Source organism: Daucus carota, chromosome 6 (genome assembly GCF_001625215.2).
Source record: "Daucus carota subsp. sativus chromosome 6, DH1 v3.0, whole genome shotgun sequence".
NCBI lineage: Eukaryota > Viridiplantae > Streptophyta > Magnoliopsida > Apiales > Apiaceae > Daucus > Daucus carota.
The window spans coordinates 12241175-12385353 of NC_030386.2; the positions used below are offsets into that span (position 1 = coordinate 12241175).

General features: G+C 33.8%; 11 protein-coding genes and 1 pseudogene across 16 annotated transcripts; 4 read left to right on the forward strand and 8 right to left on the reverse strand.

Moving 5' to 3' along the window:
• Nucleotides 1-26214: 26214 nt before the first annotated feature.
• LOC108225285 (ubiquitin-like protein ATG12) lies at nt 26215-29841 on the reverse strand. The gene is made up of 7 exons (XM_017400118.2): nt 29706-29841; nt 28980-29074; nt 28773-28831; nt 27813-27881; nt 27654-27716; nt 27025-27101; nt 26215-26541 (listed from the first exon to the last, which is right to left on the reverse strand). Exons 2-6 carry the CDS (start codon nt 29014-29016, stop codon nt 27042-27044), a joined length of 288 nt encoding a protein of 95 aa, XP_017255607.1. The 5' UTR covers nt 29017-29074; nt 29706-29841; the 3' UTR covers nt 26215-26541; nt 27025-27041.
• Nucleotides 29842-37363: 7522 nt separating this feature from the next.
• Nucleotides 37364-49434, reverse strand: LOC108226632 (uncharacterized). Its single transcript, XM_017401624.2, has 17 exons — nt 49002-49434; nt 47499-47892; nt 47344-47415; nt 47184-47246; nt 46408-46620; nt 45419-46012; nt 44583-45341; nt 44042-44326; nt 43237-43392; nt 42556-42902; nt 41893-42373; nt 41133-41432; nt 40217-40988; nt 40034-40092; nt 38963-39484; nt 38204-38242; nt 37364-37985 (listed from the first exon to the last, which is right to left on the reverse strand). Exons 1-17 carry the CDS (start codon nt 49361-49363, stop codon nt 37797-37799), a joined length of 5607 nt encoding a protein of 1868 aa, XP_017257113.1. The 5' UTR covers nt 49364-49434; the 3' UTR covers nt 37364-37796.
• Nucleotides 49435-50918: 1484 nt separating this feature from the next.
• On the forward strand, nt 50919-52193 carry LOC108225864 (subtilisin-like protease SBT3; annotated as a pseudogene).
• Nucleotides 52194-57633: 5440 nt separating this feature from the next.
• On the reverse strand, nt 57634-58873 carry LOC108225863 (protein BIG GRAIN 1-like B). The gene has a single exon (XM_017400817.2). The coding sequence runs from the start codon at nt 58733-58735 to the stop codon at nt 57716-57718; it is 1020 nt and encodes a 339-aa protein (XP_017256306.1). The 5' UTR covers nt 58736-58873; the 3' UTR covers nt 57634-57715.
• A 2248-nt stretch (nt 58874-61121) lies between these two features.
• LOC108227900 (GBF-interacting protein 1-like) lies at nt 61122-72082 on the reverse strand. Of its 5 annotated transcripts, XM_017403290.2 has the most exons (11): nt 70956-71094; nt 70820-70869; nt 69343-69386; nt 68967-69099; nt 67206-67341; nt 66399-66985; nt 64094-64418; nt 63621-63891; nt 62811-62903; nt 62258-62698; nt 61122-62041 (listed from the first exon to the last, which is right to left on the reverse strand). In XM_017403290.2, exons 4-11 carry the CDS (start codon nt 69091-69093, stop codon nt 61715-61717), a joined length of 2307 nt encoding a protein of 768 aa, XP_017258779.1. In that variant the 5' UTR covers nt 69094-69099; nt 69343-69386; nt 70820-70869; nt 70956-71094; the 3' UTR covers nt 61122-61714. The 5 variants fall into 5 exon arrangements, with proteins under 5 accessions (XP_017258779.1, XP_017258778.1, XP_017258780.1 ...); XM_017403289.2 differs by lacking the exons at nt 70820-70869; nt 70956-71094 and adding an exon at nt 71740-72082; XM_017403291.2 differs by lacking the exons at nt 70820-70869; nt 70956-71094 and adding an exon at nt 71722-72070 and having other exon boundaries at nt 66399-66697.
• A 3482-nt stretch (nt 72083-75564) lies between these two features.
• On the reverse strand, nt 75565-76086 carry LOC108225860 (type 1 phosphatases regulator ypi-1-like). Its single transcript, XM_017400815.1, has one exon. It carries the CDS (start codon nt 76084-76086, stop codon nt 75565-75567), a length of 522 nt encoding a protein of 173 aa, XP_017256304.1.
• A 3441-nt stretch (nt 76087-79527) lies between these two features.
• LOC108227896 (GBF-interacting protein 1-like) lies at nt 79528-89219 on the reverse strand. Of its 2 annotated transcripts, none has more exons than XM_017403279.2 (10): nt 88865-89219; nt 87043-87086; nt 86666-86798; nt 84492-84627; nt 83731-84317; nt 82828-83152; nt 82372-82642; nt 81351-81443; nt 80793-81233; nt 79528-80341 (listed from the first exon to the last, which is right to left on the reverse strand). In XM_017403279.2, the coding sequence occupies exons 1-10, from the start codon at nt 89046-89048 to the stop codon at nt 80015-80017; spliced, it is 2541 nt and encodes an 846-aa protein (XP_017258768.1). In that variant the 5' UTR covers nt 89049-89219; the 3' UTR covers nt 79528-80014. The 2 variants fall into 2 exon arrangements, with proteins under 2 accessions (XP_017258768.1, XP_017258769.1); XM_017403280.2 differs by having other exon boundaries at nt 83731-84314; nt 88865-89197.
• Nucleotides 89220-90198: 979 nt separating this feature from the next.
• LOC108225859 (uncharacterized) lies at nt 90199-90693 on the forward strand. Its single transcript, XM_017400814.1, has 2 exons — nt 90199-90531; nt 90679-90693. The coding sequence occupies exons 1-2, from the start codon at nt 90199-90201 to the stop codon at nt 90691-90693; spliced, it is 348 nt and encodes a 115-aa protein (XP_017256303.1).
• Nucleotides 90694-94160: 3467 nt separating this feature from the next.
• On the forward strand, nt 94161-97038 carry LOC108225858 (uncharacterized). Its single transcript, XM_064080060.1, has 7 exons — nt 94161-94187; nt 94299-94946; nt 95039-95242; nt 95317-95538; nt 95851-96563; nt 96646-96823; nt 96910-97038. The coding sequence occupies exons 1-7, from the start codon at nt 94161-94163 to the stop codon at nt 97036-97038; spliced, it is 2121 nt and encodes a 706-aa protein (XP_063936130.1).
• Nucleotides 97039-99282: 2244 nt separating this feature from the next.
• Nucleotides 99283-103471, reverse strand: LOC135147201 (protein FAR1-RELATED SEQUENCE 5-like). The gene is made up of 5 exons (XM_064080061.1): nt 103432-103471; nt 102001-102871; nt 100772-101048; nt 100118-100681; nt 99283-99882 (listed from the first exon to the last, which is right to left on the reverse strand). Exons 1-5 carry the CDS (start codon nt 103469-103471, stop codon nt 99283-99285), a joined length of 2352 nt encoding a protein of 783 aa, XP_063936131.1.
• A 12471-nt stretch (nt 103472-115942) lies between these two features.
• LOC108227780 (phospholipid:diacylglycerol acyltransferase 1) lies at nt 115943-120771 on the forward strand. Its single transcript, XM_017403120.2, has 7 exons — nt 115943-116596; nt 117192-117414; nt 117540-117823; nt 118200-118530; nt 119406-119665; nt 119847-120333; nt 120417-120771. The coding sequence occupies exons 1-6, from the start codon at nt 116187-116189 to the stop codon at nt 120322-120324; spliced, it is 1986 nt and encodes a 661-aa protein (XP_017258609.1). The 5' UTR covers nt 115943-116186; the 3' UTR covers nt 120325-120333; nt 120417-120771.
• A 4138-nt stretch (nt 120772-124909) lies between these two features.
• On the reverse strand, nt 124910-127801 carry LOC108224651 (glycylpeptide N-tetradecanoyltransferase 1). Its single transcript, XM_017399335.2, has 2 exons — nt 127670-127801; nt 124910-126566 (listed from the first exon to the last, which is right to left on the reverse strand). The coding sequence occupies exon 2, from the start codon at nt 126551-126553 to the stop codon at nt 125243-125245; it is 1311 nt and encodes a 436-aa protein (XP_017254824.1). The 5' UTR covers nt 126554-126566; nt 127670-127801; the 3' UTR covers nt 124910-125242.
• Nucleotides 127802-144179: the final 16378 nt, after the last annotated feature.

Sequence of the window (144179 nt, forward strand, 5' to 3'; positions counted from 1 at the left end):
TCATCATGTACTTTAGACATAGTGTGCCTATATTTCGGAGATTGATACATTCTATAGTTCTGCTGAGAATAGAAGTTCTGAATCTTCAAATTTCTCGTTGACCGAACCTTCATGGGTCCTACCGATCATTTTTCATTTAAATCATCTGGGTTTACATGGCTTACAGATGTATTCTAGACTATATGATTTATTATAACAAAGGAGTTCTTTTTGTTTTGTTGTTATAAAGTTAAGAAACAAAATATTAAGATTACATAATAACTGTAAATAAATTAAATCAGCAGTAGATATTTTTAGCTAGATTAATTTATTCTTGGAATACTTGATCAACAAATAAAATATTATAATATAATACAACAATCTTGTATTCTATAATTGTTCCGATTTATTTTATGTAAAGTGTTGGATTCTTTAAGATATTTTGAGAAAGATTCAATAATTTTCTCTCTTGTAATTTTTCTACACATTTGTTTTTTAAATTTTAAAAAATTTTATATCACGGTGTCATTTAAAATTTAAAGTTTTACTCAGTATTCTATTCTATATTTTTTTATAGATTTTAAAAAATATTTTCTGATAGATTCTCTTAAGTGTTCTATAATATTTTTGCTAAGTTTCAAATATTAGAATACGTAATAGAATCTTACCATTCTATATTTACTAAGTTCCAAGTATTAAAATACTTAAAAGAATCTTACCATTCTATTAAATGTCAAGCGACTTGAATAATTAGAAAAGAATAATTATAATTTAATATACTTACCAAAATACTTATTGTGTTGAAAAATTAAAAGAACCTAAGTTGAGCAGTTACTATAGTAAAACTATATTTATAAAATATTATAAAAAAAATATCTAGTTAAACGTCGCAAGTAATTTGAAAAATATTGTAATTTAAAATCTAATTTGAATAATTATTCTGATATACAATGCAATATGACATTTAGTTGGTTTATTAAAAACAATTACGATCATCTTATGGAATCTTTATTATTATCTTTATTTTAATCTTTAAAATAATCTTTAATACGATCTTTAAAATAATCTTTATTATGATCTTTACTATAGTGAGTTCTTAAAGTTCTTTAGTGAATTATTTAAAAAAGATTTTTTTAAAAGATTTTGACATAAAATTAATTAAAGTTATTTAACTTTACTTAAATTAGCATAATTTTATTTTGTATCTACACCTAAATTATTTTTTTTGCACTTAGTTATTCTATATAATTTTGTAAAAATTCTATTAAGTACTATTTTTAAAATGATATTGTAAGTGTTTATTAAATTTTACCTATGATCGTTAACGTAAAATGATTTTCAAAGCATTCATCATAATATTCATTAAAATGATCTTGTAAGATTTCATAAAATATTCCATAAAATGATTTTGTAAGTTCCTTATTGGGGAAAATAGATTTTTTTGCCATTCAACTTATAGTATTTTTAGAAACTTGCCACCCAACTAAATTTTTTTTCCTTTTACTCACTTATGTTAGGTTTAGATCTTTTTTTAGCCACCAACTTAGGTTCGGATTTGATTACTAGCATTATGATAATCTTTGTAGCATCATTTATACATAGTGATAGTATGTAATATTTTGATGATATGTCGTATGTTTATATATTTATATATAACAATAATAATATAAAATGAGCCGATGAAAAATTAAAATCAGGAAAAATCGTTATTATAATTCTAAAAATTCAATAAATCATCAATATAAAATCAATGACTTCAAACAATCCACCCTCCCTGATAAGATAAGATAAAGTGTAATTGAGTGATATGATGCATCATTTTGTTGGGTTTCGGGGCAACAAAACGCAGCGGATCGACGTAAAATAAAAACAAAAATCCGAAACCCTAACCCGAGGATCCATCTATAAAGACCGGCTGATCATGGAGATACGAAATAATACCTTAAGAAGCTTTACGTAAACGAAACACGGAGGTCCGGAACAAGCAATCACCACGCAGCCCTCGTCTAAGGATCGCGTCTCTAAGCAGTCCACACGAACGTCTGATCGCCAAAGATCACCGGAGCCGGTACTAGCCGAATGCAGCCTCTCTCTCTCTCTCTAGCCTCTCTTGATGTAGAGCTGCTAGGGTTTTTATCATAAAACGAATTTTATGTTGCTTAACCCTAAAACAATACATCATTATGTATTTATAGGGAAGAGAGATAGATGGGCCAAACCCTAATCGGATTTGGGCTTCTCCAAACCTAATCCGATTTTGGTTTTAATATTAAATTCGAAATTCTATTACTTAATTAAGACTGGCTCAATTAAATTAATTTATTTCGAACTTAATCATTTAATTTAAATTCAGAATTTAAATTAAAACTCCTTTAAACGTTCAAAGTGTGTGACCCTTTAGGTTATTATTACGTTGGCAATAATTTTAATATCCAATAATAAAATTATAAACAATGAGCGGCATCTAGTAATACATCATTGTTACCCAAGTAATAATAATAATTGGTGATTCAATTAAACCTTTTGTGAATAATGTACAATGTAATATAATCCCTTTAACCTTATATTATAGATCAGACTCAAGGCATGTATTGTGTCATCCTCTTCATCGTCTAATCCGAATTTCCTTGATCAATGAGTAGACTATTAAACAAATCAATATTTGAGCACGGCCATGCATTTTATAGTCTCACTCAATCAAGAGGCCAATAATATCACTCCTAAAATAGGAGGGTTAAATCCTTTCTAGATCATTCATATTTCTCATACGATTCATAATATACCCAATGTACATTTCATCATTACCCGGTCAAAGGTAACTTTTAGTGCAACCAAAGTATATTAATTCTCATATAGAAATATAATGATATCAAGTCAGAGGATCATTACATCATTATCACAGTGAGAATTTCTAATGACACTTATTAACATGTAAAATCTCACGGTGGGTCATTCCAGTGCCATGTGTCGATACATGCACTTATGTTCTTGACTTTAGCATCACTATACTTATGATCAATGAGATGTGATCATCAGTCAACAAACATACTAGTCTTAATGCATCATTATTGTCCCTTAACAATGATACTCGACTAGGGACATTTAGGAATATTGATATTATTCTCATAATCTCATTTCTAAGTCACGTACTTAGAGATATAGAATTACATATAATATTCCAAGGACATTTATTATACTTTCAATTTATTACGCAGTAAATAAAGACACAATAAATATTTATTCCATAATCAATAATCCATAAATGTCTACGATAGAACACAATAGTATTGTCTCTAGGACACCAATACTAACAATCTCCCACTTGTACTAGAGCCAATCTCTGATGTATCTAATACCCATGGAACTAGTATGACCCTCGTGCTTCTGCTGCGACAAAGCCTTGGTCAGTGGATCTGCAATGTTATCATCTGTATGCACTTTACATATATGTATATCCCCTCGAGTGTTAATCTCTCGGAGTAGGTGGTATCGTCTGAGTATATGCTTAGTGCGGGAATGAGATCGGGGTTCCTTAGCCTGTGAAATGGCTCCATTATTGTCACAGTACAAATCTATCGGATCTGATACTGAAGGAACCACATCAAGTCCTGTAAGAAATTTTCTGATCCAAACAGCTTCCTTGGCTGCTTCACAAGCAGCTATATACTCAGCCTCCATTGTAGAATCGGCAACCGTCTCTTGCTTTGAACTTTTCCAACTAACAGCACCTCCATTTAGACAAAATACAAAGCCAGACTGAGAGATCGAATCATCTTTGTCTGTTTGGAAACTAGCATCTGTGTAACCTTTTACAACTAGTTTCTCTTCTCCTCCATATACCAAGAATTGATCTTTAGTCCTCTTTAGGTACTTAAGAATATTCTTGACTGCCGTCCAGTGACCTTCACCTGGATTAGACTGGTATCTACTCGTCATGCTCAAGGCATACGAGACATCAGGACGAGTACATATCATTGCATACATTATGGAACCAATTGCCGAAGCATATGGAACTTTGCTCATACGGTCCTTATCATCCAATGATTTCGGACTGTTTTCTTTCGAGATCAATATCCCGTGAGACATTGGGACATATCCCCTTTTTGCCTCTTGCATCCCAAATCGATGCAATACCTTATCAATGTATGTACTCTGACTTAGGCCGATTAGTCTTCTTGGTCTATCTCTATAGATCCTGATCCCTAATATATAGGTCGCATCGCCCAAGTCTTTCATCGAGAAATTTTTGCTCAACCAAGTCTTAACAGCCTGTAAAGAAGGTATGTCATTCCCCATTAGTAATATGTCATCCACATATAGTACTAGGAATGCCACATGGCTCCCACTCACTTTCTTGTAAACACAAGGCTCATCTTCATTTTGAATGAAGCCAAACTCTTTGACTGTTTCATCAAAACGAATATTCCATCTCCTTGAGGCTTGCTTCAATCCGTATATAGATCGTCGCAACTTACAAACCATTTTGGGAAATCTCGGATCGACAAAACCTTCAGGTTGTGTCATATACACATCCTCTTCTAGGCTTCCATTCAAGAAGGCGGTTTTGACATCCATCTGCCAGATTTCGTAGTCATAGTAAGCAGCTATTGCAAGCAAAATCCTGATGGATTTGACCATAGCAACTGGTGAGAAGGTTTCATCATAGTCAATACCATGAATCTGTCTGAAACCTTTTGCAACTAGTCGTGCCTTATAGGTCTGAACATTTCCATCCATGTCGGTTTTCTTTTTGAAAACCCATTTACACTCGATAGGTTTAACTCCCTCGGGTAAATCAACCAAAGTCCATACTTGGTTTTCATACATGGAATCCATCTCAGATTTCATAGCTTCAAGCCATCTCTTGGAATCTGGAGTGTTCTTAGCATCTTTGTAGGTTAGAGGCTCATCATTATCCATAAGCATCACATCACCAGTTTGAGTCAAGAGAAAACCATAATATCTCTCTGGCTCATGGCGAACCCTACTAGATCTACGAACAACCTGTGTTTCCGGAACAGGATTACTCTCAGTATTTTGATGTACATCCTGTTCAGGTTCCTGCTCTGGTTCAATGTTATCATGTGGTTCTCGAACTTCATCGAGATCTATTATCCTCCCACTGTTTTTCTTAGAAAGCATCTCTCTTTCAAGAAACACAGCGGTTCGAGCAACAAACACTTTGTTCTCAGAAGGATTATAGAATGAATAACCTCTTGTTTCAATTGGGTATCCCACAAAATTACATTTATCAGACTTAGGTCCTAGCTTGTCAGAATTTTGACGTTTCACAAACGCCTCACATCCCCAAATTTTCATAAATGACATGCTATGTCGTTTCTCAGTCCATATCTCATATGGAGTGTTCTGGACCGTTTTAGTAGGAACTCGGTTAAGTGTATAGGCAGCCGTCTCTAGGGCATAGCCCCAAAAACTAATTGGAAGATCTGCATGACTCATCATTGATCGCACCATGTCCAACAAGGTACGATTCCTCCTCTCGGAAACTCCATTCCATTGTGGTGTTCCAGGAGGAGTAAGTTGTGATACAATACCACACTCTTTTAAGAAATTCTTAAATTCTTGGCTTAAGTATTCACCTCCACGATCTGATCGTAGAGTCTTAATACTTTTGGTAGTTTGCTTTTCTACTTCAGCTTTGTACTCTTTGAACTTTTCAAAAGAATCGGATTTATTCTTCATAAGATACACATATCCATATCTACTGAAATCATCAGTAAATGTTATGAAGTAGTAAAAGCCACCTCTTGCCATAGTTCGCATTGGACCACATACATCACTATGTATTAGTTCCAATCTCTCAGTGGCCCTCTCACCTTGTCCTGTGAAAGGTGCTTTAGTCATTTTTCCAATGAGACATGGTTCGCATGCTTCGTATGATTCAAAATCAAACTTATCCAAGTATCCATCCTTATGTAACTTGGAAATGCGCTTCTCATTTATATGGCCTAAACGACAGTGCCAGAGGTATGTTTTATTTGAGTCATCAGTTTTAAGTCGTTTATTATTCACATTATAGATGGGAGTATCCAAGTCAAGAACATATAAACCGTTAAATAAACGTGCAACCCCATAGGTAACATTATTCAAAGAAAAGGAACAACTATTGTTCTGAATTGAAAAAGCAAAACCTATCTTGTCCAAACAAGAAACTGAAATAATGTTTCTGCAAATTGCAGGCACGTAAAAACAATTCTCAAGTTCTAAAATAAGCCCAGTGGGCAACGATAAATGATAAGTCCCTACAGCTATAGCAGCAACTTTTGCTCCATTGCCAACTCGTAGGTCGACTTCTCCCTTTGCCAATGGCCTACTTCCCTGTAGTTCCTGCACATTAATACAAATGTGAGAACCACATCCAGTATCTAATACCCAAGATGTTGAAGTAGACAAATTGACTTCTATAACATAAATACCTGAATCAGAAGCGGCAGCAGCCTTCTTCTTCTTCAGATCCTCCAAATAAGCATGACAGTTCCTCTTCCAATGACCTGGTTTCTTGCAATAGTGACAATCACCATCCTTCTGAACACCACCTTTCGGTTTCAAGGCCTTAGTCGGACCAGGTTTCGGATTGGCATTAGAATTAGATCCCATCTTCTTCTTGCCTTTCCATTTACCCTTTCCTTTGGCCTTCCCCTTATTCACCATCAATATGGGAGTAGGGGACACCTTCTGAATGTTGGTTTCAGCAGTTTTCAACATTGCCAACAATTCGGCGGGGTTCTTGTTTATCTCATTCATATTGTAATTCATTACAAACTGAGAATAGTTATTGTTTAGAGATTGCAAGATCAGATCAATTTGGTGCTCCGGACCAATCGGGGCACCCAATTTTTCAAGATAATCAATATACCCTATCATCTTCAGAACATGCGGTCCTACCGGATCACGTTCACCCTGCTTACAAGCATTCAAAGATTTGAAAGTATCAAACCTCTCCTGACGAGCCTGTCCCTCAAACATACGCTTAAGGTGCTCAATCATATCATAAGAATCCATATTCTCATGTTGTTTCTGAAGTTCAGCACTCATGGTCGCTAACATGAGACATTGAACATCCGTGTCATCATCGATATGCTTCTGATAAGCAGTATGCTGAGCACGGGTTGATCCTTCAGCGAGAGGTGTAGGGCGAGGAATATCTATGACATAGAGCTTGCGCTCTTGTTTGAGGACAATCCTCAAATTCCTTTGCCAGTCAAGGAAGTTGGTTCCTGTCAGCTTGTCCTTCTCAAGGACTGATCGTACAGAGAAGTTGTTTGAATTATTTGCCATTGGATATCTACAATATTTCAAATGCATAAGATAAATTAGTTTACAGATGTTTATTAAATTATGTTCAAGTGATTATAAATATATATTCAAAATATATATCTCCCACTATTTTGTTCAAATCAATAGCCCTAACTATTAATTCGGAAAGCATTTCTGCAAATCTTTCTAGTGAGCCAAGATCCATATTTCATCCATGTTTTAAGTTAGCGTGGGCTAATACCCTCAAAACATGACTATTTAGGTAGACAACATTTGTCAATTATATCAAATATAACTCTTGGATAGTTTGGTGGAGCAACCCTTTGCACATATTTATGTAATAAATCTCACCAAACTCTATGCCTCTAAACCCACAATCCTATTGTGATGGTTTAGTTAAGTTAGACCCAATAATTCAATATCTAAGTACATTTACTTATCACGTCTTCCCATGATTGATTAAAGTACTTTGCTTTGGCAAACCTACTTCTTTCAATCTAGATCTTGACGAGTATTAATCATTGGAAGGCATCTGATTAACTTAATATTTTAATTAGGGATTTTATTAAAACGACCATGATCCTGTCATAAAGAGATCCTCAATTTTTTCCTTGAATTAAATATTTCAAATCAATACTCTTTGATTGGTTGAAAACCCGACCTGAGGTGTTGGCACAACGGCTATACTTAAAAACCCCAAATCCGACGGAATCTTCCTCTCATTGAATATCGAAAATCCATAATTAATTCCGTGTTTCATAAACACGAGAATCTCATGATCGTTGTATTCCTTTTAAAATCTTGAGTCGTTACAGATTTTATCTTGTTTAAACAAGCATGGCATGGGTGTCGTATCGAATACATACATCTTAATCTAATTAAGCATGCATCTCTATAACTACGCATACATATCATCATCTCATGCATCATATATGTAAAGTGCAGTATGTAAACGTGCATGGTTATGGCCTTTATCCTATATGATTCTTTCAAGCTAATGAAAGAATCTAGGTCAATCTATGGTGAAGATGTATGACTATTACAAGTCTTCATGCTCCTTGATTGCCCCTCCTTGTGGATCATCCTTCAATCTTCAAGTACATTACAATGAATAATTGAATACATCCTATTCTAATGTACTTACATGAGAAAACTCGAGTTACATTCGAGATTAAAATTACAAGAATAAATATCACGACATGCAAGTCGTATTTATACAACCAAAACCAAAAACATTAAACTAGGGGTCCATAAGGCCATAACCATCACCATGCTCAAGTAAACAAATAAGAACACATAATCATACAAAGCGGGGGTCCGGGGGCGGCAGCCCCTGGGCGGGGGTCCGGGGGCGGCAGCCACCGGGCGGGGGTCCGGGGGCGGCAGCCACCGGGCGGGGGTCCGGGGGCGGCAGCCACCGGGCGGGGTCCGGGGGCGGCAGCTCGGAAATTTTTGATTCCTGAATACAAGTGCTATACAAAAATCATCAATTTCGGAACAACAGATCATATCTGTTACCTTCTGCCACTACTGCATCATATGCAGTTTCAGAAGCATGTATCATATACATACTGATCGTTCCCCAGTGACCAGATCATGTCCATACACCATCTTGTTGAACAGTTTATATCATTATATAAACAACACATCATATGCAGAACATACAAATCGCATACTAATCAGTCATGACAAATCATAATCATGCGACTATCATCATATCACTATATTTAACATAACAGAATCATATATGATCAATATAGCATGTTATAATCAACATATCTCAAAACCATATCAAGGCAGATTCATAAAACATGCATACATGCATCGAATACTGTAAACACGTAACCAAATCAGCCCTTTATAAACCTCGCTCTGATACCACTGTTGGGTTTCGGGGCAACAAAACGCAGCGGATCGACGTAAAATAAAAACAAAAATCCGAAACCCTAACCCGAGGATCCATCTATAAAGACCGGCTGATCATGGAGATACGAAATAATACCTTAAGAAGCTTTACGTAAACGAAACACGGAGGTCCGGAACAAGCAATCACCACGCAGCCCTCGTCTAAGGATCGCGTCTCTAAGCAGTCCACACGAACGTCTGATCGCCAAAGATCACCGGAGCCGGTACTAGCCGAATGCAGCCTCTCTCTCTCTCTCTAGCCTCTCTTGATGTAGAGCTGCTAGGGTTTTTATCATAAAACGAATTTTATGTTGCTTAACCCTAAAACAATACATCATTATGTATTTATAGGGAAGAGAGATAGATGGGCCAAACCCTAATCGGATTTGGGCTTCTCCAAACCTAATCCGATTTTGGTTTTAATATTAAATTCGAAATTCTATTACTTAATTAAGACTGGCTCAATTAAATTAATTTATTTCGAACTTAATCATTTAATTTAAATTCAGAATTTAAATTAAAACTCCTTTAAACGTTCAAAGTGTGTGACCCTTTAGGTTATTATTACGTTGGCAATAATTTTAATATCCAATAATAAAATTATAAACAATGAGCGGCATCTAGTAATACATCATTGTTACCCAAGTAATAATAATAATTGGTGATTCAATTAAACCTTTTGTGAATAATGTACAATGTAATATAATCCCTTTAACCTTATATTATAGATCAGACTCAAGGCATGTATTGTGTCATCCTCTTCATCGTCTAATCCGAATTTCCTTGATCAATGAGTAGACTATTAAACAAATCAATATTTGAGCACGGCCATGCATTTTATAGTCTCACTCAATCAAGAGGCCAATAATATCACTCCTAAAATAGGAGGGTTAAATCCTTTCTAGATCATTCATATTTCTCATACGATTCATAATATACCCAATGTACATTTCATCATTACCCGGTCAAAGGTAACTTTTAGTGCAACCAAAGTATATTAATTCTCATATAGAAATATAATGATATCAAGTCAGAGGATCATTACATCATTATCACAGTGAGAATTTCTAATGACACTTATTAACATGTAAAATCTCACGGTGGGTCATTCCAGTGCCATGTGTCGATACATGCACTTATGTTCTTGACTTTAGCATCACTATACTTATGATCAATGAGATGTGATCATCAGTCAACAAACATACTAGTCTTAATGCATCATTATTGTCCCTTAACAATGATACTCGACTAGGGACATTTAGGAATATTGATATTATTCTCATAATCTCATTTCTAAGTCACGTACTTAGAGATATAGAATTACATATAATATTCCAAGGACATTTATTATACTTTCAATTTATTACGCAGTAAATAAAGACACAATAAATATTTATTCCATAATCAATAATCCATAAATGTCTACGATAGAACACAATAGTATTGTCTCTAGGACACCAATACTAACACATTTTTCGCTATTAAACTTTCAATCGACACTCACTCTAAAATCTCTCTCAAATTTATCTTCATAAATTTTAATAACTTTATCTTATTACAATTTTCAAGATAAATAAATAGAGAGGTTAACTTAATTTTCGATGATTGCCCTTTATAATGCATCATTTTATTATTATTACTCCCTCCGTCCCTCTCATTAGTTTACAATTTTTTCCACTGCTTAGCACGTATTTTAAGACTCTTATAAAATATGGTTTCATAACTTATTTTTGTGATTATTTTTTTGTGTAAAAATTCAAACGCTGAATTTTTATTCGGAAGAAAAAAAGTAAAATTATTTATGAAAGTAGTCTTTTAAAAGCCATATAATGCGTGTAAAATTCTTATCGCCCAAGGTAAACGACGTTGGAGACATAAAAAGTACTATATATAAAGATACAAACATAAACTAAATCATCAAAATATTATTACAGACTATCACTGTATTTCAATAATGCTAGACAAAATTAATGTAATGCTAATAATCAAATCCAAACCTAACTTCAATGACAAAAAAAAAAAAACCTAACATTAGTGAGTAAAATAAAAAAAATTATAGTTGAGTGGTTAATTTCTAAAGAAGCAATAAGTTTAGTGACAAATAAAATTATCATAATGTTAGTAATCAAATCCGAACCTAAGTTGGTGGCTAAAAAAAGATCCAAACCTAACATCAGTGAGTAAAAGAAAACAAAATATAGTTGGGTGGCAAATTTCTAAAAACACTATAAGTTGAGTGGTAAAAAAATCTATTTTCCCTTCCTTATTGAGTTCTTTAATGATATTTTTAATTTTCATAACAATAAAATACTAGTGAAGTCATATTAATTTTACAACGTCTTTAAAAACAAATTCAAATTTTAAATTAATTATCTACAAAAAATAATATCCAAAAAAAAATATATTGTGGTATTTTTGTTCTCAATTCAATTTTTTATACATTAATAATCAGCATAAGTTGTTAAAGAAAATATTCAAAAATCGTTAAAGCATTCTCAATGGTGTTCTTTAATGTGGACTATTAATTTGAAATTTATAATCGATAAAAATTCTTAATGAAATTCAAAAAAGATAAAAAAAACCACTTTTCTTATAAATATTTTTTATTTAGTACCATCCATTCCATTGATGTAGAATCTTTTTTCTACATATGTGTTCCATTGTATATTCATTCAACAAATAACAATGAAAAGAAATTCTCTTATGTTCACCTTATTAATAAATCAAATCGATGTTGAGTTTTAAATCGGTTAGTGACATAGTTTAAATCAATTAGAGAATGTTTTAAAGATCTTTTAATATATTTTTAAAAATAATAACAAAAAATATTTACAATGCAATGATATATAGTTAGTAGAACTCTAAGAGGATCACTAATGATATAAATAATTACAAATTAAGTTAAAATTAAGATATAATATTCATAAAAATATTATGAAGAATCTGAATGTATTATATCTACACAAAATCTTCTAGCAATCCTTTTAAATATGATAAGTTTATATTTGAAAAAAAAAAATTATAGTCCTGACAAAAATAAAGAAAAAGAAAAAAAAATTATAGTTGATTTTGAATTAATTAACCATTCATATGTAAATCATGTTGTAAATTGCATAATGTAATTTATGGTAATATATTAATTATAATTTTTTTCAGTTTATTTTAATAATGCACCCAATCTATTTACAAATGGTAAGATTAATGCAAAATCTGTATCATTAATGGTATTTTTTCAAGGATCTTGACATACATGGTAACAATTTGAATAATATATTATAAGGAATGTAACGATGATTTTGATGGGAGTAATAAAGATTCAATCTTTATAATTATGGAAAGACAATTAACAAAACCGTATGCCTAATGCGTATTTTTTAAATATAAATACTACCCCTGGAGTGTATAAACAAGAAAGAGTATAGTATGTACGTATAAAATATAGACCACAAGATCAGAATAGAATCAATGGTAAAGATCATGGTCTCTCAAGTCTCTCACTAGTCTCCGGTCTCTTTTGAACCTCTCCATATATATATATATATATATATATATATATATATATATACACACACCAAGAAAACTGAGGAACCCGTCTCATCACCGTTGATCACGTATTCTTGTTTAATAATATACTGTATCTAATATTTAATTATGTCAATCAAATCTAGCGTATATGGTAATTTTGTAACATAAATATAACCAAATCAATCAGACATTAATACCATGTTTAAATAGATTCTCCAATCAATCATTTAATCATTTACTGTATATTCAATTTGAATTTCAAATTTCAAATTTAAAAGATCCATATTGAAAAGATTTAAAAACTACCATTTAACATTTTACATTTTACATATAATATTTATAATTAAATATCTCAGAGAATCTTGTATATAAGATTCTATTAAGTGTTTCACCTATAGCTTTTAACATTTGAAGGATTCTTAGAGTGTTCTTTTAAATATTTTTATAATTTTTAAATTAGGATTCTTTAATATTAATTATTTTGAAATTCTTCAACAAAATATTAATTTAAAAATATTTGAAGAGTCAAAATAATATTACAGGGTGTATAATTTATACAAGGAAAATTAAATATTCTAAAAGAATCTTGCAAAATACAAATATTTATTACTCTAAATAATAAAATATGGGGGAGGTTCAAAAGAGACCGGATACTTGCGAGAGACTTGAGAGACCTGAATCTAACCATTGATGAAAATTTGATCCTGTGGTCCACATAAATCAAATATTAACTTCTATTTATTCTCATTTAATACTAAAAGGGTAGTATAGTGAAACCAAAAGTATACGTATTGTTTTATATACGATTTATGTATCCAATCAGTATATTTCTTTTATTAATAAGATTTGTAATGATTTCAAGATTCACCACAATCATGCTCATGCAATCAGGCTTGTATATATAGGCTTCACATATATCATCTATATTCATTAATGTCATTAATTACTTACCAGCTTGCATATATAGGCTTCCCATATATCATATATATTCATTAATGTCATTAATTACTTACCTTTTAATTTGTTTCAGTTACTTTTTTTAATAAATTGATGATGCTACATGACTAAGATAAAATGCTCAACTAAGTGATCGTGTTCTTAAAGTGATATGACTCTGTAAGTGATAGTATTAGTGTTCTGATTAATGTTCTTCTTAGTGTTCTGATTAATGTTCTTCGTTGAGTTCATAAGTACACCCAGAATTGTACTATTTTATATATTTTATACTCTTAATAGAATTTATATTTCAAATAAATAATACGCTTTATATTTATAAGATAATAAATATTAAATCTTATACTATAATATCTAAATGAATTTTTATAGTTGAACACCAAAATAAGTCATTGTAAGAAAAGTGAAAATATATAAAACTTAAAAATCATAATATTTATTGAAAAACACATTAAATTTTATATCACAATAATTAATGTAACATTTATTCATAGTAGAACCGGTATTACAATTTTAATAATGTTATTAAAAATTTGTCATGTCTCACTTAGTAGAATCTTTTTTTTAACATAGGATGCATCACTAAATTATTTAAAATTAAATTCAACTTTAATCGAAAAGAACACACTACAAAATTAAATATTATATATGACCGATTTCAGAAACATCTAATAAATTTTTTAGTAGATACTTAATGTAGTTAGAGAATAATATAATAATAATTAATATAGCATAAATTTTTTTAATGTTAAAATATTATAAACATAATATATTAGTGAAACACTTAATTTATATGGAAATTCCATCACGTGTTCGTGAAAGTGATAATAACAATTATGTTTTAATATTAAAATCAAAAAATAAAAATTATAATAATATCAATAGGGTTCTATTTGTAGTATTCGCAAAATCTCTTGTATTTATTACTATTTTAATTTAAAGTAAAAATCGCATTTGTTCGTGAGTGTATTTTATTTACTAATTTCTACTTTTTAATATTAAAATTCACAAAATTCCTTAAGGTGTTCCTTACACGTAGATAAAAACTTCAAGATCAAATATCTTGTTTTATTAAAAGTTCGATGACAAAGTATAAATATTTTAAACTATTTCAATAAAAAGTAAATTAATCAATGAGTTATACATCAATATAACACAGGTTACTGAATAATTTATAATTTCAAATTTATTTTTTTCTCATTGATTCTATATATAGATATTTTTCAAGATGTTACTTACACATACGATAAAAATTGAACCGTTGTGTTTTATTTATGTTTCGATGATAAATTTTAAAAAAAAATATTTCTTTAAGTGTCTAGTGCCAAGTGTGTGATATTTTTATAATTTTTTTTAAAGCTTCCAAATATTAAAGATTCTTTAGGATGTTACGTAGTAATATAATAAATATACATGGTTGTCTTTTTTTTAAAATTTACTAATAGATAATTATTATTTTGATTAATATGATGATTCATTAAGGTGTTCTCAAAGTACTAAGGTTCTAATAAAAGATTTAACAACATTTTTTTTAATTTATACCGGAGATTTCGTAACGTGTTCATAAAATTACAATAATATCAACAAAGTTTTACTAGTAACATCCGCAAAACCTCTTGTATTTATTCTTATTATAGTTTAAAGAAAACAAATCTTGCTTTTGTTGTTACCGTTTAAAATAAAATTTCATGTAGAGAATTGAAAAAATTGCTATTAATGATATAATGTTTTCATTTATATTGAGATTCCATAACGTGTTCATGATAGTAATAAGAATAAATACATTATAATATTAAAAATAAAAATTTATTCAGAAGATTCCATAACGTGTTCTGACAAGAATAATTACATGTTAATATTTAAAAAAATTAAAATTACCATAGTATCAACAAAACTCTACTAGTAATATCTTCAAAACCTCTTGTATCTATTCCTATTATAGTTTAAAGAAGAATTTTTTTTTTCCGTTACCGTTTAAAGAAGAATTTTATGTAGAGAATTGAAAATTTTGCTATTAATGATTTAATGTATTAATTTATATGGAGATTCCATAACGTGTTCATAACACTGATAAAAATAAATACATTTTAGTCGTAAAATAAAATAAAATTACAATGATATCAATGAGCTACTTGTAATAATTTTCACAAAATATCTTGTATTTATTACTATATTTTACTGACTATTTTATACTTTTTTTCTATATTAAATTATTAACTTAATTTCCCAAGATTCTTTTAGGCGTTCCTCAGACACACAACAAAAATTTCACGATTAAATCTCTTGTATCATTTTTAATAAAAGAAGGTGGAAAGATATTATGGGTAGATTCGTTAAAGTGTTCGTGAAGAGAGTGTTAAGGATTATAAATTTTAGTTTATCCCACGACATCACAACTTTCCCATAACAATCTCCAAGAAAGCAGCTTAAAAAATTGAGAAAATATTATTGCTATCACTAAATATTCTACTAATATTTCATAAGTGTTTGATCTAATAAGTATTTTAATAAACTCTTAGTGATAGTGAGTAGAACACTTAGACATAGAGATAGAACACTTTTTAAACTCTTGGAAGAGAAAATAACAGAAAAAAATAAAATCTCACCATATCAAAACTTTCTCTGGAACAACCTCCAAGAAAGCAACATAACAAAAATAGAAAAAATATTATTGCTACCAATCTACTTTGACTACCTAACCACCACAAATCAATGAAACGTTGATTACCCAATTCAAGCTGCAACCTCTCTGCATATGGAAGATACATACAAGCTTTTAAAAAGCATACATTTATAAGCAAACCAACCCAACATCACTGAATCTCGACGCCTCAGCTTTGCCGCATCATTTACATCAATACAACCCCATATCCATCTCCATGAACTAGAACAAAACTTTGCTCAAAGATGTTCAATGTTTAGATTCTTAAAAGGTTATATAACTATAAAGAATATAAGAATCACAAAAAACACCCAACTTCATAATTCAAGTAATATATAATCAAAACCTGACTTTTTATTTAGGTGCTTTCGGAGAAGATCCATCAATGACCTAGTCTTGAACTTTCGGGTTTTGAAAGCATGTTCTCAGCTTCCTTCGATAATCTCGACAAATCTTAACCCAATCTTATATCCATATGAGTCTCGTAAGAACATATAATAGAATCATGTAACTCTCCTACCTTGTCATCTCATCCTTTCTTCATGGCAAGAATCTGCAGTGCTTCTGGGACCCGGCTTCTGAAGAATAGTTGCAGCGACGAGTGTCGATGATGATTGTCTAACAATATGGATAATTTTTCATATTAGGGTTCTGTGAAACTTTCTTCCATCCATGACTGATGCACTCTGCGTTTGATACTAGGGTTTTGTAAAAATTTGTTTTGGGCCTCTGGTATGATAATGATATTGTATTTACTAATATGCAGCTGTGCAAGAGTTTCCAGAAATAAAAAAAATCCATGATTGACGCTTGCAGCCAAAAACAGTAGAATCTTTCCTTATAGTGGTCGTACAAGGATCGTATATGTATATTTGTTTTTTGTATTTTGCACATCATATGACAAGCGTGTCCCTGATGATTTTTAGACTATGCAAATCTAATCAACGGTTGATCTTGAGTCTCTTGGGTCTCTTAGAAGGTAAAGTCTCCCTGGAACTTGACCCAATAAAATATTTTAGAATAACTTCTATATATATTAACGATATTAAGATTCTATTAAGTGTTTCACCTATAACTTTTAACATTTGTGTTTCTTGAAATGTTCTTTTAAATATTATTATTATTTTAGAGAATCTTCTATATATATTAATTAATAATGTTAAGATTCTATTAAGTGATTCACCTAACTTAATAAAAAATTTAAGCTAATATTATCAGTTTTATGATTAAATGTAATTTTATTATTAAACTTATTTAATAAATAAACTAAGATTCTGCTAAAAATTTTATTATGGATTTTGATAGTTTCATTATATATAATATAAGGTTTTAACTTTTAACTTTTAACATTTGAAGGATTCTGGAAGTGTTCTTCAAGGATTCTTGAAGTGTTCTTTTAAAAATTATTATAATTTTTAAATTAGGATTCTTTAATATTAATTAGTTTGAAATTCTTCAATATAATATTAATTTGAAAATATTTGTAGAGTCAAAAGAATATAATCGGGTGAATAATTTATACAAGAAAAATTAAATATTTCAAAAGAATCTTTCACATTATTACTAGAAATAAATAAAATATTTTAAAGAATCTTCTAAATATATTAATAATATTAAGATTCTATTAAGTGTTTCACCTATAATTTAATATAAATTTTAGCTAATTTTACTGGTTTTATGAGTAAATTTAATTTTATTATTAAACTTATTTAATAAATAAACTAAGATTTTGCTAGAAGTTTATTATGTATTTAAATAAATATATCGAATATTAAAATAGTAGAAATCTAATGTCATTAGTGAATTACTTAGTAGAATCTTAATAATATTGATATTAAACTTTGTAGAATATTAATAAAATTTTTAATAGTATCTTAATGTATTTTATTAGTATAGCGTTTAGTAATTTTTATTTTTGTTAAATCTATTATTTAGTTGATTCCATTAAGTGTTTTATTAGAAGTTAATATATTTAATAAGATATGTGCAAAATCAAATTAGTTGATTGAATTTTGGAAATGTAATTCACATTAATTGATACAGATATTGAATTTTGGTAACACCATAAATAGAAGATATGTAATTATTCACATGATTCTGTCCACGATTACCCTTATATTTATGATTGCAATTAAAAAAGGAATACCGTATAATGTACGTAATTAATACGGGTTTTCTCGGTTTTCTTGATACTTGGGTTATTTAGTGATTGTTCTGTGTTTCTGAAGCTCAAAGTCTCTACAGGCCCAAATTTGAGACGAGGCGAGAGCGAATCAAGCAACGAAAGCACAAACAAGCAGAATTTTGTGTGAAATTGTTCATACAGTGTGTTTTCTATGTTTTTTCCAATGATTTAACTATATAAATTGTATAGAAAATGTTTCGTAGTGATTGCATATCAAAATTTTGACGATTCTAAGGTTTCAAATTCAATTAGCTGTTATTGTTGATAATTGCACATAATAACAACTAAACATCATATCTCAACTTCAAACTTTATGCAGGTACAAATTTGAGGCGAGGAGAGTGTCAAATCAAGCTACGAAATCAAAAGCCTGCAAAATCTATGTCAAGCTGTTCATGCAGTATTTCTACACTGTTTTAGTGATTTAACTACATCAACTTGTATATAAATGTTTTACAGTGATTTGCTGTTAATATATCAATGATTCTAGGGTTTTTGATTCAACTAACTGTTATTATTTATGTTTCTCCATAACAGCAGTTAGCTCTATTTAAATCATTCTCAAAGCATAAATTAATGGTTAGAACTAGAGGAGGTATGTTGATTAATGTTTTTAGGATAAGTTTTGCTATTTTAGAAATAATTTTTTTATTGCATGTTTGTCCTTATGATTTGACTGTTTATAAGTTGTGATTTGTAGTTTATATGCTTCTGATTTGTAGTAGTTATGCTTGTCATTTGTAGTTTATATGCTTTTGATTTGTACTAGTTCTGTTCTCTAGTGATTGTAGCCTTGTATTAGACATATTATAAGTGATTTGTAGTTTTTTAGTAATTGTAATCTTCTATTAGAGATAGAGTATTTGTGGTAATCTTGTATTTGTGATTGTACCTAAATCAGTTTTGCACGAAGTATATTAGTTGCATTATAAAATATTCTAAAATATTTTAGTTGCTGATGTATGAACTACTAAATAAAGTGATTAAAGTGATTCTTATATAGTGATTGTAGGATTATTTTATAGGCAGAGCGTTACATATAAATTACTAAAAGGTGTGGAAGATGGCTTCTAGGGGGTGGCTGATGGCTTCTAGGGGGGTGATGGTTTCTAAGGGGGGTGATGGCTTCTGGGAGGGAGGGGGGGTGATGGCTTCCAATTGTTATGTTTTGTTTTCTCTAGATTCTTAATTATCATTTTAGGCATATTAGTTGTTTAATTTAATTAAAGAATACTATATATGTCCATTTATGCTTTATAGTTGCGCTTATTGACATAAAGAATGGAAAAAAATACTGATTAATGTACTTGATATGGTGGGAAACTTAGTGATTCAACTGATAAACTTAGTGATTGATGCACTAAATATGCTGAAAACTAAAAATATTTTAGTTATTGATGTATGAACTACTAAATATAGTGATTAAAGTGACTATTTTATACTGATTGTAGGATTATTTTATAGCAGAACATTACATAAAAATTACTCAACGGGTGGCTGATGGCTTCTATGGAGGGGGTGATGACTTCTAAGGAGCGTGATGGCTTCTGGGGGGGGGGGGTGATGACTTCTTGGGGGGGGGGGGTGATAATTTAGGCATGAATAATAGTGATTGTAGGCTTATTTTATAGTGATTAATCCGCTAAATAAGCTGAAAAAACTTAGTGATTCTAGTCTTGTTTTACACTGATTATAGGCTTTTATTATGGACAGACCATTATTGTCATAAAAACTACTAAAATACAGAGTGATTGTATGCCTATTGTGAATTGATTGTAGCCCCTAGGTGCATCATGACATATAGGAATTTAGTTTTTATTTTGTGATTTTTATTGGAGTTGTTTATAGTGGTTCATTATAATTTTTCTATTGGAAAATCATGTAATCAATAGTTCTACATGTAAAAATACAAAATATTATTGTCATATATATTGCTAAAATACACACTCGGTGGGATGATGACTTTTGGAGGGCGGGTGATGACTTCCAGGGGGCTTGCTTTTAGAGAGGGGGGGGGGGGGGGGGGGGGGGGGGAAGGATGTAGTACTTGTTGTTATTTTGTCATTTGTATTCAGATAGTTTATATTGGCGTTCTTTATAGTTATTGTTTTATATTTTGTTAGTGTCAAATATTGTAATCACATATCTACATAGTTTTATATGTCAAAAAATGGCATGTATGTTTAATCCCTTTCCGAGATTCATGTTTGCAAGACATAGACCACAGCTTAGAAGAAGCTCCAGAATAAGACAACAAAGTTTCCGCAAAATTATGAGACTCCGACTCAAATATAACAATACGATTTTATCTTCAACACTGAATGAGAGGAGATCCGAAATCATAAAAGTGGGGAAGGAATTATATATTGATATGGCATCAAAAAGACTGGTCAATATTGCCATCCAATCTTCACAAACGTCTCAAGAAGAAGATATTGCAGTGACTACTCAACGAAAGGCTGATAACAAGAAGACAACCACATTTGCAAAAAACCTCACCACCACTCTCAGTGAAGCCGCCGACAACAACTAACGATTGTTTCAGCAACAATTTTTGATGAAATCCATGAAAACTTGACAAACAATGATTGTTTAAGAACTAGTTAGTTTATTATTGTGAATACTTGACAAGCAATGATTGTATGGCAAATTATCTGTGGTATTCTATCTTGTTTATTCACTTTTTGAGGATGCTATTGCACAAAAGATTTAAACTGTTCAATTTTACTTTTAACTTCTTCAGATGTAGCAAATTCAGTTCACTAATATGAGTAATTTAATTTATGCCACTAACATGTTCCAAAATTGTAATATGTGCTTCAAAATTTACTATAATATGTACAAATCTCAATCCATTGAACTGCAAATACAAAACTAACTACTAAAAAACATAACTACTATTTTTAAAATACAACTAAGCTTCAGTGATTGGAACTCACATTCTAGTGATTACAACATCACATTTTAGTAGTTGGACCATAAAAAATTAATGAGTGCAAAATATATATACTATATAATCCACAATATTTTCATTCAAATGAGCATAAATTGTCAAAAACTAAGTAATATCAAATTCATACTAACTACTGTACATTTTAAACAAAATATGACCACTTTTACAACAATTTTTCTTCAATCTACACTTTCTTCAATCCGTGCTTTCTTCTTCTTCTTATCACATGTCCTGGAGTCATCAGCATTTTTTTTGTTCCCTTACGAACAAAATGCTTAAGAATAATAGTTCCATCATCAGATCTCTTTTTTGTTCCCTTACGAACATCAAAACCTCCTAAACGACCATAATTCTTGTAAAATACAAACGCTTTTTTCAAGTTGTCATGAACTTGATTAACAGCTGACACACAACTAAGATCAACAACAGATGGTGAATAATATTTCCATCCACCAGGAGACAAAACATAGCTTGATAATGAACCATCATTTTCACTAGAAGAAGTATCAAAACTCGCATTTGAACTACTAATACAAGACAAGTCACCACAACTAGAACCTGCATCCACATATGAATAACAAGTAAAAGCAAAAACTACACACACTACTAATCAACTGCATAACAATTATAAACCTATATTATACTGTAGTGATTTACATCATCAAATTATAGTGATTGTAGATTTATATTATAGTGAATATGGACTTACATTAAACAGATAACTTTGATACACTACAATAAACCACAAAATTAGATTAAGTTCAGCCATAAAAAAACAAAAAAGTCTCACTAAACCGAACAAATTCATATATGACCAAAACACAGAACAAGTTGAATAATAAACCAAAACATAAACATGAAATTATCAATGAATACCTAATTTACTATTTAAACTCATTTGATTTACTAGTTAACATCATATATCATTAAAAAACTACAAGACATTCATACGTATGCTAATTGAATCAACAAGAAACTACAACTTTCAAACAAAACACCTTGTACATCATCATCTCCATATCTACATAGCTAATCAAACAATAAAAGTAAAGTAATCACCTTGATTATCACTGATTTTGATGAGATCTGTTGTAATCATTGTACACCAATTATAAAATCAGCAGCTCCAAAAACTGAGTTTGATTTTGATTGCGACAGATGATGAAGATGCAAAGACTAAACAGAGCACGGAGAGAGACAAGAGAGAGCACGGAGAGAGACGAGAGAGAGCGCCGAGCTAGAGACGAGAGAGAGCACCGAGCTAGAGAGACTATGGATAGCTCTGAAGAGTGGAGAGATTTTAGAGAAACGTTTACTAGAGAGAGAAGCAGTTCTTAAAGAGAGAAAGCATATGAATTAATGACAAGCGATTAACAAAATATTTGTCTTTTTATTTTTTTTTATGTCAAGTAAATGAGTGTCCCAGATTAAAAGATGGTAAATAATAATCAAAGGTGCATATTAGTTTGTAGTTTTTACAAAAAGAAAGGTTTGTATTTGATCATCCCCCTATATATATATATATATATATATATATATATATATATATATATATATAGGGTTACTCCAGTGAGAACTTCTTAAAATGAGAACCGTGAGAACTTCCTTAATTTATCATATTTTGGCTAATCTAAACATCAAACTAGTGGGTACCTAATATAAAAAATGTAAATCAAACTAGTCTCTTCCTAGCTAGTCAAAAAAAAAAAAAATTCAAAAAAAAAAATCCACTACCACGTCATCAGTGATTTTTTTTATTTTTTTTTGGCTAGCTAGGTGGAGACCTTAATAATATATATTTTTTGTGAAGGTGCCCCTGGCGGGGCCCTTCAAATGAATGAGATTTTGATAAATTAAAAAAGTTCTCACGGTTCTCAATTTAAGAAAGTTCTCATTTGAGCAAGTGCCTATATATATATATATATATATATATATATATATATATATATATATATATATATACTAGCTTATAGCCGTGCAAGGCACGGGAGCTTCTTAATTATTTAAAAACTTTTTAAATATATTGTAAATGATGTGAAAGAATTTAATTTATAAACAATAAATTAAAATTTTCAATTAAATAAAATATGAAATTATGATTTGTTTGTAAGTCAGAACTATTGTAAAAATATATAGGTTCTATTTTTCAGACTTGTTTATGTAAAAAAAACAAAAAAAAACTGCTCACACGTGTTGGATCATCCGACAGTGGCGCTGCAGTATAAAATACACCGTCACAACCATTAAAAGGTTCAAATAAACTATTGTAATCAAGCCATTCCTTTTCTCTTATGTATCATGCCAAAGTATTAAATTTTTTCTATCAAATTTTAATATATATTGAGTAGAATATGTAACGTCAACTTCCATTAGATTATATTTATAAATGTATTTTATATTAGAATTATTATAATATAATTTAAATTTGGCTTACTAATTTTAAAATATATTAGATAAAAATAATTTTGTGACAGTGCGATTTATATAATTCTACAATTAAAACTGGTAGGAAATATTTATCTTGGATTAAAATATCCGGCTTATTAATTTTAAAATATATTAGATAAAAATAATTTTGTGACAGTACGATTTATATAATTCTACAATTAAAACTGGTAGGAAATATTTATTTTGGATTAAAATATCCGGCTTATTAATTTTGAAATATATTAGATAAAAATAATTTTATGACGGTGCGATTTATATGATTCTACAATTAAAGCTGGTAGGAAATATTTATTTTGGATTAAAAAAATCATAAACATGTGAAAGACAGAATTTGTTTTAAGTTCAGAAAATGAATTATAAACATGCAAGTAGATAACAGTTGCCTTGTATATAGAATTAGAAGTTAATTTTGTTATAATTTAACGGTGCTTATTTGTTCAATATACGATCCAACGGATGATAAGCTTTTTGAACATGTGACCATGCGACCAAATTATCTCCCTTACGCTTATTATATATAAGTATAATATATATATATTGAAATGCTATAAGTACAAAATTAGAAGTAAAAACTACAAACTTAATACAGGTCTTTGAATTGAATTATCTAATCTAACATTCTCATACAAGTCATCATACAATTAAAATACATGATATCACATAATTTCTTCCGTCTTTAATTTAATTTGTGCCATTAATCGGATGAACTTTTTTAAATATGACTTCACTATTTTTCTTCATATTCCAACAATCAATTTGCATACCATATGTATTATATTTCGATATAATTTAATAAGAATATTATTTTAATTTATAGAAATCTCCTTAATTGTCATAAATCTCCTTAAAATATCAACTACAACTAAAGAAAAATTAAGGACAATGATAACTCAGGAAAGTATAAACAGTTATGAAATCAAACATCAGAAATAAAAATGAGTATGCCGATAAATCGTAGGAATGCTATTTTTCAAGAAGTTAAATATGAGGACAACAATTCAGAACCCCCACACACACTTCAAGAAGTGAAATATGAGGACAACGATTTAGAAGACCCCCCACACACATAAAAAAAAGTGACAACTCAATGTAGACAAAGTGAGAAATATTTTACTATAAAAAATAGCAATACTCTCTAATCTATTGCATGTGTAGTTTAAGTGATAAAAATTATTGAAAAACATCATAATTTTAAAAATAATGCATAAATAAATCGTGCATTTAACAATTTGTAACTAGAGTTCAACATTGGGTATGGAACATTTATTATCATTGTGTTGAATATAACTATACCTTTGGGGTTTGGGTAGGGTATAGAAACATAAATATTGGTTATATAATACGTTTAACTTAGTTCTTACATTGAAAAATTAGTTTATGTAATTCTCCAACACAATTTTAATCGATGTTCAACAAAAAATCTTAAAAAAATGTTGAACTCAAGTTATATATGTGTTGAACAAAAAAGGTTTGTAAATTTGTGCCAAAACCTTCCCATATATATAGGGCATTGCTCAAAGAAGAACACTCTTAAAAGAACAAAGAAGAACACTTTAGAATCCAATATAGAATCTCATCTACAACTTGGATTAAACTCTAATTTTAAGCTAATTAAACTTTTATTATGAATAATAATATTATCTACCATGTTTAACAATAAATATGGATTAAAAATAACATGATTCTATGTAATATTAATCGTGCAAAATATACATATATGATTCCATTCTAGATTCTGCTCTGAATTCTATTCTGGACTCTATAATATTTCATATTAATAATTTGGATGAGTTTGGATTTTAGATTTTATATATTGAGTTTAATTGGTGTTTAACTATGTAATTATGATCTTAACAAATCATTTTTTGTGAAAAATAAGGTGTTATGATAGTGTTCTGTGATGTTCTCTTTTTAAAGTGTTCTGTGTGGAGTGCAACCCATATATATATACACACACACACAAAAACATATATATGTATGTATGTATATTAAAGCTCATGTTTATATTATATACAGCTAATGAGCCAGGATACTACCAGAGATGAATCATCTTAAGCAATCAAGAGAGACAAAATCTCAGACTAGGAGAATAACTTGATTCCTAGGCTTCATAAGCTCCTAGGAAATTGTTTATACATAAAGATAGTTCATATATGCTGATAATGCCTTGTACTTGGATGCTTAAAAAAAAAACCCGGTCGAACAGAAGACAAGATAAAAGAACTACTGAAATTCACACTTAAGCAAGAAGGCTCCCAGAACAGGAAAGGGAGCAACTGAACCATCAAATTCAAGACATGCCAGATACTTAATGGAATCATACAGTAGAAGTGAAAAGCAACCACAGGTTAAATATAGCAAATTAAAGACCAGTTAAAGGTGAATTTAATGCCTTTGACTAAAAGTAAAGAGCTATCAGAAGTGTATGGAACGAAAAAGATTAGCTGCAAAACAAACTTTCACACAGTAGTCTACCTGTCTATACATTAATCTTGACCCAAAGTTTTGACAGTAATATCTAGCTCTGTTTTTCTCAGAATATGTACAGATTGATAGGAAGCCCTACTGAATATGTACAAATTGATAAGAAGCCTTACTTCAATCTTGAAACCACGAACATCACTTAGACACTTGCGGCTCCATACACAACGCCTAAAAGGCATAACAAGCAAACAATGTAAAATCAGCCTTAACTGCAAAAATAGGTATACTTATTTCCACTTGCAAGAAAAATTATCATTTTGTAAAAGCCTCCTAAATCTTATAAGGAATCCCTTAGCAAACTTAATGTTGCCTGATCTCATACAAATAATTACTTTGGACACCATACGTAATGCTGTTAGCTCTCATGGCAGTACTAATTCTTAAAAAACCCCGAGTAAAAGTAAATTCCCCTTTATAATCATGTATTAGAATTTGTCTTTGAAACATTCATTCTCTGACTTAGGCTTGTGCCTGGTTGCATAAATATCGTAAAAATTAGCTAATGAAAAGATAAGCATTTAAAGGAATGGTCAGTCAATATCTTGAATCATGCTCCCTGCATTACCCTTCCTTCACATAATCCACACGTATCAGCCAAAATGTTTTATAAGAAGACAATAATATTAAAAAAAAAACTATAAAAGCACTCACCATAGTATAGATCAAAATTAGCCCCATGCCATTGAAGAAGCATAATTAACTACCAGTTTGCCATCAAAACCAAAATTCTGCAGCACACAACAAACTACAGTTATTGTGGAAATGACAAAAAGACCAAGATCAGCTGCCAACTGGTTAAAGTAAACATTATGCTGCTGAACTCCATACAAAATGACACAGCATCTAGCCAGCGATGAAACTTCTAAATGTGAATAGGTAGAAATTTTCTAAATTTGTAGTTAATATGATGGCCAGCTGGTTAGCAGCCAAGAACTGTTTAATCAGTAATTAAATACAGATACCCAATGTGCTGTTTATCCAAGTTTTTAATGTGTACAGAAATGAGTCAAATGGTGAATCACTCTGTATACTTTTTATAGAGCCAGCGTAATTTAAATATAGAGGAATGCAATATAAGAGAGAAACAAATTAGACAAAATGCTTGTTTAAAAAACTTAACTAGTAAATTACGAAATGCGAATGTTATATTAACTGTTTGATGAATAAACGGCAAGTAGTATGGACTGATATAAAACTTTTTTTTTTGATAAGCGATATATATATCATTCAAATATAAGTAGGTAAAATATCCCCACTTAACAAGCATCCACAGAACTTACATTATATAGATCATTCACCAGTTCATCCGGGTTAGGAGAGAAGGCACTATTAATATACACAAACTGGAAGAAGGAAAAGAAAAAGGAGCAATTAATCCAAGTCCAGAGAATTTCTTCAACTGAAAAAAGAAAAAAAATTGTTGAGCATCTGCTATCTACCAATGTCTCCCTGTGAAGTTGGCGGCGAAGAAAATCAATAACTTTGGCAAACTTGTCTGTCCCACCAATCTGCCCATCCAAAAGTTTTAACACTTGTAGAGTAAGATTAACAATTTTTAGCACAATACAAGCATAGGGTACTATCTAACTAATTAGTGGTATTAAAAGAGCAGTGTTAACAAATAATAAAAAGCAACTTACACCTCTAAAACCACATTGTAATCAGAATACATTTGTAGCAAAACATATACCCAAATGTTTGCTACACAAAGTAGCTTATTCACTATAGTCATAAGACATCACATCCATGTGTGGACTGGGAAGTTCATAAAACTTTGAAAACGGACAAATTTTCTTTTTACCTCCTATGTCGCTCGGCAATATCCCCCCCCCCCCCCCCACACACACACTTCTCAGTTGCCTACAATGAAGTCGGCCATTAAAATACTTTTACCAAAAAGAATTTCAATCTGTAATCTTGTAGCTAAGTCTATTATATTACGCAACTAAAGCACTCCAGGGTTCATATGTACTATATGCAAAAGACAATACTTCTAGTTTTTTCTTACTCGCGTATCTTATTTAACTGTGAATGTCTTAACTGAAACATCCTTTTCAAGAGATTGGAGTTTCGACCCGCTTTCAGTTTAACAACCAGTTTATCCAACCTGTATCACTTTCTCAGACTACAGAATTAAAAAATTCATTCCCTAAATTTAGTATTCCCTGCACTAGAATAGATCATACAACTAGCATTATTCGACACATGCATTTCCTACATGGTCTTTTAATCATCGAGCCAAATGAAAAACAGTCATATTAATGATAAATACAATACACACACATCATTGTGACCTAGGATTTCAAACAGGGTTCATCTCAACAAAATCACAATAAACATTAAATTGTTATCAAAATAGGGCGAGCTAAATTTGAAGCGAATAATAATAAAAAAAGTACTTTGAACTTGGATTGCTTGAGGATCGGAGCGTCACCAGTGGCTCTTAGGTGAACTACCACTGCAATTAATCGTTAAAATTTGTCAAATCAGTTATCTGTAGAGATATTTTTATTATTGTTCTTATATATAATAATAATAATAATAATAATAATAATAATAATAATAATAAGATTTATATAATCTTAGAGATTAAAAAGAGTGATGACCTTTACGAGCAGCATTAGCTTGAGATTCTGAAGCCATTCACGATCGTCTCCCAAGCTTAATAGTTGCGTGACAGATGAGTTCGTTAATGTAAACCCTGTATACATACACGTGCAAATTTTAAATATGTTTCTTTGGCTAATAAGATATTATATTAACAGCATGAGTAATATTTAACAAAAATTCAAAATTTGTGAGTAGCCTAACTAGTAATTACACATAATGACATAAACCAAAATAAAACACCTACACATGCTGCCTGCACCTTCTAAATCTATACTAATCTAGTTGATAAATAAACCACACGCTTGCTTGCTTGGTTGCTTAACATATACAGCCCTTGAAAATTTAACTAGATAAGTCAGTAATGTACATGATCCGAGTCATCGAATTGAATATCATGATTAATTTCTGGCTAGTACAGCTTAGTACAATTTAATAAATCTAAACAACAATACAATTACATGAGCAGCAGCAGCAGCAGCTAGACCTTAATTACGAAAGTGCTGATTGCATATATGCTGAAAAACGGAAATACATAGCAACAATGCGCCATTTATCAATTGATCAGCTAAGCTAGTAAATTAACAATAATCAGCAGCTACACTAATCAGCATATATCAACAGCTACAGGGAAAATCATATACATTCAAACATCCATTAAAATATGTTCATCGGAGTATAAACATATAACTTGCATAAGAAAATAAAAAAAAATAAAGACATACCCAATAATCGAGTTCTCTCGGGGATGGAGTTGTGAGGTTTTGTCTTTTGAATGAGGAGAGCGAGATTGGGGATTAGGGTAGCTGTAGCTGTAGGAGGAAATAGATTTAGTTTTGGTTTTTAACTCCACCACCGCTGTTAGACCTGTTCAAAGGTAGGTTTTTAGTGTATTTTCGTATTTTATGTATTTAAAGTAAAATTTATATTCGTCATTTATTAATTTCTTGTATTTAGTTTGAAACTTATATTTGATCTGAAACATTTTCTGTATTTTTTGTGTACTTTTCTTATAAAAGTATTAATATAATTTTAATCAAAAATTATTTTAATATATATTTTCCTATGTAATTTTACTAAATATGAGTGATATATTTTTGTTTGCATACAATCTCTACAAATTTATTAATTTATTTAATATATATCTACATAATACATATAAATATATATTTTACACAATTATATATTTAATATATTTTAAAATATATAATTAAATTATGTACAAATATTCCGTGTACCCAAAATGAGAATCCATATTCAACACGAAATCTATCATGTAATTTCGTGTTCATGTACCTTCATTTTCGTGATTCAAAAATCAAAATTCATATCCATTTTTTTGTGTCATTTTATGTCGTATTATGTATCAAATTGTCGGGCCTATAGTTAAATCCAATCTAGTTTTAGAACACCGTCACTATTATATAATTCTGAGGTTATTTTAAAATATTTAAATCATCCTTTTTTAAAAGGAGTTAGAATTTTACATTTATGAGTTATTGTGGTTATAAAATAATTATATTTATATAAATTTTTGTAAGAAGATATTTTGTAAAATGCAAAAAATAAAATAAATTCCTACTATATGATACTAGCATTTAAACAGTGTTACGCTATGAAGTTATTTGTTAATAAAAATTATTTTTATTAAAATATAAATTCAAAATATAATTTTTTTGAACATCATTTATACAATTTTATTACATACGCTTATATATAAATCCTTTTTACATAATAAAAATATATCTTAAATATTCTAAAACACCTATAAATTTGTGTATTATTATATCCAAAAAAAATACTAAATCATATTATGTTTGATCGTATATTATATATAGAGTTTGGTTCAGTATAGTGCAATATAGTCCTTGTAGACCGAAGAATCCACCGTTGGATTATAAAATTAATAAATGGTTGAGATTTATTAATGACTAATATAGTTATTTTTTAAAATTTTATATTGTTATGTATACGTATCTTTTGGAGCGTGTATGTAGCAACATACATGTAGAAATCGACAGCAAACCTTGTAACGCAATCGGAAAGAACCGGCGGTTACAGAACAATCATTATCCTTTAAAGAGTAAGATTAGTGCAGCACGATCATTTTATTCACCGGATTCGGGGACAAACGGTCTCTTTTTTTTTTCACCATCAACTACCATATTTAGAGGCAAGTTGGAGAACTCTACCCATCCCTTTTGCTCATGACCAACCTAACGATTCTTCCACATAAATCATGTTAAGTTTGTTTGGACCAATAAAATTAACCACCGTATAGCACGTTTATTGTTTGGTGCTTAGTGCTGCAAGCGGGGGAGATGAACGATAATTGCTGAAGAACACAATAGAAACAACTTTGGGATGATGTGTATGAAAGTGCTGAACATTTCACAAACTGCATAAATCTACGAGTATGTAGATCCTGACAAAAAAAAAAAAAAAAACATGCCCTGATTTACAATTGTGTGCTTGTAACTGCCACATGAAAGTAGTAACTATCATGTATTACACCGTATAGGTGAGAGTTGGTATGTATACAGATTTAAAAAAATTAAAAAAAATAGGGATAATGGTGACCATTAGATTAAATAAAATGGATGGCTAAGATGTTGGTCTTCAATACTACAGTACTTTTGTGGTCTACAAGGAACTTTGCTCATATATATATATATATATATAAGATGAGGTCGAAAATGACATTTGAAAACTGGAACTTGAAATTAGGAATTGTAGTTGCATATATGGTTGCATATGCAACCACCGTATTTTTGGAAAATATTTTCAAAAAGATAGTATATTTGAAAGATTTTAGAGAAGGTAGTATTTTTGAAAATAAGATTGAAAAAACAGTATACAAGGTAATTTCCCTAGTATAAAATTATAAACAACAAGATTATACAAATTTTTTTTAGGGAACAAGATTATAATATTAATAGACTAATAGACTGCAGTGTTATGTTAATTATGTTTATGTACCTAAATATAATACGACCAAAAGGAAGGTCGATACAGGAATCCAGTTCCGTAACCACTGACTTTTTCTATATTGCAATTGACAAGTGTGAATTGTAAAGAAAAAGTTGACAAATAATGTGTTTATTGGGCATCAAATTATATTATAATATTGTAATGTGATATCTGCCCAACCTGTTGGCTTAATAAGCGTTTTTATACGTACAGTTTATGAGAATTAAAAGGAAAGTGCTTATCTTGCATTGCAGGGGAGGAAAACGGAGAGGTCGATGGTGGCGAGGAAGATCTCGCAGCTGAGGTGGCTCCAGAACCCTTGGATGTTGACTAAAGTGGTGTTCTTCCCTCAACTGGCGCATGGCTTCTGTCCCCTTCAAACTCTAATCTATTAGTTTTAATTATCTCCTAATTAAGATTTTAAGTGGTTCTAGTTTTATTCAGTTCTGTTAAGTTCAGTTTATTTCAATTTGATGATGGTTGTAAGGGCTAAGCCCGAATATTATTCTGGTGGTTGTTGGTAGGGCGGTGCCCTGGATTTTATATGGAGTGCTTGACACTTCATATGATTATTATTATTAATGAATTAGTACTTGTTTATCGTAAAAAAAAGTGCTTATCTTGCATTTCATAATTGGATATATTGTTGTTGAGAATCAGACTCATTATTCTTGAAATTTCCATCTCATTTAAGATCTTCCATCCCGTTAATTTGTTTTGGATTCTTTTTTTGGTGGCTTAGATGTTTGATCTGTTGTTTGTCCTTGTTCGTTCATATAAGCAGGGGCTTGCTTGCAGAATGTCATTTGTCAAGAAGCATGAGGAAACTACTTGCTGAATGAAGAAGTAGATTAATGTCTTAACTTGAAATTTCTTTGCCTTTTGGTTCCAATGTATGCAAGCTGAAGACTTTTAAACTTTATTTTATGATGCTATTAAACCATGTTTTCTCTTCATTTCAATATTTAGTCATGTCATGCAGTGCTAGAAAATCGAAGTGCTGTAAATCTCAGCTTTATATAAGATTTGTTATTCTATGTAATTTTATTTAATATACCATGCTCGTTTTTTGGGACTAAGGCTATGTAGTTTTGGACAAAGCGAAACATCTGTTGTACTAAAAATCTAGTGCAATAGATAATGAATTTTCCTACAAGTCCCCGGTGGGCTACAAGTTCTTCCTGTTGCTTACCAGCATAAATGATTATGTTTGGTAACACAAACACGTAACTCACTATATCACTACATCTAAATGATAGTTGAAACCATTTTAAACTACGATTCAATAATATCAGCCTCTAAATGACATACTGACTCTGCGGCCTTGGTAGGCACAATGAGTCAAATGGATTCTGTTTTATATGATGTTGTGATCATTAAGATTAACATTGATGTCCTTAAGGAGATAGAAGATACAGGAAGTCTTAGCATCCTGAATGAGCTGACTGCTACAAACAGAAACTGTACAGTGCTTCATCTTGCTTGCCGATACGGAAGTATCGGATGTGTTGAACATATTTTAAGTGTGGATCAACTCAAAAGGTGAGATGGGTTGAACTTTTTACTTAGAGAAAAATGTAAATAAATTATAATTAACAATCAAAGGAGGGTAATAATATGTGGCCTAAGAGCAATCTAGTGTAAGTATTTTCGTTCATGCAGAGAATAGTGCCAAGAAACCTCAAAGAGAGCAGGACATAATCTCCACCTGGGTGTTCATCGTTATAAAAGGAGATGACATCATACACCAGTTATGCAAAATCCATTGTATCATCATATATCCCACTTTATAGCATAGTAAATTTGTAGGCAAACTTTTTGTGCTACTGTGAAGCTTAAAACGAGGTAAGAAATACCTCACAGTTCACACACTAAGAAGTAAAGCTCAAGATGTTAAAGTGACAATGTAAGTGTCACTTCACATGCCTTGAAAGTGATGTATTTGGTGGTGTACTTCATGCCTTTAAAACATTGTAGCAACAGATACTCTAGGATAATAAATAATATAGAGGATAAACTTCTTGTTTGAGGGTGTACAGAGTTCTTCCATGACCTTTCAGACCACTTGGCTTTTTCTTTTTCTTGAAATAAGTCTTCCATGAGCAGAAACATCCTTCAACCTTTCAGACCACTTGGCTTTTTCCTGAAATAAGACATCACAAAAATTTAGAAGGAAATATGAGATGGCAACATATCTGACAGATATCTAATTTATTTGGAAAGTAAATTACAGTCAGAGGCGGATCTTGATAGGGCAAGAGGGGTCAGTCGACCCCCCTTAAATTTATCCGTCATTGCTTACAGTATCACTCAATGCCAACCATTCTTCTTCTGCCTGATCCAAGATCTCGCGTGGTACCTTTATTGGAAAAATCATGGAGAAATTAATTAGCACCAACTCATACAAGAATTGACAAAGGAGAGGAAGAGAGATATCTTACTGTTTTATTTGGGGTTGGCTGTGGGTGAGTCTGGTAATATCATGGGAAGAAGTCCACAAACCTGTAATTAAAAAAAAAGCACAAAATCAAATCATCATATAAAAAATCATAAAGAAAAAAAAAATCGAAGTTACATATTCACAAAGAGCAAAAGAATTTTCTTTACAAGGTAATGAGAATTTATAGCCTATATATGTAGTTCCAACTCATATCTTCTGACTACCAAATTAACCACCACCATAACTCTCGGTGACATGAGTATCAACAAGATTTAACAAGTTCAAACTATTATTGGAGAAGCTTCTCTGAAGGCAGAATCAAGTTATGGTGTGGTATTTAAATTAGGACTATCCAAATTTACATATTTGAATCATCTACATAATTCCTTATTTAAATCCAAACATCATAGATTTGTCTTCAAACAAAACTATTATAATGTAACTAGACCTTTTTCCATGATTCATAGTGACATTTGGGGACTTGCATTTGCTGGAAATGTTGGTAGTATATTACCTTAGAGAAATTTTACTCATATTCTTGTTATACTTGCTCAAAGACAGATCTGACGCCAAAAAACTTTCATGAACTTTCATAATATGGTCAAAACTCAAAACTCCACCAATATTTAAATCTTAGAAGCTAATAATAATAAAGAGTATTTTAACGAAATTTTAGGTGAAAATGGAATTACTAATCATAGTTCTTGCACTTTGAACACCCATAGGGACTCGACTTTTACTACATTGGTATTACTTAACACGTAAACATGGAAGCTAGTCACAGATCCTCTTAATTTTGTGTACGAAAAACACTGTGTAATCAAAGAAAGGGAAACAATATATTTATGTTGAGTTTAAAATATTTCAGAACATATAATTCTGGGTTTGTTTTAAAATATTTAAATTATCCTTCAAAAACAAATAGGAATTTTATATTTATGAATTCTTCTAGCTATAAAATAATTATATTTATATATATTTTTATAAGAGAATATCTTGTAAAAGCAACAAGTAAAACAAATTCTTAATATATGTTAGTAGTGTTTTAACTGTGACGCTCCGATTTTTTAATAGAAATTATTTTTATTTTTTTATTTTAATAGAAATATAAACTCTAAGTATAAATTACTAAAGTATCATTCATAAAATTTTATTACATAAATTTATATAAATCCTTTTTTAAATAATAAAATTATTTTTAAATATATTTCAAATCACCTGTAAGCTTATCTATTATTATATCAAACCAAACACATATTAAATCATATATTATTTTTAGTCATATATTATATATAATAGTTTCTTCTCACATATATATATTTTTTTATCATATATTGTATATAATAATTTTTTTATATCGTAAAAAGATCGCTGTTAGAGGTAGTTGAGTATCAGGTATTGATTCCAATATCATAATCCAAAATTTAATCTGAGATTCCAATATCATAATCCAAAATTTAATCTGAATCTACCTAATCTTCCAATTAGGTTTAAGATGGGTTACTTTGATTTTTGATACCCGTTCAAACGCGAATAAAGATCCCGTGAAAATTTACGTAAAATCTAAAATATTTAATATTAATTAATACATATCATACTATATAAATATTCTAATATGAAATAATAAATAAAAAGAGTAAATAGAATTACATAAAAATATATTTTTTTAATAATATATATGATATTTATGCGTGAAATATATTTCTTTTATAATATATACGAAAATCGGGGAGATGCGTAACATGTCACATGGATCACAAAGCGGGGCGAGAAACTCCCAATTTTTTGTTTACATGGAATGGTGATCAATTAAAGGCCGGTCATATGAAGCAGATGCATCTCATCTCCTTAATATAGTCATTATTATTTATTATAATCATATAATTTAGTTAACGTGCCCTTGTAAACTTATAAATATATCTAAATCAACATACAGTAGGGTGAATGCCCGATATAACCTTCTTACATCAACTGCTGCCCAAAATGACTAGGAGCGGGAAAAGTGACCAAAATGACCAAAGAAATTCGCATTCAGAGAATGCGTATATTGTGTTCGCATTCCTTGGATGCGCATCTCCTGAATGATTTGATACACACGCATTAGCACTATGCGAGGCTACACTAAACTTCATAATTTTTTAAAATTAGTTATGCTCTTCAAGGATGCGTGCTAAGTATATACGCATTGTCAAAATGCGCATACTTGTCTTACATGTATGTGTGCGGACATGTGACAGACCTGTGTGTAAGTGTTGATAAAAGAGAGAAAAAGAATGATGTGTGATGTGTCTGGTATGTATAATAAAAGGAAAGAGAGATGCATGCATGGGATGAGGATGCACATAGCCACATACTTCAAAAAAAGATACACGATGTACTTCAATAGTAGTTTTGTTTTGATCCTGTACACGCATTCGTGGAATGCGAAGATGAATGGTTAAAAAAGGCAACAATCCCCACATTAGTTATTTCAGGCATAGAGTACATGAATATTCGTTATTTAGGTCATTATCTCCATACAGTATGTGGTCATTTTATAAAATATGTGTACGCTGTTAATTTATATATGAAAGTATGAAACACATATATTATTAATTTTATAAAAGTATACTTATACAAATTTGAGATATTTTTTTAGTGACTTGAATTTTTTTAAATTTCTTTTTAATAAAGGTTACATATAATACAAGTTATTCCTTATCGCAGTTAAGTCATAAGTCACAATATTAAACTCAATCAAATGGGCTCTTGGCCATAAGAGCAAGTCTAATAGTAATATTTTATCTCGTTAAAAACTAAAATCATGACTCCAATGATGTTTTCTAAGAAACCAACCATTATAATCATTTTATGTTAGCATAAAAAATTATCCTTTGGTGCTGAATTATTCAAAATATCTCCGTCTATTTAAGCACAATCATTAGACTTGAGCTAATATCTGCGTACCGTTCGCTGATGAAAATAAACATAAATTATACAAGTATAATCGGCAACTCCAATGCTACAATATACATCTAGAGCAATTTCATTACGAACAAAACCAGAAAACTTATGTTGTGTTTGGTTGGGGTGAATGATTCCGGAAGGAATGAAATGAAAGATGAACTATATTATGGGCAATTGTTAACAAATTTCATTCCTTCCTCCATTCCATTCCTTATATTATGTGCTAGAGATCGTACATTCAATTTGAGATGGAATGCTCCATTCTCTCCTACCCCCAATGTTTTCTCAAATCTCATCATAGCATTTTTGCACTTACTTAAATTTATTCCAAAACTTCCCAACCATCTCTATTAGTTTCAAGTAATTTTACTCATTTCATTCCATTCCATTCCATTCTCCCCAACCAAACACAACATTAGAACTTGAATAGACAACTGAGGGAATTTACTTGTACTCCACTTTACAACAGGGTAGCAGCATTTATTGGATTTGCAAAGAAATGTTCTTGGTAAACATACTTTGATCTCTTATAACTGCTCTCAAAAAGACTACTCAGTATAGAGGGCGGCTCACATGACGTAGCCTGATATATCTTCCTCACAGTGATGATGTCATCTAGAATCATTAGTTCTAACAATTTTCGGCAGCTCTGCAAAAAAATAATTATATCAGCACTAAATTACTCAATCATAGTATTACCCGTTAAAAGAACTTCACTAAACAAAAACACAATACGGATGTGTTAGATCTTAAAATGCAATGTAATTTAACAACTCTCACAACATTTTTTGTGAAATTCTTACAACATTAAGATGCAAAACAAGCACATCTTAGGACATCAAAAAACATAGGTACCCAGTAATATACCTGAGGGTTCAAAACGTTCATCCGTTGTAGGATATTAGCCTGTAGTTATAAAGAAGAATGACATTACTGAATCAGTAAATGAACATGCAAATAGATGAAACAAAAGAGAGTGAGCCCATGGTGAAGCGGTGTAATTTGAACTTTAAAATTAATCACGGGGACTTTTTTTTTGGTTTATTAGAAAGTTAAGGATCATTCATCATATATCTGTGGATATTTAAAGGGCTTGCTGGTTAACAGGTTTATACAAATATGGTTCATGGAATATTGCAGACCAACCGACACCAATAATTCTATGATTTTCATTTACAAGACCAAACATACATTTTTCCTTCTCACTCCATTCTGAAAATCAGTTTCAAATATCCAATTAAAGAGTTAGAAAGTTCTTATCATGACATCATTAATTTCTCTGTGGAATTTGTATATATTCTTTTGGGGTGACAGAGATCTGAAATCTACATAGAGCAGTAACATGGAAACACTAGCCTATATCTATCTAATCTCAGGAACGTCAGAAAAAAGTTTATAGTGACTCAAAATCGATGTCTTAGGGCTGTATCTTTGATTCAGGATCATAGAGAGCAATTAGTGTAATATAGCTAAAAAACTTAATGATCCTAGATCCTAGTTATAATGCAAGTTTATTTGGGAGTCCATGTCTTTTCAGGATTGAATGGTAAGATGTGATGCATGTTAGCCATCCATTACAATAGAATAAGTATTTTTCACATTAAAAGCTATGATGAGACCCATTACCTCTAGCATTCCTGGATTTTGCATCAGAAAACCTAGAACACGGCGTACGAGACCCTTGTAGACAAATTCATTGATGGTGCCATCTCCATTCATCCAAGATAAAATTGGTCGACATACACAGGAAAGCCCACTATTATGTTTTAATGTATCATCCACTTGATGCCTTTCTAGAGAAATGCTGGTCTGCTGATAGCTCTCGGTCCCAGTAACCTTTTGCACTTCACTGGACGGCTGGCTGTCTTCAGGAAGGTTCAGAATTGTTACTCTGTGCTCATCATTATCATTACTTCTCATTGACAGTACATTTGGTGAACCATTTTCATGATCATCTGAATTATGAATCACATGCTGCTCATCATTCAACACACTGGAATTTGTTGATGGATCCTCCCTATGATCTTGCACAGTGGAATTTGTTGGTTGATCCTGCTTATGATCTTGACAGGGACCAGCTAATGAGGTCAAACTATATTTGGACCGATATAGAGAGTCAACAACTTGGACAGAATCATAGGCATTAACCTGGAGTGCACAGAACAAATAAGTCAGTTCTGACCTAAATTCTTCCATACACATCAATATGCATGTTAGTGTGAGCACGTCACTAGTAACAACCAGGTTTCAAAATCCTTGTGATGTTGCATCTTATATAACTGAGTTATAACATTCAGTAGAGAAGGCTGGTTCCAGAGGCGTAATATTGCACACCAGTTGCATGATTAGAATTTACATGGTTTATAATATGAAAACAGAAAGGAAAATATGAACATTGCCACATTGGGTAGACCATCTCGATATCTTATATCCAGAAACAACACAGAATTAGGGTGAATTATAGCCCCCAAACAATTGATTAATAGATGAGTTTAGGTATTAATTTATCAAGAAATAGATGAAAAGGTAAAGAGCATATAAGAAATATATCATATTCGATGCTGTCAGATACAGCATTATTGAGCCTTTGATATCCAGCCTTCTTGATGTATTCTGAAAAGTCTTGTTCATTGATGAAACTTAAGCACCAAGCTTCCCTTAAAAAAATCTATATATTTCAGTGCACGTAAAACAAACCTTTAAAGCTCTTCCAAATGCCTCAAGCACCTCAACAACAATTTCTGGCATCTTGTCCCCTAAAAAGAACCAGTGTGCAACATAATTATATTGGTACGTCAATTAGGATTTCAGATATTAGTAGGTTTACATGGAATAAACGTTTTTATTAAGTGAAGTTGATTATGGAACAACGCAGCCAACCTTGAATGTTCACAACCTTTGATATTTCTTCCATGCTCAGACCTTGATCACCAGCCTTTTGGATGGCAGAACAGATAGTCTTAAAGACCTGAGGACAAAAAGAACTCCCCTTCACCTGATTAGAAGCAAAGTAATCTAGATTTTTGGCATAGCATGTCATAGCTTCCCATGGTTTATCATCAGCAGAAATTGTTAAATGGACGGCTGTACCAAAATCAATAGTTTGCTTCATATGGTCAGTTGAAGTGAAGCCAATATAACGAGATGACTTTTCTTCAGTTCCATCAATTAAAAATACATCAGATTGTATAGCCGTCTCTTTAAATAGATCTATAACGTCAACTCTTGGGATTGTTGCACGACTTACAGACAACCTAATGCCAGGAAAACCTTTCTCTCGGCGGAAAGTCATTTCGCCTTCTCCTATCAATGTACCTTTTCGTTTCTTAGCCTTATCATCACAGTAAATGTCATTGTTATATTTTCGCTTTAACATTCTTGAGTCGTCAGCCTCTCCAACACCTTGAGCAGGCAAGTCTGGTGACAATAGGATCTCTCTTGAAGAGAGTAAAGCAGAGAGATAAAGAATATCTCCGCACTGTAAATTTGAAGGAAGCTCAATCCCCTCTTCTGTTATATTTTTTTCGTTTTTATGGAGCCAGCTCCGAAATTCAGCTGCTCTTTTTCCTGTGTTTGTTGGGTATGGTGAAGAAGAAATTTCACGCATAAATTGGCGCGAAAGTACAATTGGATTGGTGCCACTACCACCAACCTGTTCAAAGGAAAGACAGTAATCAGAAAAGAAAAGAAAAATGTACCAGCACCTTAAAAGTAGAGAAATATGCCGACACAAAGTGCAACAAAAATAATTTTCCAGAGAAAACAGAATCTGTTATCCTGTGATAAGAATTTTTACCATGATTTTTGCCTCTCTCAGGTAGTTAAAGGCAGCAAAAAGATCATCCTCAGAATACCGTCTAAATGTTTCAGCAAGCAAATTTGGCACCTCTGGAGCAGTTGATGCATTCATAAAAACAAGCTTAAATAGCTCTACAGCATTGGAAACGGGCAAAGATCTATAAGCACGCCCATTAGCGTCATCCCATTCATTCAAAAATTTAATGTAGTTCTGCTGAATGTGTTCATATACATTACTTCTCACCCTGTGCTTCTTTTTGCTTTTCTTAAAAATAGCTGATGAAAGCAACTTTGGGTCCTGCAGGAAATGAGGAGGGGAAGTTTAAATAGAGTCAGTTAAAAACAAAGCCAGACAGGAGCAACAGTTCTTCCACAAGTGATATAAAAATAATCAGATAATACATTCCCCCGACTCATATAGCATGAAACAAAAGCTTATACTTAAAGACCAAGTGAAAAGAAAAGTTTTCACAGCCCCAACAATTGCGCACACAAAAAATTGGAAGCTAAAACATCAGTCACTTTTCGTGAAAATACCAAAGTGGTTGAGCAGTGAACACTGCACACGATCACACACACAGACGAAATCATGACAATTTAGGAAAAAACAAAAAGAGACAAAACCATGACATCATAAATATCACGAGTCTATGCAAGTCAAGTATCACACCAGGAATGGACTAGAAAGACTAACAAGCTCACTTTAATAATAATCGACTGCAAAAACTAAAACCATCAAGTAAGAAATTGTATCATACATTCTGTTCTCCCTCCATGTGAAAATGAGAAAACTGATCAGGTACAGAATGAATTTCTCTGTGTGCATCTAGCTTGGCAGTGCGTTTATGGCGGAGAGCATTGTCCAGGGCCATCTTAACATCTTTATTATTGAAATTATCCCATTGGTCTTCAGGATTTATATCTCGACTTTGTTGCTGACTTTCAGAGTCCTCTCTGCTAGAATATTCAGCAGATTTATGATTACAAACCATTACTCCGTGCTCCCCATTTAGTTTTGATTCGTTCTGGAGCTTTTCAAGGTGGTTGGCATATCGTTCAGTGAGAATGTTACATAGTTTTAACACAGCTTTTCTAAACTCCATACAAGTATTTAATAAAGCCATTCGTCTCCTGCAGACAGCAGGCGCTGCAGGTTTATTTGGAAGTGCTTTCCAATCTGTACGGTGAAAGTTTGCTCCAAGTGCAGCACGTTTTTTAGCATATTCTATCACCAATTGCCTGAAAGATAAGTTTTACTAGCATATTAAATTAGTAAATTTTACAAAGACTGGAAGCTGCTAGAGAGATGCACATTTATTCAGATATACACTGGAAAAAGATGGTTAATCAACATGGAAAATGTATTCAAGGTAGGTTTTCTCCATTATATTCATGATATCTCTAATTTTATCAGGTCTTACCTATCTGCATTTTCTGTCCATGAAAACTTTCTTCGAGGTGTTGGCTTTAGCGTTGATGATTCTTGTTCTTCTAAGTCCGTGCTCTGATCTACCTGATTTTTCAACATACAATTTTCCTGTTCTATAGAACAAGTGCAGAAATCATTATGCTCATCAGTATCAGATGATAACAGAGGCAGGGCAGAGTTGACTTTTGCATGCTTTAACGGCTTTTTCTTTGTAGATCTTTTTCTTTTTCGTGAAGATGAGGCATTTGTTCTGTCTAATGGCTGCATTACCTCTTGATTTGAAACTCCTTGTAGTTTAATGATACGCTTTCGTCGCTTATAATAATAGTATTGAGGCACCTGCAGGAGACATACACCAGAATAACTTCAATAGATTTTGGGGGGGGGGGGGGGGGGGGGGTCATATGAGCTACGATTTCGGATGAAAAATATATTGAGGAATTGTCAGGTAACAACAAACTGCAATTGTTAATGAGAATTAAAGTGGATAAATTTTAACAGTTCAGGAGAATTGTCCCTGTTAGGTATATATTTCAGAGATATCCATGCTATATGAGGATAACTATGTTGTAAAATTGGAAGCATATGTGTCCTTTATATAATGAAGAAAAATGTTGCACGACTTAAAGCATTTGTGTCGTTGGTATAAAAGGATGAACAAAATCATACGAACCTGTTCTAGTGTCAGATTGAGATCCTTTGCAATCTTCTCACATGCACTGAGTGGTAACTTCTTATTAAGGTCATTCTTCATAATACACTTATTGAGTTCAGTGCGCTGATCAGCAGTCATAACACGTGCTGTTGCCCAGGACCGGGTATTACATACCTAGATGAAAGTAAACTTTTCACCTTATGTTTAACAAAGCCAGCATAGTGAAGACGGATGGGAACAATAACCCTCACATTAACATTGGTAGATAAAACAAAGGCAAGTACAATTTGACCTACGCCATAATATACTCACTTTAGCACATTAACATTACTAATGATATAATAAATAGTAACAGACTAGCCTCGAAACTGTGAATCTACACTTACACTCTTTGGAAGCTAAATCTCATACTCAGGCAGTTTGATGGTTTAATAACCAGATAAGCACATGAGGACATCATAATAAAAAATTTCAGAAGATATAAGAACATAACATATCAATAGTTATTCAAAACAAACAATTGTGAGGGTTAAAATGAAAGTTTACATTCTGTCTTTGTTAAAATGAAATGGCACATTACTAAAAATATTCATACAGATTTGTACGCCTTCTCGCTCAGATGCATTAATGACAAGAATACGCAAGCAGAAATGAGGCGTTCACATTTTATAAGTGATTAGGAGACACAATTACGAATTATAAGAAATGGTGCAGAGACTGATAATTGATAAAAACATCATAGACCAATTGACTGCAGAACAAAATGAATTCTGACAGAATAATGGCTTAAAGAGAGTACTTAAACATTAAAAAGTGAAATTACCAAATGTACTGCTGATCCAGGGAAAGCATGCAATGCAGATTTCGGATCAACACCAGAATAGCAGTACTCTAAAGTGTTCCAGTATTCATCAAGAGCTTTTCTGCTTGAAAGAACAAAATCATGTCTAAAGTGAGGGCGAATATCAAACGAAACAAAAGGTGAAGACGATGGTGCCATAGATACGGGTTCCTCAATGTAAGGTTTGAGTTCTAGGGAATGTGCAAGAGTAGCATCCAAAACTGCAACTGCATCTCCAGTATACTCGCAACGTACCATGCGTATCAGCTGCAATTAATACTCACTTAAGTACTAAGAGATCTAAAAATTCCCATGGGCTACTAGGGAAGGAGCATGAACATTAAGTAAATGACATTTATTAACATAGTAAACATTATCTTATGACATCCAAATTATATGTACCAGTTTTGCACATTCAATATACTGATATAACCATTACTCGGGCAAATACGTACAGATCAAGAAAATCCTATAGCACACAACCAAGCAGGTCGAGGAATATTATACTCAAGAATTATAATACCTTTAAACCCCGTAAAGTCTGAACAAGATTTGACAGCCTTCCAGTTGCCTGAGTACCCATGAGATGCTTATACTCCTGCACTGAAAGATCGGAAAGGCACATACCCATCCTACAATTCTCTGCAATATCCTCAAATTTGTAAGTGGACCCTACCACCTGTAGGAACAGCTCAATAGGCATAGCTCTAATGGCTGTCTCAAGCTCAATCAATTTGCAAGTGCTATGGGGATTTTTTTGATCGTATCCATGCACACCTGATGGCAAAGCATCATTCCAACCAGGTGATTTTGTCAGGTAACCCCAGAGAAAGACGTGAAGCAGCTTTGTACGAACCATTCTTGCTGATACATATCCATTAGAACGCATGGCTTCTACTCTTTCAGATTGCTCCTCTAATTTGGAACTGGGAAGTATTCTTTGGATGCCATTCAAGATAGGAACTTCTTGACTCTTCTTTAATTTAGACGAGCCTTGATGATTTCGGATTTGCGTGTCAGATGACCTCACTCTCTCACAAATTTGACTTAACAAATCGGGAGAAATATCATCTAGAGAAGGATGAAGAACCACATCCATTGTACGGCTACGACTACAATTTGTAACAACAGGAACACCGACATGAATTAACTTACAACATCCTTCTCGTTGAAGTTTATTCAGACTACGGTCTAAGGTCTTCCTGTCCATTGCCGTCTTCTTGTCCTTCTCAAGACTTTCAAGCTGCCTGTGCAGATCCGTCTTTATCATAAACTTCTTCTCCTGCTCAGGAAAAAGGATATGAGGAGTGGATATAGAAAAAATGCTAGAGGTGAATAGTATGATTTGACAAAATATACCTCCAACAATTCAAGTATCCGCTGCTCCCTTCGCCTTCTATGTGCATTTGAAGCAAGAGATAAATACTTCGGATGCGAACTTCGTTTAAAGGGAGCCGATGAAGAACAGTGAGAATCTATAGTCACTTCAGATGCAGGTGTATTATGTACAGTCTGAAGTCTTTCATCTGGAGCTATACAATTTTGCTTGGGCGTTACATTTTCTGAACTATTTGGACAAATTGATGTATTAGACACACCAACAACTGGCAAAGGCTTAAAAATTTTGAATGCAGTTGGTACATTTGTAATTTTTCCACACACTATAGCATCCACTTCAGTAGTTGAATCATTTTCCGGTTGAACAGTATCTGTTGAGCTTCCCTTAAATCTCTTTCCGGTGTTTGGGGGACAATTTCCATCGATATTAAGGACAATGTCCGGTTTGACTGGCATAGAATTAGATGTATCACGGTTGAAATTACCATGTGACCAGACTCGATATGCCACACCTCTGTTCTGGTTTTCAGCCTGTAGGTGCATTCCAAACCTAGAGAATAAACTTTGTAATCGAGTGTTATACCTTTTGTTATTCAGCCCAAGCCTTTTGCATAACTGTCATGATAGCCAAACATTTACATTGTTGTAATTATTTAAAGAATTTGTTTTAAGTATTTAACTCATCATGGTTATATAAATGTAAAAAGTGCAGATTATGCTAGCTTATTTGAACAATGAATAATACATATTAAATATGTCAGTGGTAAATATTAATGTGTGATAAAATGTAAAAATGAAGAGGCAGGTGTGGATAAATCAATTAATACTAGCAACTCAATAAGGCAATAAGGCCAGGGGTAAGAATTAGCTACAAGAGAAAAAAAGAAGATTATCATGTAAACAATTTATTTGGTGACCTGAACTTCTCATGTTATATCGCACGAGTAAAATCAAACAAACAGTGATAGACAGGAATGTTTGCGAATATAGAAGTATGAGAAAGAGAGCACCTCGGTTTTTGTCAGTCCTTTGGATCCTTCAGCATTGACCATATCGTAAACTTGATGTTCTAAAGGAAGCTCTACGAGCTGATCATTAATTTGACCTCTCTTTCCTAATATTACTGGCTCTTCTAGATCAGGATCGTCTACTCCATGTTTAAGTGATTTGGGCTCAAAATATTTGGCAGAAAATTTCTTCAACAATTTTAAACAGCTGACCACCTACAATAAGTGGACAGATATATTACAGGTGGTATATAAAGCTCTATTTGTAGGCATGATGAATTGTTGCTTTAAACTGTAATAACAGGTCCAAAATGAGGATAAATCAAAATACTGACTCTCATAGAAGGCAATATCCACAACGTATAAAACAAGCAACCTAACTACAAATCACTTTCAAAACTGAATCATTCGGTCATGACTGAAGAATGTGATACATGAATTGCATCTGTCTTCTACGAAGTAAATTAGTATAAGTTACAGTCAGAAAGGAAAAAGTATATTGACAGAAAAACTAGGTAATGAAAAATAACAACCCCACACAATATTCATGCCGTCAGATGGTAATTTATAGAAGTTCTAAGATCCCTGATGCCAAATGCCACCAGTTGTAATCTTCTTTATGTGGCATTCCTTGAAATCAAGAAGATAACTGCATGTTTTTGTTGTAATTCTGTAGATAGGGTTCTTTAACACCTTAAGCTTTCTGGAGGATTGTGGATGCATAAATGCATATTGCCAAGTTAGTATATCTGAAGCAAGCTAAAGTCTAGAAATATCACCTTGGTATCAACTATAGCACTGAACTCTTCCACGACGCGTGCATCTTTTAACCCTTGAAGAATCTAATCTCCAATAATACAGGAGAAAATAGATTATAATCAATTATATGCACCCAAAGTTATATTCAGATCAGAAACTTAAATTATTTGAAAAGTTTACATTTCTCCAACGTCTATATGCAGCCTTTCCACCATAACCGATGTCTTTTTTTATATCTGACACGATAAGAACCTTTAAAAGAAAAGAAAAAGTAAGATCAGCACATTGATATTCGGGAAAATGCGAAAGATATGAAGAAGGTAATAGAAACGGACATTGTTGTCAGCTTCCTCAAGTTTATCACATATCTGTTTTAGCACTGGGAGAAAATCTTTCACTTGGACATCCTCTTTGACAGATTCTCCAAACATGCCTGAAGCAGATAATTCACTTTCTTCATTTTCATTAGAAGCCGGTTTATCCTCTTTTAAAACTTCAAGTTTCTGTTCTCGACCCAAATGCTTTGCAAAACGATACAAGTGGAGCATATTGGTTGATACGATTGAACTACTTTTCTGCTCTCTGTCACTGGAAACTTCTGTTTTTCTTAAAGTCGTGGACTGCCTCACAATCAGACCTCGGGTTTCAAGCTTCCGTAATACATAAAAAATCTTATTCCCTTGCATGCCAAATTCTTTACCAAGTTCACTTTGAGTGATCCCGTTTGTTCTGCAAATGCACAACACATTTAGACACTACCAAGTCCATGGTTTACAAGTTCCAGAGTCAGACTTCAGCCAACCCATATATTTGATCTCCAACAAATTCATTATTTCTCAGTAACATTGCTGACTAACAATGATGAAGTATACAGTTTGTTGTGTGATAATATTTATTTACATCAGCTGATCAGTAAATGATTAGAATATATAACCTTGTGGATCACTTTTGAAACATATATATGCGATATATTTCATTTTGATCATTACAATCCCTCATGGATTTACAATAGTGCACCCTTGAATATGTAGAGAAGAGCCTACTAATCAATCCACAGTTTATAGATGACTATGTTACTAACCAAAAAAAAAAAAATCCCTAAAGAAGTTCTCTCAGTTTTCTATGTTCTCCACAATTCCGATTTTCTAGGTCTTCCACAATTTCCAAAGCTGTATATTTCTTGATTGTCATATCATTCAATACTATAATCTCTCTAGCATGCAATGTTCTATTCTTGTTCTATTACTTATTTCAATTTTTGTTACTTTAATTTCTTTGCTAGATTGACAAAGCCTAAAGTTAAAAAACGCAGTCCCAGATATAATTAAGTACTTCCAAAGGAGTAAAAACATAATGTAACAACCAAAGAACTTGTATATGTAGTTTTCCAGAAATCACACACAAACACAATTCTCCGAGTGTCCTCCCCACTTGCCTCCCACAACAGCCACAAAATTATGATCTATGTTGCTAAACACAAGGAAGCAGGGCGTCAGCAAACCACCTGAATACCTAGGACAATGAATGTATGTAGTTAAATGCATAATTGGGCTTATGGACACCTGATTTTCCTAATATCTATCTACACCAAGAATCCAATTAACATCGCCAACCTAGCTAATTAAAATGCCCATCCACTTATCGCCTTTGTGCCTAGGCAATGTCTTGACAAGTATGGCCAAAGACAGGGCAAAACAAGATAGTGTATGCAGATCAATTTAGAAAGCCTAAATTAACACCGAGTGAATGAATATGTTAAAAAAGCCTTAATTTGCATATTTTCTTGACTAATCAACTAAACATTAATTATAATTGGTGGGGATGAAAAGAAAAGAAACCTAGCAATGGCGAGACGCTCAAGAACGCGACGGCCTTGAAGAGAAATTCCTTGATTACATGCATCCACATCATATAAACCAACAAAGCTGTTGCGCAGATGCTGAGCCGCCACCGTCTTTACGCCCAACTTGTCAAACTCTTCAACTAACCCAGGGTCAAGAGAATCGCCTTTTAGGGACTGGAAAGCAAGGCCAGGGACAGTAAGCAGGCTAGTCCAGAGAGCTTTCTTGACACTCACGCAAGGGTCAAGTCCATGCGAAATCAACGTGGGTTTGAGTTTGAGCCATAGGGTTGAGAGTGTGATGCCGTTTGCACCACCCGCGCAAATCTCTTCTAGAGCGGAGTGAATCATCGCCTCCATTGGCGTAGCTAGTTGAGTGTGCGTGCAGATCAACGAGCACTAATTCAACTAGTTGAGGTTTAGGGTTGGAATCAAATTTTTTCGATTTTTTACAAAATCAGTCTACTAATTGTACCATAATATTTATATTAATTACTTGGACTATTAGATTATGCATGTATGTATGGATTTTAGATTTTCTCAAAAATTTATGGCTTCATCAAAGTTGGTCCTCCAACTTCAAACAGGTTAGTTTAAGAATTAAAAATATTATTTATGGAGATTTACACATTATTTTCAAATGTTATCAATTAAGTACAAGGTTATGACTTCTGCTATTTATGATAAATTTTATCAAGTTTTTTTATTATTTATTTTTAACTAAAATAAAGAAAATAACTATATAATAAAAAAAAATAGTAAATACACTTGATAAAATCTAAATATAGTATCATGAATAACAGAAATTATAACCTTGTACATAGTTGTGATAACATTCAAAAATAATGTGTAAATCTATAAATAATATTTTTACTCCTTCAACTCATATTTAGAGGTACGGGTGACTGACTTAAATGACCAATTTGAGACTCTTTTGAGTTCGGTGACCTACTTGATACATTGATTCCACTCTGGTGACTCATCTGGTTATTAACCCAAAAAATTATAAACAAGGGAGTATTGTTTTTTTTTTAATCTTGCTGCTTAATCTATTTTTATTAATAAATCGATTGATTCTACAACACGTGGAGGTCTATTAATCTTATATTGTTAAACAGCTTAAATCCTAAAAACACTCATGATAATACATTATCATATAATATTTTATAAAAAATTCATAATGATGTTCAAAATAAATTGTAAATATATAATTTTAAAGTATAATTCGTTGGTTAATATAATTTAATTAAAATTTGATTTATTAATATTAAAATACTAATATGTTAAATTTTTAAATTATAAATAATAAATTATGAAGTATATAACCGCACGTGTTTCGCACCGGTTAAAAACCAGTAATTTTTAATTTTTAATGTTGACTAATTGATGTTTAGGTGAGTTTTTATCCCTCATTAATTCTCATTCCTGCCCCGTCCAAACGCCCCCTTAATTGTTTTGTATGATGAACTTACAGTTGTTAATTTGAGGAATGTTGAGGAGCAGCTCGGGTTTAAAGAAGACACAGGTTTTTTGTGAGCACTATACCACATAGTCACTGAACAGCATTCAGAATGGAGGTGGAGCAACAAGCATCATAACTGACAAAAAATTACAAATTAGTCACCTTATATAATTTGCTATTATTAATAAAATCCAAATAGTGGCCAGCTATATATGATCGCAATTCGCAAAGTTGATTTTAACTTATGACTACTGTCCTAATGTGGTGATTTCTTCACCTAGTCATATACTCCGAATGTAGGATAAATATGATTCGAACAAATTGCCGATTTTTTTTTTTTATTCTAGGTAGACAAAGACAAACAACAATCACAGGCCTGTTTTGTTTGTTTCATCGGCCAGACTATAAATACTTGTGCAAATTCATAGAAAATGGAGTGTGCAAGGGGCCTGAACTTTCTTCTTTTATTTGCATGTTTTGCTTATCAAGCAATCTTGATTTCTGGAAATGATAGGTCTACTTACATTGTTCACATGGACAAATCATTGATGGCAGGGGATCTTGCTAGCCATGATCTTTGGTACTCAAACACCATTGATTCTGTCAAGACTCAAAATCTCGAATCGTCTCAATCTCTGGTCTACACTTGTGATCATGCGTTTCATGGCTTTTCTGCATTGCTGTCGAAAGATGAATTGGAATCAATAAAGAAGTCTCCAGGGTTTGTCTCGGCTTATAGTGACAAGAATGTTACACTTGATACCACTCATACATTTGAGTTTCTTTCTCTTAATCCTACGACAGGTCTATGGCCAGCCTCGGATTATTGAAAGAGGTGTGTTTGTTTCTTCTTCAGCTGAAAATGATGGCCCTGATCCTGGATATCTGCATAATGGTATTCCATGGGTCTTAACAGTGGCAGCAGGCTCCATTTATCGAACATTTGGAGGAAACTTGATTTTGGGAAACGGGGTTAGCCTCACTGGCTGGAGCATGTTCCCTGCAAAAGCCTTGGTGAAAGATGTTCCTCTTTTCTACAACAAAAATATTTCTACTTGCGATGCTGCTAATAAATTAGCATTAGCTCCTAGTGATGCTATCATTATATGTGAAAATAAATTTTCCTCGGGTCTTGAGATGTTGTCATATGTTGCTAACTCAAACGCGGTTGCTGGTATCATTATATCCGACGATCAAGAACTATACGAGTTTAATGATTTTCCTTATCCAGGAGTAGTCATTAGGCCTAAGCAGGGACTTGATGTGATCAAGTATGCACAAACAACTTCAAAACCATCAGCTAGCATCTTGTTCCAACAGACCTTTGTTGGCACAAAATCCGCTCCTTCGGTTGCTGCATACACATCAAGGGGGCCTTCGCCTAGTTATCCTGGTATTTTAAAACCAGACATCATGGCACCCGGGACATTGCTCTTAACTGCATGGAATCCCAATATTGCAGCCGGGGTATTCTTCTAGTATTGCAGCTAACATACAATTGTCAACTGATTTCAATGCAATTTCAGGAACATCAATGTCATGTCCTCATGCTTCTGGTCTTGCAGCTCTACTAAAAGGTGCACACCCTGAATGGAGCCCTGCAGCTATTCGTTCTGCAATGATGACCACCGCAAACCCTCTGGACAATTCTCAACACCAGATTAAGCAATAGTTTTTACAGGTGACAAGAATGGAACTGTCACATTCAGTTCACTTACCTGGATTGAGGAGAGCTCAAAATACAGTGTTAGGAGTCCGATTGTAATATCACCTATGGTGAATGCATGGTAATAAAATGTTTTGGTAAAGGTCACCCAAGTAAAAATTGATTAAAAGATTCTCTGAGCATATATAGATTGTTATGTGATTTAACAGTTAACTGGATATCGATTCAGTTGGATCCAATCCAATTCGGATTGCTGATATTGATTACAGGGATATAGTTCTCAACATGTTAGCCGCTAGCATCGGTCTCATGACTCTGAGATCTGAATAATGTGCACAATCTGTGCAAAAAACCAACAATACAGTACGTGCGTTGTGTGTGTGTGACAAAACAGTAGGCGTAAGGAGACAAAACAGAACGAAGGATATATGAACGGAAATCCGAGTCCAGTGCGTAACTGTCTCCTTAAAGCGTATCTCGCCCTCACCGTGTGTGATGAACTTCTATATGAACGGAAATCCGAGTCCAGTGCGTAACTGTCTCCTTAAAGCGTATTTCGCCCTCACCGTGTGTGATGAACGATCGCCTCCCAGGATAAAACGATGCAGTAAGCACCTTCGACGAACAAGAACTATCACCGACGCGGCTAGGGTTTTTAATGCGAGAGGCTGTGTTTTTTCGTATGAATTCTTCGGGCCCAGATTTTGCTGCATTCGTGTCCGCAGGTCGCACACGCGGAAAAGCCCGAGGCTTGCGAAGCCACGAAATTTCCCTCGAAATCCCACAATTTGCACCCCCCTGCGCGCACGTAGGTGGTGGAGCATAACACTAGTAACACATTTGGACACTACCAAAGTGTTTTGCTATATAAAGCCTTTAAAGGCTCTTTATTGAATCTATGTGGGATTCAAGCTTTTTATTCCAATTTTTTTTTTTTTCCACTACCAAGGAAGCAACTTTGGATCATCATAACTCATCCATTCCTTAGTCGTTTTGAGTGAATAAACATGCATTGGAAAGCTCTCTCGGAGGAGAACATAATCCAAGCATAACCCGCCACGAGCACGTAGCCGAGCCTCACTCAAATTGGTGCTCAAAATGACAAATTTCCAACATGTGCATAGGGAGAAGTTAGCAAAAAAATCATCCAAGCCTAGAAGGATCGCATATTGGTGCAGTCTCTGTGCTTCAACTTTCCTCAATCATTTTCAAGGGACATGTTTATGATGAGTACTATTCCATATTTCATCCCCGCGTCAAGTCCTTTGAAACCACAAATTGGAGCATATCATTTTTGCAGAACCAGAAATTAAAGGAGAGGAAATAGACCCTCATCGAGAGCACCAACACACCAATCTTTAAATTTATGTTCTGTACATTCATATTAAAACTCACAGAAGAAAAAGAATATCAGTGTAGAAGATAATCTCTTGTGATTTCCTTTTCCAGGACCTCAATAGTTTCAAACAAGAAATCCAGAAACTCTTGTGCCCAAAAAATTTCTTTGTTTTCTCATATTTTTGTTGCAGTTTGGGCCTGAATCAAAGTTATTAGAAACTCTTGTGCCTTCATTTGGGCTCCAAATATATAGTATCTGAAAAGAATAAGATTATGTCCCTATAATTAGTATAAAAATAAAATTTTGACATTCATATATAGTCACTATTGTCTCATAATTTCTTATATCTCCATAAAACATGTTTATAATTTTTCATTTCATTCTCTCCCCATTTCATTCCATCCAAATGAACGCAACCTAAGAACTGCCACTGAAGCCAAGTGGCGAGGACATCTCACAAGTCGCAAAAAAGCCATAAAGATGATAAATAGTAACCGTTAACAAATATACCATGAGATAACAGACAAGTACCATGATTCAGGCTTAGGATAAATTTGCAATTGTGGTTGGAACTAAGATACCAGAGTCATTTTCTTCTCTGTGTATAAGTGTAGCCATTCGCCTAGACAAATGCATTGATTTCATGTCCACTTGTTTAATTTCCTGCAGGTCATCCAAATTCAATTATGTGAGGAGGTGATTACAATATCTTTTTTGTTTCTATTCCTCTTATGCATGTAACTGTATTTTTTATCTTTGTACTACAAATAACAGCGAGGTCTTCCTCAACCCATCCAATCAGAAATCAGTAGTGGAAAACTACAAGCAACAGCGAGTCCTTGCCTGCCATTGAAGCCGAGGGAGACAAAAATAAGCACCAAATTGCGTAACGCACTGCCAGCCAAGTCATGATCCAATACATAGAACTAGCACCTACTCGGCCAGGGTGTTAACAATTGAAGATCCTGGTGGAACTTATCTGATTTTAAATTTGATTTTGTCAGGGTTAGCAGTATTAGTACCTAAACACTTAAACTCCTGTTAAGTGGTATTCAATTCAATATAAAGAGACATAATGCTCTGTAACAGAAGGTGCATGACCCAGCAGCCACTGTCTGTTGGGATTCAGAACAAATTACGGTGGCTGGGGTCGAGTCGAATTAGCTATAATGTTGGGATTAAAATTTTGATTTATGTGGTATACATTCGACTGAATATAATGCACGGCAAGTGCAATTTGAAAAATAATTCTTGTAAAAGGAAATTGTGTGGGCAAGTCTTGTGCGTGGTTGGTGCCCAACATGCCTACCTAAGGCTTGACAACGCTTGATCGCAACAGCTCATTTTGTTTGAATTTGGATTCTAATCCTTCTCATATTTTGTCTTAAACAGTTGAGTAGCTTTTCTGTTTTGTCGCTGTACAATTAATTTCTTCATCTTCGTCTTAATTGGCCATGTAGATTTATGGTGTATGGTCATCATCATACTTATCGTTTGATCTCTGTCTGGGTATCCAGCATCTCCCTAACTCGAACCGGGACGTTTTGGTATAGTGATTAGCCGCTAAGGGTCCTAAAAAGTGGTATCAGAGCAAGCCACGGGAATGAATAGTCGAGCAACTCAGGTCTCGCAGCAACGATGATCATAGAAGGTCCCGATCTAAGCAGTTTAAGTTTGCCGGGAAGAGAATAGTCAGAAGCTACAGGCTACAGAGGTATCCCTGTATAGATGAGTTTGCAACCATTAATCCCAGAATTTTCATAATTGCACTAGAGTTCCCCACTTCACCAACCGAACAGATCGATATCGCACATACTATAATTCATGCTAATAATACGAAAAGCAAGATAATATTTAAAATAGGTACAAATAATGGCCTAGTATCCAGAACCAGACATCAAGATTTTGTCCTTGTGGGAACCGGAAAATTAAGTTTGCACGCTTCGATTCGACTAGAGTACACTACTAATGATTCGTAAAATCTAGCTAGTGGTACTTGACTAGTGAAATATTATCAAATTTTACATGTTCACAACTGTTAAGCGAGTGTTAACTCAAGTTCCATGTTATAAAAATAAGAGTTAATTATATTTTGTAACCTCTAGATTTGCTCCAAACGTAGTTTAGTATCTGAACTTTAAAACGTGACAATATGTACCCTACACTTAACATTTTCGTGCAAGTTGTAACCCTTAGTCACTATTCCGTCTAAATCTGCCGTAAACTTTAACTGTTTGAGAGTTAACAGTGTGTATATTAGTGTCTAACAGCTGCTTTACGCCTGTGACCTCTCAAAAATTATGTATTATATTTTAAAATTATTTCTGAACACACACAACGAGGTAAAAAAATTTATTTTTTTAAAAAAAATATGTATCTAGATTTAAAATCTAAAAGTTTATTTTTTTTACATAAACGATGTAACTTATTTTAAAATTTTAAAATAAATACATATTTTAAAAATTATTTCCTTTTTTGTTTACATCGTTGTGTGTGTTCAGAAATAATTTCAAAATATAATACATAAACATTGAGGGGTCACAGGGGGTAAAGGAGCTGTTAAAAACTAATATACACACTGTTACCTCTCAAACAGTTAAAGCTAACGGCAGATTTGGACGGAATAGTGATTAGGGGTAGGTTTAAAAATGGGGTGGGGAAAATGGGGAACCCGCCCTAACCCGCCCCGAATGGGGCAGATCCGCCCCGCTAATATGGGGAATGGGGCAGTAACGGGGAATGATTTTCTGCCCCGCCAAAATATGGGGCAAGTATGGTATTTGTTGAATCCCCGTGGGGATTCCCCGCCCCGCCCCGCATATATTTAATATAAATAAATAATTATATTTAATATAATATTTTTATTATATTTAATATAATATATTTATTATATTTAATATTATTATTTTTAATACACAAAACTATAATTTTACAATGTATAACATGTCTCTTTGATTTCTATTATAATTAGTTTTTTGCTTTTAATATACATGTCTCGTATATTTTTATTAAATTCTGAAGAAAAAATTACTTAATTTTAAAGTAATTATTTAAAGTGTAATATTATAAAAGCGAGGCGGGGCGGGGCGAAATTATATTAAGTCCCCGATGGGGCGGGGATGGGGATTAAAAATAAATCCCCGCGGGGAATGGGGCGGGGATGGGGCAGGAAAAAATTATGTGGGGCGGGGCTGGGAAATGAAGTCCCCGTCCCGAACCCGCCCCATTTTTAACCCTAATTAGGGGTTACAACTTGCACGGGAATGTTAAGTGTAGGGTGCATATTGCCACGTTTTAAAGTTCAGGTACTAAACTGCGGTTGGAGCAAATCTAGGGGTTACAAAATGTAACTAACTCTAAAAATAAAGAAGATTTATTTAAAATAAAAGCCGTCAAAAGAATTCCATTAGTTTGAGATTTTTCGGAGAAGAGTCAAGAACAAATCTGTGTGTGCTCGAACACAATCCACAGCAATATCTTAACGGTCCTTACTGGGGATGATTAGGAAACAAAATTTCAAATTAGAAAAAGAAAAGTAAAAGATTATGAAGTTATAATGATGATGGTAATAGATGCATCTTTTTCCAGCCAAGTCAGTAAAGACAACCCAGCAAAAATCTAAGATAGTAGATTTTGTGCCCAAAGCTTTTGGAGACCACTAATCTTTAATCTACTGTTCCTTGGTTGAATTTCACTTCCATTTAGCCTTTATTATGCACCACTTAAATTATTGATATGGACATCTCTATTCACTTATCAAAAATTTGATATCGCACCGATGTTTTCGTTTAAACTCAAACTCTCAAAATTATAATTTGTTTTTTAACTCAAATTCTAATCTTAACCTATACTGTAATGTTGTGTTTGGTTGGAGAGAATGGAATGGAACGGAATGAAATGAGTAAAAATACTTGAAACTAATAGAAATATGAAGAAAGTTTGAAATTTTTTTGAGGAAGTGCAAAATTGCTATGATGAGATTTGAGAAAAATTAAGAATAAGAGAGAATGGAGCATTCCATCTGAATGGAATGGAGGAAAGAATGAAATTTCTTAAAAATTGTCCATAAGATAGTTCATTTTTCATTCCATTCTTTCCAGAATCATTCACCCCAACCAAACAAAACATAAGATTTAGAACGACACAAAATTGACACATTCACGGAAAAAAGAGTAATCTTATTTCATTGATCTTCATGCAATGGAAACTCTACATGATCAAACACCAATCTTAAAATCTTAACAATCACACAGTCAAGCCCTGAGCTATAGCTCGGTTTGCATCAAGCGATGTCGTTTCATACACAGGCAATTCCTCGCAATACCTTTGGCTTACAGAATCAAGGTTATCAAGCTCAAACAGGTCAGAACTCGTACAACTCTCACAATCATCGTCATCGTCATTGTTATTCATCATCCGACGTTCTTCCAGTCTCTTCTCATAGTTGTCCAACACTTCCCTAGCACGCCGATTCCTTTCCATGATTTCTTCGCCACATACTGAGTTCCTGGCAGGAATAGTATCTTTACTCGGCCTAATTCCATTGTCCATCACACTGATTACTGGATAAAACCTGACAGACCTTTTGGCACCGTCACTTAATTTCCCTCGTGAAGATGGGGCCTTGCTTAAACATGACCTGGAACTGGAAGACGCTGACGCAGCATTCGCGGATGTACATTTTGTGTCGTTGATTTTCACTTTCTTACTGTTTCCTGTTGTGGTAAACAGAGAATTGAGAAAATTAGCAAGTCTGCTGCCTGGTGAAATTGGCTGAGTCGGTTTCGACTTCTTCAGATCGCCGTACATCTTCAATGCTCTGGACTTGGCCTTGACAAAACCTCCGCATTCGTTCTTTGGCTTCCTCTCCTGGTGTTGTTGACAGGAAAAACTTGTTTTTACTGCTAGTTTCGGTTTATATGACTTAGAAGTTTCTGACTCGGATGACGTCCAGAACGAAGAATCTGAAGAGGTGGAGCAGGAGTTGAGGCTAAAGGATTGCGGAAAATAATTTGAGCTCAGATCACCGTAGTATTCAGCACTGGCTGATTTTCTTCTGCCAGCTGTTTTTTCCAAGAGCATCATGTCCGCGTTTTGCTCCATCTTTTTCTTCCCAAGCTTCTGATGTCGTTCTTCTTCTGCTGCTGTTGCTGCTCCTGTTGGTGGTTGATTATCGATAGAATGATAAATGTGGTCGAGGAGGGACGAGGAAAATGAAGGGTTCTTGCGCCTCATAACTGGTTTGCAACGACTCCGGTTATCCATTGCAAGTTTTTCTTTGAAAAATGGATTCAGCTAGGAGAGGGAAAAAATAGAAAAACCTGCCTGTAGATTTGGAGAAGAGCAGGCATGCAATTATATATATTTCCTCTCTATCATTTAATTCTATACATTCACAATTTGCACCCACTTTAAAGCTTATATAATCCTTTTTTTTTTTTGAAAGCTAATGCTTATATAATCTTAAAAGTAAATTATAAAACTATATTTTAGATGAGCATTAAAATGCGTGTCGTGTTTCTGCGTATACAACTCAGAAGACTGAGGGGGTGTATATATATATATATATACTTGAACTCAACCTTAGACTTCTTTTATATAAATGACATACAAGTTGTATCTGCAATTTGTAACCGGTTATATTTGTCCAAAACAAGTCTCTCCCAGGCTGTTAGAAGTGTCCGGCTCCAGACATATATATACTACAGTATACTATCAACGGTTTTTTACTAATCCGACATACTATCAACAATTTTTTACAACTTTTTTTTACAATTGAAAGTTGCAACTTAGATTTTTGATGAAAGTACAGGAGATACAATGAAAAAATCAGTCGGTGTTTTTACGGTCCGACAATTTTTTTCCGCAGTGCTAATAATTGATGGTTAGCAAAATCACCTATAAAAATGCATTCGTATTTGCAAGCACTCGAGTGCACAAACAAATATATGTAAGATTGGGAAGTTTTAAGAAAATGTTGAGAGAAAAAAGTTGAAAAGAAACATATCCATGTGATGAGCAGCAGCTTAAAAGGCAAGATAGGTTTCCTTGACAATGATTGTCCCCGTGCTTAGCAAACTTGAAATATATTTACACATCCAACAGAGATTAAGATTAGAATAAGATCCACTAAAACTAACCAACCGTGTGGAAATAGGAAAAGGTAATTATATAGATGATTCTTTTCAAGTAACAAGCTCACACTGTTGGAAGTTGACAGTGGAAAATCAGACTCCTATGACTTCAACATTCTGGGTTCCACATTCGGGATCATAATAATTACTACAGTTGAGAATCTTTCTTTCCGAAAAATTATGTCTCGTATCAACAAATAATAAACTGTATCTAGTATGGAACACGGACAGTTAATTACTTCTCCTCTACAGATATCATTACTAAGAATCTTTCTGAATAATTATGTCTCGGATAGTTGATTATTCTCCTCTACGGATATCATTACTAAGAATCTAAGGATAGTAGAATAGAGATGGAACTTGGAAGAGAATGGGAATTTGTATAAGTTCTGCACACAAGATGAATAGAAGATAAGATGTATACAGACCTTACGTTGCTCTTATTCACGAGAGAAATAGTGGTATATGTACCAGTGAAACCGTGAAAGTGTCCAGGGATCAAAATGTACAGATTACTCCTATGCCTACTAAATAACAAGTTCTCTAACAAAAATTAATGATGCCAAAAGAAAAAAAAAAACACATAAAAGCCACCCCTAATTACTAATGTGTGGACCTGATATAAGTCAAAAAAACCAAGGAATGGCAGTACATTAGTCATCGTAAGCCATAATTACAAAACGTAATGAGCATGATTTATCATAAGCAAGGCAAGTACAAAAGATAGCTACAAAGCCTAGAGCATATATAACAATGCTATGCGGAGTGCAGTAGTCATCATAAGAACATGGGAACCCAATATCGTAAATGCGTTTGGTTTGAAATGCCCTACTCATCAATACATACGACCTATACTACCTGCTAACAAGATTAAAAACAGGTGGTCCTTGTGTGCAGTGAACTTCATGGGGTGCACTTTCCACAAACTAAAATAAGGTAAAAGTAATAAATCCAAACTCAACTAGACACAGATTTGTTATTGCATGTTCAATACTTGTAAATGCATAGAACTTGTAATAAAGATTATTGGTATTAGAAGCTAACCCTATTGAACAATCAGCCCGCATGCTGATAGCTTTGGACTCACTCCATAAGCAATTATATAATACGAAAAATTTAAGTTTACCATATAAAGGTTGGAACAAGTTGTCTTAAAGTATCAGTCTCCCTTCATTATAATACAGACTCCTCCCTGCAAGCCTACAGATAAGTGGTCCTGATCAGTATTATTAACAGGATATCAACTGCCCAGTACAATTAGACAAGGGATAAAACTAAGCATTAATTAAACCTAGCAGTCCGGAAGGTTAAATACGAAAAATAATTAGTGTTACTACTGTTAAACCTGCACAAGGGGTGGGGATGCGAGTGTATACTCAACACTAAATCTGTCTAAGAACTAATAATTGTCAAAAGAGGCACACAACCATGGCTTATAGATGGTCAATACATAAAGTAACTAAAAGAAATATATATAACTGATAGCTGGAAAATGTAGAAACATATAAGTTCACAACTGGCAAAAGAAAGGTCAATATGTCATCAAAAGTGTTATTTTTCCAATAATTCAGAAACTGGGATTACAAAGTATGATTCATTTATCTCAAAACATAAGTCATACTACACTACAGAATTCCTGCACAGACACTTTGGTTCACACAAAAAAAATAATGCATTGTTATGTAAATGCTAGAACTACATGTCCCAATTTGGGCTGACTGATATATTTTGAGATTATTTATCAGAAAAAACAGACTGCTGAAAAAATGAGGGCAGACTTATAAACCAAGAGCCTGCCCTGACCTGATAAACCTCCAAAACAATTAAACCATTTGGAGATATATTTTCAGTCGGGCTATAAAAACATAGGGCCGAACTTATAAACGAAAGCCTGCTCTAATCCTAATAAACTTGCATACAACCATATAAAGGTTGACATACCGTCCCCTGAATCACAGATATAAACCAGCAAGGACTGAACACAACTCAATGTATTGATTTGTAGATTAAGTTTTGTTTTGAGGAGAAAAGGGGCAAAGAGAGGAGAGGACTTCCACAGATAATCAGCTCCAATCCCTTTTAATAAAATTCTCAAGGATTAGAAAGGCCTTCAGAAGTTCCCTGTCCAATTCATGTGGCCCAGCTGAGGTTGCTGAAAGGCATTAACTTGGGCTGCTGGCCCGCCTGCAGCCAATCCAACTCCAACATTACCGCCCACAGCAGGATGATGCTGACTGGGGATTCCAGCAGGTTGTGGAGTATGGTACATGCCTGGAAATTGAATGTGAGAAGATTGTGCTGCTGCATTAAACGAGGCGTGACTGGTATGGGATGGCAAGTATGCAGCATGAGGTGTTTGTCCAGTCATATTGTAGTATGAACCTGATTGCATAGTAGGTAGGTCCCTCGGATTCATCCATATCTCAGAGGTCTCAGCCTGTTGAAAATCAAGTAATCAGGCACAACAAACAATACACTATTCATACACTTTTTCGGGAACAAATAATTCATTAATATAACAGAGCTTGACCCTATTGCAGAAACATAGATTAAACAAGCACCAATATCACAATACGAGTCTATTTATCAAGTTCCTTTTGCTGTATTATGAACAGAAGCAGAAAGAAAAAATAACGTAAAGAAAAACGCTCACCTGTGGATTTGGAACATAAAGATTCACATCTTTGTACTTCAGCCTAGACGAGTCTTCAAGTCCTGTCGCACTAACAGTAGGAGCATTGATAGGATAACCATTTGGATTAGTGAAGTTGCCAAACCCAGTTGGACTGCCGGTGGGGACTGGTTTGAACTGCTGGATTCCATACTTGACCCCACTTCCAGGCAGATGGGAGCTACCTCCGGGCATCAGCAAGTAACTGTTGCCGCTTGATGGATGAGGATAGGAAGGGTTACTAGTATAGCCTGCTGGCACAGCCATTGGTGGAACATAAACTGGAGAGAGGAATTGACGATATGGCATCATATTAGCATAATGAGAAAGATGAACTTGCGGGTACATCTGCGCCAACTGCGGCTGTTGCACCATGGCTACCGTAGATGATGGGATGTTATTTACTGTATGTGAGCTTATAGCCTGCAACCATACAGAAAGGAAGCAGCAATCAAGAGCTAGATTTGTCATGCCCACATGTGGGAGAGATATAAACAAGATGATATTTTGCAAGTAAAAGTAAACTAAGTGTTACCTCCTGAGGAAACTGCAGACTTTGCACCCTTGCAGTTTCATCGACTGATGATCGAAAATACGGAATGTCATACATACTCTGGGGATCATATGACTGTATACAGACAACCACAAAACAGGATGTCAGATTGAGATTGGAAAACAAAGGCAGATTTACAAAAAATGTACATATATTTGAACATAGCCTGCGGAGATGCAAAAGCTACTTGACCCTACACACAATTAACAAAAACATATTTATTGGAATTAAGTTAACCAGAACAACATGCATGGATATAAGAACTGTATATCACTACCAGAGATTTATGACCAGCGAGGACCAATACCAGCACTGAGATCATTTTTTTTTTTGGCAAGTTGCAGTTATTCCCAGTTTTCCTGTTTATCAGACAGTTATTTCCCATGTTCCCCTTTTATAGCTGTCTTAGTTTTCAACTTTTTGTTTAGCCAGTATGATTAAGGCCTCAGTTGATTTATCTTTGAAACTCCTGTCCTTCACATCTATTCAGCAAATGAGATAGCTCAGGGTAGCCATTTTACTTTAAAAAAACAACCTAGTTTTTTAGTTTCTTGTACTTAGTTTATTTGAATTCTCCTACCATATGTTTTGTCCGGCATCAATAAGTTAATACCAATATAGCAACATTGTTCACATTTTATTAGGTAACATGATTAATTAGTTAATAGAACATTATATTACATTTTTCGTGAAACATAGTTCAACTTAGAAACAAGGACAAACATCATAAACCAAAGTGCAAACCCAATGGAATAGCATAAAATATTTAACAAACTCATTTATGGCACTCACAGAAAATATTGGTAACTGGGAAGGATCCTGGTGTGGTTGTGACTGAGATGGAGTGTGAGACTGACTGTTATTACGCACCAATTCAACCTCTGCCCCCTTGTCTATATCCTGAGGACCTGATGATTCTATCCTACTGGTCAATTGCTGTTCAGATACTGCTGCAGACGCAGGGGAACTGCTACCAGAATTGCGAACATTTTCATCTCTCAAGTCTTCTTGCTTACTTCCAGAAGATTCATCACCAGAAGAGTCAGGAGTAGCAACTGATACACTGTCATACATCTCACGTAATCAGTTTTAATTAGGGTGTTGCAAATCAACTAGACAATAACATTGCAAAACAAACCACTATGTGTATACTGCTTTACACACTGCTTCAAAATTGATATATATCCCCACAAAGTCATGACAAACTTGCAACAATACTCACACTGCAAGCAAACAAGTAAACTGCAGGTTTTTGAGAAACAAACCTTCCTGAAGGATCAATCAAAGGCTCCTCTGCAACTTTTACTGCTTCGAACCCCGGGTTTCTGGAAGGTTCAAACTCTGTACCCACACTGCCAAAAGTCACTCGAAACCTGTCAGTTGCGGAGACTCGTATATGTGGAGCTATAATTACATTCTCATTGTCCGAGATGTCTACATGTGATGGCAACTGAGTTGATTCTGTTTCCAAATTCTTTAAGGCATCAGCAGGAGGGGAAGCAGATTTTGATGGTGTTCCAATAACTCCAGGACCGGTGCTTTGTTTTTGGGTTGATTTAGGTTTCCACTCCTTGTTAGAATGTGAAGAAACTACAGATAGACCTTGTGATCAGTTGTTAGGAAAACTCAATACATATGTCATTCGGACTAAAAGAAAAAGGTTTTAAGATGCCTGGAGTTCTTCATTAAAACATAAACTGGCAGCAGTAGGGTCATTACATTAAGATCTGTAACAGGCAATTCTTAGTGATCAAGTATCTTTTTCATTCTCAGAATTTGAGCACTTTCGTGAGGGTGATTGGCTTGGAATAAGAGAAAAAAAATTCCCCTCCCTCTCCTCTTAACATTAACACCATATTTGAAGGCTAAAATATGCTGCATAAGCACCATCTTAATTGCCTGAAGGGCTGAGACACATAATAAACTATAACTATAGAGTAGGATGCTATTGCATTAGGATACCATAATCAATGGTGTTCTTCATTATTACACACATATAAATTGTGTGCAAGAAACTGGCTACGGCTGTGCCCTTTTTGTTAATATATTTATATAAAGAAACAAAAAAAAAGTGTGCATCTTTTTCTAACATTAAAGTCCTCCATACCACTACTCCCTTTTATTTTTTAATAAATTACGCTTTGACTTTTGGCACACAATTTTACGTAGTTTAACCACATAGTAAAAATTATTATTTATAATTTTTTTTTGTGAATTAAAATTTTTGTTATATAATTTTATTCATGAATAAAATAATTTCAAATGTGGTCAACACACCTATATATGTGTGCCAAAAATCAAAGCGTCATATAATAATATAGAAGGAGTATTTATAAAAACTAACACACCACTTAATAACTTCTAGAACACTGTCTAATCTGACCATATATAGCGAAACTAAACATAAGCGGGTAGTCTACAATGTCCCCTCCCCTTGAAATAATTAAGTGATGCTATTAAAGCCAATGCGCACTTGCAGCACCAAAAATATTAAGAAACGCGTATATTTGAAGGACTTAATTTGGCCACTAATTTGTATTCTATATATTGAGGTCCTAATTACAAGGGTTTCTTTTTTTTTGCAAATTAAACATCACAAAAGCAATTATAAATTCACGATGAGAGCCAGCTATGTTATGAAATAGCTTTTAAGACAATAAAGAAAACAAGAATAATAAAAATAGAAAATGATGGTTTTTATAATCCATACACTGTTAACTATCAAAGCGACGAAAGCAACACTGAAATTATGTAGAAAAACCAACATCGGAATATCTACTATTAAATTGCAATCACCAATAGTCAGCACCAAATCCGAATGGTTCTCCTAGCTGCCTTACACATATATAATGAATTTCAAGTTCTTTTAGTTAAAAACTTCCAATTTATTGCTTCGAAGATTTATTTAAACTTAAACATAAAAAAAGGCTAAGAACAGCCTTCATGAAAGAGAATATATAACATTTCAAAAACTAGACCTAGCAATTGTACAAAATATGTCGTGTAAATGGTGTTTCATGTCACAAACGTTACGCACACACGACAGTAAATGACTTACAATAAACTTAATAATTTTGAGTTGTGTTTTCATGACATAAAATATATGATAAATTACAGATTATCTATGTTTATACATAAAAAAAAATAAAAAGGAATTTAGTGATTTTTTATTTATTTTTTTGTCAGGGAGGAATTTAGTGATTTTATAATAAATAAATAATATACATATTTATTGTATGCTGTGTCATGTTACCAAATTGTTTACCCAATCTATTAAAGGGAAATCCAGCTGTTCTCTTTCGAGTTTCACATAAGATTCCCAAACCCAAACACCAATTGTTTTTTTAAAAAAAATTGTCGTCTTCATCTGGTTTACAAATTTGTCAATTCTAAAAAAACCTTCAAAGTATTACTTACAATTTATAAAAATCCAAAACAGTTTTTGGAACAAATAAATAGCAGAATGCAACTTAAAATACAAACTTGTGTTCCATGCATCTGTTCTAGAATGAGCATTGAACAGCTAAACAGTATTAACATAGGAGAAACAGTTCTGCAGAAAATGATTACCTTTTTGATGACCACCAGATTGATGCTGTCTGTTAACCTGCTGATTATTAACAGATGGCCTATTGACTGGAATATTCTTCAAAGTCGAGTCATTAACAGGAGCTTGACTAGGATGGCTGCTTTTAGACAGGGAAGCAGAAGATCGATATGAATCTCTTGACGGACCATCACGTCCCAAATGTGTATTAGGAAAAGAATTAGATTGTGGTGATGAACCTTTGGGAGAAACTTCTGTAGACAGACGACGTACACCAACAGCCCCAACTTCACGCTTAATTGCTCCAATGTTAGCAGCTGGTCTGGAATCAGGAGAAGGTACATGTACAGGATCAGAAGATGAAGAGTATACCCCTGCCACAGAGTTGTTAGATAAAGTTGCAGATAGATGGGAATCATTTGTGCTCTTAGTTTGAATCTGTGTAACAGGCTTTATAACTGCGGATCGATTATCCTCCAATGATTCTTTCTTATTATTAATCTGAACAACCCTTGGCTGCCTAGGCTGTGTCTCAGTCGTTCCATTTGAAGATTTAGTTAGATGACGCACAACTGTCTGTTTCTGCTCATTAGAAGTCACGTTCAAGCTGCTGAGAAGGGAAATAAATAACATATTTATACACAAACAGACGAGGAAATGTAGAACTCCAGGAAATCCTTAGGTTCATTCAGGGAACTTCAAGCGTGCAGGCCCCAAGTAAATGTAGGAGATTTAACCAAAGAAAAAAACTAAACCAGCCGATCAATACATTCCTAGAATGGTAAATTTTTGTAAAGGGAAAAAAAAAAGCCACGAGACATATACAGTACCTCTTATTGGCAAACTTCGGGACTTCTAGTTCATTTGAAGATATTTGGCTTTGCAAGGGAGGCTTTATCTTGCTGCTTGGCTTATGATTAGTCCTATTGTCCCTCACAACACGGAACTCTCTGCTAGCCTTTGCATCTATCATAAGAAAACAACAATTAACAAATAATAAAAATGTTAATAGCCTATATTATAAACGACCTAATGAAGAATCTCAGATAAATATACCAAGAGTTACACAACAGAAGAATGAAATTCAACATAGAGTACTACTAAATGAGCAGAGCTGATAGGAAAGACAGTTTTAATCTACTGTATAGGTAGGGTATAGTAAGAGGGGTACTTTGCCCTTTCTTTAGTTAGTTAAGTGGGGCAAGTAGCAGACTACTATAAATACCCTTGTAATGTGTCAGGAATTGGGGGAATCCTGAGCTGTTTGAGACTATTTTCAATGTTTTATGTTGATAAAAGGCAGGAACAAGTAAAGTAGAGATAACAGCTCAAATAGAGTCAGTTAGAGAGAATTCAGAGAGACATGAGAGAGATAGAGACAGAAAAGACAGAAACGACAGAGATTGAGCAGAGAGATAAAATGGGGTTAGCAACCCTACAGAGAAACTGAGAATCAGTTACAGAGAGAGAAAGTGGATTGGTGGAAATCATTCCATTTCATATATTCAACATAACTGGAAATACAAAGCCTATCAAGTATTTATAGGCAAACTAACTTCTAGTAATGAAGTGGCACAACTATAATTACTAAAGTATACTACTGTGTTGATACTGATAAGTATATAGTAAGACTCTACTACTATTAGCAAGAACTGCAACTAAGATAAGCCATTCCTGACATAATGTTTCCATTTTAGATTATGATGAATATATGATACGTACATTCCCATCACTTCCTTCTCTCTATATAACAGAATCTGTTACTTCATCTCTCTCTAGCGTTTCTATGTCTTATTCTCTGTTCTATGCTTTTCTTTCTCTTTTTTCTGGAATCGCGCTCTGAATCTCATCTAGTTTCTCTGTTCCTCTCTTGATTCTATCTGTTTCTCTAGTTATTCTGTTACTTCTAGTCTCTAAACACAGAAAGTTACCAAAAAGTTACAGAAAATCACTTCAGGAACCTTTAATTCGTGACAGAGTATGAAAGTAAGCATGCATGAATAGGTAAAAGAGAACTGAAGATCAATAAGACAATTAAAAAACACAAGAGCCATATACAGGTAGGTCGGGACATAAAGTGTTTGAACCAACAGAAAAAAGTTCTTGCCAATTAACATAACTAGACTAGAGCAGAAGTAATTAAGTGAACTAGACTAAAGCAGAAGTATGACAACTTAGTATCCGTATACAGAATAACTTAATATCTATGGAGTCTAACAATTTGGTATCCATACACATATCCTAAGTGGTTTATTCATAGTTAATGAGCCCGTATAGCAGGAATCAGAACCTCAATCCTGTACGTTAGTGTTTGGGTAAGCAATTTGGTTGCTTGGAATGGGAACCTCATTCAGCCATCCCCATTAGGTAGGTTAATCATTCCCTGGGATTTTATATAATTTCTGTTCACATTTATCACCATATTCATACCCTTCATTCTCATTCCAATCGATGATCCAAACGCCTACTAAGCAATGCTATTTCAATATACACGATACATTTTCCAAATGAACTACATCTTTAACATTACATCAGCAAAGCTGGAACACAAAGAAATCTGAACATCTAATATAAGAGTAAAGGTTTTTTACCCGGCAAAGAATTCCGGATAATTCCTTTGCCACTGACACTGTGATCAGAATGTGCAGTGTGTTTGCTCCCTTGATTTAATGATTCACTGTGCTTTTTCTGTTGTGATGCAGTATGCCCCACGTTCATTGTAACCTGACACAAACACTTTGTATGAACCATATCTTAAAGTAAGGAAAACCCATCTAAGTATTATTATCAGCTTTTTAAAATAAGATAGTAATCATGGTACAGTTTTATGATGGCTAGTGCAATATTAGATATTTTTCTACCACCGGGATGCCAATATCAAGAATGCATGACAAACAATAAACATAAGATAAAAAACTAATTTTCAATTAAGAAGAACATGTCATACAATTCAGTAAAAAGTGATACCTCTTTCCTCTTGTCTCTTTTTCTTTTGACCTCGTGAAATGGATCTGAATATGAGAAAACGCAAAGGGACAATCAAAAACAGACGAAATGATAACATAAAAGCAATGAAAAAGGTATCGTGCTACAATGTACAAATTTTTCCACATTACATCCTGTAACAAAATAATTATCAAGTAAAAATACCATATAACCTGAAAAAAATTGAGCAGAAACAGTCCAAATAATTCTTGCATCCATATCAGATGTATATAACCACAGAAAATGACATTCAAACAGAAGAAAACAGAGCAAATATAAATCATTAACTTTCACAATCCAAATTGAATAATCATCAGAAGTAATCTGATAATGCAACTGATAAGGAACAATCTAACTAGCCACAAAAATCTCTCGATATTAATATGTACGGAAATCAATAGAAATGAATTATAGCTAGTATTACCAAAGGGTTCTAGTTAAGGGTACTTCCCTTTACCCAATTACAGGAAATTTAGGGCTCAACCCTTGTCAAAGGCAAATATGAGTAGTGTGTGTTCAATTAGCAAAGAAAGAAGAATGGTTACTTTTAATATGATTTTATGATATAAATAGCCACACACCATTTGTTAAAAATTGATAAAGACCAATTCTCTATACAACAATATTCAAGTTTTCAATCATTGATTTGCCATCTTTGCTAGCATTTGGAGCGAATATTCAAAACGAGACCCCCATCTCATAAATACATCCGGCTGGAGCAGATAGTAACTAAGTTAGTTGTAAATGATTACTCCCTCCGTCCCACTCAATTCTAAATAGTTTTTTTTGCATTGCTTGACAAGCATTTTAACGTTCCTATGAAATAGATTTCTGTAACTTATTTTAAAATTTTTGTTTCTGAATAAAAATGTAAACACTAAATTTTTATTTTGAAGATATTTTTTTAAAAAAATTCATAAAACTAAATTTTTTAAGAGCCTTATACTGCGTACCGAGCTCTCTGTCCAAAATGTATACTACTCACCGGGATAGAGGGAGTATACATTATTATTTAAAAGTGTATGTGTAATACTGTAATCCAAAATCAATGTAACATACAAAGATATTTTAAAATTTTGATATATTCATATTGGGAATCTTGATAACTAATAGAATCCTTCTTAAGTCTTTACCTGCCCCCATAAACTACGCACTTGGGGATTGTGGTGATTCATGAGCAGCTTATTTAAATGTCTCGAAATTAACAAATGCAATTAAAACAGATTATCATTTTCATTAATAATTTTTTCATATGATAAGCATATACACAGACCCAGAATCTACAAAAAAATCATTATAACACCAATAAAAAAAAAGCTTTGAAGACAGATGAAACGAGTGACCAAAAAATATAAAACCCCAACAAAAGCACCAAATTAGCATGCAACGAAACTAAAAAAAAAAAAAAAACAATTCAAGAAAACAGTAAACAAACAAACCAAGAAAAAAAAGGGGGGACCTTGATTGAGCAATTTCTGGGCAGTTTCATCTGTATGTGTAATCCAAAATCTATATAACATACAAAGATATTTTAAAATTTGGATATACTCATTTGGGAATCTTGATAACTAATAGAATCCTTCTTAAGTCTTTACCTGCCCCATAAACTACGCACTTGGGGGATTGTGGTGATTCATGAGCAGGTCCTGCTTCTACCGCCATCAACTCAGTTTTAAGTTCTAACAACCATGCATGCAGAAGTGATGTCTTGGACGACGGAATTTAATTTGAACAGAACTCCTATTCTTAAACTATTGCCAGTTGCCACATACAACATCATGCATATGTTAATAATGTTTTGATATGTCATATCTCCCCCACCCCCAATCTCTGCATTTTCATGCTTTCATAATTAATCCATAAAGTGGAAACTAATTTATGACAATCCTCAGTATCCTCACTCGAAAAGATTATTAAGCCACTGAATACTAATCTTGCATCAAAACTTTAGAAAATTTAAGCATTGACATATCGCATTCTTGAACAAGCCAAACTTACTGATTATCCATCCCTTATTCTAATTTGTCCTATAAATGTTTATATATAAAAAACTTCATACTAGGAAGAATGCTAAATAAAACAGTCCTTCTACACTTTATAATAAAGGTCATTTAAATGTCTCGATATTAACAAATGCAATCAAAACAGGTTATCATTTTCACTTTCGTAAATAATTTTTCATATGCTAAGCATATACACAGACCAAAAATCTACAAAATAATCGTTAAAACACCAATAAAAACAAAAGCTTTAAGGACACACGAAACAAGTGACCAAGGCTATAAAACCCCAAAAAAAACACCAAATTAGCATGCAACTAAACTAAAAATAAAAACTGATTCAAGAAAACAGTGAACAAACCAAGAAAAAAAAGGGGACCTTGATTGAGCAATTTCTGGGCAGTTTCATTAGGATCCATATTAGTCTCTTTAAGGGTGGAATAAATTTCAGCATCAGAGTGATTACCCACGATTTCTTTTATGGATTGGATTGTTTTTCTCACGCCAGCAGACAGTATTTGAGGGCCCCCATCAATTCTTGAAGTTGAGGAAGAAGACACCATCTTTGAGATACTTGAAAACAACCCAGTTGGGATAGTAATCCAATATCAAAACAGGGTTTAACAGAGCCAATAGAAGAGCGAGTTGCATTCGATTTCAAATGGGTTTTGAGTGATTGTGTGTGTTTATATATAATAGTTGAGAACGGCTCAAAAAGAGTTATGGGACGCAAACAAGGGTTTTGAAAACCAAATTACCTCCTGATGCTCACTAGACCAGCCCATTCACTGTTATTCGGGTCGGATCTTTCTTCTCATCTTATTTTTTTCTCTTTTTTTCACTTTACATAAATCAGGCGTACCTGCTTTGTACACGATAATTTTGCTTAAAATTTTCTAATTATTTTAACTATCATTATATTCCGATTAATATAATCAACTACTTTTTTAATATCTTTTTCATATTTATCATATATTTATTTTTATAACAATAATTGGTATCTGTTTTAACCAGATTTTGTGAGTTAAATGCCAAGCTAATATAACGATATAAGCGAATCAAAATAAAGTGCGATAAAGTAAATAAGACGAAAGATTGGTGACGCGGAAAACCCTTGTGAGGTAAAAACCGCGGGTGGGCTCGGCCCAGCTCGAAAGATAATTCACTAAGTTGAAAAGTAGGTTACAATGTATACTGTAAGTGTTGGATGTTAATCATCTGATCCTCTACTTTGATATATCTCAGCCCTATTTATACACAAGTCTTCAGCTTTGAATATTATTGTTGCCGTTATACTGCCTAAACTTTCTCCACGTACCCTTCAAAGTCTCTCACTTCTGTTACAACCGAAGCTTGTACTTATCCCTATATTTATGCTAGCCAACGACTGATTCCTCACAGCATGTCACTCACGTGCCCCAAGCATCCTTGCTTCCCGCAGTCCTTGTCATGTCTTTTCATCACGTCGTCTTCGTCATGCTGCAGGTGTCAGGCCATGTACAAAACTTGACGTCATTACATTAGCCCCATGATTTTCTGATTAATTATTTCACGTAGTATCTGTAAATTTCGGATATAACAATAGCCCCAGATTTTATTAATTTAATTAATTAATAAAATCTCCCCAAATCATACGAAGCGTTTCCTTGTTTGACGTTAGCATGTGTATCTGAATTCCATATAAGGTTGACAACTGATATTCTCCGCGCCCAACTATAGCGTCAACAAGGTAGGACCTTTCCCATGTGTCAGCAAATTTGTCGGCCTTCATGTCCATAGTATTCTGAAATACCCTCCGCAAGACCAAGTCGCCAACGTTAAATGTCTTGACATGAACATGTTTGTTGTAGGCGTTTTCTACCTTTTGTCGGTACGACTCCAGCCGTACTTTGTTATTTCCCTTAGTCCATCCATAACGTCAATGTCATGTGCTAGTGCATCCTCTCGTCATATGTTTACAACTCGTATCTTGCCGTCGATGTCATGACTTATGGCGTCAAGACAGCTTCAGTTCCATAGACATCACTTATGTGTGTTGAGCGACGTGTTTTTTCAGCTCAGCCTACCCGTCGGACAGCCCCAGCCTATCCATCGGACAGCCCCAGTCAACCCGTCGGACAACCCTATAGTATTAACATGTCAAGTTGTGACGTTGCTTTGCATTATATTTGTAAAGTCCCTTATAGATATTTCTGACATGTGCAAGGTGTCACATATTTGTCATTGTCGACATCATAATCCTATGCGTCTATGGCTTGAAATTGGTTCATTCGACCCTTTTAATTTGGAGTGATTGTAATGTAATGTACTAACACGTAAAGTGTTTTGTAGTATGTCTTCGGTCCATGATATGTAACTTATAGACAATGATGCGTAAATAGTCATCATAACGTGATATGTTGTTTGTAACCGTATATGTCACTTGTGATTGTAATGTGTGACATGTAGTCAATGCAATCTGTCATGACACGCGTAAGTGATGACATGTAAAAATGTAGGTTGTAATTCATGTGTAATGTATTCGACCAAGGGTCGTGACTTGCGTGATTTTGTGGAGTTTTCTTCGACATGTATGTTAAATACGTTGATGTATTTGAACTTGTAATACGCGTAATTGTAGTCGACAAATATAATGTTGATGCACGTAGTATATGTATTCAACAAATATATATATTCGATGAATATATAATTTTCAGACGTTGATGCATGTAGTATATGTATTCGACAAATATATAATTTTCAAACGTTGTCGTATTCGACAAATCTGTTTATTTTCAAACGTCGATGCATGCATTCGTAGGCTAGTTAAAAGGCCTTTCCCTCTTGAAACTTAGCTCGTAATTGTAATTGTGATTATGTAATGTTTATATACATAATGTTGAAATGCATCATTATTCGTAGCGTCGTAAGTTATTTGTGTAATGTGTAGTGTTGTCGTCACCATCATTCGATAATGATCAACCGTAGTAGGATGGGTGATCAGCCCTCCTTGTCTATTAATATGTATCTAAAATATACTCATGCAATATCATGTCACAATAAATATCATGATGAAGATGTCAACTTTATGCAGTTAGACATGAAGACTATTTGCAACAACTTGCATAACATATTTCAACACACATATCAAATCAAGTAGAGTAGCAAGTCATATAGGAAACAAGCATGTGAATCATAATGCTTATATCATGAATCATTCAAACAAACATTTACACGAAGCATGAAATATCATCTAAATGGCATAAGACCAAGTAAAGATCGTAATCAACTTATTATCATATTGCTAAGGCTAAGAGAATAAAGAGGATGAGTTCACTTACATGTGATAAAGTTTTAAAAGTAGCATGTTCGAGCCCCTGAGGACTTGTAATTTGTAATGTATTGTTGAATCAGATGGGAGACGTCGGACACCTCTAGAGGCGTCAATGATTCATGTTCTGTCATAGTGTTGACCTTCGTGTCCCATGTCGTCGAGTTGACATTAATCAAGTTTCTTCGACTTGTCTCAACAACTAGTCCATTTTTGATTCTTTCGTCTATGTTTATCCTTCGTGGTCATGTCATGTCTTTTTACTTCACATCATGTTGAACCAGTGATGTCGATCGTGCTTTGGGTATGCTATATTGTCCCCTTGTGGCGATTTTAGGATAAGTCGTCATGTCCTGTTGAGATAGAAGACTTGGATTGAAATTAGCCACAAAATTAACAAAATTTGTGAGTCAATCGTTGTTTGTGGCTCATAGGTGATAATGTATTTGACATGATCTGTTATGTTACTAGAGTTCATGTCTAGCTGTCACGTCGATCATCATGTCAAGACTTTATGTCCAACTGTCGTGGTGTTATTTTTATACTGTCACCATGTTTGCTAGTCATTCTTGATACTCGACTTCATGTATCATGTCCTTTTTTGAATTAGTTGTCTCTTTTGCGATTGATTATCTTAATTCTGTTTGATTTGCATTTGACATGTATGTGGCTTGACTTGTCATCATTTAACTTGTGTATGTTCAAGTCGAGGCTGCTACCCATCGTGTTGTCGTGTTCCCAAGCGAAGCTGTCCATTCATCTGTCAAAAAATCAATTATGGCGGTCTCTCTCTTTGGTGTCACGTCATGTCCTCTGTGGTGTTTTTTTTGTCGTGTAGATGTCACCCATGTCTTGTTGGTCGTGTTGCGTCACATGTGATTTACTGGTTCCCGTTTAGACGTGATGAGACGAATATGAATTGTTCTCGTCTGTGTACGTCTCCTTTAGATCATGTAGTTCTTTCTTCATTGCCTCCGTTGCATGACTACGTGATTTGGAAGATCTACGTGTCTTTTTCTTCTTTTTGTTCCCCTCGTTTCGTCCTTGTCCACTGTCATGACCCTTGTCACCCCTTTCGTCGTGGTCCTCGTCGTTGATTTCTGGATTCCCCTCTTCAGGGTTCTCCACCTCGATCTTCTCGTCGTACTCCTCCTCTCCATCATCGTCCATGTTCAACCGTCTGGCCACGCTTTTCAGGCTTCCCTTCGATATGGGGTTTGATTTGGATTTAACTGTCGTGAGCTCTCTTTGTAGAGCCTGGGTTTGGGAGTGGAGCGTATCCCTCTCAGTTCTCCATGCTTCCTGTTGGGCATTCACGTCAGCTTGTAGTTTCTTGATTGTCTCCGCCATTTGCCGTATCGTAGGGTTGTCATTCTGACTCGCTGATTCGCTGTGTTGCTGGTCTCCCGTTGCCATGTTGAATGCTTGACAAGTTTCCCACAGACGGCGCCAATTGTTTTAACCAGATTTTGTGAGTTAAATGCCAAGCTAATATAACGATATAAGCGAATCAAAATAAAGTGCGATAAAGTAAATAAGACGAAAGATTGGTGACGCGGAAAACCCTTGTGAGGTAAAAACCGCGGGTGGGCTCGGCCCAGCCAGAAAGATAATTCACTAAGTTGAAAAGTAGGTTACAATGTATACTGTAAGTGTTGGATGCTAATCATCTGATCCTCTACTTTGATATATCTCAGCCCTATTTATACACAAGTCTTCAGCTTTGAATATTATTGTTGCCGTTATACTGCCTAAACTTTCTCCACGTACCCTTCAAAGTCTCTCACTTCTGTTACAACCGAAGCTTGTACTTATCCCTATATTTATGCTAGCCAACGACTGATTCCTCACAACATGTCACTCACGTGCCCCAAGCATCCTTGCTTCCCGCAGTCCTTGTCATGTCTTTTCATCACGTCGTCTTCGTCATGCTGCAGGTGTCAGGCCATGTACAAAACTTGACGTCATAACATTAGCCCCATGATTTTCTAATTAATTATTTCACGTAGTATCTGTAAATTTCGGATATAACAGTATCTAATTGCACGTAATATATACTTATATTTCAAATTTTTTTAAAAATAATTGCTTCTGAAACAAAATCATTAACCTCACCATGCACTCTCTTATATAGTATTCATAACATATTTTTTGTTTAGACTATTCATTAGAGTGATATACTGATGATGTGTTTGACTCAACACAAGATGCTCTAGTTGTTGATGAGCAAATTTCAATGAACTCGACTTGTTGAGAGAATGATTTCAGAGACGGTATTATTGCTTTTTCCATCTCTGATTCTTATGAGAGAATGCAGATGAACAGCAAATATCTCAAATTTATAAACATCATTTCTTCTTTAGAGGTAGATTGTATGTACACTATCCGTTACATTCTTATTTACTGTAACAAGTAGAGTTTCTCCGTTTTGACTATCTCTAAGGTGAAAGTTGGGATGTTTTCCGAATTTGGGTTTATAGTCCAGGATAAATATTGTTGGTTTTCAGCTGTATGACTATCTAGAAAAACAGACTGGTTAAGTTTCAAACTACATGAAGAGATATAAATGCATTTTTAATGTTAGAGAATCCGTGATAAGGAAATTTCATTGAAAAACCTCACCACTTCAAACACAAATACGAGACAAAACAAGACTCTCTCTATATTATATGTGTGTGTGTGTGTTTCTATGTCTCTCTCTCTGTGCGCGCGTGTGTATATTTATATGCATACACACACACACACACACATACATACATACATACATACAGACCTATAATCACATGTAAGTCACTCCCAGATTGATTATAGTTAAAAGTTTTGACTTTAAGAAGTGGAACAGTGGACTTGGCAAAGCTATGAGAAGATGATCCTTAGAGATGTTCTCAAGACTTAACTTGGAACAGATGTCTTGATTTGACTTGCTTAATTTCACGACTTCGTACGTGTTGATAGGAGTGAACACGGGTTGGGTTGGCCAGGTTAGTGGCAAAATTAAACCAGCTCGATATAATCGGTTTATAAAAAATTTAACCTGTTAACCCTGAAAAATATTTCCAACTCAACCCCATTATTCGTACGTCAGGTTAGGTCATGTAGGGTCCGGTTTATCGAGTTTAAAATAAGAATGTATCGTTGATTTTAGTCTGCATGCATCATAACTGTCAGTAGCTCTTTTACTTGATCTAATCTTAAACCTGTGAGTAATATTATGAAAATATTAGATAGATTTATAGGTAATGCAGATTGGTTGGTTACACATACAGAATCAAAGGTTTATGGTAAAAAATAGACGAATAATGGACCACAATTCAATTATTCTCAATGTTCCTGTTGATCTTGTGAAATTTGGAAAACCTTTTTAATTTTTTAATCTAGCACCGGGACTAAAGCTTGGAACACACCAGTGACTGGTCACCCAATGACTGTCATGCAAATTAATTGAAGCTTGTAAAGGAGTTCATTTGTCTTAATAAATTGAGAGGTAATCTATATTATAATATTGCTCTTGCTAGAGCTAAATTAGCTGACATATAAAGGAGGAATTCTTGGGACACTGCCAGCACAGGGCAACCTAAGAACTAAACTAAATGTTCACATATGTTACGTTCATATACTGAGCTATTTTAAATTTTAGTTGTTTACTTATTGAAACTCCAGTTGTAAGACTGATAACTTACTATATAAACTATCATAAACAAATGCTAGACTGAATTAACATATAAGTGGACTAATATAAACGGGTTGGGTTGGGTTGGATGAGGTCTAATGATTTAAAAATCCTTACCCAACCGAATCTATTCTAAGTTAATAAAAATCGAAATCAACTATTTTTCGATTATGAACAATTCGGTTTGTTCGGTCTTAAATAAGACGGGTTGGGTTGGTTTGGCGGGTTAATCAGTTTTTTATTCACTCATACCTATTGACGCTTTGTGCACTCATCTAATTCACAAGCTATCAAATTTCATGTTGCCTTTATCTGATAACATGATCAGCCAATTCCCAATTAGTTATGCTTTAGGTGTTAATTATATATAATCCTAGGATGTCGGTTAGTTATGCTTCAGGTGTTGATTATATATAATCCCAGTAAACAAGACTCTTCTGCAATTCAACTGAATAAGAAATAATTCTGCAACTCCACAAGTCTTTGAACTTTATTTTTCACCATATGACTACTAGTCTCAAAGTGACATAGAAGAGAGTTGAATACGTCACTACCATATTCTCAATTTAATTCATTTTGTGTAATGTTGGTTAAATTCATCTAGAATAGTAACCGCTGACTTAATGACTTCGACAAGTTTGGAAAATATATTGTATTAACATATATCACGAGGTTGCTACAAATCTTACTCATAAGTCGGCTACAACTACAAGACAACAAATCACCACACACAAATTTGCAAGGCAATTCTCTCAATCTACCTTGACTATTGATTGCAAATCTATCGTGACAACTCATTGCAGATTGTTTGTGGTGGTTTGAACAATTACGATATTTATTGCCCGTTTCAATTACAATGGAGTTACAATAATGCACCCTTGAATATGTAAAACAGACTACTAATCAATCCAATGACTATATTACTAACTAAAATCCTTAAAAAAAAATCTCTCAGTTCTCTATGTTTTCAGTTGCCTAATATATACACCAAGAATCCAATTAGAAACGCCAACCTAATTAAAATTAAGGCAAGCCGAAAGCTCACCCACATATAGCCTTTGTGCCTAGGCAATGTCTAGAGAAGCATGGCCAAATATAAGATGCTGTACGGGGATCAATTTTAGCATGCATGTACATGTAAAAAGGCCTAAACACACACCTGACAGTATCTTGTTTTGCAGAGTGAATGAATATATTAAAAAAGCCTTTCATTTGACAAGGAAACTATTTTTTCCACCCCTGGGGATACTCATTCACATTGCCACCCCATCCAAACGTCCCCTAAATTGTTTTGAGATTATTTATCAGAAAAACAGACTACTGAAAAATTGAGGGCAGACTTATAACCCCAAGAGCCAGCTCTGACCTGATAAACCTCCAAAACAATTTAACCATTTGAAGAAATATTTTCAGTCGGGCTATAAAAACATAGGGCCTAACTTATAAACCAAAGCCTGCTCTAATCCTAATAAACTTGCATACAACCATATAAAGGTTGACATACCGTCCCGTGAATCACAGATATAAACCAGCACGGACCAAACACAACTCAATGTATTGATTTGTAGATTAAGTTTTCTTTTGAGGAAAAAAGGGGCAAAGAGAGGAGAGAGGACTTCCACAGATAATCAGCTCCATCCCTTTTAATAAAATTTTCATGGATTAAAAAGGCCTTCAGAAGTTCCCTGTCCAATTCATGTGGCCCAGCTGAGGTTGCTGAAAGGCATTAACTTGGGCTGCTGGCCCCCCTGCAGCCAATCCAACTCCAACATTACCGCTCACAGCAGGATGATGCTGACTGGGGATTCCAGCAGGTTGTGGAGTATGGTACATGCCCGGAAATTGAATGTGAGAAGATTGTGCTGCTGCATTAAACGAGGCGTGACTGGTATGGGATGGCAAATATGCAGCATGAGGTGTTTGTCCAGTCATATTGTAGTATGAACCTGATTGCATAGTAGGTAGGTCCCTCGGATTCATCCATATCTCAGAAGTCTCAGCCTGCCGAAGATCAAGTAATCAGGCACCATAAACAATCCACTATTCATACACTTTTTCGGAAACAAATAATAAAGTAAATTATACTAACCTTACAAAAAAAGAAGTAAATTGAACTAAGATAGCACAGCAAATAAACAGAATTAAAAGGCAACAGGAGGGATCATCAGACTGTTATCATTACTTCATTAGTGATGGCATAGTTCTATGGATAATGGAGCTTGAAGCTAGCCATTCAGGTGAAGGCCACTACGCCGAGATAAGATAATAGTGAAGAACTGACGATACCACCATGACATAATTCATTGATATAAAAGAGCTTGACCCTATTGCAGCAAGATAGACTAAACAAGCACCGATATCACAATACGAGTCTATTTATCAAGTTGCTTTTGTTGTATTATGAACAGATGCAGAAAGAACAGAATTAAATAATGTAATGAAAAACGCTCACCTGTGGATTTGGAACATAAAGATTCCCATCTTTGTACTTCAGCCTAGACGAGTCTTCAAGTCCTGTTGCACTACCAGTAGGAGCATTGATAGGATAACCATTTGGATTAGTGAAGTTACCAAACCCAGTTGGGCTACCAGTGGGGACTGGTTTGAACTGCTGGATTCCATACTTGACCCCACTTCCAGGCAGATGGGAGCTACCTCCGGGCATCAGTAAGTAACTGTTGCCGCTCGATGGATGAGGATAGGAAGGGTTACTAGTATAGCCTGCTGGCACAGCCATTGGTGGAACATAAACTGGGGAGAGGAATTGACGATATGGCATAATATTAGCATAATGAGAAAGATGAACTTGCGGGTACATCTGCGCCAACTGCGGCTGTTGCACCATGGCTACCGTGGACGATGGGATGTTATTTACTGTATGTGAGCTTATTGCCTGCAACCATACAGACAGAAAGGAAGAAGCAATCAAGAGCTAGATTTGTCATGCCCATATGTGCAAGAGATATAAACGAGATGAGAATTTTGAAAGTAAAAGTGAACTAAGTGTTACCTCCTGAGGAAACTGCATACTTTGCACCCTTGCAGTTTCATCGACTGATGATCTAAAATACGGAATATCATACATACTCTGAGGATCATAAGACTGTATACAGACAACCACAAAACAGTATGTCAGACTGAGATTGGAAATCAAAGGCAGGTTTACAAAAATTCTACGTATATGTGAACATAGCCTAGGGAGATGCAAAAACTACTTGACCCTACACACAAGTAACCTGAAAAACATATTTATTGGAATTAAGTTAACCAGAACAGGATGCATGGATATAAGAACTGTGTATCACTTCCAGAGATTTTATGACCAGCAAGGACCAATACCAGCACTGAGATCATTGTTTTTGGTAAGTTGCAGTTATTGCGAATTTTCCTGTTTATAAACCAGTTATTTCCCATGTTCCCATTTTATAGCTGGCTTAGTTTTCAACTTTTCATTTAGCCCGTATGATTAAGGTGTCAGTTGATTTATCTTTGAAAACTCCTGTCCTTCCCATCTATTCAGCAAATTGGATAGCTCGAGGTAGCTATTCTACTTTAAGAAAACAACCTAGTTTTTAATTGTCTTGTACTTAATTTATTTGTATTATTCTACCATTTGTTTGTCCGGCATCAATAAGTTGATACCAATGTAGAAAATAAATAGCAACATTGTTCACATTTTATTAGGTAATACGATTAATTAGTTAATAGAACATTATACGGTTTTCCTAGTGTGTGCCCATGGGCACATGCTAAGCGCGGAATTTTATATGTTTGACTCATTTTTATTGGCTCTCATATCTTAATAATAGTGGACCCCCCTGCATATACAACCACCACTCCAATCAAAAACTCCCAAACATATAAAGTTTCGCGCTTAGCATGTGCCCAAGGGCACACACTAGACAAACCCATTAAATTACATTTTTCGTGAGACAGTTCACTTTAGAAACAAGTACAAACATTATAAACACCAAAGTGCAAACCCAATAGAATAGCATACAATATGTAACAAACTCATTTATGGTACTCACAGAAAAAATTGGTAACTGGGAAGGATCCTGGTGCTGTTGTGACTGAGATGAAGTGTGAGACTGACTGTTATCACGTACCAATTCAACCTCTGCTTTCTTGTCCATATCCTGAGTACCTGAAGATTCTATCCTACTGGTCAATTGCTGTTCAGATACTGCTGCAGATGCAGGGGAACTGCTACCAGAATTGCGAACATGTTCATCTCTCAAGTCTTCTTGCTTACTTCCAGAAGATTCATCACCAGAAGACTCAGGAGTAGCAACTGATACACTGTCATACATCTCACCTTATCAGTTTTAATTAGGGTGTTGCAAATCAACTAGACAATAACATTGTAAAAGAACCACTATTTGTATAATGCTTCAAAATTGATATATATTCCCAATCATGAAGAACTTGCAACAAGACTCACACTGCAAGCTAAAAAGTAAACTGCAGGTTTTTGAGAAACAAACCTTGCTGAAGGATCGATCAAAGGGTCCTCTGCATTTTTGACTGCTTTGAACCCCGGGTTTCTGGAAGGTTCAAACTCTGTACCCACACTGCCAAAAGTCACTAGAAACCTGTCGGTTGCGGAGACTCGTATATGTGGAGCTATAATCACATTCTCATTGTCAGAGATGTCTATATGTGATGGCAACTGAGTTGATTCTGTTTCCGAATTCTTTAAAGCATCGGCGGGAGGGGAAGCAGATTTTGATGGCGTCCCAATAACTCCAGGACCGGTGCTTCGTTTTTGGGTTGATTTAGGTTTCCACTCCTTGTTAGAATGAGAAGAAACTACACATAGACCTTGTGATCAGTTCATAGGAAAACTAAATACATATTTCATCCTGACTAAAAGAAAAAGGTTTTAAAATGCCTGGAGTCCTTCAAACATAAACTGGCAGCAGTAGGGTCATTACATTAAAATTTGCAACAGGCAATTCTTAGTGATTAAGCATCTTCTTCATTTTTAGAAATCGAGCTCTTTCGTGAGGGTGATTGGCTTGGGATAAGAGGAAAAACTTCCCCCACGGCCAACCCTCTCCCCTTAACATTAACACCATATTTAATTAATATATTTATATAAACAAACAAAAAAAAGTGTGCATCTTTTTCTAACATTAAAGTCATCCATACTACTGTAATATAATACTCCCTCTGTTTTTTAATATATTACAAATTTATCATTTCTAAAACAACCTTCGAAGTTTTACCTTACAATCATCAAAAATCCAAAACAGTTTTGGAACAAATGGATAGCAAGACAAGGCAACTTAAAATACAAACTTGTGTTCCATGCATCCGCGCTAGAATGACATTAAACAGCTAAACAGTATTAACACAGGAGAAACAGTTCGGCAGAAAATGATTACCTTTTTGATGACCCCCAGATTGATGCTGTTTGTTAACCTGCTGATTATTAACAGATGGCCTATTGACTGGAATACTCTTCAAAGTCGAGTCATTAACAGGAGCTTGACTAGGATGGCTGGTTTTAGACATGGAAGCAGAAGATCGAAATGAATCTCTTGACGGACCATCACGTCCCAAATGTGTATTAGGAAAAGAATTAGATTGTGGTGATGAACCTTTAGACGAAACTTCTGTAGACAGACGACGTACACCAACTGCCCCAACTTCACGCTTTATCGCTCCAATGTTAGCAGCTGGTCTGGAATCAGGAGAAGGTACATGTACAGGATCAGAAGACGAAGAATATACCCCTGCCACAGAGTTGTTTGATAAAGTTGCAGATAGATGGGAATCATTTGTGCTCTTAGTTTGAATCTGTGTAACAGGCTTTATAACTGCCGGTCGATTATCCTCCAATGATTCTTTCTTATCATTAATCTGAACACCCCTTGGCAGCCTAGGCTGTGTATCAGTAATTCCATTTGAAGATTTAGTTAGATGACGCCCAACTGTCTGTTTTTGGTCATTAGAAGTCAAGTTCAAGCTGCTGACAAGGGAAATAAATAACATTTTCATTCGACAAAGATGAGGAAAAATACAACTCAAGTAAATGTAGAAGATTTAACCAAAGAAAAAAAACAAACCAGCCGACCAATACATTCCTAGAATGGTAAATTTGTAAAGGGAAAAAAAATAACAAGCCACGAGACATATACAGTACCTCTTATTGGTGAACTTCGGGACTTCTACTTCATTTGAAGATATTTGGCTCTGCAACGGAGGCTTTATCTTGCTGCTTGGCTTGTGATTAGTCCTATTGTCCCTCACAACACGGAACTCTCTGCTAGCCTTTGCATCTATAGTAAGAAAGCAACAATTAACAAATAATAAAAATGTTAAAAGCCTATATTATTAACGACCTAATGAAGAATCTCAGATAAGTATACCAAGAGTGACACAACAGAACAATGAAATTCAACATAGAGTACTAACTAAATGTGCAAACCTATTAGGAAAGCCAGTAATAATCTACTATATAGGCAGGGTATAGTAAGAGGGGTACTTTGGTCTTTCTTTGGTTAGTTAAGTGGTACAAGTAGCAGACTACTATAAATACCCTTGTAATGTGTCAGGAATTTGGGGATTCCTTTAGTTATTTAAGTGGTAGAAGTAGCAGAGAGCTGTTTGAGACAATTTTTGATCTTTTCTATTGATAAAATGCACGATCAACAAGTAAAGTAGAGATAACAGCGCAAATAGAGAGAGTTAAATAGAATTCAGAAAGAAATGAGACAGATAGAGACAGAAAAAACAGAGATTGAGCAGAGAGATAAAATGGGGTTAGCAACCCTACAGAGAGAAAGTGAGAATCAGTTATAGAGAGAGAAAGTGAATTTGTGGAAATCATTTCATTTCATATATTCAACATAAGTGGAAATACAAGGCTTATCATGTATTTATAGGCAAACCTCAACTGTAACTAACTTCTAGTAATTAAGTGACACAACTACCCTTACTAAAGTATACTACTGTGCTGATACTGATAAGTATATAGTAACATCTACAGCTGCGTTCACTTGGATGGAATGGAATGGAGGGAGAATTAAATGAAATTTATACTCTAAATTGGGGTGATTGAAGAAAATGTATATAATTTTCATTCCTTCACCCATTCCATTCCTAACTATTTGAACTACTAATCTAACCCACATGTTGTGGAAGGAATGGTCATTTCACTTCTTTATCATGTTTCCTTACAATCTTTATCATAAAAAATTTAGACTCACTTATATATAGTCAATATTTCATACACATTCTTCTTTCTTCATAAAACTTCTTTACAATTTTTCAAGTTATTCCCCGTCATTCCATTCCATCAAAGGGAATGCAACCTAATGGTAATGTGCCGAGTACTAATCCTGACAACTACTATTAGCAAGTACTGCAACTAAGATAGACCATTTCTGACATAATGTTTCCATTTAAGATTCATCATATGAATATATGAGAAGATGTACATTTCCATCACTTCTTTCTCTCGATATAACAGAATCTGTTACTTTCTCTCTCTCTCTCTCTAGCGTTTCTATGTCTAATTCTCTGTTCTATGATTTTCTTTCTCTTTGCTCTGGAATCGCTCTCTGAATCTCATCTAATTCCTCTGTCCCTATCTTGATTCTATCCGTTTCTCTAGTTAATCTGTTACTTCTAGCCTCTAAACACAGAAAGTTACCAAAAAGTTACAGAAAATCACTTCAGGAACCTTCAATTCGTGACAGAGTATGAAAGTAAGCATGCATGAATAGGTAAAAGAGAACTGAAGATCAATAAGACAATTAAAAAACACAAGAGCCATATACAGGTAGGTCGGGACATAAAGTGTATGAACCAACAGAAAAATGTTCTTGCCAATTAACATAACTAGACTAGAGCAGAAGTAATTAAATTAACTAGACTAAAGCAGAAGTATGACAACTTAGTATCCGTATACAGAATAACTTAATATCTATGGAGTCTAACAATTTGGTATCCATACACATATCCTAAGTGGGTTATTCATAGTTAATGAGCCCGTATAGCAGGAATCAGAACCTCAATCCTGTACGTTAGGGTTTGGTTAAGCAATTTGGTTGCTTGGAATGCGAACCTCATTCAGCCATCCCCATCAGGTAGGTTAATCATTCCCTGGGATTTTATAAAATTTCTGTTCACATTTATCACCATTTTCATACCCTTCATTCTCATTCTAATCGATGATCCAAACGCCCACTAAGTAATGCTATTTCAATATACACGATACATTTTCCAAATGAACTACATCTTTAACAATTACATCAGCAAAGCTGGAACATAAAGAAATCTGAACATCTAATATAAGATTAAAGGTTTTTTTACCTGGCAAAGAATTCCGGATAATTCCTTTGCCACGGATAATGTAATCAGAATGTGCAGTGTGTTTGCTCCCTTGATTTAAAGATTCACTGTGCTTTTTCTGTTGTGATGCAGTATACCCCACGTTCATTGTAACCTGACACAAACACTTAGTATCAACCCATATCTTAAAGTAAGAAAAAACCCATCTAAGTAACATTATCAGGTTTAAAAAATAAGATAGTGATCATGGTACAGTTTTATGATGGTAAAAGCAATATTAGATATTTTCTGCCACCAGGATTGCAATATTAAGAATGCATGACAAACCCTAATCGTAATATATAAAGCTAACTTTCAATTAAGAAAAACATGTGAAAACAATTTAGTAATAAGTGTACCTCTTTCCTCTTGTCTCTTTTTCTTTTGACCTCATGAAATGGATCTGAATATGAACAAACGCAAAGGGACAATCAAAAAACAGACGAAATGATAACATAAAAGCAATGGAAAAGGTATCATGCTACAATGTAAAAGAAATTCCACATTAGATCCAGTAAACCATAATGTTCAAGTAAAAATACCATATAACCTGAAAAATATTGAGCAAAAACAGTCCATATAATTCTTGCATCCATATCGGATGTATATATACCACAGAAAATGACATTCAAACACAAGAAAACAGAGCAAATATAAATCATTAATTTTCACAATCCAAATTGAAATATCATCATAAGTAATCTGATAATGCAGCTGGTAAGGAACAATCTAACCAGCAACATTTTTCCATCTAGAACAAGTAAAATCGATCAAGTTTATCACAAGGCACAAAAATCTCTCAATATTAATATGTACAGAAATCAATAAAAATGAATTTTAGCTAGTATTACCAAAGGGTTCTAACTAAGGGTATTTCCCTTTACCCATTTACAGAAAATTTAGGGCTCAAGCCTTGTCAAAGGCAAATATGAGCAGTGTGTGTTCAATTAGCAAAGAAGGAAGACTGGTTACTTTTATTATGATTTTACTATATAAATAGTTACACACCATTTGTCAAAAATTGATAACGATCAATCATCTATACAACAATATTCAAATTTTCAATCATGGAATTTGCCATCTTTGCTAGCATTTGGAGCGAATATTCAAAAAGAGACTCCCATCTCATAAACAAGTCCTGCTGGAGCAGATAGTAACTAAGATAGTTGTAAATGCTTACTCCCTCCGTCCCACTCAATTCATACAGTTTTTTTTTTTGCATTGCTTGGCAAGCATTTTAACGCTTCTATAATATATATTTCTATAACTTATTTATAAAACTTTTTGTTTCTGAATAAAAATTTAAACACTAAATTTTTATTTTGAAGATATTTTTTTAAAAAAATAATTTATAAAACTACATTTTTTAAGAGCCTTATACTCCGTGCTGAGCTCTCTGTCCCAAATGTATACTACTCACCGGGATAGAGGGAGTATACATTATTATTCAAATGCAAGTGCATGTGTAACCCAAAATCTATATAACATACAAAGATATTTTAAAATTTTGATATATTCATATTGGGAATCTTGATAACTAATAGAATCATTCTAAAGTCTTTACCTGCCCCATAAACTACGCACTTGGGGATTCTGGTGATTCATGAGCAGGTCCTGCTTCTACTGCCATCAACTCAGTTTTACGTTCTGACTAAAATGCATGCAGAAGTGATGCCTTCGACGACGGAATTTAATTTGAACATAACTCCTAGTCTTCTCAAACTTTTGTGAATTACCACATAACATAAAGTGGACACTAATTTATGACAATCCTAAGTATCCTTCACTCCAAAAGATTATTAAGCCACTGAATACTAATTTTACATCAAAACTTTAGAAAATTTAAGCATTTACACATCACATTCTTGAACAAGCCAAACTTACTGATTATCCATCCCTTATTCTAATTTGTCCTATAAATGTTTAAATACAAAAAACTTCATACTAGGAAGAATGCTAAATATAACAGTCCTTCTACACTTATAAAGGTCATTTAAATGTCTCGATATTAACAAATTCAATCAAAACAGGTTATCATTTTCATTTTCGTAAATAATTTTTCATATGCTAAGCATATACAAAGACCAAAAATCTACAAAAAATCGTTAAAAAACAATAAAAACAAAAGCTTTGAAGACAGACGAAACGAGTAAACAAACAAACCAAGGAAAAAAAGGGGACCTTGATTGAGCAATTTCTGGGCAGTTTCATTAGGATCCATATTAGTCTCTTTAAGGGTGGAATAAATTTCAGCATCAGAGTGATTACCCACAATTTCTTTTATGGATTGGATTGTTTTTCTCACGCCAGCAGACAGTATTTGAGGCCCCCCATCAATTCTTGAAGTTGAGGAAGAAGACACCATCTTTGAGATACTTGAAAACAACCCAGTTGGGATAGTAATCCAATATCAAAACAGGGTTTAACAGAGCCAATAAAAGAGCGAGTTGCATTCGATATCAAATGGGTTTTGTGTGATTGTGTGTGTTTATATATAATAGTTGAGAACGGCTCAAGAAGAGTTATGGGACGCAAACAAGGGTTTTGAAAACCAAATTACCCCCTAATGCTCTCACTAGACCAGCCCATTTACTTTTATTCGGGTCGGATCTTTCTTCTGAGCTTATTTTTTTCTCTTTTTTTACTTTACATAAATCAGGAATATTGTCCCAACTGTTAGGAATATTGTCAATGGATTGGCCATGTTTCATGCGGTTTCAAAATAGTTTTGGCACGGTAACTGTATTTTTGTGGTGGGGATGTTCTGAATTCGTGTCATGATTGTCTACAATGGTATTACATGGAGGTGAGGGAAGGCAAGAACGAGGTTTTGTTGGATTGGTGGCGGTTAGTGTATTACACAAACACAAGAAGGAATCAATTTAATTCAAGATCATTGTCGCCGTCATCGACAAACGAGAATTGTTTAGGTAAGTCCTGTGTGAAAAAGGCCATGGGCTAAGGTATTATATTAATATTATATCACACACTATTTTATTTATTGTGCACTAAGTTGAGGGTCTTCACGGAAACAGCCTCTCTACTTTAAATGTAGGGGCATGGCTGCGTACATCTTACCCACCTTAAACACTGCTCTAAACGGGATATACTGAGTATGTTTGGTTTGGTTTGGTGTTAGAAATATTTGTGGATGTCTCTAAAATTTTCTAGTGCATGTCATTTGGCTTTTCAAGTCCTTGTAAACATTTTATACCTATAAATAGGCATCAAGTTGGAGATTGTAGACACAACAAATTATAATACAAATCACTCGTTAATCTCATCTCTAGTATCTTTCTCCTCTCATCTATAATTTTTCTTAGTTATCATATATATTTTATCTAATACGTTATCAGCATGAGGTCGCTCATTCGTTTAATAAATTTGGAGAGCATAGTAGGTCGCTCACAAAGTTGTTCATTCATCTTACACCATCCCCTCAATCTATCTAATGATATTTATGTGTGGTGTGATTTTTCCTCGTATATGTCTAATGTTTGTTTATTTTTTTGAGAATGTCAAATTTCACCAAACTTGAATTTGAGGCTCTTGATATTACCGGAAAGAACTACTTGTCATGGATATTAGATATTGAACTTCATTTAGCCGCACAAGATCTTGGAGACACAATCAAAGAGGGAAATAAAGAATCAGAATCAAACCGTGCAAAAGCAATGATTTTTCTTCGCCGCCATCTCCATGAAGGACTTAAAACAGAATATCTTACGGTGAAAGATCCACTTGAACTTTGGAAAAATTTGAAAGATAGATATGATCATCAAAAGACTGTTATTTCTCCAAAAGCTCGCTATGATTGGATGCATTTGATGCTTCAAGATTTTAAAACCGTTAGTGAATATAACTCCGCACTTTTTAAAATAAGTTCTCAACTAAAATTATGCGGAGAAAATATTACTTTTCCAGCAACAATATCGTATTTAATGTTATATTATTGTGTTAATCCATTACTTTTGTTGCAAATTTTCATGTGCCAGCCTATGAATCAGTGAGCAGGTTGTTCCATGTAAAGTGATCTTCATAATACAAATGTTCATATTATATAATTATTTACCGTTGCACAATATAAATAAGTCATTTTCACTTTGATTAGAATGGTGGATACCAAAATGATAACATTGAAAACAAAAAATTAATATTCAGATTACGTAATTTCTTACCGTTGCAGGACATTATGTAATTATGTAAAATTCTAGACAAAAATTGATTCTGTAAAAGAAAGTAATGCATTATTTAACTAAAGGCGTGTCTCAGGATTTTCAAAATAAAAAGGGGATACACCTTATATTTCAAATAAAATGAACCCATGTGGTGGACAGATCACACGGATGTGTATTTTCTGTTACTTGACGCGCTGCAGTACAGTTTTTGTTTACAAGACAAGACATTGTGGTACAACGGCTACAGTATGTGTATAGTAAAACCGTAAATCTCATCACCTCTCAGATCAAAATTTAGAATTTTTCATCATCGTCTCAATACTGATAATATTCCTCTACCCAACCCGAATGGATATCCTTTTATTGAGCAAAATGCACTGAATCACGTTCAACTCCTTGAAGTTTTAGGTAGCTTCATCGATGGAGAATTGCCAGATTTGCACCAAGTGATCCATCCCCTAGATTTCACAAAATATCTCCCCTATGAGCTTAACCAACATTTTCATAGATGGAGAACTTTCAGCCCTTGTATTTTTTCACCATTGGGGCATTCATGCCCAAAAATACAACCGCGACATAACTAAGGCATCTGATAACGAGGTTCTCCACAGATGTGTTTATAAAAAATTCGGACATCGTAAAAGGATCCGCAACGAAGCTGGAGTTATCCGCGGTTATGTATTAAGATACAAGATGTATGATTCTAGTCTTGGACGAAATGACGAACCAGCGAGTTGGAATATTCTTGAATATATGCTGCCAGATGATGAATATCCTGTCGGTCTGCCTGCTGACAACAAGGTCAGAGTTTAGAATCCCACTTGTTTTTTATTATTTTTTTAATTTATTAGTTAGATTTTACTATCGTGGCAATTTGAGGCTTTTTTTTTTGAAGCTGACCCACTGATCTTTGATTAAATGGTATTTTGGGTTTGGGAATCCTTTAATCTGATGTTGTGGAAGAGCCCGCTACAGGTAATTCAATTTTGGATTCCCTAATTTGGCGTCCTTTTAATGTTTCGGCTTTAACAGTACAGTACAATATATATATATATAGAGTCATACTCTACTACAAACTAATTTAAAATAAAAACTAAAAACCTGCAACCCAACCCACCTCTTATACAGCCCAGCCCAATAAAAATAACAAACAAGCCCAACTCATTTATACACCCGCTGTCCGTTACCGCTTGTTTTAAAAAAAAAAAATACTTACGCATATACATACAATACAGTTGGCCATAATCACAAAAACCCTCTTCTTCTTCATCGATCTCAAGGTAAGCTTACAGCATTTTCATGGCGTTTTAACTCGTTTTTCACCATACTGATGCGTATTTCGTCGTTCTCAAAGGTTCTCGAACAAATTTGAGGCGCGGCAAGGGTTTTTTGGTGCTCCACTGTTCACGATCGATTTCTCATTTCGAATTAATCAATAAGGTAATGTTTCTAACATATATTAGTAACATTTTAGTTATAAAACATGTATTATTTAGTGCATGTTCGGTTTTTATATAATTTGAGATCTTCTGTACCGATTTTACTAGAATCTAACTCTTCACCTTTATTATTCTTCTATAACAGCATTAATTTATCTGTTTTCGATCTCAAAAAGCTACTAATTATAGCTAGAACTAGAGGAGGTATGTTAATCTAGGGTTTTATGTTTTTTTATTATAATTTATTGTGCTTCTATTTATCTACTGTCTAATGCTATGATATGATTTATGTTATGTTTTTATATGATATGATTTATTGATGTGCAAGTCAGTATTTAGTGATTTTAGTGATTTTGATGATAGTTTAGTGATTTAGTGATGAATTAGTTATGTTTTTGTGTTGTTTAATTCAGTGATTTGGTGATAATTTAATTAGTGATTTGGTGATATTATTTAACTTTGTTAAACAGACGAGTGAGTGATAGTTATTGATTTAGTGATGAATTAGTGATGATTTTGTATTGTTTAATTTAGTGATTTGGTGATAATTTAGTTAGTGATTTGAAGATACGAGTTAACCTTGGTGATACGAGTTAAACTTGTGATTTGGTGTTAAACACTTGAGTGAGTTAATTTATGAACTGTTCTCTGTTTTTGTGATTTAGTGTTATTCAATTTAGTTTTGTGATTTAATATTAACTGTTTAAGTATTAGGATAAAATAATAACTCTGAACATAAAATGTTAGACATCATGTGTGAATAGAAAATATGCCTTCTACTTGTGCACGCGTGTAATTGCGATTTTGTTATACTCTGTGTAGTCGTCTGCATAATCTTATCAGTTTATCATCACTTGTCTGATAAGTGATGATAGACTGATATAGTTTATTTAGCTGATATAGTTATTGCAGATTCCATTCTAAATAAATTTCCAAATTACTAAGCATCTTATAGACAAGTGTTATTTAGAACAAATTACACAATCTTATAGTTTAGTTTTGTGATATTTAGAACAAATTAGGATATAATAGTTAATTGTCTAAGTGTTATTGATTATAAAAAATAGCAAACCGTGAACATAGGCAAGTGTACCCTAAAGTGTCCTACTAGTAAGTTAAGTTCTGTTACAAATTACACAATTTTCACTCGTAGATAATAGTTGAATCACTAAATTCAACTATCTAAATCATTAAATCATGTACAGCTATCACTAAAAAATAAAGGTTTTAGTAGTTTTAACATATATAAAATGTGTACTTTGATGTAACAAAAATTTTTGCAAGTGTTTGACATATGCAGGTCCTAAAATTCAAGTGCGAAGAAGCTCAAGAATTCGTCAAAATAGCTTCCCAAAAACAACATCCACAGATCCAATAGATTTAGTTGATTCAGAGGAAGAAAATAATATGACTCGAGTGAAAAAACCAGCACATAGACCTGCAGGCAATTATTATGTATGTATTTAGATATTCATTCTCTTTTTGTATTAAGTACTACTTTCACTTAATAAACTAATTGTTTATCTTTTTGTATGTAGTACTACTTTCACTTAGTAAACTGATTGTTTTGAACAGGATCATACCGATCAAGAGGAGCCAAACAATGAACATGAAAATGAAGAACAACCTCAAGAGGAAGAACAATCAGACAAACAAACAGAAGAACAAAATCTAGAAGAACCAGAAGCTGAACAAAATCTAGAAGAACAAAATCTACAAGAAGATGAGCAAGCAGATGAACAAGAAGATGAAGTGCCAGAAGCTAATGAGAAGACAAAAACCACTAAATTTAAAAGGAAGGCATTTTATCCTGATACAAATTTACCAAAAAAGAAGAAGCCTACGATCATTTTACCAACGATGAGATACAACAACAAGGAATCTGTGGTATTATTTTCACTACTTTATTCATATATAGTCATTCATCTACACTAACCTTATATCATACTTAAAGTATATCATTGCTTTGAACTAATTTTCATTTTTTCATATCTTTAGGTAATTGAAGGTGCTAAACACATTAATAAACAGAAAGATGAAGTGAAACTAAGAGTTTCACCCAGATTGTTTAGTGAGGTCATCTATTTTCTCACTCCAGAACAAAGAAAATGGGTCCAAAAAGCTGGTTTTTCTCTGCTATTGGAGTTTCAGTTGGAGATGCTTCCAGCCAAACTCAGTTACAACGTCCTTCAAATTTTTGATCATAATTCAGTTTCTCTGAAAATTAAAGATAAAGAAATCAACATCACAGAAGATGATGTATTTGATGTGCTGGGATTGCCGCATGGAGATCTATCAATAAGACTTGGCACAGAGGACGAATATAGAGAAAGAATAGATGCATGGCTTGCACAGTTCAAATATGATAAAGATCAAATCACAACCCAAAGACTTGTGCAAGTCATGAGAGGACAACCAGTTACGGAGAATTTTAAGCTGAATTTTCTACTTCTCATGTCAAATGCTCTACTTGGAACAACAACTAGTTCTTATATTGACAGACAGCTACTGAGGTTTGATGATGATCTTGATAATCTAAGGAAGTACAATTGGCCAGAGTTTTTGCTAGATTATCTTGTGCTTGCAACAGAGAACTGGAATAGGACAACAACCACATTCTTTCGTGGATCCCTTGTTTTCCTCACTGTAAGTCTCCAACACACTTTTTTAAATTCTTTCGTGAATCACTTTGTTTTTATGCATATTTCACTTTTATGCATATTCCACTTTTTATGCAGTTGTTTTATGTTGACCGTGTAAGAAACAAAGGTATCAAAATTGTTGAAAGGCAGTTCCCATCTTACAAAGGTTGGGATGTAGATACATTAAGGGAAAGACAAGCACTGGAGCTGTTAGGTGGTGGAGCTTTTGGAGTTGGCCAGGTTTTGAAACCACTTAGAGAATATTTACATGAAGAAGATCCATTTGAAAATCAACCAAAGGTATAAACACTAATCTCTGTTAATTTTTATAATATACAATTCTTAGATATTAACTATTTTTCACTTCTCTGTAGAACCCTAGCAATTCTGGTACAAACGCTAGCGAACAAAATGAGATTTGGGATGATTTGAATGTTTGGCAAACAGTGGATGATATTGAAGCTGACCACATTAGGAACAAAGAACCACAAAAAGCCTTTTCACCCGATGATCCTCAAGAAAATGATGGCAACATAAATGAAAATACAATCAACAGAGATAGTCAAGAGGACACAGAGATTGAACCATCAGAAGAGGTATTTTTCAATATCTCTATACTAAATCACTAGATTATACTAGTTTGATCACTAACTATGAATGTTAAATCACTAACTATGAATGTTAAATCACTAAAAGCTATGATACACTAACTATGAATACACTAACTTTTCATTCATAGTTAACTGTATTGCATGTGTTAAATCACTAACTATGAATGTTAAATCACTAAGAAACTAGTTTTGATCACTTATGATATATGCAAAAAATCCATATACTTCTATACAAAAATTACATAAAAACATTATACAAATTAAGTGTTTAAAGTATACTTATAAAACATATTTCAGGATATTGTGCAAAAGTTGACAACAAGAGCTCAAGATATCTTGGAAGCCAAGTTCCAACTAGAGGATGACCTGAGGAAGGCAAGGGAAAAATTTCCAAATTGTTATTCACTAAAGACAATTGAAGAAGTTATTTGTGAAAACTTCCCTGCAAAAAAACCTCCACCAACAACAAGTTCTACACACGAACATGTCAATCCTGCAGTTGATCCAGACGTTCATCCACCAAGTAAGGCAAATGAACAAGATCAGAATCCTCCAGTTGATCCACAACCCTCAACAACTAATGCACCAGCAGATCAATCAAAAGAACCCCCAACAGTCCAAATGTCTAATCAATCAGAAGAACTGGGAGATAAGGAGCCAGAGATTGTTAATGATTTTGATCGTGATTTGAGTCCTAAGAGTCTTGAACAATTGGAGATCGCTGAGAAGTTCTATATAACATTTAAAAAGAGAACAAGTCCAGCTAATAATCAAGACAAAGACAGTCTACTAATTCCAAGTTTCTCACTTGGAATAGATGATGAACCAAATCAAAATGCTGATGACTGCACTGTTCCACAACCTCAGGCAAGACAGAAAAGCACAAGACTTAAGAAGATCGGCCCTCATGCAAGATCACCATATATAGACAGAGTGGTTGATATAACTAAACACCTTGGCATTCTTGATTTTGGTTTTTGGAGCTTTTTAATCCAGAAAAGTAATCTGCTGTAAGTTTTCCTATTTCAATAATTAATGTTCACTTTTACTTTTATAATCTATACTAAATTGACAATAAACATGCAATTACAGGGAAATTATCTTTAGATGCAAAGGGGTGAAAAGCATTAGGGAGCATATTCAAACGTTGAGACCAAAAACAAGTGTGTACTATTCAGTCATTGATGTATGGGCTACAATTTTAAATGAAACTGAGAAGTACAAGTCTGATGACTCTCCACTCCGCTTCTTTTGTACTGTTGGAGATTTGGTAATTACCAATACATATCAGTATTTTAGACATTACCAATATTCATTAATTTTATATTTTTCCTAACTATTTTGTGATGCTTTCAGACTTTCAGCCTTGATCCAACAAAAAGATTTCCAGAGACATTACCTCTATTCTCCAAAGGGATGGACAAAATACTCAGCACATTCTCTATGGAAAGATTAGAAGATATTACCATGGTAATATCAATTTAATGCATTTTTAACAGTTTAATATTATTTGTTCAACCCTTTTTGTTTTTCTAAAAATATTTGCATGATTTCGGCACCAACTTCTATAACATGTTTTTCATCCTTTTCTACTTTATTGCATCTTACTTAAAAATATTCAGATGGCAATAATGCATTCATCTCCAAGTATATATTCATCGGTTCATCATACCATATGAATATATGATATATTGACCGGTCTTTGCCATGGGAATACAGATCTTCTTAATTATATGATATATGATATATTGACCGGTCTTTGCCATGCTACTAACCTTTCTTTTGAATACAGATATTCTTTCCCATTAATAAGAATGGACACTATTATTTGATCTGTTACAATCTGAAGACCCCGGAATGCTTCTTAATTGACAATATTCGCCGTGATGACAAACCAAGACCATATTATACAAGGGTACCGGATGTTTTGGTAAGACACATGAATCACTTCTAGTTGTTATATAAAATATCTTTTGTATTTGTTATAACTATTTAATATAATTCAATAAAATGAACTGCAAAAATCTTCCTTTATATCTTTTATCTTTCAAGGGAATAACAAATTTTATTTACTTCTTTAACATTTTCTTTCAGCATTCACACTTATGCAACTATTTGAGTGATAAAGGATATGCACATGTGACAAAGAGAATACGTAGACTGAAGCCAGATTACTTGAAGATGTCGTGGCAAACAGTTTATAATTCTACTGACTGCGGAATATTCCTGATGCGACATATGGAAACCTTCAAAGGGGATGTCAAAAATTGGGAAATTGATTTTGTGGAAGAAGGGGTAAGAGTTTAAATAACTTTTTAGATGTTTCAAATATCTAATCATAATGTCAATGCATTTACTAATTGCAAACTTAATCATTCTATTTTACAGAACCTCCAGGATAATCAAATCAGACGTCTCCGATTCAAGTATGGAACTGCAATATTGTCTTCGCCTGCTAATGAATTAAGGGAACCAATCATGAAAGAAGCAGAAGATTTATACAAGAAGGCAGCAGATAAGAAAATTTTTGAAATGGTAAAATCCAGATCATCAAAACCACAACCACCACAGCAGAAAGAGAAAGAAACAAGCTCCACAAAAAAGACTGTCAAATTTGCTAGGAACTTGGCTACTATATTCGAAGATGTAGCCTGCCAATCGGAAGAGGAAAATTGATACAAATGTTTGACTCTGTTTTTGTGATATATTGGTGAATTTGGCACAAACTTGTTCATTCATGTTCAGACTTTGTGACTTTGGCACAAAATTGTTCATTCATGTTTGACTCTGTTTTTTGTGATATATTGGTGATACAAATGTTTGACTCTGTTTTTGTGATATATTGGTGACTTTGTGATATTAGTATAATTCATATTCTGTTTTGAGATATTAGACTTGTTATAAATATTCAAAAGAGCAAAAAATTACTCTATTAAATCTGATCGTATTAATATGTTTTTATTCCTCTTTCGCATTAGCAGCAAAAAATCAAAATATGAAAAACACTACATTATCAATTTCAACTAAAAACACATCTCTTTTAAACATTTTTAAAATCATAATTGTATATAATCTGGCGTTTTTCATTGTAAGTGTATAAATTTTTTACGATATCTCGAATTTAATTAGTTTAAGGCATAAAATTATCACTCTAAACCGAAGATATGAACCCTAGAATATCAACAAATCTTAATTTACATTCTAAAAATCATTACTCGAATTCAATTTATTTCAAAGTATAAAAAACTCATCCAATTATTCATTTTTTGCCCTGCATATCACTAACTTACATACTGCAAATCACTAAAATGTAAAGTACAAATCACTAATATCAGGTGACTAAACTACTAAATTGATTTTCTGATCAAACCATTCTCGACAAACATATTCTCACTAAGACAAGCAGTCGTTAACCGAGACGAATAAGCAGTGGTTCCCCTCTTATCACTGGGAAGAACATTTCAACCATGAATCAATAGGTTCACAAATTTCATTACACAACTCATTTTTTTGCAAAACATTGTACCTCTCTAGCTACAGAGTACGAAAACGTCTACTTCCAGACCCCAGCCTTAAAAGCATAGATAGAGTTATGCATAAACTACAAGAATCAAAATATACATTCAAGCCACTGTCAACTTATGAACTGTCTTAAAGTACAAATTTCCTGAGCATCATTTAAAAAGTGTTTATATAATATCTTCAAACTGTCAAATACTTTCAAGCCACTTAACACACATTTGTTTCTATTCCTCCTTTTTTCTTTGGACAAGTTCTAGAATCATGAGTCGTCGCAGAGCATTCTTTGCATCTTCTAATCCTTTTCTTCGATTTATTCAATGCTTTCTCACGGTCACTGATCAACCTCTTGAAATGATTACCTTTGTTCTTTGAAATGTTTGGTACAAGAATATTAAGTTCTCCAACTGGCTGTTCACCAAGAATAGATGCAATATGATCTTTCTTACTAAACTCAGCAGCATCACCCCCATATTTTTCAAGCTCAGCATTTATTTCCTTTATAGATTTGTGCACATATTCAAGTTTCTCTAAATCAATACCAGCATTGTTAACCGTTTGACGAAAATCAAACCATATGTTTGACAACTTTAAAGACACTCTCTCCATCTTGAAATAGTCATTAGATACCAGATCAACATCTGATCCACTGCCACACTCAGCGATTTTCATCCATCTGTTAAGCACGAGGCTTCTAGGAAATTTTGTAACGCCTATTTGCTTCAAGCCACAGAATGCATGCCTACATACTATTCCACACATAACAAATTTCTTACATGAACATACAGCATGAGCTTTACTAACGGAAACCTGCATTAAAAAAAAATAACTGAAATCAGTTCCCATAAAATATATGTGAAAATCTGTTAAACTACATTACATTGCTATAATCTTAGTACCTAAAATATATGTTATGTTAGTTATGCATTCTGCATTCAAAAAAGTAAACACAACACAAAATATGATAAAAATTAAATTAAATTTAACAGGTTTTATATCACATTAAGACAACTAAACTAATTATATTATACTATTCATCACATACCTTAAAAAATTTGTCCTTAACCTTCACATCTCTAATTTCAAGATGAATGACTCCATTAACATCTTCACTCATCTTCTTAATCTGCATTTCCAAGCACGATGCTAAAATTTCTTCCTGAAGCTTGTAAAAAATTGCACGCGTAAAGATGTCAGCAGCATCATTTTCAATAAACCATCTTGACAACGTCGAAGGACTGCTAGAATTCGACTCGTGGTCTATTCTCTTTGTTTCATTCCGCTGCCTATCCATAGCACTCTGAAACCGTATACAAAACTCGCACAATGTATCACTCTGTCTATGAAAATGGCCAAAAAAAAAGTTTTCACTTTCAGACCTACTTGTTGTTCTCAACAAACCAAACATTGGACTGTCCCTAAAATATGAAGGGATCCATGATGCCCTCATCTCATACATATCAGATAGCCACTTGTTTTCCTCAAGATTAAACTCTTTAATAACAGATTTCCAGCCATTTTCAAATTCTTCAACCTCCAATGTTGATGACCAAATATAAGCCTTCATTTTCTCCATAAAATCAGTCTCCTTGCACAAACGGTTACCAAGCTGCAACAATAAGAACGAAATTGGTCAGTATCTCTATGTGCAACCAAAAAATAATCAACTCAACTAATATGCATAACTTTAAATTACTACCTTAATTGGAAATTTTTGCATAATATGCCACATACATAGACGATGCTTGCTAGCAACTAATCCATTTTCAGAAGAAAAACAATCAGGGATAGCTATCTTCATCGCAGGGCACTGATCAGTAATCAAAACAACTGGATTACGTCCCATTGCCTTCACAAAATGCCTAAATGCCCAGCTAAAATGAGTAACATCCTCCTTTGCTAAAAGACAAGCAGCAAATGTAACACATCGATCATGTTTATCAACACCGGTAAACGGCGCAAAAATCATATTATACCTACACAAAAAACAACAAAAATAAAAAACTCAATATAAACATATAACATAGAACAAACTACTACACCTAGAAAAAATAAAAAAATGCAGTGCAATGTTGCACAAAATGATGCAGTTCAACTACAAACACTACAACCACTTAAACTAAAAAAATGTCCAAATCACTAAAACAAACTGCATATACTACTAAATTATTAGACAAAAATCACTAAAACTACTAGCTGAATCACTATAACAACCTCAGAAAAACCAGTACACTGCAGTTCAAGGATTGATGCAAAGGCGTAGCTACTTGTAAAAACTCTTGTACATTCGGACGTTAAAATGCAACTGTATTTAAACCAAAATCCTTCATTACAAAATATAAGGATTTGCAGCCTAGTGGTTACAGGGAACGTAGCAACACATAGTTATCAGAGAAAAAAAATCTGACATTTTACGTACAAGTCAGAATGGTCAAGCAAAGTGATGAGCACAAATAGAGGTTACATGATAAAATAAAAAGAAGAAAGAAATGGTGAAGATAGTCGTTTGGCAAGGATGGAGATAGCATCTGGACTCCAACAAAATTAAGATGACATGCAATAATAAAAAAGAAGAAGAAACCATTTTAAATCAAAAGTGGAGATCATCAAACAACTGGTTAATCACAACGGCGCGCCTTAGAAAATTTTGAAGCATAGCAAGGTAAATTGAGACAGTGACAAGTATGAATTATGCAAGACAGCGAACTAATGGTGTAAACTACTGCCATACACAAACTACCAGCTAGCATTAACTACTGCCATACACAAACTACAAGCTGAATAACTATAACACACTAAATTATTAGACAGATCACTAAAAACTACTAGCTTAATCACTATAACAGACTCACAAAAACAGGGTAATACAATTCAAAAAAAACATACTATACACAGAAAAATGTCACTCAACAAGTACACCAAACTTACTTGTTCGTATCAAATGTGGCATCAAAGGACACGGCATCTCCATATATTTCAAAATTCCGTCTACCAGTTGGATCAGCCCAAAACAGCATGGTTAAATGTCCATCTGGATCCAATTCATAAGCAAAATAAAAAGCTTTCGAAGTCTCCTGCATAACCTTGAAGTTGTCTATTACCATCTGACCATCTCTTACACCAACATATTCTTTCAAATCACGACTGAAATTTCTAAAATCACGTAAGGTTGCACCTACATTACTATAACCACCAGCCATTTCCTTTACCAAACTATAAGCCTTGCTGCATCCAATGTTAACCTTACTAGCATCAAAAACCATATTCCGCAAACTAATACTCATATCTCTACTACATCTCAAAAACTGCCGACCGTCTTCACTAGCTAAAGGATGATTATGCGACTCAACAAAATTCAATATAAAATACCTATTAAGACTCATAATCTTGACAACTATTTTCGCTTTGCATCCACATCTACGAGACCCCGTACGCCTTTCCTTAACAATTTTACCAACCTTTTCTTCACTGCCAAAATTAGCTACATTATAACCTTCTTTACTGCAAACAAAGTGTTTCAAAATAATCGTCCCATCAGCATCCTTTTTCTCCGTTCCCTTTCTTACATCAAAACCTCCCAACCTTCCATACTCCTTATAAAACTTAAACGCCTTGTCTAAACTATCAAACACCTGATTAGGAAACGGCAACTCAACTAAGTCAACAGAACTTGGTAAATAATACTTCTGACCACCAGGAGACAACGTGTAGTTTGTTATTGAACTATCACATTCATCAGAAACAACAACATCACTGACATCAACAGCCCCCACACGAGAACAATCACCACAAGTCGAACCTGTTTGCGAAAAAAACAAAAGCACATATCAGCTGCTCAACTCTTTTGAACTAGATACTAACTATAAAAACAGAATTATTCAAAAAATCTAACATATCATCATCAAAATCACACAGTCACCTCTCACATAGCCTCAATTGCAAGCTCAAAAATACAAAATCCTCAAAAGATAAGCACATATCAGCTGCTCAACTCTTTTGAACTAGATACTAACTATAAAAACAGAATTATTCAAAAAATCTAACATATCATCATCAAAATCACACAGTCACCTCTCACATAGCCTCAATTGCAAGCTCAAAAATACAAAATCCTCAAAAGATAATAATCAAAATCACTACTCAATTTAATATTATATATCTAAAAAATCAAAGCAAAAACTTGATTCTCACATTGTAAACTCTCACATAGCCTCCATTACAAAGCTCAAACACAAAATTCCTCAAAACATAATAACGAAAACAAAAAGCTTGATCTTCGACAAAAAATTATACTTCAAAATCGAAAACATAATAAACTAAGATTAACAGTAAATATAATACACATAAGATGCAAATTACCTTGATTATCACTGATTTTAGCCAAATCCAATGTAATCATCTTCGATCAATGGAAAAAACAACACAACCTCAGTTCGAAGAGAGAAGCAACCGTTCGAACAGAGAGCTATTCACCACAAGTCTTTTGCTCAGTGAAAAATCTCCGACAAATCGTTAAGAGACGATGATATCGAGAAATATATGATAGTTTAGAGAGAGAGATATGACAGTTAGAGAGATGAGTGTTTGATGAGAGAGAAAGTAACGGAATGAATGCGTTGATTACGTAAAAATCTTTGTCTTTTATATTTTTTTTATTTGATTTAATTCAATGGCTGAGATTAAAAGATGATATTATTTAATGGATGGATAAGATAAGTTCCTAGTTTTTATTTTTAAAAAGGTTTGTATTTGATCAAAAGCCTATATATATATATATATATATATATATATATATATATATATATATATATATATATATATATATATATATATATATGGGTTTTATATAAAAATAATTTTTCGAATAAACTAAAAATAATTAATCGGAATAAACATAAAAAAAATTAATATTCATATTATCTAATTCTTTAGCGTTGCATAACATAAATAGGTCATGTCTACCTTGATTAGAATGGTAAATACCAAAATGATAAAATAAAAAACAAATTTTAATATTCATATTATGTGATTTTTTACCGTTGCACGACATTATGTAATTATATAAAATTAAGCATAAAAATTTAAGTGGGGTCGACTGACGCCTCTTGCCTCTATCAGGGTCCGCCTCTGGTACTTGGCACTTCATATTATTATTATTAATGAATTAGTACTTGCTTATCGGAAAAAAAGTGCTTATCTTGCATTTTGGTTCCAATGTATGCAAGCTGAAGATTTTTAAACTTTATTTTATGATGCTGTTAAACCATGTTTTCTCTTTATTTCAATGTTTAGTCATGTTATGCAATGCCAGAAAATCGAAGTGCTGTAAATCTCAGCTTTATATAAGATTTGTTATTCTATGTAATTTTATTTAATATACCATGCTCGTTTTTTGGGACTAAGGCTATGTAGTTTTGCACAAAGCGAAACATCTGTTGTACTTGAAATCTAGTGTAATAAATAATGAATTTTCCCACAAGTCCCCGGTGGGCTACAAGTTCTTCGCTTACCAGCATAAATGATTGTGTTTGGTAACACAAACACGTAACTCACTGTATCACTACATCTACATGATAGTTGAAACCATTCTAAATCACGATTCAATAATACCAGCCTCTGAATGACATACTGACTCTGAGGCCTTATTAGGCATAATGAGTCAAATGGATTCTGTTTTGTATGATGCTGTGATCATTAAGATTAACACTGATGTCCTTAAGGAGATAGAAGACACATAAAGTCTTAGCATCCTGAATGAGCTGACTGCTACAAACCGAAACAGTACTGTGCTTCATCTTGCTTGCCGATACGGAAGTATCAAGATGTGTTGAACATATTTTAAGTGTCCACAAATCACTACTACTAAAGATCAACTCAAAAGGTGAGAATGGGTTGAACTTTCTACTTAGAGAAAAATGTAAACAAATTATAATTAACAATCAAAGGTTTTTTCTATGCTCTTACGAATCAGCCTTTTTCTGAGAATGAGTTCTTGGCAACTAGAAGCGTTAAGTAGTTAGATGCCACGTGTTGACGCGCGTGTCAGATGTTCATGAAAATAGATGGGAGGTAAATATTATTCTTATGTAATTAACTATTTCCTCAAATTCTGCGTAGAAAGTCTAGATAATTATATTGTTCTTCAAAAAAAATAATTCCCTTGCTTTTGTTTGATACATTTCGGTTTTCGTTCTACTCCCTTTATCCCCCTCATTTTTTTACCTTACTTTTTTGTTCGTTTTTCCACACTCATTTAAAGTATAGTTCCATAATATATTTTTTTAATTTTTTACTCTGAATAAAAGTTTGATGTTTAAACTTTTATTCAAAAAAAGAAATTAAAAAAAAGTTATGAAACTATACTTTATAGGAGCCTCGAAATGCGTGTAAACAGTGCATGTAAACTATCACGGGGGACGGAGGAAGTATTCGGTTCGGTTCTGTATTGGACCAAACCGACCGAATGCTCAACCCTCCATCTCCATCATATTTAGTTGTCCACTTTCTTTTTGTTTGTTAAATTAGTTGTCAACTTTTAACTTTTAATGGTCACATAACCATTTTTTTTATATAAAACCTGAAAATTAAATTTTAAAATATATTATATATACATATAACAATGATATAACTGTTTAATATCTTTTGATTGTATCTATACTATACTATTAAAACCAAAACATTAAAACTTTGGTCGGTTGGTGCTTGGCCGAATTATGGGCCTTTTTATATAATCAATTATCCTTTTTAATTAAAACTATTATCTTTTTCAAATTTTCTAACTAAAAAAACTCAATTTTCTAAAAATAATACGTGGGCAACATAACAACTACATTTTTTAACTAAAACACTATCTCTTTCATATTTCTAACTAAAAAACTGATTTTCTTAAAATAACATATGCAACATACATGTAAAAAAATTATTTTATATAATTATTAATATCCAACCAATGATATGTTTCCACTAAATACATTAATGTTATTTTTAATTACTCCATGTTATCACTTTAAAAGTAATATCATAGATATGTACTATCTATTTTTATACTATATTATTATTATTATTATTATTATATTATTATTATTATTATTATATTAAAACTGAATATTAATAATTTTATTGGTCGGTCGATTTTCATTAGCCGGTCAATATTATTCTTCGGGTCTCCTTAATATATAATGTCTTCTAATAAATCATTATTATCAATTAAGTCAAAACATTTAAAATTTTGGTGAATATAATTTGTTTGTATTTAAATTAACTTTAGAATATAGGCAATAAAATTAAAAATATTATAAATCACCCGTGCATGACACGAACGCCTGGACAAGACCTAAAAAACTGGGCAGGACATATTTTTTTTGTTAAGATCATTTGTTATGTATATCAATTTAACTGCACGGTTCTTAATTATCTGAACGACTCAGCTTTCAAAAAATAGTCTCCCTCGTCCAGCTGTTTCAGCATATCCTCATGCGCAGTGGCGGACCTACAGTATAGGTTATGGGGGCATTGGCCCCCAGTCAATTCTCAGCCCATCATGTCTAGTGTCCAGTACACACAGCCCATGTCTAAGTGTCCGGTACAGACAAATATCGCTGCTAGTATTAATAGTGTGGACGTATCATGTACATATTTATTAGTAAAGCCCAGCCCATCAAATCACATCAACTATAAACTGGATCAGTTATAAATTGGATTAGTTTATAATAAGATAAAGTGATGTACTCTCTGATAAATCAGTCATAATACATTGTTTTTTTAAAAAAATTGGTTGATTATTGTGCCCCCAATGAAATTTATTTCTGGGTCCGCCCCTGCTCATGCGTGCTGTGCCGTGCATAACTGATAACCCAACTCTGGTGTTAGGCATAATTTCAAACACTTGAAATTGTAATTTTCTTAAAACAATTAATTTATTATGTTTCCTTTTTTATTTTTCAATTAACTGTTATATTATTGTGTATATATCAGCTAGGTGCAATATAAAATTATGCGAAGAACGTGCTAGATGCAATTTTAATGTATAAAATTATGCGGAGAAAATATTACTCCTCCAGCAACATGAGAAAATGTTAGAAAAAATCTATTCAACTTTTCAGGCCTCAAATGTACTCCTCCCACAACAATATCGTGAAAAAGAGTTTACAAAATATTCAGATTTAATCTCATGCCTTCTTGTTGCTGAACAAAATAACAAGTTTTTGATGAGAAATCATGAGTCTCGCCCAACTGGTTGTAGCCCTTCCCCTGAAGTGAATGCGACAACTTATGATTTTAGGCGAAGACGTGGCGGCGGCCGAATTCGTGGACACAGTCAAAAATATCATGGGAGAAGCAATTTTTTCAAACAAAGAAAATCATATTCCAACCCGAAGTTGGAGAAATAATGATGAGAATGTTGAGAAATATAAACGGGAACAAAAGAATAGTGAAAATATTTGTTATAGATGCGGTATGAAGGGCCATTGGTCGCGTACCCGTCGTACACCTAAACACTTGGCTGATCTATACAAAGAATCCCAGAAGGAGAAAGGAAAGTCTGTTGAAGCAAATTTAGCTTTTCAAAATGAAAGACTCGAGTATAACCCCTCTGACGTGACACATCTAGAAGTGTCTGATTTTTATGAAATCCCTGAAGGAAGTGGCAATATTAATGATATTGACATGATATGATTTATTTGAAGATTGAAAGACTTATTATTATTATTATTATTATTATTATTATTATTATTATTATTATTATTATTATTATTATTATTATTATTATTATTAATGTATGTGAGACATTTTTCAATTACTAATTATGTGCACTTTTATTTATTTTGAAGCAATATGGATATTTCTGATTCTCGCATTGGTTATATACTAGAGGAAGATATTTGTCTCGTAGATAGCGCCACTACTCATACCATCCTTAAAAATGAAAAATAATTCACTTATTTGCAAAAACGTAGTGGTAATGTTAATACAATTTCTGGAAGTACAAATATAATCGAAGGCTCCGGAAGAGCTTATCTTTTGTTACCTGGAGGAACAAAATTTGTTATAGATGATGCATTATTCTCTCCAAGTTCACAAAGAAATTTATTAAGCTTTAAAGATATCCGCAGAAATGGATATCATGTTGAAACAATAAATAGAGAGGATAAAGAATTCCTTTATATCACATGCATCATCTCGGGTAAGAAATGTGTTAAGGAACAACTACCCGCCTTTACTTCTGGATTATATTATACAAGTATTCGTACTATTGAAGTGAATGCTATCATAAACCAGAAGTTTATTGATACAAATAATTTTATAATCTGGCATGACCGGTTGGGACATCCGGGATCAATTATGATGCAGAGAATTATTGAAAACTCAAATGGGCATCCATTGAAAAACCAGAAGATTTTTCAAACTAATGAATTCTCATGTGCTGCTTGTTCTCAAGGCAAATTGATTATAAAGCCATCTCTAGCGAAAATTGGTTTTGAATCCCCAAAATTTCTGGAACGTATTCAGGGTGATATATGTGGGCCCATTCACCCTTCATGTGGACCATTTAAATATTTTATGATATTAATTGATGCATCAACTCGATGGTCACATGTGTGCTTATTGTCATCTCACAACCTGGCTTTTGCGAGATTAGTTGCGCAAATAATTGGACTAAGAGCACAATTTCCAGATTATAATATCGGTACAATCCGTTTAGATAATGCTGGAGAATTTACATCACGGGCTTTCAATGAGTATTGTATGTCAGTTGGAATTAATATTGAACATCCTGTTGCTCATGTTCATACGCGGAATGGTCTAGCAGAATCATTCATTAAACGACTCCAACTGATTGCCAGACCACTGATTATGAGAACGAATCTCCCCACTTCAGTGTGGGGGCATGCTATTTTACATGTAGTAGCACTTGTACGCATCAGACCTACAAGTTATCATAAATTTTTTCCCTTACAATTGGCCTCTGGAAGAGAGCCTAATATTTCCCATCTTAGGACTTTTGGGTGTGCGGTATATGTCCCAATTGCTCCGCCACAACATACAAAGATGGGTCCTCAGAGAAGATTGGGAATATACATCGGTTATGAATCTCCCTCTATAATAAAATATCTTGAACCCTTGACGGGCGATATGTTTACAACAAGACTTGTTGACTGTCATTTTGATGAAACAGTTTTCCCTAAGTTAGGGGGAAAAAACAAGATTATCCTAAAATCAGGGGGAGAAAGCAAACAGCTGGAAAAAGAAATTACTTGGAATGCATCGACACTGAATATCTATGATCCTCGTACAAATCAATGTGAACTGGAAGTTCAGAAAATAATTCATCTACAAGGCATTGCAAATCAGCTGCCTGATGCATTCACTGATATAAATAGGGTGACTAAATCACACATACCAGCTGAAAATGCTCCTTCAAAAATAGAAGTCCCGGAAGGACAAATTATTAAAGCAAATGCGTCAGGACCTCGCATAAAGCGAGGCAGACCACTCGGTTCCAAAGATAAAAATCCTCGAAAAAGAAAAGGAGCAAAGAGTGAAGATATCCAAATAGAGAAAATAAAATCTCTTGAAAAGACTCCTGAAGAGACCCGTGACACAATAGTTGAAACCCCGGAAGAGGAATAGGTACCCAAAAAAATTGAAAATGATGAGATCTCAATTAATTATGTTGTCACGGGAAGAGATAAAACCGAAATGATGCTATTATCGACGAAAATTTTGCATATAACATAGCGCTTGATGTAATGATAGAAAACGTGGATCTTTAACCAAAAACCATCGATGAGTGTCGACATAGAGATGATTGACCAAAATGGAAAGAAGCAATTGAAAATGAATTGAGCTCACTTAATAAACATAAAGTTTTTGGACCTGTAGTCCGGACCCCTGAAGGGATAAAACCTGTTGGTTATAAATGGGTATTTGTGCGAAAAAGAAATGATAAAAATGAAGTCGCGAGATACAAAGCACGCCTAGTTGCTCAAGGATTTTCGCAAAAACCAGGTGTTGATTATGAGGAAACATATTCTCCTGTAATGGATGCTACAACTTTTTCGTTATCTTATTAGCTTGACTGCAATTGAAAAATTAGAAATGCGTCTCATGGATGTTGTGACGGCATATTTGTATGGTTCGCTTGAGAAAGACATTTATATGAGGATCCCTGAAGGATTTCGAATGCCTAAAGCATCTAGAACTCATTCTCGTGATCTTTATTCAATTAAGTTGCAGAGGTCCATATATGGTTTAAAACAATCGGGCCGAATGTGGTATAAAAGATTAAGTGAGTATTTATTAAAGGAACAATACAAATATAAAAAGGACTAAATTTTCATTTGCTATTGTTGCTGTCTATGTTGATGATTTGAATATTATTGGAACTCCCGAAGAGCTCCAGAAAACAGTTGATTATCTTAAGACAGAATTTGAAATGAAAGATCTTGGGAAAACAAAACTTTGCCTTGGACTACAAATTGAGCACTTAAAAGATGGAATTTTTGTGCACCAATCAACATATACCGAGAAGGTACTTAAACGTTTTTACATGGACAAATCACATCCATTTAGTTCCCCAATGGTTGTTAGGTCACTTGATAAGAAGAAGGATGTGTTCCGACCACGAGAGAAAAATGAAGAAATACTTGGTCCTGAAGTACCATATCTTAGTGCTATCGGTGCACTTATGTATCTTGCTAATAATACACGACCCGATATAGCATTTTCAGTAAATTTGTTGGCAAGACATAGTTCTACTCCAACACAGAGACACTGGTATGAAGTAAAACATATTCTTCGATATCTTCGAGGTACAATCGATATGGGGCTATTTTATTCTAATAAGTCCAAAGCTCTACTAACTGGTTATGCAGATGCAGGATATTTATCTGACCCAGACAAAGCTAGGTCACAAACAGGTTACTTGTTCACTTATGGAGAGACAGCCATCTCATGGCGCTCTGTGTAACAATCATTGGCTGCTACTTCTTCTAATCATGCAGAAATTTTAGCAATTCATAAAGCAAGCCGGGAATGTGTCTGGTTGCGATCAATATGTCAGCATATTCGGGAGTCATGCGGCATGCATCATGAAAGAACGATCCTGACAACGATGTTTGAAGACAATATTGCATGCATTGAGCAATTAAAGAAGGGCTATATTAAAGGCGACAATACTAAACATATCTCACCCAAGTTTTTCTTTACACATGATTTTCAAGAAAATGGAGAAATTGAATTTCGACAAATTCATTCAAGTGACAACCTTGCAAATCTATTCACAAAATCGCTTCCCCCTTCAGTTTTCGAGAAGTTGGTTCATAGAATTGGCATGCGCAGACTTAAGGACTTGAAGTAAAATATTTCGAAATCGATGTACTCTTTTTCCTTTACTAGGATTTTTTTCTCAATGGGTTTTTTGCTAAAAAGGTTTTAACGAGGCACGATTTTTGAAAAATTAGACATCCAAGGGAGAGTGTTAGAAATATTTGTGGATGTCTCTAGAATTTTCTAGTGCATGTCTTTTGGCTTTTCAAGTCCTTGTAACTTAAGGGACCTCTGGCTTTTTAGATGCTTGTAGCCTCTACATTTTGTACCTATAAATAGGCATCAAGTTGGAGATTGTAGACACAACAAATTATAATACAAATCACTCTTTTCTCTCATCTCTAGTATCTTTCTCCTCTCATCTATAATATTTCTTAGTTATCATATATATTTTATCTAATACCAACTTTGTACACGATAATTCTGCTTAAAATTCTCCAATTATTTTTAATGTCATTTTATTCCGATTAACACAATCAGCTTTTTTTTAATATCTTTTTCATATTTATCAGTATATGATTTTAATTGTAAGTAGCACTTTCACGCTTAGTTTGCAACTGATAATATTCTCTGTTCTTATAATAATTACGTCAATCAAGTAATTTCAACAGCACCCACTCCTCTAGTCATGTTGGTGTCAATTATTCCAAGATCAAACGCTGATTTCCTCCCCCCTCATTATTTGGGTCAGTTATGTTTATTATTTTTAGGATTTTGATCATCGTTTGCGTTGAAAAAGTAAAAGGAATAAGCCTTTTTGCTTTTTTTAGCTTTTTATTAGGCAGGTTGGTGTTAGAATTTTATCTAAGATTGAGAATCAAGAATTGGTAGATGGGTTGTTCAAGTTGAAACACCTGTTATTGTTATAGTTTAGTATGTTTTCCGTCTTGTATTTGATAAGGTTCGAATTCTTGCCATCCCAAAAAGGGAGGGGTTGTGTGTTTTTGTTTGTATCTTTAATAAAAAAAAAACGAATTTGGTTTTCTTACTTTGTGTTTGTAGATACAAGAATGGATCTGTAGTTCAAAAGATGTGATGTCCATGGCTCGGGTTTGTTTATTGTCCATAAAGCTACAAACTTTATATATGTACTTGGATTTGTCATTAGGATAGACTAAATGTATTAACATTTATATGGAATTAGTCTGTTGATGTTTATGTGAGTTTGTTATTGAGAATGCCTTACCAATCATATATGTGGGTTGCAATTGTAAAATATTCTGAAAGTTGAAAACTTTTACTTGTTTGCAGTTTAGAGTGCCCATTAATCATTCGCTTAAGTTTGAAGGTCTTTTACTTTTCTGACTTATTGTTGCTTAAGTATCTGATCAGAAGGATTGGCCAGTGGAAGGTCACTGAACCACTTATCTCTTAATAGATGCTAAGTATGCTCATAATGTACTTGAAGACGGTGTTTTGGAATCATAATTTGGGTTAGATTATTGTTAATATATATAATCTTGATTAGAAATAGCAGTTACAGTTGTGTTACACACTAATGCTCGGTGGTAAATTTCTTCAATATGCTATTGTTAAAAGGAATTGATGTCTTCTACCCAAATAAATGTGGAAGATAGGTCCAATTAATGATTTTTTGTTTTGTATGTGTGTTTCTATGTATGCATTATAAGTTGTTACCTATTTGTATATTACCGTTTTTGCATTTGACTTTGTACTTATTTATTGGGTCTCAAGAATCAAGATGCTGGCAATTTATAAGTTTTGAATATTTTATTGTATAGGGGGGCGTGTATTGGCTACCAGCTTCATTTTCATTTCATTACAAAAATATTAATTTGAAATCCGATTTCAATTTTAAGTTGACTCTTCTGAAATTACACAGCATCCTAAACCATTTGAAAAGGAATTGGTAATAAATTCAGACCAAGCATCAATGAAGAACCAACGATTATCCATAGGATTTGTGTATCTTCCCATTCATTGTCTTTCAAATGAAAAAGAAGCAGTTTTTGATGCATGTACCTTGGAACATATTAGAAGTGACGAGTAGAACTACACAACTCTTTTATTACTTCTTTTATCCAGTCAAGGGGACAATTGTCTGTTCAATGGAGAGGCTTCTTGCTTTGGTTGTTTTCTACTAACTTCGGGATCTGTTTGTTTTTTCTTTCAATACTCAAAGGTGTGTTAGAAGTGTACAGAGCAGTTGCAATAGGCTGTTAGAGGTGATTTTTGTTCAAAGCAGGGAGCTTAGTTGTATCTTTTCGTTTAATTTATAAAATTTATATGAGGTGTCGCTCTCATTTATCCAACAAACAGTATTATTTGTTTCCGAGTGAATGTTACAATTATTTTTTGGGGAATGTTGGTATTGTGAAAGCTGGACAAGGATATTAATATAAAAAAATTTGTTTAAAAAAAATATAACTTTAAGCGTCGGCATTTAACAAAACCGACGCAATTGGTCAGACCAAATGTAACGGCATTTTTCAGAATCAACACAATAAGTAGATCAAAACCATCGGTATTTTCCAGAACCGACGCAGTAGGTCATACCAACAACGTCGGCGTTTCTCAAAACCGATGCAACTGGTATTGATCAATAGCGTCAACATTCCTTAACACCGACGCATATATCTGTGTTGCCAAGTTAACCGACGTTAAAGTACTTTACTTTTAACGTCTCCTACATATACTACGCCACTTAACTGATGTTAAAGGGGTATTTTAACCGACACTAAAAGCTATTTTTGTACTAATTTATTCGTGTTTCAGTTTGAGCAACGGCAACAAGCTTCCAACGAGACGAGAAAATGGCATTACCGACACCTGGGTGGATCTGAGCTTGGCAGTTTCTTATAAAGATAATTTATTCAACGGAAGTTTTGTCTTCTTTTGTTGTATATTGTGAGATCAAAGTGTATAGCGGGTAAAAATTTGTTCCCATTGCATGTATTTCAAGTCGATCAATTGATAATTATTAATCTTTTTGGTTTATTCGACCCTTTCTCCAAGTAAAATTAAAGTTATGCTTCTTGTAATTGGACAAAGAGTTGGAAGGCATTGCCCTAATCGAAGGCTCTATAAAATTGGTATCCTATATCTGCTACCAAGATTGGTTTTTGTTGCAAGCAGTTTGAGCTAACAATATGCGCTTTTGATGGTCTGGTGTTAAAAAAGAAAATTTATATCACCAATATATGCATTTTAAATTAGTATAGATCCTTTGTTCAGTCTTACTTATGACTTTTTTTGCCACATTATCATGGAACTAATTAGTCAATAACAGAGAACATTTTTACTCATGTGTCTATGTTATTCTCGACGTCAAACAAGACTATGAAAATAGATAGCAGAGAACTTGAAACCAGGAGTTGCATGTTCAATGCTCTTAACCATTTTAAGAGTTAATCAAGTTATTTATATATATATATATATATATATATATATATATATATATATTGACAAATAAACTCTCTAAATTTGACTGTTATATCTTTGTTCGCATTTTGCCCATTCGGAACACTTTACAGATATCCATGTGTTTTATTTGTGTCGATGATGCTTTCTCATTTTATGTTGTTGGACATGTTTGCAGCTTCTTACGTGGGAGTTTTTTGCCCTCAAACTTCCTAGTTTTGTTTCCTAGCACTGGTTGGATCTCATTTTTACTCTAACATATTAAGCTTGATTATTTGGTCTATTAGGTCTTAATTTTCCACCAAATCAATCAAATTCTCATTTTGGTGTATGGTCATATAACGCACTTTTACTTTTGCCGACAGTAGCTATTAAACCAGTCCATGGGCTGTCATGATGACAGTGACAATTATTAGTTACGAGTGTTTTGGTGGTTGTGCAAAACTTGATAAACAAACTTATGTTCTTTATAATTGGTGTTTTAGTACATAAATGCAACTAATATGTTAAGTGTAGTTGTTGCGACATTGTAAGATTATGCTATTGTATTTGTATATATGTGTTTTAGCACATTAATTATTATGGCACATTTGGGTATTTCAAAATAAAAAATAAAAAATAAAACAATCTCAGCTATTCACTTGCTTGGTGTACATGAAATTTTAGAGTATATGTTTCTCATCCGTTGTCGTAGTACTTAGATTAGATTGGAATGAAAATCTTGTGAGTTTACATTATCGCCTGCTTCGACGCAGTAATACATTGCTTGCAGATTAGTTTCAAGAAGGGAGTTTATGGTTGCAATATGAGACAGTCAACCATCCCGTACTCGTATCATTAGACAGATCATAGTCAACCATCATGTACTCGTATCATTAAACAGATTATAGAACTAACCTACCACTCAAAAAACAAAAAGGAAAGAGAATGTAGAACTGGTGTAGCATAGCCAGCAAGATATATTTGTCACGTAATCATAAATAGAAAATATAACATTTACTAGACGTGATTATTGGTTTTTAAGAGAACTGAAAATAAAATTATGTAACATAAATTTCTCAATCATGTAGGAGGCCATAGCGCCTTTTTTCTCCTGGTTACCTAATAATTTCCCACTATCTCAAAATAAAATGAAAAGCAAGTAAAACACTACTAACACATGCGATCTGAGCAATAAAGTCTTAAATTCATCACTCCCCCAATCACTCGTTTAAATAAAATACTTGAGTGATGGGAAATAGAAATTGAATGGGTGAAACACAGCAGAGATAGACCCGGCCGAAGCAACCGCTAATACGACGCCACGTCACACAAGTGGTCCCCACAGACAGCGACTGATGTCCGAAACACATCCTATCTCGTAATAAAACAAACACACACAAAAACACAGAGACCAAATCACCATGTCACTGATCCGACGAAAAAACGTACCGGAGAGCTCAGAAGCTGAGATTGTGGACGCCGAGGATGACAAGAAATCGAAGGTTCCAGAGCGGAAAAACCGGCAGTGGTCGTGTTTGGACACGTGTTGTTGGATGGTTGGTTGTATATGTGTAGTGTGGTGGCTGCTGTTGTTTTCTTACAATGCAATGCCGGCTTCGTTCCCGCAGTTCGTGACGGAGGCGATCACCGGGCCGTTGCCGGATCCGCCGGGCGTGAAGGTGTTGAAGGAGGGGCTGAAGGTGAAGCACCCGGTGGTGTTTGTGCCTGGGATTGTCACGGCGGGCCTTGAGCTTTGGGAAGGGAAGGATTGTACTGATGGCTTGTTTCGGAAGCGCCTCTGGGGAGGTACTTTCGGAGAAGTTTACAAGAGGTATCATAGCTCTATTTTAGTGTCCAAATTCGATTAATGAGACCTAATGTATATACATACCATGTGTGTTATGTTATGTAATTCTTAATATTGAGGTTTCGCGTAAAATTGGGAGATTGATTATTTTACAAAGAGGTTACTGACTTTATAAGTGCAAGTATTAAGGCAAATTTTGAATGTGGTGTTAAAACGGGCGCTATAGTGAATATGCAAAATCTGATTTTCAACTGTTCAATCAAATGCATATATGAGAATGTCACAAATGTGAAGTTGGTTTTGTTTTAGTAAGAAGCTTTAAATGGAATCTATGTTTAGAGTTTGTCAATTTTGGCAACAAAAACCATGTTTTGGTGCCAAATTATAGTGATAACTATCATCATAGTTTGGTTAATTTCTGATTCAAGTTTAGTAAATTGGGCTTTTATGCTAAGTGATGGTTGGGAAAGCTGATTACTTGGTTAACTTTCGATATTTGTTGTGCTATTATATGTTTTTAGCTTGTGTGTGAACTGTAGAGTTTGGTAAGATCTGCAAGGTCTAATTCTTGGATCGGAAAAAATAAGCTGGATCTTATAGATACTATATTCTTTTGCAGACCTTTATGCTGGATGGAACATATGATTTTGGATAATGAAACTGGATTGGATCCTCCTGGTGTAAGGGTTAGGCCTGTTACTGGACTAGTGGCTGCCGACTACTTTGCTCCAGGATATTTTGTTTGGGCTGTACTGATTGGTAATTTGGCTCGACTTGGATATGAAGAAAAAAACATGTACATGGCTTCGTATGATTGGAGACTTTCTTTTCAGAATACTGAGGTATAATATTTGACTTTCTATGGTTGATCACACGAGCAAGCCTTTCTTTAAGATGCAGTTTTACTTAATATTATATACACTAAAAGTTGCCCGGGTCCTTCCCTCGATGTTGAACTTTATTTTAGGTAAGGGACCAAACTCTAAGCAGGATAAAGAGTAATATAGAACTGATGGTTGCTACAAGCGGTGGAAAGAAAGCAGTTATTATCCCTCACTCAATGGGTGTTTTATACTTTTTACATTTTATGAAATGGGTTGAGGCACCAGCTCCAATGGGTGGTGGTGGTGGACCAAACTGGTGTGCGAAGCATTTAAAGGCTGTGATGAATATTGGTGGTCCATTTTTAGGTGTTCCGAAATCTGTCCCTGGGCTTTTCTCTGCTGAAGTTAGGGACATTGCCATTATCAGGTTCTTTCCACCTTCCATATCTATTTCCTGTAAACAGTATTGTATATAAAAATAGTTTTGAGATGTTGGACACCCCTACAAAAAATTAACAGTAAAACTAATTTTAATACTCAGTATCAATTTTTAAACAAGAAAAAGAATATCTGTCAGAAACTAGGAATCAGCATTTTTGCTTTCTGTTTTTTGTAATTGTTTTTGTCTTAAGGAAGCTATCATGTTTTTTGACATCTTGTTGACACTTTTTTTGGTTCAAATAAAGACTTTGGGTTTCAACAATCCATTATATATGCTATTTACTATCTACTCACTTTTAGTTCCTCTTCACTTATGTAATGTTCTCTCACTTACTACCCTGAAAATTTCTATTAAACTGCAGAGCTGTTGCTCCAGGCATCCTGGATAAGGATTTATTTCGTTTTCATATGATGTTGCAACATGTGATGAAGGTGACCCGGACTTGGGATTCTACTATGTCGATGATACCAAAAGGTGGGGACACTATATGGGGAGGTCTTGACTGGTCACCCGAGGAAGGTTATTCTCCTGGGAAAAGAGATCAGAACAACAATGGAACTGAAACTCCTGACAATAGTGAAGATGAAAATCTTATTTCTGATGCAAAGCATGCTCATTATGGAAGGATAATATCATTTGGGAAAGAGGCGGCAATTGCTGCTGCTGCAGAGCTGAAAAGGATTGACTTTAGGGTAAGGATTTTGGTTCATTCCAAATTTTCTACTACTAGGTGTTATTTCTTAAAGATAGTTATTCTTTACAAACCGTTCCAATGGTTTATTGCAAACCTCATTATGCACATAATTAAATTTTTAGAAGAAGTAACAGTTTAAGAAAGTATTTGTTCCCTTTGAAGACTCCACAGGGCCACAGTCTCACATCGTCAATGTATCCAAAGAGTACAAACTGCAGGGCTACTCAAATTCGTTAATGGATCCTATCTGTCATTAGTTTGAATAATTCTGGGTGAATTAGTAGAAAAGTGTGTTCCTAGCATTGAGGGAGTCAGCAAGTGTGGTTGAGTACGAGCCAACGAGTGTGGGTGAGTATAAAGAGAAATAAAGAATTTTGGGTGGCGGTGGAGACATGACTTGAAGTATTATACTTATTTCAAGTTTCATCAAACTTTTTCTGGAGTAATCTTTCCATGTCCCTCATTTCCCTTTCCTGCCTTTTTCATTCTTTGTTTTTAGTAGCTTATGTCTCTGCTGTGATCTGTCAAAGTTGATAGTAGGAAGAAATGTCACCCTTTTTTTCAGGAGAAGAAATGTTACAAAATCATATTATGCATAGAAAGTTATATGTTTAGGTGTGTTAGGTTGTGACCTGTCGTCATAAGCATAACTGATATAAGAACTCTCTGCAAGAAATAATAAGCATCAAATTGAATAGCATGGTGGGAAAGCAATTAGTAGAAACTTTAGGCTCTTGAGCCTCGATGAAAGCTAAATTAGTTGTTGCGAGTTGAAATGCATCAATTTGGAGGTTATTTATTAGCTTGAACTTGTATGAAAACATATGTGTGTTCGTCTTTGTCCCACGGTGCCTGACTAATTGCTAACTGTAGGATGCCGTAAAGGGTAGAAATGTTGCAAATAGTAGCTGTCGGGATGTGTGGACAGAGTATCATGACATGGGGTTTGGTGGTATCAATGCTGTTGCAGAATACAAAGTTTATACAGCTGATGAAATTTTGGAGCTGCTTCAGTTTGTTGCTCCAAAAATGATGGCACGTGGGAGCGCTCACTTTTCTTACGGGATAGCTGAAAATTTGGATGATCCAAAGTACGATCACTACAAATATTGGTCAAACCCGTTGGAAACAAAGTGAGAAGTATAGTTCTTTGTTTTTTTTACATGAAGTAAATATAGTTCTTTGTTATTGCACTAGTTTTCATCTGTTATTCGACTATTTTTGCTGAACACAGTCCAATCAGATAACTGTCTTTGAAATTCCTCACAGTGCTTAATGTCTATAAAATTAAGTTCTTTTGGTTTGATATTACAGGTTGCCAAATGCTCCTGACATGGAAATATTTACATTGTATGGAGTTGGCATCCCCACTGAAAGGGCATATGTCTACGGTCTCACGAATTCAGCAGAATGTGCTATCCCATTCCAAATTGACACTTCAGCACATTGTGCAGATAGCTGTTTGGCAGGTGGAGTTTATACTGTAGATGGAGATGAGACAGTGCCAACTTTGAGTGCCGGTTACATGTGTGCAAAAGGTTGGCGTGGGAAAACTAGGTTCAACCCTTCTGGCATTAAGACTTATGTTCGTGAGTATGATCATGCTCCCCCAGCTACTTTACTGGAGGGTCGCGGGACACAAAGTGGCGCTCATGTGGATATTATGGGAAACTTCGCCCTGATAGAGGATGTTTTAAGAGTTGCAGCTGGGGCTACAGGAGAAGAACTGGGAGGAGATCAAATTTACTCAGACATCTTAAAGTGGGCCGACAGGATAAAATTAGACCTTTAAATGCAGATGGTGAGTAATTTGATTTCCTACTAAAACAAAACTTGTTCAGCAGCATACCCTGTGTCTCTAATGACTTTCAAACAATGTTTTAGGTGGCTCGATTGTTGTCTACAGAAGCTTGTCAGAAATTTCAATCGCATCGTGTACCATATCAGCTACTTCTACATATATTACATTGTATTGTTTGTTGTGGGAGCTTGAATCTTCAATATTCTATATTCATACTGCTGCCGTGTAAAAACCTTAGCATAGACCACGCCTGATTTAGATTCTTTGCAGATATGTAAGTAGCAGCAGAGGATATTTCCACTGGTAGTCATTCACATTTTCGTCGGTCAGAGCTGAAATTCCATCTTTTATTGGTTTACATTTTTTTAAAAAAAATTCAGGACTCTGTAGACATTGATTGTTTTTGATATTGTACTCCCTCTGTCCCATTTAATTGTATACGTTTCTTTTTAACTGTTCGACACGCATTTCAATGCTCTTATAAAATATAGTTCCATTACTTATTTTTCAGATTTTCTTTTTCTGAATAAAAATAGAACATCCAAACTTTAATTCAGAAAAAGAAAATTTTAAAAATAAATTACACAACTATACTTTACAGGAGCATTAAAGTCTGTGCCGCGTCCCCGTCCCCCAATGTATACAATTCAGGGGGACGGAGGGAGTAAGTTATTGTGTGCTCATTTTTATTGTTCTAGACTTCTAGCTTGTCACTAGTCACATTAGTATTTCGTAATTGTAGCGTGTTTTCTTTGGCTCCTGTCGGGCAGTTGAGCATGTAGGTTAATTTTATATTTTGTTATAAAGTGCTATGACTATGAGTTTTATTCGAATCTAATTATTCTCGTCTAATCGCTAAAACACACACATTTAGGTTAATCTAATTTTCGAAAAAAAAGATTTCTAGTAAAGTAAGTAATAGATATGATTTTGATAAATCATGGAATTCCATGAGAGACGATCTGGTTTAACGCGTGAAATCGTAATATCTTTTCAAATTAATTATTTATTAGAAATTATATTATATTATATACTTATATATAATAAGCGTAAGGGAGATAATTTGGTCGCATGGTCCTCTGGTCCAAAAGCTTATCATCCGTTGGATCTTATATTGAACAAATAAGCACCGTTAGATTGGAACAAAATTAAATTCTGTTCTAGAAGGCAACTGATATCTACTTGCATGTTTATAATTCCTTTTCTGAATCCAAAACAAATTCTGTCTTTCACATGTATATGATTTTTTTTAATCCTAAATAAATATTTTCTACAAGTTTTATTCGTAGAATCATATAAATCTCACCGTCATAATTTTTTATAATATATTTTAAAATTAATAAGCCGGATTTATGTGAGGAACAAATACAAAAACTTTTTCTTAATCCAAAATAGATTCTACCTTCTTATTGCATATTTATGATTCATTTTCTTAATTCAAAACAAATTATGTTTATCAATTTTAATTTAGAACCATATAAATTTTTTGAAAAATATTTAAATCACATTATAATAATTTTAATATAAAATACATTTATTAATATAATCTAATAGGAGTTGGCATAACGTATTCCACTCAAAATATATTAAAATTTGATAGATAGAATTTAATTCTTTGGCATGATACATACGAGAAAAGGAATTGCTTGATTAAAATAATTTATTTGAAACCATTAATGGCTGTGATGATGTATTTACCAAAGTTCTAACTTACAAATAAATCATAATTTCGAATTTTATTTTATTAATAATTTTAATTTATTATTTATAAATTAAATTTTTTCACACCATTTAAAATATATTTAAAAAGTTTATAAATAATTAAAAAGCTCACGTGATTTGCACGGGCTATAAGCTAGTATAATATAATTGTTGGTATACTTTTATGTGGGTCGTGTTGAAAGGAGAACCATTAGAGAGGCAATTATTGAATCCTTACCTTATTCAAGTATTAGTTAGGGTTTTGCAACAGAACTTCACATGCAAAAAATGTCAATATCTATATATTATATTTTAAAATTATTTTTGAACACACATAACAATGAAAAAAACATGTATTTAGATTTAGATCCCAAAAATCTATTTAAAATTTAGGATTTTGCTTTTAGTGGTTCTATGATTCTATTTTTAAGGACGGGTTGCGACCTCATATATAATATAAATTTTTGGGAAGGACTAAAATTTAAAACACAAATTAGGTCATTCGGAGCTCGGGTTAAAAATCTGTCTTAAAAATATTTTGCACCTAAATCTTCAAAATTTTTATGAGACTGGCAATTCATCCTTTTCGATATAATAATTCTATCACTTCACCTGATTCTAGTCATCAATTGCATATATGCATGTGTCTATATATACGTGTGTAAACAACAAGAGATAGGGTACTCACAAGTTTTCATTAAGAGGTGGTCTATCTAGTCCACCATTCAGTTGAAAAATCAGTTGTTTTTTATTTATTTATTTCAATTCCTGTATTTTCAATTCAGTACTCTCAACTTGTCATGTCTTGTATTTCTCTCTTAAGTTTATTTTGAATAATTTGTCCTTATTTTATTGGTTATCAAACTTATAAAAAAATATGAGTTCCCATGATTTTCCTCAAGTAATTCTTGCAGTTGAAATCCTTATACTGGTTTAGAAGAGTTGACAAGCCCCTGGTTGGTTACAAAATAAAAAAAATTTGTTTTTTCTCAAGCTCATTTCAATTAAGTTATTATATTAGATTTTTTAAAGATGACAGCAAACCTTTTACATCTACATTCAGGACATCTTCCATTTAAGAAACTTTCTTTTGTCCAAAACAATATAAATGTCAGTATTGTCTTGAAAAATTATTTGTTTACTGTTTGTCTAGCTACAAGACAACACAAACTAAACCATATATGAATTGATAAATATTGATATTTGAGGTCCTATCATACTCCAATTCCAATACATGATAGATACAAAAATTTCTTACTATAGCAGATGATTTCACTGGGACCATTTGAGTTGGTTTGATGCATGCTACGCTATGACTGATTGTGTTGTAGTTCTGATTGCATTTTATAATTTGGTGTCCAATCATTTTTCAACTATCATTCGCACTATAAAATGCCAAGGAATTATTATGCTTTGGTTCTATTCTGCAGTTTTACACTTGGAAAGGCATTGTTCACCAAACTTCCTGTAAAAATACTCCTAAAAAAAATGACATTGTTGGGTCGAACTTAAGTATAAACACATCTCAATATTAGGGACGGGTAATTGCGTTTAGTGTGTTTTCTATTTAATTAATAGGATGTCTATGAAAAAAATTCAATCATGTAACTCTGTATGTGAAACTATTTGGCAGAAGACCTGATTATTTTTTTCTAAGAATTTTTGGATGTCTTTGTTAACATAACTAAATTTGATTTAAGGACAAAATCTTGTGTTTTCATGGGTTATCCTCTTACACAGAAGGTTTACAAAATAGTAAACTTACTATCACCGGGGACTTTATTTTCTATGAAAAACATTTTCCTTTTGATATGTCTATCTTCTGTGTTCAAACATCCAATGTCATTTTTCCTCCGTCCACAGTGATCTTTTAGTAGATTCTGACTATTTTGTTCCTAATATGTTTTCACTTGTGTCTTCTGATTCTTCTACTGAGTATTCTCCCCGTGATTTACAATCACAACCTCTCACAAAGTCAGCAAGGACTGTTCACAAACCTTTTTACGTGAAAGATTTTGTTTGTAACACTGTTACCAATTATTAGCATAACATTATTATTTATGATTCTTTCCCATATACACACAAGCTTTTCTCACATTCATGGACCTACTTTCTATCTGGAAGCATCCACGGATCCAAACAATGGGGTCAGAAATAACGACTTTGCAAATTACAGGACAACAAAACCAGGAATATTGTTAATTTATAAATTATAATCTTAAATCCAATCTAACGGCACCTATAACATGTTTATGGGATAATTTAACATGTTTATCAGAGAATTTTACATGACTTGGATATGTAATTATCACTTGTAAAGTGAATGTTAGGATACGAATCGCAAGTCGGTATACAGTTCGCTAAGACAACAAGGTGGAGAACATGTATCTATCGAATTATAGTTTTTTAAGAAACAAGATCTAAGAACGAGGAGAGGAAAGTTGAAAGAAACAAGATCTAAGAACGAGGAGGGGAAAGTTGAACTCAATGATATTTTTCATCACAATATAAATTCTACTCTATCCGTATCCCTTCATTTCCTTAGAACTTTTTCCCCTACTTCACACATATTTTAAGATATATACAAATATATTTTTGGATTTTTTTCTAAATTATATTTGCATTAAATTTTTATTCTAAAAAAACACACTAATTTATAATATTATACTCTACAAGAGTTGTCAAACCTTCTGTCCAACTGTAAAGAACCTGGACAAAGTGCAACTATATAAGATTTGAAAACTTTGTATACCAAATCATATAAAACCACATATCGATTCCAGACCAAATAAAACCACTACTTCCCACTCATAAAGTTGGATCTAGAAAGAATAAGACTCTCAAGTGACAAAACCAATATCCAGAAGATTTCTAGTCATCTAACAAGGACTAATTCACACAGGAAAAAGTTACAAGAAACATCAATAATAGCATCACGAGCTTAATACCAAATATAGTCAAAAACTAATATGACTTGTGCAAGCTCAATTCTGGGAGAATGCTTAAAAGTTTAAATTAAAGGGAAGTTCATTAAATCACAAAAATTGATTCCACAGTATCACAAACGAATTCAATTCCGGAATCCAAACACGGGTAGTCATACCGTAGCAGTGTGCTGGTGTATTTGGAAATAGTATTCAACCCAGGTAACAAGAAATCTTCCATTGTTTGCCACATGATCAAATATCCTAAAAAAAACTTACTTAGGCTACAAGAGGACAAGACCCAGTTCTGATGGTCTTAAGACATGTTTCAGTCTGTAGTTATAGAGATAATAGTGGAGCTTCCCGTCACCTGGTCCAAATTTCAGCTCCTTTAGGAAAGACTCATTTTGCATGACATCTAATGCATTGAAAACATCATAGTCCTTCTGTTTTGCCACGATAAGAGCATCATTTATCAGCTGAAGCAATGGAGTCTTAGTAGATACATTGTAGTAGGAATATGCAGCCTTCAGAATTGAGTGATTTGCATTGCCGAGAATGGATGAAGGAAGTGTGTAAAAACTGCAAAAATCAGTTATTTTATGAGTTTCAGGGCATTCAACCAAAAAACTGTCAACGACATCCTCCTTCGGCAGTAGCCAGTGCTCCACATCAGTTTCATCAAGGTCAGGTGCAACAAGAAACTGCATCAGGTAATTTCTAAGCAAACGGGTCACAGCAGGTACATCACGAAGCTCCATCTTCCTAAACCCAGGTGTAACTGTCGATTCTGGTAGCTTGTAAAGTTTAATTGTGCGGCTCATAGTCATTCGAGCCCCTAGTCTGGAAAACCCAACATCAATTAGCTTCTTTGGGTTCAGAGATCTATGCCAGTACTGACAAGTTGAAATGGGTGTAGGGAGTACCACCCCAGCTGTATAAGCTGCTTGCCAAATGTCCTCCAGGTGAACCCTCCTAGTCACCTCTTTAATCATGACTGGAGCAAGTCGTTTTGTTCTAAGCTTCTTATGGACACACAAGAAGTTGATCTCTGCCATCTGAACAATACTGTCTCGCACTCGGAGTCTTGCAGGGACTCCAGTTATAAAAGCAACCAGTTTTTTCGAACTCTTTACTCGAACTCCAATATGCCAGCTCTTATAGTGACCAGGAGGGCAAAGAGCCCAATGAAGAAACTCCTTGGAGTAGTTAAATCTGAACATGTTTTCATCATCCTCCACATAATTATTACTAAGGAGGTTATACACCTCAGTACACATCTCAGTTGATTCCATGTCACAAGTGATCCATTCATAAGGACTTGGAAGATTATATGGTTCTTGTTTGACTTCAGACAATGGTGACGCAGGTTCAATAGGTCCTTCAGGTAAGCTTGAGTCACCAAGATCCTTAAACTGACCAACAGGCTGGGTTTCCCAAAATTTGTGTCTCTTTGCCAAAGAAAGTGATTCCTGAACCTGTTTTGCAAGAGAATCAATTGAGACATCACTCTCATTCTCTGAAGCTGAATTCCCATCTGCATTAGGGGCTTGATTTTCCGGGAGTGAGTTGGAATTCAAATCGTGATCAGCCATTTCCAATAAAAACCTTAAATGACAAATACAAAGTTTAAAATAATCAGCAAATAACTTCAGCACTGAGATTCAGCCATATAAATGCAGAACTGGAGAAGAAAGCTTAAAATTGGGTACAATAAAGCACAGGGAAGATATACTAGAGAGAATAATAACACAATTTGATAATTCAGCACTGAGATTCAGCCATATAGAACTGGAAAAGAAAGCTTAAAATTGGGTACAATAAAGCACAGGGAAGATATACTAGAGAGAATAATAACACAATTTGATAATTCAGCACTGAGATTCAGCCATATAATGCATAATGGGATAAGCAAGCCTAATATTGGGTAAAATAAAGCACCGGGAAGATATACTAGAGAGAAGGATGACAATATCTATTATAATGTTATTACACTAATAATTTATTATTCTGCTTAAAAACATATAGATTCTGTCCACAAATTATCTGAGTTTTTGGAGAGAGCATCGTGTAAAAGGTCTATATCCTTCTACTATAAGATAGGGCTAAAGTTAATTTAATTCTCACTGTTATTACTTTAAACTTTCTTGGTTCATTACCATACTATTACATAGCAAGGGAGCAAAATATCTACCCTTGGCACTTGACTTCCTAGAGAAATTTAATTCTCTACCTCCCGCTCTCACCCGAACTCTGTCCTTCACACGCACATTTTATACACATGTATATGCAACAGCTAGATTTATAGAGTTAATCTAGCGGCCATCACTCAGAACGTTACCAACACCAACAAATAAACTCAAATCAAAACATAGCAACTGATTAATCACCGATTTAGAAACGCATCGTCATCACCCCAACAGTATTCTAAATCATTATTAACATAAAGTATCAATTACTTAGTAGAGTACTAGAGTACGACTACACTTGACGTTTCATGGTAACTTAACTTATAAAACACAAACAACACTTGATTATACTCATCGTCTAATCTAGCTTTTCAAATTTTACAACTCATAGCAATAAACAAATAACGATTTGATTACATTGAGTTTTGTATATTTGATGGTGTAATAATAACGATTAGAAAAATAGATTGTGATTAATCCATGAGAGAGAGAGAGAGAGAGAGAGAGGGAGGGAGCGCTTACAGATCGATCGGAGATTGGGGGTGGTAGTGTTGTACCCTAACTGCTCACTTGTTGTATAAGAATTAGATCCCAAATAAAATGATGATAACTCTTATGCCTGGGTATTTGTATTTGTTTGGCACATGATTTCTGGGCTGGACTTTTTAATACACAAATATAAAATATTTATCAAATTATATATTATGCTCATATTTATTTTTCTGCATGAATTTCCTGTTATTATTGTCAAAAAATTTTTATTATGTACATCACTTTTATAATAATACTAACTTATAAATCGTGCAAAGCACGGGCGGGTATAATATTTGTTATTTTATCATATATATTTTAAATTTAATTAATTTTACTGTGAAAATAATATTATGATAGAATAATGTTATTAAATAAATTTTTTTAACGGCTGAATAATTCTTAATAGTCTTTTTTTGACCGAATGGATTCTTAATAGTTAGGTCCGTCAAATGACTAATTAAAAATTAGTTCAAATATTTTTTATTTAATGAAAATTTTAAAAATTAATAATTTAATATAGAACATATTATAAGTTAAAGAGACACGTAAACCCAAATACCGACACATCTTAATAACATAATTTCAAATTAAGGAGGTCTGTGGGTCGAATATCAACCGCATCACCAAACTCGACCAAGCTTTAATAGTATAATAATAATATACATTATAGTATAGATTTATAATATTACTTTTAAACTGAGACCATTAGAGTTTTTAAAAATAATGCTAATATATTTTAGTGGAAAAGTTTCACCGGTTTATTATTAATTATATATAATAATATTATATTTTTATAAATATGTCGCCTGCTCTGTTCTAGAACTCGGTGATTAGTAACGATTAATCATCGATTAGTTCTTATTCCGTATCTCACCGAACTGATTAAATATCTGATTATTCTATTAATCATTCGATTAATCTCCGATCAATAAAATTAATCCTCGATTAATCCTTGTTCGGTGTCTTTACCAATTAAATCTGATTTTCGCTTTTTACAACACTGGTCACTTGTAGATCGTATTTTTTAGTTCGAAAATCTAAAAAATATAGTGTGTTTTAGTTAAAAAGGTAATTACTATGTTGTTTGATGTTATTTTAAGATTGAGCTTTTTAGTATAAAACATAAAAGAGATAATAAATTTCAGTTAAAAATAATAATTAGTTACAGGGAAAATAGATTTTTTTGTCACCGAACTTATTATGTTTTTAGAAACTTGCCACTCAACTAAATTTTTTTTCCGTTTAGTCACTGATGTTAGGTTTGGATTTGTTTTAGTCACTAACTTAGGTTTGGATATGATTATTAGCATTGTGATAATTTTTTGTAGCATCATTAATACATAGTGATATTATATAATTTTTTGATAATATAATGTATGTTTATATCTTTGTATATAGCAATAATAACATAAAATGAGGTGATATAATATTAATTTCATTTCATTAAATCATCAGTATGGAATCAATGACTTCAAATAATTTATGCTCTCCATGATAAAATAAAATCTAATTGAGTGATACGATGCATCATCTTTCACTATTAAAGTTTTAAAACCTAGTTCAGCCTAAGATCTCTCTTAAATTTATCCTCATAATTTTTAATAACTTTATCTTATTATAATTTTCAAGATAAAAATAAATAAATAGAGAGGAAAACTTAATCTTCGATGATTTATGAGATTTTCGTTTTGCGTATAAAAATTCAAACACTAAATTTTTATTCGGAAGAAAAAATAAAATAATTTATGAGAGTACACTTCTAGAAAATGTAAAATGCGTGTTTAACTCTTATCACCGAAGATAAACGATCTTGGGTACATAAAAGTACTATATATAAAGATAGACATATATCAGATCATCAAAATGTTACAGGTTATCACTATATTTTAATAATACTACAAAGAATTAATATAATGGTAATAATCAAATCCGAACCTAATTTTAGTGGCAAAAAAATTCCGAACCTAACATCAGTGACTAAAAAGAAAAAAAATTAGTTGAGTGGCAAGTTTATAAAAACATAATAAGTTCGGTGACAAAAAAATCTATTTTCCCTTAGTTTATATAGATAGGCACGTATTTAGGCCCAGTACCAAACTTCTGATTTCCGACTTTAACAGTATAGTATAGACTATAATAATAATTTTTTTTACATGTATGTTGCATGTGTTATGTTTTAGAAAATCGGTTTTTTAGTTAACTATCTGAAAAAGATAACGTGTTTTAGTTAAAAAGGTTAGTTGCTATGTTGTCTAATATTATTTTTAGAATTTTGAGTTTTTTTAGTTAGAATATATAAAAAAGATAATTGTTTATAGTTAAAAAAGATAATTGATTATATAAAAAGCCCATAATTCGGCCCAATACCGACCAACCAAATTTTTAATAATTGATTGTATAAAAAGCCCATAATTCGGCCCAAGTACCGACCAACCAAATTTTTAATATTTCGACTTTAATAGTATAGTATAGATTATTTTCTCTACCTATTCAACCATATATAATTCTTATAATGTTATTTATATTAAGTTCTTAGATTTAATTTTTATTTTTGGAAAGAGAAAATTTTAATTGTGAACATGAAATTATGATACTAATTTACTTTATTTTATATAAAATTTATGTTATCATAATTAAATATATCTGACTTGTCATTTAGCAAAAAAAAATATATCTGACTTGTCATGTTTTTTTTTCTCATGAAAAGAAAAACACTTTCATTAATATGAATAAAACTCGGGACAAATCCCCAACTGTTCATACAACCAGGTTGGGAAACAAAAAACATACTAAAAACAATTAGATGTTTTGTTTCTAGATCCTTTAACACATAGAATTTAAAAATTCTTAAAGTTAAAAAGGAACTCAAAGATATTCCAGCGATCCAAATCGCATCACATCCCGAAAAGTAGCAACATCACAATTAACCATATCACATAAAAGCCATATTAGACCCATGTTCAGAAACCCTAATCACATAAGATGATATAGAAGGAGGAGCGATACCCCAACCATCTACATGCCGGATACCAGCTATCAGGGGCGGACTTATATGGTCACCGCCGGGTGCTGGGGAACCCACTTGATTCCGGCTTTAAGCATGTATAAAGAGTGGTTTTAAGCAAAAAATTCACATAATACTATAGAAGAACCCACTCAAATTTTTCTAGGAACCCACCTCATAGAAATTGTAATCAAATATCATCTAAATAGGCAGAATTAAAAATAAAAAATGCTTTTAAAAAATCAAAGTTACGGATAAAATTTAATAAATAATTTTTAAAAGATAAAAACACCTAGAAAAAATTTCTAAAACACAATACATTTTTCATATATTAAATTTCATGCTTGTTTTTATCATTATCATATTTTTTTATTTTAATATTTATATAAGGAACCCACTAACAAATATTTCTGGGTCCGCCACTGCCAGTTATAAACATGTCGAAAGTGTAAAACCCTGACGGATGAACAATCTTTGGTTGAGAAAGGTGAGCTCTTGCAATAATTACCAGTGACTCCGATTTGACACGGGTTTTCCGGATCTCCAAAAACATCAATAGAATCATTTTCAACAGATCCAACATAGAACAAATCCATACATTACCAGACAAAAACATAACAAAATACTCCAAAAAGAAACCAAAAGGAGAGATACATGAACACCCAAAAAAGTGGGTTTTACTGAAAGAAAATCAGCAAAAAGATAAAGGGGTCCGGGCCTTTTCATCGTAAAAAAACAATGGAAGCCCCTCGATTAACTTAAAAAAGAACAAAGACAAAGAATGGGAGATGGCTTCAAACCCTAATCTTTGAGAGAGAAAAGTGATCTGACTTTTTATCCAAACATGTTAAATCATTGATTTTGATAAATATTTGACGAAACATAGTTATATAACATTACATTAAAAAAATCATGTATAAACAAATAAATATATACATACACAATTCTCTTAAAATTCATTCATTTATAATAATTGAGATGTAAATTTACATATGATATCAAGTTTTATGATTTCGTGTGAATAAAAATTTTCATTTGGATGGTCAAAATGGTGAGTTATTGTCTGTCTGTTGTCTCGGACACTCAGGTTTGGATCAAGCTCACCCGACATACATTTTTACTTGATATACCAAGTTGTTCAAGCTAATGGGTCAGTTAGTGGCTGATGTGGCAAGGTCCAACTGTTATTCCAGCTGGCAACTGCTGGCAAAGAGTTTCCCGCCCAAAAGTTGTTAGAGCTGTTAATAATTAGTGGTATAAACTTGAGCGAGTGTGTCAGAACTAGCTAGTTTTTACACTTTCAGTATCATTGTAAATACTCTATCTCTGTAGCTATTTCTCTCTCTAGGAAAACACTGTATGAAAGCAACTTTACTGTGTGTTTGGAGTATGAATGAAAGCTTGCATTTGTGATGTATGTTGATACAGTAAAGCTATGTGATAGAGTAGAACTTGTAACATGGTATCAGAGCGACTATGTTCGATCTCTGCTGCTGTTCTTCGTGTTATCCGCCATTGATGCTCAGGTTTAGTTCTTGATACTTTTACTCTTTCGTCTTCATTCTGTGTTGATTCTGTCTTCATTCTGTGTTGATTGCATATTTTGTGTTGGAATCATGTGTACAAGTGCGTCTTATGCATCTGCAACACTTGGATCTCCACAAATTCCATCCACATTTGATTGTAATCATCCATTTTATTTGCATCCATCGGATAATCCTGGTATGCAATTAAATACTGTTGTGTTGAGTGAGAATAACGACACTCAGTGGCAAAGTTCTTTGCAAATTGCCTTGTTGTCTAAATTGAAATTAGGTTTTGTTGATGGATCATACGCAAAACCTGCTTCAAATTTTCCTTTGTTTGTACATTGGACTCGTTGCAATAATATGGTTACATCTTGGCTGTTAAACTCTGTATCGGATGATATTCAGAGTAGTGTTGTGTATATGCAATCTCCTCGTGAAATTTGGATGAGTCTTGAAGCACAATATGCACAAAGTAATGTTCCTAAACTGTTTTATCTTCGAAAGGAGATTGCGCATTTGTCTCAAGGTTCTCTGTCTGTTTCAAGTTACTTTACTAACACTACAAGAAAAAGACTTATCAGCGACCGCATATCAGCGACCGCATTCAGTAGCTATTAGCTATCAGCGACCGAAATCGGTGCGGTCGCTGATAATTTTGGTCGCTGATAGCTGTTTTTCTTGTAGTGTAAGTTCCGAACAATTCATGATGAATTAGATTGTCTACGGAATAAGCCTAGATGTGTGTGTACTCACTGCTCTTGCCAAGTTAATGGTAGATTGGTTGAAGAAGAACTTTCTATACAACTGACTAACTTTCTTATGAGATTGAATGACACATTTATTGCAATCCGTGGTCAGATTTTAATGATGAAACCTCTTCCTACTTTAAGTCAATGTTATGCAATGCTTCTACAAGAGGAATGCCAAAGAGAACCTCAAGGCTATTTGTCTACTGATAACCTAGCATTAGTTGTTAAGACTAGATTTAATAAAAAAAATCAGTCTCAAGTTGAAGTCATCAAGAAAGGAGGTGATGCTGTTGTTTGTGATTTTTGCCATATGCCTGGCCACTTGAAAGACAAGTGCTATTGTATTCATGGGTATCCATCATGGCATAGGTTGTTTGGCAAGCCAAAGCCAAAGCCAAAGAATGCAGGTCAAAGAAATTCAGTTGTGGAAAATGTTGTCACAGAAGATGTGTCTACTGGGTCACAACTAGGTAATAGTACTGGTTTAGACTTGTCAGAAGGTTAATGTAAACAGTTAATTCAACTTTTGCAGAAAAACTTGTCAGCACAGAGTCTTGATCTGAGTTCTACCACAGTAGGGTCTTCTCAAAGTACCGGGGGTTCCATGACTAGCTCCTGGTTTCATGGACCATCTATCAATACTGTACAACTGGCAGGTAAACATGTGGTAAATCAGGTCCATGCAGTTGACAAGTCACACTCTAAGAATAAATGGATCATTGACACAGGGGCCACTGATCACATCACACCTCAGTTGAATCTTTTGACTGATATACAGACTTGTGAAGCTACTCTGCAGTTACCAAATGGTGCTACTACTTCCATTACACATATTGGAAATATTGTTTTGAATTCCACCATTGCCTTAACAAATGTCTTAGTAGTGCCTTCGTTTGCTTATAATTAGTCTGTCTCAAAGTTGTTGCAAGATACACCTTACCGAGTTGTTTTCTTGGCTGATACATGCTATCTACAGGACCACAACTGGAAGACTGCATTAGAAATTGGTAAAGAAGAAAACGGGCTGTATATGTTAACTAATACTTCATCAAAATCTCTGGCTGCTACAGTTATAGTTACTATGTCTCAGCCGAGTGCACCAGATCCATTCATTGCACATGTGTCTAGCCTGGATGTGTGGCATGCTCGAATGGGCCACATTTCATCCTCTATGCTTCATCACTTGCCTTTCAAATTTAATTCTCCCACAGCTTTGGATGTGTGTGACAGTTGTCATTTTGCAAAACAATGTCGAATGAGTTTTAGTCACAGTCAGACCACTAGCAAAGATTTGTTTGATTTGGTTCATGCAGATGTCTGGGGTCCATACAGAGTTAAAACACATGGTAGTTGTAACATGTTTTTGACTCTTGTTGATGATAAATCAAGCTGTACTTGGATTTACTTGCTGCCTGATAAATCTGTTGTTTCACAGATTCTGAAAGAATTTATTCTACTCATTAAGAATCAGTTTACTAAAACTGTTAAGGTGTTGAGGACTGATAATGGTTCTGAATTCATGAACCGTACACTTGCCTCGTTTCTTGCTGAATTAGGAATAATTCATCAATGTAGTTGTGTGTATACTCCACAACAGAATGGGTTAGTAGAACGAAACGCCATCTACTTAATTGTGCGAGGGCATTGCGTTTTCATGCTTATCTTCCCATTACATTTTGGGGTGACTGCATTTTTACTGCAGCACATTTGATCAATATGACCCAACTGCAGTATTACAGCACAAAAGCCCACATGAGGTTTTATTTGGGACATGAGATTATGATCCTCAACTATGTTACTTTCTTTGCATTTAAATTAATGACCAAAACACCATATGGTAGCTATCAACCCCGGTTATCTTCATAATATGTGACTTGTATGAAACTTTATTCCGGTCTTTATTTTCAACAAAATATGCTGATATGTTTATGTAACATTGTTAGGTCCTGAAACGATTGTAGAAGGAGGGGTTAAATACAATCGTCACTAAAAAAACGCGGCGGAATAATCTGATTTGAATATAACTTGTTAATCAGATTTTAATTAATTAATATAACAATGTTTTAAGTCGTTACATAATTAATATGGTTCGTTTTAATGTCCACTAAAGTTCGTAGAATAAATTCGACAGGATTGAAAGGCATATGTTCAGCCTATTTGTATTTAAAGAGGTACAACTCAACTCAGATAAGAAAGCTCAGTAAATAGCAAGTCAACGGAATCCGTACGAAGAACGTCAAATGATTTATGGGAATTATATGTCAGATAAATTCCAGGATGCTGCTGCACACCACTGAAAGAAGTTCATTAATATGTTCAGGCCTCAGTGCACAAATAATCTTTTGTGGCACGTCCAGGAGTTCAGAAGATATAAAGTTTCTATACTTTATTTTATCAGAAGATTCCAGTTAATGAAGAAGTACTTACAAGACGAAGTCTCGACGAACAAATCCAATTCTTAATGTTTATTTGACAAAGAATATTTGATTTAACTAGATACAGATGAACCAGACAGTGCATCTGTGTATCAGTTATTCAAATTGAATATTTGAAGTCAAGCAGAGTTGGTGGTTCGTTCGCTCGACTGATCAAGACGGAGATTTTAATGTTTAAAGAAGACGGGATGCAGTTCTGCTGTTGAATGGGTGATTAAATATTTAATAGATTATTATTTCACTTCTCAAATAATTAAATTAGTTATGTAATTTATTTGTTAAATTAATTCACTCTCGAATTAATTTAATCTATGAATTTATATGATTAAATTAATTAAGTGGATAATTTTCTATTTAAATATAATCTACAAATCATCCACTCAAGCTCAGCAAGACAATCTGAGATTGTCTTACCGAATTTCCAACTGCCAAGACAATCCTTGATTGTCTGACCGAATGGTTCTCTGCAAGACAATCAGGAATTGTCTGCCCGAGAATGCTTTGCCAAGACAATCTTCGATTGTCTGCCCGAGTACAATCTGTCAAGACAATTAGGAATTGTCTGACCGAGATAAATTGTCTGCAAGACATTCTGTGACTTCCCAGACAATCTAAGATTGTCTGACCGAAGGTGCTCTGCCAAGACAATTGGATTGTCTGGCCGAGAGAACCACACTGCCAAGACAATTTAATTGTCTGACCGAATGGGAATTGTCTGACCGAGCTCTGGATTGTCTTACGGGCCTTGAAATTGTCTTTCTGCATTGTCTTGTGCTTGCAAGGCAATCTAGAATTGTCTTGCCCTTGCTACTTTGTCTTTGCAACTTTCAATTGTCTTGTCTTTCAATTGTCTTACAAGTACAAATGCTTTGCCTATAAATATGGCATTGCATCCTTCATTTTCAAGTGTTCATTCACTTTGTAATCAAAGCATTTTGTGAAGCTTTCAAGTTGTTCGTAACTTGCTTGATCGTTATATCCACAGTTTTCTGTGCTTTGATAACCCGGTTGTTTTAATCACTAAATCTAGAATATACCCTGTCGAATTTATTCTACGAACTTTAGTGGACATTAAAACTGAACCATTTTAATTATATAACGACGTCAAACATTGTTATATTAATTAATTATAATCTGATTAACAAATCATATTCAATCAGATTCACTTCCGCGACGATTTGGTACTGATTGTATTCAACCCCCCCCCCCCCTTCTACAATCATATCTGGACCTAACAATTGGCATCAGAGCGGTTCATACCATTTTTCCGTATCAGATCCTATACACACTCTGTAACGTCCAAATATTTTTTATTCGAATTAATTTTATTCCAAAAATTAATTTTGATTAAAAATATTTTTCTTTCAAAAATCTAAATCTCTCCAAACACTATTCACTTCAAATCCTTAAACATGAGTACACAAAAGATCAGTAGCATTAAAATCCCACCGTTCAGCCAGGAACACTTTGGCCTATGGAAGAGGCACATGTTCCTATTCCTCCGCACTGCGAACAGAAAATACATTGGGATTTTAGACAAAGGTGTTACTACTCCGATGAAGGTCATATTAGCACACGAAGAGGATGGTGTGTTGATACCTCATCAGGTAATTCCGAAAGAACTTTCTGAGTACACAGACGAAGAGAGTGATCAGATGAACTTAGATGATGCTCTTCAACTAATCTTGGTTGAATCTCTAAATCCAGTAATGTACAATGCTGTTGTAAATTGTACGAACGCCAAGCAAATCTGGGATACATTAGAGATTATCAATGAAGGCTCAGAGGAAGTTAGGGAAAACAAGAAAGAGATACTGATGGCTCAGTATGAACAGTTTGGTTCTCATCCCGGTGAAGGGATTTCAGAAGTATTTATCAGACTTAATAATTTGATAAATAATTTAAATCTGAATGGGAAATTCTACGACAAGAAAGAGGTCAACATGAAGTTTCTCTTAACCCTTCCTGAACATCTGGAACACAGAATCACTGCCATCAGGGAAAGCAGAGACCTGAATGAGATTTCTCTGGAAAGACTCTACGGAGTTTTGAAAACTTATGAACTGGAGCAAGTTCAGAGTAAACAGAGATATGGCTGGGGTAAAACACAGAACCATTCGAGAGCTCTAGTTGTTGAGTCACCTGTACTGGAAGAAAAGAAGAAGGATGTTGTTGTTCCTTCTGAGACTACTCAGGAATTTGTTGTACCTGAGATGGGTCAGACTGCTTCTACCAGTGGTGACGAAGAGTTCTATACAATGGAAGAGCTGGAACAGTTAGAAGATCAATCTCTATCACTGTTTGCCAAGAAGTTTGGAAACATGAGATTCCGGAAGAACCCCTCCTATAAATACAAACCTACTGTTAGTAAGTTTCAGAAGGGAGGCTATTCATCTTCTACAAGCAAAGGAGGATACAAGACTGGGATGGTGGATAGAAGCAAGTTTAAATGCTTCAATTGTGGTGAACCTGGACACTTTGCAACTGAATGCAAACAGCCCAAGGTTCAAGGTAAAAGAAAAGATTCGTATGATGAGCTGAAGCAGAAGTATGATGCACTGGTTAGAAAGCATCATGGTACTTCTGGAAGTCAAGGTTTTAAAAGCAAGTCTTATCTGGCAGAAGGCAAAAGCTGGGATGATACAGATAGTGATGAAGAGGAGCAGCTAGGGAATGTTGCTTTCATGGCTACTACTGGATCATCTTCACCTCCTCCTGCTGGAAGCTTTCAGGTAGATCCTACATGCCCTAAACTGTTTATGCAATTAGGACTTGAAAGAGATGATGCTATTAAAAGGATGAAAGCTGCTAATCTTAAAATTGATACTTTAGTCTTAGAAATTCATGCTTATAAAATGAATGAGATGAAAGTATTAAAACCTAAAATAGAACAATTGACTATGGACTTAGGATTACAATGTGCTAAAGTCAAAGTTCTAGAGAAAGGTGAGATTGCCTTAAGACTTCAGCTAGACGAAGAGAAAGTGAAATGTAAAGCCTTTAAGGATGCCTCCTTGATAGTCAAAGAACTTAATGATAAACAAGAGATCAAGAGAACTGTTGGAATAGGCTTTGACTATAACAAATCTGTAGGTAAGGCTAGTAACATTACTCCTTTTAAGAAGAGTGCTGAAGAGAGAGGGATCCCTTTTGTTTTGAAAGATTCCCTTAAACCTTTGTTTAAAACCTCAGAGGCTGAACCTCTTTTGGAGACTCCTGTTGTCATTAGATATGAACTAAAACAGGAGGACCTTAAAATGAAAGAGAGTAATGAGATGAGAGATGAGATTCTGACAAACCTGAAACCAATTAAAGTGAAAGGCAATGTTAGGTTGCCTAAAGCTGGTTTAGGTGTCAACTCTGAAAGAACTAAATTCAACAAGCCCAATAATTTTGTTAATAGTAAGAACAAGAACAATAGATGTCATTCTACTGAGAACTTTAAATCTGATAATAAGGTTACAGTAGAATCTATTGATGTTCCTACTACTATGACTGATACTTCTGTTGCTCCTGCTTTTGATGCATGTCATAAATCTTGTAGTGTTGATAATTGTATGACTTGTGCTTTCAATTTGATGTCTGCTTATTTTAAAAATTTGCATGCTAAAAATGAAAACACATCACCTAGACAACACACAAACAACAAGCATGCTAGATCAAAGACTGCTAGTCCTTCTCACAAGAGAAAGGAGACTTATGTTCCAAAGCCTAAAACCAAGGTTTATAAGGCTGTTGTTAAGGAAGTAAGTTCAGTCAAATCTGAACCAAGTATCAGTCCAAGAGGCTCTGTTGTATTACCTGATAGAAATCAGTTCTTTAAGACTGCCGGACCCAATCAAGTGTGGGTCCCAAAGACTGACTAATCAAGTTGTCTTTTGCAGGGTGCCAGTGGAGTTGTTCGTGTTACCTGGGTGCTTGACAGTGGAGCGTCAATGCACATGACTGGCAACAAATCCCTGCTGGAGGACATAAGAGAAGGAGCTGGCCCTACAGTCAGTTTTGCTGATAATAGCAAAGGTCGTACTGTGGGATATGGCAAGTACAAAATTGGAAGGATCATCATAGAAGATATTGCAATAGTTAAAGGACTTCAACATAATCTCCTGAGTGTCAGTCAATTCTGTGACAAAGGTTATTATGTTCATTTTGAAAAAGAGATATGTATCATTAAACATATCAAGGATAAGCGTCCTTCACTATGTGGCATAAGGAAAGGCAATATATTCGTAGCTGATTTGTCTTCAGGACCAGGAAACGAAGTTCACTGTTTCTACGCCAAAGCGTCTGCTGAAGATAGTTGGTTATGGCATAAGAAGCTCTCACACCTCAACTTCAAAACCATGAACTCTCTAGTCAAGAGAGATCTAGTGAGAGGTTTGCCTTCCCTGGAATTCTCAACTGATGATCTTTGTGAAGCTTGTCAGAAAGGAAAAGCGAAGAGAGCATCTCACAAAGGCAAAACCATCAATACCATTACAGATCCACTTCATTTGTTGCATATGGATCTGTTTGGCCCCGTGAATGTTGCATCTATTGATGAAGGAAGATATGCCTTAGTCATTGTGGATGACTTCTCTAAATTTACTTGGGTTTACTTCCTGGCTTCTAAGGATGAAACTCCCCTGACAGTAATTGATCATATCAAGTTGGTTGAGTTGGAAAAAGGTGTTCCTGTAAAAGCTGTAAGATCAGACAATGGAACTGAGTTTAAAAATCAAACTCTAATCAACTTTTATTCTGAAAAGGGAATTAGAAGGCAGTATTCAGCACCAAGGACTCCTCAGCAGAATGGAGTCGTCGAAAGGAAGAATCGTACACTGATCGAAGCTGCAAGGACTATGATTGCTGAAGCAAAGCTTCCTCTGTACTTTTGGGCTGAAGCTGTGTCTACTGCCTGCTATACCCAGAATAGAACTTTGATCAACAAGGATCATATGAAAACTCCATTTCATCTGTATAACAACAAGAAACCTTATGTCAAACATCTTCATGTCTTTGGAGCCAAGTGTTATGTTCTCAAGGATGGTGAAGAGAACTTGAACAAGTTTGAGCCAAAGGCTTCTGAAGCAATTTTTGTTGGTTATACAAATAATGCTTATAGAGTTTTTATAATTGATACTCTGTCAGTTAAAGTTAGTGTCAATGTCACATTTGATGACACTAAACTTCCAAGTATACAATCTGCTGATCCATCTGAATCTCTGAAGTTTGACAACTATCCAGATTCTGATTCAGATGATGATGTTCCACCTGAGGTTGCAACAGGAGATGACATCAATGGTGATGATCCAGGCAATGGTGGAGGAAATGGCAATAATGCTGGAGATTCCACTGATGCCAGTGGTGGATCATCAAGTCAACCTGGCAACAACTCAGGGGGAGCTGATGGATCAACTAGTCACACATTTCAGCTTAATGATAATACTGCTGAATCATCAAGGACACAACTTCCAAGGGAAAGGATTTGGAGCAGAGATCATCCCTTTGATTTGATTATTGGTGATCCTGATGTTGGTGTAAGGACTAGAAGTGCTACGACAAATGAATGTCTATTCTCTGGGTTTCTATCTCAACTAGAACCAAAGAAAATAGAAGAAGCACTTGCTGATCCTGATTGGGTTCTTGCCATGCAAGAAGAACTCAATCAATTTGAGAGACAAGAAGTCTGGGCCCTGGTTCCAAGACCAAAAGGAAAATCTACCATTGGAGCTAGATGGGTCTTCCGTAACAAGTTAGATGGTGATGGCATTGTTGTAAGAAACAAAGCCAGACTGGTTGCAAAAGGTTATTCTCAGGAAGAAGGAATTGATTACGATGAAACCTATGCTCCAGTTGCTCGTCTTGAAGCCATCAGAATATTTCTTGCATTTGCTGCACACTCCAACTTCAAAGTATATCAAATGGATGTGAAAAGTGCATTTCTGAATGGAAAGCTAGAAGAAGAAGTATATCTGGAACAGCCCCCTGGCTTTGAAAATCCAGAGTTTGCTGATTTTGTATACTTCCTATTCAAAGCTGTCTATGGACTCAAGCAGTCACCAAGAACATGGTATGACACTCTCTCTGAGTTTTTAATAGAAAACAACTTTACTAGAGGTGTCATAGACAAAACTCTCTTTTACAAATTGCATGATAAGGATATGATATTTGTACAAATATATGTTGATGATATTATATTTGGTTCTACTAACGATAACTTGTGCAAGAGATTTGCTAAGTTAATGCAGAGTAATTATGAGATGAGTATGATGGGTGAACTGTCCTACTTCCTTGGTCTTCAAGTAAGCCAAAAGGAAGATGGAATATTCATTTGCCAATCCAAGTATGTCAGAGATCTTCTTCGAAAGTTCAATCTAGAAGACTCTTCACCGGCAAAGACACCCATGGCCACTGCCACAAAGCTTGACCAGGATAAATCTGGTAAGAAAGTTGATATCACAAGCTATCGAGGTATGATTGGCTCTCTACTTTATCTTACTGCAAGTAGACCAGATATCATGTTTGCAACATGTTTGTGTGCTAGGTTCCAAGCTGATCCTAAGGAATCACATCTTATAGCCGTCAAAAGAATCTTTAGATATCTTAAGGGTACACCTGGCTTAGGTATTTGGTACCCTAAGAATACTGGTTTTGACTTAACCGGCTATACAGATTCTGATTATGCAGGATGCAGGATTGATAGGAAAAGTACGTCTGGAAGCTGTCAATTTCTAGGACGTCGGTTGGTTTCCTGGTATAGCAAGAAGCAGCACTCAGTGTCTACCTCTACTGCTGAAGCTGAGTATATAGCTGCTGGTAGCTGCTGTGCTCAGATCTTGTGGATCAAGAACCAACTGAATGATTATGGTGTTGTAGTAAACAAAATTCCTATATTTTGTGATAATACAAGTGCCATAGCCATTTCCAACAATCCGGTTCAACATTCAAGAACCAAGCACATTGATATCAGGTATCATTTCATAAGAGAACATGTCATGAATGGTACAGTGGTGTTACATTTTGTACCCACGACTGAGCAAATTGCTGACATCTTCACTAAGCCACTGGATGAATCCACTTTCTCTAAGCTGGTGTGTGAGTTAGGGATGTTAAATATGACATAGTTCTCTTGTATATATTTTTCATATGCATTATATGTTTTTATATATTTTTGTGAATTTTCTGTATAATTATATCTATTTTATTAGATTTTATATGATTTTCTGTATGTTATCTGATAATATTCTGAGTAATTATGCATGTTTGTATATTAGTCTGTAATTTTCTAAGTGCTTATACACTCCCCTGTAGTATTCCCTAAGCATTTAGATAATTATTTGTAATTAGTTGTAATTATTTTGTATTTTTCAAAATTAATTAAGCATAAATATTTGATTTTAAGTTAATTCATCTTCTTGAATTAAAGTTAAAGTCATAAGTATTTATATTTAATTAAAGTTGAAAGTTACAAAATATTTGTGTAATTTATAGTATTGTTTTTATTATAGATTTTTGATTTTAATTGCAAAAAGTTTTATCTTTTAAATTAATCAAAGATCATATTACTATTATTATTATTTGTTTTTCTTTTAGACAATTACATTGTCTACTGTTTGGCTCGGCAAGACAATCTCATATTGTCTTGCTGAACCGGTTTCTCAGTATATTTCGTTTAAATCAAACAAACTCGGCAAGACAATTATTTTGTCTTACCGAGCCTATCTCTTAATGCGCCCTTTTATCTGTAAGACAATTCTAATTGTCTTACAGACACGTGACTTGTCTGCTTCTTTAAATCTCGGCAAGACAATTTTAAATTGTCTTACCGAGACTAAACTTGTCTTTGTCTTGCTAGCATGTATATATTTGTCTCAAGACAATTCGAGCAAGACAATCTCGTTTGTCTTGCCCGTTGCCTTCATCTTCTTCATCACGAATATACACACAATACACACACTCATTCGACCTCGTTTTTCAAGTTTTAGAGATAAAAAACTTGCTCGGTTTCGTATTTCAAGCCTTTGTTGCTTGCTGTGTTACTCGACTTTCGTTGAATCGTGTCGAAGCTCTGCCAAAATCGAACTGGGTTTATGTGTTCTTGAGAGACTCGATCGTTTTGGTTGATTTGATTCTGGGTTTGATCGACTTACTGAACCATATACCTGTATTCGGCTGTTGAACCCGTAAATCGAAAGCACCTGTGGTTGATTTAGGGTTCTTGGAGTGATTTGGGGCTTTTCTAATTTAAGGGCTTGTTTGGTTTGTGTTAGGTGTTTAATCTTAAGGCTGCGTTTGGCTAATCTGAATTATTTGGGACTTTAGGCCGTGTTTGGAACTCTAGCTTGTGGAGTTTAATTGTTTAGTGCCATTTAAGTTAATTAACTTCTAATTCGATATTATTCAAATATTTCGAATTATTAATTAATTAATTAAGCTTTAATTAATAGTTGAAATTTGCGAGACATTTGAGAATTCACATTTAATTTGAAAAATTCTCGCTTAATTCAATTTTTAATTATTAAAAATGGCCGGAGAATTCGTGGTTGCTGAGACTAATTACTGTGCCAGTCTTAACCCTGACGATTGCTCTGATAGATTCCGGACTTGGGTCAGATTCCTTTCGAGACAGAGTTTGGTCAGTACAGCAATGACAGCAGATATTCCGATCAAGCTGCAACCTCTTTTTGACTTCTACTCAAATGCTGTCAACTCTACAACCCTGGAGAACTACAAGTTAATAGGGGATTTACCTAACCGGAAGAGGATTGTAATAACTGTAGATGATGTGAACCGGATCTT

Coding starts and splice junctions, on each gene's coding strand:
- LOC108225285 (XM_017400118.2), bottom strand. CDS start 29,016: ATGGCTTCAGAATCTCAAGCTAATGCTGCTCGTAAAG. Junction 28,832..28,979: donor AGCTAATGCTGCTCGTAAAG/GTCATCACTCTT, acceptor GATTAATTGCAG/TGGTAGTTCACCTAAGAGCC. Junction 27,882..28,772: donor TCAAGCAATCCAAGTTCAAA/GTACTTTTTTTA, acceptor TTGGATGGGCAG/ATTGGTGGGACAGACAAGTT.
- LOC108227896 (XM_017403279.2), bottom strand. CDS start 89,048: ATGGTGTCTTCTTCCTCAACTTCAAGAATTGATGGGGGGCCTCAAATA. Junction 84,318..84,491: donor CCGAAGTTCACCAATAAGAG/GTACTGTATATG, acceptor TTCCCTTGTCAG/CAGCTTGAACTTGACTTCTA. Junction 82,643..82,827: donor TTGATCGATCCTTCAGCAAG/GTTTGTTTCTCA, acceptor GATGTATGACAG/TGTATCAGTTGCTACTCCTG.
- LOC108225858 (XM_064080060.1), top strand. CDS start 94,161: ATGAGATACAACAACAAGGAATCTGTG. Junction 94,188..94,298: donor ACAACAACAAGGAATCTGTG/GTATTATTTTCA, acceptor TCATATCTTTAG/GTAATTGAAGGTGCTAAACA. Junction 95,539..95,850: donor AGATTGAACCATCAGAAGAG/GTATTTTTCAAT, acceptor AACATATTTCAG/GATATTGTGCAAAAGTTGAC.
- LOC108227900 (XM_017403286.2), bottom strand. CDS start 71,923: ATGGTGTCTTCTTCCTCAACTTCAAGAATTGATGGGGGCCCTCAAATA. Junction 69,100..69,342: donor AAAGAGACAAGAGGAAAGAG/GTATCACTTTTT, acceptor TGTTTGTGTCAG/GTTACAATGAACGTGGGGCA. Junction 66,986..67,205: donor CCGAAGTTTGCCAATAAGAG/GTACTGTATATG, acceptor TTCCCTTCTCAG/CAGCTTGAACGTGACTTCTA.
- LOC135147201 (XM_064080061.1), bottom strand. CDS start 103,471: ATGATTACATTGGATTTGGCTAAAATCAGTGATAATCAAG. Junction 100,682..100,771: donor TGCAAAAATTTCCAATTAAG/GTAGTAATTTAA, acceptor TTATTGTTGCAG/CTTGGTAACCGTTTGTGCAA. Junction 99,883..100,117: donor TTAAGGACAAATTTTTTAAG/GTATGTGATGAA, acceptor TTTTTAATGCAG/GTTTCCGTTAGTAAAGCTCA.
- LOC108225860 (XM_017400815.1), bottom strand. CDS start 76,086: ATGGCAACGGGAGACCAGCAACACAGCGAATCAGCGAGTCAGAATGAC.
- LOC108225863 (XM_017400817.2), bottom strand. CDS start 58,735: ATGGATAACCGGAGTCGTTGCAAACCAGTTATGAGGCGCAAGAACCCT.
- LOC108227780 (XM_017403120.2), top strand. CDS start 116,187: ATGTCACTGATCCGACGAAAAAACGTACCGGAGAGCTCAGAAGCTGAG. Junction 117,824..118,199: donor AGGGACATTGCCATTATCAG/GTTCTTTCCACC, acceptor ATTAAACTGCAG/AGCTGTTGCTCCAGGCATCC. Junction 118,531..119,405: donor TGAAAAGGATTGACTTTAGG/GTAAGGATTTTG, acceptor TGCTAACTGTAG/GATGCCGTAAAGGGTAGAAA.
- LOC108225859 (XM_017400814.1), top strand. CDS start 90,199: ATGTCAAATTTCACCAAACTTGAATTTGAGGCTCTTGATATTACCGGA.
- LOC108226632 (XM_017401624.2), bottom strand. CDS start 49,363: ATGGAGGCGATGATTCACTCCGCTCTAGAAGAGATTTGCGCGGGTGGT. Junction 47,247..47,343: donor CATATAGACGTTGGAGAAAT/GTAAACTTTTCA, acceptor ATTGGAGATTAG/ATTCTTCAAGGGTTAAAAGA. Junction 41,433..41,892: donor ACATGGAGGGAGAACAGAAT/GTATGATACAAT, acceptor CATTTCCTGCAG/GACCCAAAGTTGCTTTCATC.
- LOC108224651 (XM_017399335.2), bottom strand. CDS start 126,553: ATGGCTGATCACGATTTGAATTCCAACTCACTCCCGGAAAATCAAGCC.